Consider the following 144,179-nt stretch of genomic DNA (forward strand, 5'->3'; position numbering starts at 1 on the left):
AATTTGCATTTCATGGGTGTTCCCATGAGAATGCTGGGAATTCTCATGCAAATGCCCCAATGACGCGGGTGAGGGGGCTGGCAGCTGACATCACCGGATGTCAGCTGCCCACCCACTTCCTTTCGAGTGTTCACGCATATGTAAGTGACTTCAAAGTCACTTTTACAGATGGAGTTGGCTTTAACTTTGCAGGGGCTGGCAATTCTATCGCCAGCCCTGCCAGCGGCTGGCTACCGCCAGGGGCACGCACGCATGAGACGCACGTGTGCCCCTTGTCAAACAGAGCCTGCCGCCTCCCCCGCTGGTCCCCCTCACCACCCCGAACCCTCCCCCCCTGAACTGGGCAGTGTCTCCCTGAAGTGGAGATGGACAGGGAGATGCTGCCCAGCTGCCGTGATACTGGGACGCATGTGCATGTGAGACGCACGAGCATCCCAGTCTCTATCGCTGGCGCTCGCCAGTGCAAGGGATCTGGTGAGCGCCGGCCAAGGATGGCTGATGCTCCATCTGTATATGCGTGCACCTTCTCTATCATTCGATGGTCGCCGGGCCATCGAATGATATCACTGGATCCCACTATGTTATGAATGAATGTTACTGTGTAACATCCATTTGCAGGGATTCAGTATTGAATCCCGGCGGTCGGGATCCCGGCGTTCAGAATCCCGACGCCGGAATCCCGACAGCCGAAATGCCGACAAGGGGGGGACGTGGATCGCCCCCCCTTGCGGGCTCACTGCGCTCGCCACGCAGTGGGCCCGGTGCCTCGCTACGCTCGGCACGCTATTTTATTCTCCCTCCAGGGGTGTCGTAGACACCCCAGGAGGGAGAAAGTGTCGGCATTTCGGCGGTCGGGATTCCGGCGTCGGGATTCTGAACGCGGGGATCCCGACCGCCGGGATCTTAACTGCATCCCATTTGCAGGCCCTGCAAGGGAATCGCCCTTGCCCATAGGCGAATCTAGGGGGTGGTCCGGGGGTGCACAGGACCACCCATTAGCCCATTTTGTAGCTGAGGGATGGGGCTTTCCAACGAGCCCAGCCCAGTGTCTCTAGCCCCCTGGGAACCGGAGATACTGCCAGGAAAAGCTGGAACGTTTTCCCTATAGGATAACATGGGACCTGCTAATTCCGACCCCCACCCAGTTCAATGGCTGCCAGTTCTCCCTTCGGCATCACTGAAGCTCGAGGTTGATCTCAGTCGAACCCAAATCACTGGGCCTTCAATCTGATACCAGGCTGGATCCATATGGGTTAATTGGTTCCAGGGATATTGAGGTTAAACCGTTTTTTTTTTTTTTTTTTTCTAAAATGTAATTTCATGACTGTTTATGTTCTTTGAGGGCAGATTTCTCTGGAACCAAACAGCCCAGTTTCACGGGACCAAAATCATTCAAAGCCAACTCAAAAGTTCTTCAATATGATACTGGTCTCATGTAAATGGGTCAGCTGGTTCCCAATATATAGCTGGTTGGTTAAAGGGGGTAGGGAGAGGGGAGTGGTTGTCTCTCCCCCTCACACCACAAAATGAGGGACTAGGCTGGTGTATAAGGGGTCAGCCTGGGAATGTCCCTGCATGATCCTGGGACCATATTCCCGGGTAAATCCCTCCATTTTCTGTTGTGAAAGGGGTATTATTTCAAACAGCCATGACCTGCAGTGCTCTGAATACAGCCGGGCAGCCCCCTGCTCTCTGCCCAGCTGTCAATGACTGCAGCGTTATTGCATGCAGCGTTATTGCATCAATTGAAACTGATATTTGTTACAACTAGTAACAAATATAAGTTTCAATTGATGCAATAACGCTGCAGCGTGTAGGCTGCCACACAACATGTGAGCAAGTGTTATCCCTGGGAATAGGGTTGCCTTGTAAAATAGTACAGAGGAGGTAGTGCAACTACTAGGTGACAGTGCCATCACTACAGAGAACAAGGCTGAAGTTAGCTTCTTATTCGGCCAGCTGGAGGTTGAATAAGAAGCTGGCCGAATAAGCTAACTCGTCGGCGAAGTGGTGAAGAATGTGCTTTGCACAGTATGCACTGCAGTCTATACCACATGCAAGGAGCACAGCAGCCAACCTACCCAGAGACTCGCAGAAGTCCTGGCCGGGTATTACCTTACACTGGGGAATGGTGGCTCCGCGATGTGTCGTTGTCACCAGGCACAGGTACAGAGTGGCTACCGCTGTCCTCCCGCACTGCTCCCTGCTCAGCAGAGAGGCGGGGACTTGCGGGTGCAAGTGTGCGGTTCAGTATGAGCCTCATACTGATCCGCACACTCGCACCCGCAAGTCCCCACCTCTTTGCTGATTCAGCTTACAAGCACAGCCACCTGCATACACCCCCAGAGCGCCGGCTGATTTTGCACTCCGCACTGCCCTCCCCCTGTCAGACTTTGGTCATTCGGGCGCATCCCTCCTACACACCAGCCCCGGCACCTGTGTGACGACTCGGCTCACCTCACATGCACACCACGTAATTAAAAAATAAAAATTACATGTGGCTGCCAGCAGGCTGCCTTTTTAGGGCCATTGGCCGCGGCACCCCTATGACATCGCTGCGGCACCCTAGGGAGCCGCGGCACACAGTTTGGGAACCACTGGTGTATGGTCTAAAGTGTAATACCACACCCCTTTTTGTGATGCCACGCCTCCTTCCCATGAGGCCATGCCCCCAAAGGTCCCCTTGCTGTTATGTCTGGATCTGGGACCACCCATTACCATAATTCTAGATTCGCCTATGCCCTTGCGAATGGGTGGTGGCGGCCGGGCCACCATTCGCAAGACGGGGTTTAGTGGACTCGCAAGGCTGCGGACTCGCATCCTTGTGAATCAACCAGAATAACCACCTAGGTGGCCATGGGAATTCCAGTATATATATATATATATATATATATATATATATATATATATATATATATATATATATATTTAAACTCCGGAGCCCTTAGAGGAGACCATTTTTTTTGTTCCTAACATTTTAAAGTATCAAATCTCACAAAAAGTAACTTCCAGCTTACCTGCTAGGAAAATATAACTCTTGGATGAAAACATCATTTTTATTATATATATATATATCATGGACACTTATATGTCACCATTGCAATATTTTAAGATACGCGTAATTTTATCATGGTAAGATTATATTTATAACTGGTGGGTTGCGCTGATCAATACTTATTCATTTGTGTCTCTTCGCCGTATATATATGATATATTTTTCAAATAAATATTCCCTGAGTAAGAGGCGTATTTCAAAGTGTGTAATATCTGGTTGTATTCATTATAACGTAAAATGATGCAAGTGGATGAGAACATATAGGCAGAAATGTACTAGCATGGGAGTTCTTTTTCACATGCGATTTTGCAACCAATCAGATCTATTATCTTGTAGAAGGTGATACATAAATAAGAAGTAGATTCTGATTGGTTGCCCTCGTGAAATACAACTCCCATCTTAAATGTCCCCCGATGAGGACACGTCCAAAGGTAATTTTCAACCGGAGGACTTTGGTAGCTTACCCGCTAAAACAAATATTGAATTGAATCATATATTTGTACGATTAAGTGAAAAAGAATTGAATTTAGTGTTGCATGGACAATTTTTGTCCTATATCTAAGCACATTCCTAGAGGGTTCCGTATGTCTAATGTACGCAGAATAGGGAGGATAAATCGAATTATTTTGGTAGGAAGAGGTGAGATCTGAATAACTGAAAGATCATATCTGAAATAAAAATAGCTGTCACTCTGGGTTAATGGAGGATAGCATACGCAAACACAGGTTGCCCAGAAACCCCCCATCCTCTTGGCAAGTGCCTTACATTATGACAACAATAACGCTGGTATATAATATGATCAGTAGAGCTGCCACCGCATCATGCAGTGTAAGGGACAGTAAATGGAAATGGAAGATAGGACTGTCCCCTGGGGGTCAGAACTTGGGGGCGCTTGTCAAGAGTGGCTTAACCAGCAGCTGTTCAGTAAACGGGGTAGTTGATCCCATATAGGAAAAACAAAAAGGAAATACAAATTTGAACAGCGCACATGTGATGAGAATCGATGAATATACAATGGATTTATTAAACAATTAGTGTAAGGGACAGTGCAGAGCTGCTGCGCATGCCCAGTGTACCAGCTTCTTCTACCACATTTACTGTATGTGTGGATCTGAGCCCTCAAACATTGCAATGGACAAGAGAGCAGCTGCCAGGAGGAAGAGACAGGAGCATTACCATGAAGTGGGAGATTGTGAGCTTAGTGAGTGCAGTGCTGGTTCTATTATTTTTGTGTATTTATTTATTATGATGTTTAACCTTTTCCTGACCACTAATCTTATTTAAATGTTTGAAACAGCCTATTTTATAGACCATCTGTACTGTTAAATATCAATACTGTATTACATACAGTGTCTAGTGTATAAAAGAGCAATTGTCAAGGCTGTTACCACTCCCCCAGACTCCCGTGCTTACTCCAATGTGCTGCAGAGTGGGAGATTTTTGATTACATTTGGAAACCCCCCTCTAAAAATCATGTGTTTGCCACTGGATAGGTCTGAGAGTGGTTAGAAAAACTAAGTGGGTTATTTAGATGTTTGCCGCCATCGAGTGGAAAACATTTAAAATGGTTTTCTGATGGTCCTGCCCACCAGCCAGCCATGCTGCAGTGCTTTTGCGCATGTGTGGCCAGGCTGAAGATGTTTGCGCATATGCCAATTATATTAATTTTTTTCCTATCGAATACTTTTGATGCAATGGTCGGTGACCATCAATGAAAGATACAATGACGGATGCCCAGCCATCATTTGATGGTGGGCTTCCGATGTCCACATCGTGAAGGAGCTACACGCTGCGTAGATAGTTATGCTGCCCGTGCCATAGTAATTGCAGTTTAAATATGAATATTTATCAAAACTGTACAGTCACTAATTATTTGTAAAATGTTGGTGGATTTGGAGAAATACAGAGTTAGTGTATATCTCATTTATTTATACTACTGTGAAGGGAGCACTTAGAGAACCATACCAGCAGCAGGGCATGCAGGTACTTGTGCTTTATGTTCCATGCTGTTGTGCTTGCCCTGTGTACTGTAAAGGAAAGTGTTTATGAACACTGTGGAAACAGGCCTGTCTACAGTGTATGAAATGGCAATTAACACAGTCATTAATGTTCCGTCACTGTACTGCAGTGGCACGGTCTGGTGTATGTGTAGCACTAGGCAGTCGGCAGCTAGTCATTGGCAGTCGCTGCATCTGGAGACTTGTATAACCCTGTAGTGTGACTGTACTCGGGATGTGTCACAAATACAAGATGTAATGCAGGGCTAGGGAATCAAGTGTTAACTGATGTTTTAAATATACTCATTAGCATGCACATTCACATGTATGGTGTGAGGTGTGATATTGGAATGACTGTTATACTGGGATCGCTTGACATAACTAAGCCATCTTTTTAAAGTAATTAAAAAAATTGTTCTTCAAAATCAATATGCATAACTCTCAGATATGGGTTAGCTTGCAGGCCGAAGGAGTTGTGGTCATCCAATCTGATGGTTGGGGGTGCGGGGCCTCCGTTGTGCAGAGTTTATGTAACAACTGGATCCTGCAGATGAGCGTTGGGGTGAGCCTGCTCGGCTGGTCCTCCATTTTGGAAGTAATGACATTTGTCTAGGGGGTTGAGGTGATTGTCCGCCTTCGGGATTTGGTCACTGGGATTAGAGTTTGTTAGACATCTGTTCGGATTGTGTGGTCCGAGATAGTCTTTAGGATAATCTGGAGGGTTTCCAAAATCACGGGGCGATTGACAAGGACAGGCGGAAAGTTAATGTAGCTATTTCTAAGTTTGTTTTGTCCACCAGGGGTAAGGTTGTAAGCCATGAGTTTTTAGGTTCTGAACCCTCCCAGTATTTTAGGCCTGATGGAGTCCATCTTAATATTCTTGGACTTGGCTTGTTTATCAAGGACCTTTTGTCCTTTGTTGATTGATTCCCTCAGTTTTGGTGGCGGGTCAGGTCCTTTTGGTGCCTTGGCTGCGGCGGGAGAACGCTGCATTTGTGTGGCTTTTCGGGTGTATGCATCCATGGTGGGTCACCTGCCCTCAAATTAGGTTATGAGCTAGACCGGAAATGCAGCGTCCCCATGCCACCTTTCCTATTTAGGTCAATTACAAATCTGAATAAAAAGCTGTGACCTTTTAGCTAAGCCGTACTGTGTCCGTGTCTTTTATTTATTATACAAAGGTTTTAGATAAGACACTTATGTTTACTTGTTGATTATGCTACTGGTAAGTAGATTTAGGTGGTTTAGTTATGCATACCTCACAACTTTTTAGACAGGCGAAGAGAGACTCTGGGGGTGTGGCCTGTAAATTGTGTCATTTCTGCAAGACCATGCCCCGTTTTCGCTGCTGAGAGGCCCCCAGCCTCTCTAGTATGGGAATAGACCAGGTGACAGGGGGACCCCCCCAGTGGTACAATGCCGGTGCCAGGCTGTACGCAGGAGCATCTCAAGAAACCAGGACGATCCCGAGGCAAGAGGAACACTTGGGATGTATGAGTTATGTGTTAGTGGTTCAAGTTTTGAACAGTATTTTAATAGGAATAAACTTATGGAGCTCTTAATCACAGTTTCACAAGTGCACACAAACAACAAGAAGCAAATTCTCCACAAGGAGCCGACACAGTTTGTTTAATCAGTTTTAATTCTGTATTAGCCTATGCATGCTGGGCTACTGCTCAGTCACTTTTGATAGATTATATATAATATGACCAGCTCAGATGAAACCTCTCCCACCAATGACACCCCAAGGAGTACTAAACCATGCGGACAACTGCACTGTTTGCAAATAAGGCTTTGCCTATGCAAACAACTTAGTTTTATGTTTGCAGAATTCTCTTCAGCCTGAACCTGCTGTGTAGCTGTTGACTAGTTATGTTCGAAATGAAGATAAATGTACAAATTGGCGAGCGCTCTCTTGCTGTATATGCAGTGCGCTGTTTATTGCAAGTGAAGGTGTAATTATTTCATTATGATTTCCTGTGAAGTGTGAAACGTATCTCTAGCCATTCTGTAAAACGAGTTAAATGCATTAGGTGCCAGGACGTTCCATGTTAATTGAAAATTGGAGAGGCGTTTATTGGGCAGTTCTGTGTGACCAACTGTGACAAAATTTACTTTATTAGGGTCTTCTCAAGTGATTCATTACCAAACAGAGACTTATGCCTTAGCAGCAGAGTCAGCAGATAAGACAGGGACCTGAGAGTATAGGATTTGTCATTTAATTGAAGCCTTTGTTTACAGAAACCACTCCAGGGCTTGTGAGTCACAATGAGTATTGAAGTTGGCCTGTGTCACGGTGTACAACACGTACCTGAGAAGATGCTTAAGCGAAAGAGGGATCGGTTTTGCAGAAAACCTCCAATATAGAATGTCACTTAAAACCTCCATGTGCCCATGATGGAAGTACAGTAAGATCTATTAAGGGCACAGAGGGCAAGCTACTGTTTATCTCTGGGGAAAGTGTTGCCACTGTTGCAGTAAAGTGTAATTGTCCTCATAAGGTGAAAACACTGTGCTGTTACAATGAATGTCAGCCTAAGGTTTATTTCTTCTTGTACACTCTGGCTGTATTGGGAGAAGAAAATACTCCTTCCGGAGAACGTGCTTCTTCATCCTAATTTATAATCAGTGGCGGCTGGGATAACAAGTTGAGCACTGCGTCCTGTGCTGCGGGAGGTCAGTGAAACACAGCGGCACTGCTGATCCCTGGGTAAGGCGGCTAGCACCATACTTATCTGCTTGAAAGTCTTCTCTCCGGGGAGACTTTATATGTACTGTATACAACATGACATACAACATTGCATGTATGTTTATTAGGGATGTGCGGGATTTCCGAGATCCGAGCCCATACAGACGTCATCAATCCGAGCCCGGATCCGAGCAGCGCTCAGAGCTTCCCGTCTGACTTGGATCCGGCCGTGCGGGCAAAATGTCATCGCCCGTCACCGGATTGCGCGATGCTTTAAATAACGGCTCCCGCATCCGCCATCTTCACTCCAGTCTAGGAGCGGGTTGGGAGAGGGTGTGTTTGTGCTGCTGCTGGGGCTTGAACTGAAGTTGTCGCTGGGGCTGTCTGCTGGGGCTGTCTCCCTCAGTGCTGCTGTGTACTCTGTCCTCTCTGCTTAGGGTGGGATCACTCTAGCACGGAGGACAGTGTAACTAACTGACACTGTAAACTGATAACTGATTCTGCTGTGTGTAACTGTGTACTTGTAGTACTACTGTCTCCTCTGTGCTAGGGCCTACCTCTGGTGCTGTGCTGTAATATTATATATTATATTATATATACAGTATAGTCCACTGGTGCTGCTAGTGCCTGCACTGAATAGAAGCTGCCAGTACCTACTCAGTCCACTGCCAGTGCTACTCATACTTGCCGACTTTTGAGCTGGGCTTTGCGGGAGAGAGCAGCTTGTTGGAGGAAATAGGGGGCGTGGGAGCTCTCACACGTAATTTGCATAGCTCCGCCCATGGTCCGACTCATTTGTGGCATGTAAATGGGGCGGGGCCATGGGCGGAGCTATGCAAAGTGCATTTCAGAGTGTACTTTAGAGCTACATTTTGCAAATTTGAAAATCCTTCCTTCTTCCCTCCCTCCCTCCACGACGCTGCTGCTTTATAAAAAGAACTGTTCCTCTCCTCCTGCACCGTAGCTGTACTGTAGCGAGGGGGGGGAGAGAGACAGCCTGAGCCCGAGCACTATTTAAGAAAACAGCGGGGAGCAGAGGGAGAGAAGCAGGAGGGAAGCCAGCCGCTAGCTTACCATGTCCTCTGCGGCGCTGCCCTCTGCTGCTCGTGCCGCTTCCAAGTTCCTCTGCTGCTCCCGCCTCTGCCTCATGCTGTCACTGTGCTGCCGTTGCCAGCTATGACCGTCGGTGACCACGTCCGGTGCTATAGAACCCCGGCCGGCATGTAATAGGACAGCCGCCATGTCACCGTCAGCCCCTGCGCTTTGTAACTTGCGCATGCGCCGTCACTGGGGTTTTTTTTTACAGGCAGCCTAAAAGCCGAGAGGATCCTATATATTCCCGGGAGACCGGGAGAAGGGATCAAAAGACGGGATACTCCCGCTAAATGCGGGAAGGTCGGCAACCCTGGTGCTACTGCCTACTAACTTAGCACCATAGGCGAATCTAGGGGGTGGTCCAGGGGTGCACAGGACCACCCATTAGCCCATTTTGTAGCTGAGGGATGGAGCTTTCCAACGAGCCCAGCCCCGTGTGTCTAGCCCCCTGGGAACCGGAGATACTGCCAGGCAAACCTGGAACGTTTTCCCAATAGGATAACATGGGACCCACTAATTCTGACCCCCACCCAGTTCAACGGTACCAGTTCCCCCTTCGGCATCACTGAAGCTCGAGGTTGATCTCAGTCGAACCCAAATCACTGGGCCTTCAATCTGGTACCAGGCTGGATCCATATGGCTTAATTGGTTCCAGGGATATTGAGGTTAAACTGTTTGTTTTTTTTTTCATTTCTTAAATGTAATTTCATGACTGTTTATGTTCTTTGAGGGCAGATTTCTCTGGAACCAAACAGCCCAGTTTCACGGGACCATTCGTGAAAAATCATGAAGCCAACTCAAAAGTTCTTCAATATGATACTGGTCTCATGTAAATGGGTCAGTTGGTTCCGAAGATATAGCTGGTTGGTAAAAGGGGGGTAGGGAGAGGGGAGTGGTTGTCTCTCCCCCTCCCACCAGAAAATGCAGGGATTAGGCTGGTGTATAAGGGGTCAGCCTGGGAATGTCCCTGCATGATCCTGAGACCATATTCACGGGTAAATCCCTGCATTTTCTGTTGTGAAAGGGGTATTATTTCAAATAGCCGTGACCTGCAGTGCTCTGAATACAGCCGGGCAGCCCCCTGTTCTCTGCCCAGCTGTCAATGATTGTCACCCCTGCAGCTTCCGCTCCAATTCTTCTCCCCGCTTTCACCACAGCCCGCCCCTCCCTTTAATCATGTGGTGCCGGCGCCCGGCGTGCTCCCCCGACAACACGCACAACAACAGCGCGTACAATATTAAATGTCCACTCGGCTAGAGGGGGCACCAGGAGGGCAGTGGGAGCGTGCTCTGCGCTGCGCTCTGCTCCTCTCCCTCATATAAAAATTTACAGTAAGTGGCACTTTTGGGGGCATTGCTTAAGGGACGCTACAAGTGGCGGTATGTGGGGGCATTACGCATAATGTGTGGCTTAATGTGTAAGGGGAATTACGGTGTGCAGCATCATGTGTAAGCGGCATTATGTGTGCAGCATCATGTGTAAGGGACATTATGTGTGCAGCATCATGTGTAATGGGTACTATGGTGCGCGGCATCATGTGTAATGGGTACTATGGTGTGCGGCATCATGTGTAATGGGTACTATGGTGTGCGGCATCATGTGTAATGGGGACTATGGTGTGCGGCATCATGTGTAATGGGGACTATGGTGTGCGGCATCATGTGCAATGGGTACTATGGTATGCGGCATCATGTGTAATGGGTACTATGGTGCCATCAAGCAAGAACCCCCTAGCAATGAGCACGTAGGTAAGCAGCACTTATGTGGCAAATATGTAATGGGCATTACGGTTTGTTATATAGTATGTAATGGGCATCATGATGTGTGGCACAATGTGTAATTGGCATTACGGCGTGTGGCTTTATGTGTAATGGGTATTACGGAGTTTGCTAAAATGTGTAATGGGTATTACTGTGTATGATCTAAAGTGTAATACCACACCCCTTTTTGTGATGCCATGCCTCCTTCCCATGAGGCCACGCCCCCTTTTTGCCACGCGGCTATGCCGCGCAAAGGTCCCCCTGCTATTATGTCTAGACCTGGGACCACCCATTACCATAATTCTAGATTCGCCTATGCTTAGCACCTACCTAGGCTATTATATTTAATTAATAAATAACACCTGTCCTGCAGTGCTGTAATAAATTCCAGGCTGCTGGTGCCCTGCCAACCAGTACCTACTGCAATATAATTATTATAATATCATTCTGCAGGTGCCTAGTACTGCCGTGTCTACCTGTCTGGTGCCTAGTACTGCCGTATCTACCTGTCTGGTGCCTAGTACTGCCGTATCTAACATCTGGTGCCTAGTACTGCCGCATCTACCTGTCTGGTGCCTAGTACTGCCGTATCTACTGTCTGGTGCCTAGTACTGCCGTATCTACCTGTCTGGTGCCTAGTACTGCGGTATCTACCTGTCTGGTGCCTAGTACTGCCGTATCTACCTGTCTGGTGCCTAGTACTGCCATATCTACCGTCTGGTGCCTAGTACTGCCGTATCTACCTATCTGGTGCCTAGTACTGCCGTATCTACCTGTCTGGTGCCTAGTACTGCCGTATATACCTGTCTTGTGCCTAGAACTGCCGTATCTACCTGTCTGGTGCCTAGTAATGCCATATCTACCTGTCTTGTGCCTAGTACTGCCATATATACTGTGCCTGTCTGGTGCCTGGTACTGCCGTATCTACCTGTCTGGTGCCAAGTACTGCCGTATCTACCTGTCTAATGCCTAGTACTGCCGTATCTACAGTCTGGTGTCTAGTACTGCCATATCTAAAGTCTGGTGCCTAGTAGTGTCGTATCTACTGTCTGGTGCCTACTGCCTAGTAGTGCCGTATCTACAGTCTGGTGCCTAGTACTGCCGTATCTACCGTCTGGTGCCCACTGCCTAGTAGTGCCGTATCTACAGTCTGGTGCCTAGTACTGCCGTATCTACCGTCTGGTGCCCACTGCCTAGTACTGCCGTATCTACAGTCTGGTGCCTAGTACTGCCGTATATACAGTATGGTGCCTAGTACTGCCGTATCTACTGTCTGGTGCCTAGTACTGCCGTATCTACCTGTCTGGTGCCTTGTACTGCGGTATCTACCGTCTGGTGCCTAGTACTGCCATATCTTATTCTCTATATATATATACTACCTGTCTCCTGGTGCCTAGTAGTGCCGTATCAGTCCAGGGGTACCCCCTTGTGTGCTGTATAATTATATGGGTGCCCCCATGTGTCCTGTATCAGTCCAGGGGTACCCTTATGTGTGCTGTATAATTATATGGGTGCCCCCATGTATCCCGTATCAGTCCAGGGGTGCCCGCATGTGTGCCATATAATTACAGGAGTGAGCCAAGTCTGCCATATAATTCATGGGGTGCTGCCAAGTGTGCTGTATTAGTCCAGGGGTGATGCTTAGTGTTCCATATTAGTCTAGGAGTCATCCTAAGTGTTCAGTATCAGTCCAGGGGTGATGCTAAGTGTGTCATATCAGTCCAGGGGTGCCTGCATGTGTGCGGTGTAATTTCATGGGTGCCCCCATGTGTCCCGTATCAGTCCAGGGGTGCCCGCATGGATGCCGTATAATTCCAGGGGTGAGCCAAGTCTGCCATATAATTCATGGGGTGCTGCCAAGTGTGCTGTATGAGTCCAGGGGTGATGCTAAGACTTCTGTATCAGTCCAGCGGTGATGCATAGTTATCCAGCTACCTCGGTGCAACCTTTTGGCATAAAAATAATGTTGTGAGGTGTTCAGAATAGACTGGAAATTAGTGGAAATGAATGTTATTGAGGTTAATAATAGCGTAGGAGCAAAGAGCAAAAAAAAAATATGCAATTTTAGCAGTTTTTATGCTTTTTAAAAAAAAAAATCAGAACCCAAAACGGGGTGTTTTGGTAAAACCTATTAGAACCCAAAACCTGAAGGTAATCAGAACCCAAAACGCGAAAAGTGGCCGGTGCACCCCTAATGTTTATATGTGCTGACTGGCATCACCACACAATGCATGGTCGGCGCAGCAGTTGCCGCTGTTTATAATACCTGTACTGCAAACAAGGGAGGTGGTTTAGTATGAAGTCTTACCCCTGTCACTGGAACAGAACTATTGGCACAGGGGTTAGCATTGCTGCCTTCCCTCTCTAAGGTCATGAGCTCAATCTTGACAAAAGCACTGATTGCGTAGTTTGCAAACTCGTGTTTGCTCCGATTTCCTCCAACACTACAAAAACATACTAGTAGGTAGTGACTTCTGAAAGAAAATGAACGCTAGTGTAAGTATGTGTGTCCATGCATATATATACTGTAAGACTCACTAGAGCCAGATATCAGGTGAAGGAAAAAATAATACACTATATGGTACTTGTTTCCTAGCACGGCCACACCGATTTACATCGGGGTGGTCGTGTCGGAAAAAGCGGGTCGATCGCATCGCATGCGATTTGGTCGCATGCGATGCGATCGACGCGACCGACCCGATTTTTTGAGTGAATGAAATGTAAATCGGGTCCCTGGGACCCGATTTTACATTGGATTCAATGTAAAATATTCCCAACCCCCCCAAATTTAACGGCGTAAACCCCACCCCACGATAGACGCCAACCCGAAGCGTGGCGAGCGCAGCGAGCCCGCGAGGGGCGGCGGTGCGCGTCCTCCGACCTTTTCATTCCCCTACTATCCACGTCGGCGTGGAGTTGAGAATAGAATAGTGTGGCGAGCGCAGCGAGCCACCGAGCCCAAAGCGTGGCGAGCGCAGCGAGCCCCGCGAGGGGACGCGTATACCTGTGAAGTTATACGCGTCCCCTCGCGGGGCTCGCCACGCTTCGGGCGCGGTGGCTCGCTGCGCTCGCCACACTATTCTATTCTCAACTCCACGCCGACGTGGATAGTAGGGGAATGAAAAGGTCGGAGGACGCGCACCGCCGCCCCTCGTGGGCTCGCTGCGCTCGCCACGCTTCGGGTTGGCGTCTATCGTGGGGTGACGACGGGGACATCTATAATGTGAAATGGGTCATATTGGCCCATTTCACATTTTTCACATTTTCTCACGATTTCAGTGTTAAAAAATATTTTAACATTGAAGCCTATGGAAAAATCGGGGGCATCGCGTCGGGACCAATGTTAATGGTCCCGACCGACGCGATGCCCCCGATATTTTACCTTTCCCGACACGATTTCAATGTTAAAATATTTTTTAACATTGAAGCCTATGGAAAAATCGGGGGCATCGCGTCGGTCGCGTCGGGACCAATGTTAATGGTCCCGACCGACGCGATGCCCCCGATATTGGCCCTTATTCTGGTTGGTGCGGCCAGAGCCGCACACGGGGCTCCGGCCGCACAAACCAATCCCCGCCCACCCTACGGATCGCCATGGCCGTCCGTACACGGACGGCTGGCGATCCGCATAAAAATGGTGGAGGCGTACGCCTCCACCATGGTGGGAGCTGCCCCCTGCATTCGATGGTCGTCGACCATCGAAGGCAGGTCCGCACGCCCCGGCAGCTCCCGCAAGCTGAGACCACACGGACAATCGTCCGTGTGGTAGCTTGTATGGGGGCTGAAAGCTGACATCCGGCGACGTCAGCTTTCCGCCCCCATGAGTTGCGTCATGCCCTCATTACCATGCATACGCCCCGCGTTTGCATGGGAACGCCCATGAAACGCGGGGCGTACACATAGGGAAATGAGGGCATGAAGCCTCTCACGCCCCTATACGCCCCCTTTGCGGCGGACGAAATACGTCTGCGGCGAAGGGGGCTGCACATGCGCAGATTGACCTCTGCGCATGTGCAGAAGAAAAACATCGGCGGTACGGCCGCACGCGGGCCGTACCGCCCGAACCAGAATAAGGGCCATTGTGTCTTATTAGGCCAACTAATAAAAGGTACACGATCCATAAGATTGTGGCCGTGCTAGGAAACAAGTACCCACTATCACTTATATATTTGGCTACATCTGTCACTCATCAGGAGTGTGTCCAGAACGCTGGGCGGAGTCATAGGCTAATAGCCTATCAGTGCCTCTGACCCCGCCCACACACACTCACAGAGTGACAGAACCAGCCTGCAGCGTGTCCCTTTCCCCTCCTCCCCTGCCTCCAGCGTGTCTCTCCCCCCCCTTTCCCCACTGCAGCGTGTCTCTCTCCCATTCCCCCACTTGCCTCCAGAGTGTGTCCACATGCACAGGAACACGCAACGACCTAGCCACCCCTGCTGCCACCCACTCACCAATGGAGCAATCCTGCTGCTCCATTCCGCACTCCCCGCTGCCGCACAGTGAGGGGAGTCCGCCCCTGCTGCCACTCCGCTAAAGCCACACTCCCCACTGCCGCACAAGAAGGGGAACCTCACGGGGGAGCGGCATCCCTCACTGTCACTGCCCGCTCCTGCACACAGAGGGGAGCCCGCCCCTGCTTGCCACTCAACCTGGTTCGTGGTCTGACCTCCCTCCCGGCCAGCAGCAGTAGCACACATACAGCATGTGCTGTGCTGAGTGCTCACAGCAGGCTCAGCGTCTCACTCGCAGCATGAGAGCTCATGCTGAGCCTCCTGTCAGCACTGAGCAGCACAGCACATACTGTACGTGCGTGCTGCTTCTGGGGGGGGGGCACAATATCACTGCCCCTCAACTTTTCAGGGTTTTTTCACTCATTATGCTAACTTGGGGGCGTGGCCTAATCACGGAAGGTGGCCACGCCTCCCGTGATTAGGCCACACCCCCACAATTTCCCAAGGGCCTGTCACTCCTTCCTCCAGGGTTAGGGATGGCCATCGTTGCCTTTGCCATCGATGTTTACCAGCGATGGCAAAGTGGAACTGACCATCGATGGTCCACACATATGTGATGGTTGACCATCGATGTTTTTAATATCGATGGACATCCATTTTCTCTGACTGATGACCACTCCACTCCCGGCCACCCACCTGCCAATGTAAGTAAATGTGCAGGTCGGCCGGTGTGGGGGTGGGTATGGGTCACACGCCTGCGAACTAGGGATGCCAATCCCAAGAATCCAGGGATTGAGCATGCCTAGCTGCCTAACATTACACAGCTGCAGAGCCGCATTACCAAGCCTCCGCAAGGTAGGGAAACGTCAGCATTCACATGGGGGGCTCCAGCACACCTCACACACCCACATTACACCCACACCCGGCCCTCCCCCACTACCGGTATACCGGCACTTCACACACCCACAGCACACCCAGACACCTTCCCTAACCCACGCAAAAACACCTAACCCGCCCCTTTAACACCTGCACCACCCACAACCACCCCCCACCCAATTACAGCACCCACATGCATCACCCCCACACCTGCAACTCCACCACCCACAAAACAACTGTACCCGCCCCTCCCACAGCACCCCTCACACCCTCCCCTACCTGCGGCAACCCCGCACCTGCCACTCCCTCATCCACCCACCCGACCTTCCTCTACCCGCAGTATCCATGCAGCCAGCTGCGGCAACAGCACACCCACCCATTCCCCACACGCACTACCCACGCACCCCTCTCGGTGCACAACCACACCTAACCAACCCACACGGCCCACCCCCGCACCTACAACTGACCCACCCCCGCACCTTTCCACGCGCATTGCACCCTTGCACCCAACCCTCACACACCCACCACACCCCTACCTACGACTTCACCACCCGCAACACCTCGATATCCACGTGCCCAAACAATGCACCTGTCCATCTCCATCACGCAGTACCCCCCCCCAACAACTAATCACTCTTCATACCAACAAAACAACCTACACCCCCTTCACAATCAAACGCCATTTTCAGCTTCAACATTTAATTTATAACTAAAATACCAATACAGGTCATCCTCCATTTAATAAAAAACACATTTCACACACTAAAGTCGTTCACATGTTAATTGGCCAGAGCACCTTACGACGGTGTGAAGAGCGCCCGTAGGGCGCGATGAATCACCTAGTATATATATATATATATATATATATATATATATATATATATATATATATATATATATACTCGGCGTTGCGGCCTGGCACTCTCCCAATCCTGTGTCTGCCCCGGTGCCCTCTGGACAATATTTGTAACTTGTAGAACAAAGAAAACTGCGGCACTCCAGGGTATCAAAAAAAGCATTTATTGGACAAATGGTCGTGGTCGTTTGAAAACACTCTGAAAGGGGACCGGACGGACTTCACCTTAAAGCCAGTATCTAGGGACGCCTGTGGTGGTCTAACAACTTATGCTTTTGTGTCTACAATCACTTGTGGGCATATTAGAATGGTGAGAGTCCTGAGATCCCTTACATTGTGTGATGTTTTAATTGTGTGTGAATAAAAGTATGTTATACTGCACCATGAAGTTTCTCTTATGCGTTTGAGATTCATCAACATCTAAAGGAAGTGAGAGGAGTCCTTGGTTTCATTGTGACAAGCATATGTCCCTCCCTACGCTATATTGTCTACCCCATATGTAGACCATTCAATTCGGTACGAGTCAACTCCAGTATCATTTGAACTGTTATGTACTGTTAAAACCATAATACACTATTGTGGTTTTTTTTCTTGTTTTTTGGGTTTCATCCTGAATGTTTGCTAAGCACCTCGATTACCTGCCAAATTCCACACAACAGGAGAATTGCCCAAAAAAAACAGAGCAGACCACTGGGGCTGGCAGGATGCCAAGAAATCTTGCACTGTCCACCCTGGAACGCCTTGCAGAAGATTGTGTGACTATCGAAGAGATCCAGGGAGTGAGTAATATGGACAGTGAGGCCCCAGTGGATGTATTTGTGGCTGAACTTGAAGGTAAATTGTTTGCATGACATAACAAGATATTTTTAATTGTCCTTGAATGTGATTTAGTTTTTTTTTTCAGACGAAGATGCATCTCCACCGTGCGAGACTGCGCCACAAGCAGAGGAGCCAACATCCAGGCCACCGCTGCAGCAGTCTCAAGCACACATTCATGATGCTGTAGGCGGGACAATGCTGATTGCCTTACTGCAGCAGGGAGAGGCAGCAGCGGAGTGGCAGACTAAAACCGAGGAGGTAATTAAAGCTATATTTGCCAGTCAACAGGCAATAGCTGCCAGTCAGCAGGTCATAGCTGAGCAAGCTGTTCGGCAAAATGACCTGTCGGCCTGACAGAATGACCTCCTCCTCCGCCACAATGAACTTGTGGCAAAGCTACTGTAATTTCCAGCAATAGGGCCCTAATGTCTGTGGCTTCTGCTGCTAACCCACCATCAGCACTCCCTGCTGCCGGAAGGGGAAGAGCCACACCCCCTTCCACAGCAGCTGATCCCCCAACCCACCAGCACAACGTGCCAGAAGAGCTGCTGCAGGTGGCAAGGCCCCTACCAAGGCCAAACGTGGCAGAAAATAATGCTCTTGTGGCATCCGTATTATTCTCCGCCATTATGTCGTCCCAAATTTTTTCATTTGCAGTGTGTGTCAGCTTCGGGTGTGCAATATATATCCAATCCCGTGCAAAGGCTCCCCACATTTCATGTCCCTTCTTTTGAAATATTTTGCTTTGTTCCCCTTATTTCCCGAGAGTGTTCGGTGGACATTTATAGACTGTATTGTTGAGAACGAGTTACGCATGCGCAATTAGCTAAAAGTCGCCTTCCGAAAGATTGCAGAACGGACCGACTCAACCAGAATAAGGCCCATAGTGACAAGTTCAACCTGCGTGGTGTAGTAGTTCTACACTGCTGATAGTGACAACCTGCTGAGTCTGACAGTGTAGTGTAGTGTGGTGGTACACTGACAGAGTCTGTGCTGTGCTGTATATTATATATTCATCCCTGTAGACTGTTACTGTGGCTCATATAGATTGATTTACCTGTCCTCTATTGTCCAGTACCTACCACCAAATTATTTTTTTTAATGTTTCTGTGTCTGCTGCTGTGTGACTAAGCTTAAACAGGGTGCTACAAGTCTCACCTCACCTGTGCAGGCCACACGTTAGTGCAAAATCAATTGCAAAATATCAGCTTTATTTTAGAATAAAGGGGTTAATAAATTATACTGACTTCTTAATAATCCTTTAAAAAATGTCTGTGTCTGCTGCTGTGTGTGTAAGTGGGGAGAGGGCACTACAGGTGTCACCTCACCTGTGCAGGCCACACGTCGGTGCAAATTGCAAAATATCGTTTTTATTTTACAATAAAGGGTTTACTGACTTCTTAAGACTAATTTTTATTTTTTTCTGTGTCTGCTGCTACAAGTCTCACCTCACCTGTGTGCACACCGGTGCTGCAAAATAATCGGTGCTGCAAAATATTCAATGGAATTTTTTGGGACAATGGGGCAGATGTATTAAGCCTTAGCAAGAGATAAATGCAAGGGTGATAAAGAGAGATAAACGTCCAGCCAATCACATCCTAACTGCCATGTTACAGGCTGTGTTTGAAAAAAGTCAGTAAGGAGCTGATTGGCTGGACGTTTATCTCTCTTGAATTTATCTCTTTTTAAGGCTTAATACATCTGCCCCTAAGAGTAACTGATTTAAATAATGTACATTCCTTAAAATCCTTTACACAGAAAAATGTTTCTGTGTCTGCTGCTGTGTGACTGTTAGCTGGGAGAGGGTACTATATGTATCACCTCTCTTTGGGGGTTATTCTGGTTCACTCCATCTGGGAAATTCCTTCTCAAATGGACAAAACCATGTGCACTGCAGGTGGGGTAGATGTTACTTGTGCAGAGAGAGTTAGATTTGGGTGGGGTTTTGCTTCAAAGTGAGACATATATTGCAGTGTAAAAATAAAGCAGTCAGTATATTCCCTGCACAGAAACAAAATAACTCACCCAAATCTAATTCTCTCTGCACATTTTACATCTGCCCCCCCCCCCCCTGCAGTGCACATGTCCATTTGAGAAGGAATTTTCCAGAAGGAGTGACCCAGAATAACCCCCCTTGTCTCAGTCTGGTCCTGATAATACAGTCCCGGTAGTCCTCCCCTGATGGTGGCCATGCATCGGGAGGAAGAGTATTGCTGTGAGGCTGCAGGGTGAGTGGCCAGAAGATCTATGGGCACCTCGGCAGCTCTGCAGCAACTCTACTGGCTGCAGGGTACCAGTCCATATACCGGACAGCAACATTGCAATACCAAAGCCCGGAGCCCTGGAAGTCTGCACTGCTTGGTATGGCCCAAAGTTATTGTTCCATTGACAAAATCCACTTTCTTCCATAACTATCTTGCAGTTTGACTGGGGGAGCGGCACAAATGTGAAAGCAGGATGTGGGTAATTGAAATGTTTTTGGATGGAAGATGGGTAAGGTATTGCCGAAGATAACCATTATATAAAGTGGCTGAATAATACCTCTAAGCTGTCAGGTTGAATAAGTTTATATTAAGGGAGCATTAATTAAATGACTTCAGCTTAGACCCACTGTTCTTATACTGCTGGTGGGCAGAACTACAGCCCTATCTGCTGCAGCATCACTTCCAGTGCCGCAATAACTCCTGATTATAGATTCCCAATGAAGCAATTTCACTTACATTTAAATTAATTTTAAAAACATCAATCAAGCCCACAAGGATGAATAATGAGCGTCCGTTATTGACATGCCATTGCCAGACAGCAGCAGAGTGGTTAGAGCAGGAAGCAATGTAGTAAAACATGTCAGCTGTGTATATCATTGGTAAAGACATCACCTAGCAGTCACTGCAGACATCAGGAAGTTTGACCTGCTCTGCGATTCAGATGCCAAATGATAATCAATGGAAAAACCTATAAATAAGACTTAAGTAGACAAAGCGTCAGGGCGAGATGGACAACTTTAGCTGTGTTTGCTTTTGGCTTCTAAATCATAGCTGAAAATGTAAATGAACGACCTCAATTAGTATACATATCAATTGTACTGGGACGGAGAGCAGACAGGACACTTACTGGTAGTCTGAAGGTCCCTTCTAAACGAGGGAAGAATTTATAAGGTGAACTTTCTATATCGATGTATACAGTGGCGTAACAATAGCCCTGCAGACCTCGCGGTGGTGGGGAGGGGCTGTATAGGTGTGGGCGCCGGGGTCTGCGGGGCTACTGTAAGGCTGCTGCCACTGCCGCCTGCCGGGAGCTCACCTGTCATCGTAGCCTGGGACTCGCAGAAGATTTGTCTGTGGTCCTGGCTCCCCTGTCCCCTCCTGGCTTCTGCTTCTAATCTAAATGGACTATCACAAAATGTCCGCCCCCATACAGCAGAAAAGTGTCTGCTGTATGGGGGCCGACATTTTGTTACGGTCCGTTTGCATTAGACGCTGGAGCAAGGAGCGGACAGGGGAGCCGGGACCTCAGACAAATCTTCTGTGGGTCCCGGGCTCCGTGTTTAACTTGCGGGGGGGGGGTCGCTGCCGGAATTTCGGCAGGGGGGGGGCGCAATATTTTTATTTACGCCACTGGATGTATAGTGTACAGGGCTCCCTAGGTCAGGAGGTTAGACAGTCGCTTGGTTGACCACTAATGGTTGACAGTGACTATATCTACACCTGGAAAAGGTTGACATACCATAGGTCGGCATTGACAGAATGTCGACACGGTTTTCACTTTTTGGGGGTTTATAGACAGACTTGGTTCATACAGGGTTTGTATAAAAAGTAATGAGACCAGATTTGGGAAAAAATATTTATTGAAGATATTGCTACAAACAATTAAAAGTCTTCAAAATAATGGAACCATGCCCGAATCGTGGCAAGCCATGCGAGGGGATGTGGTACACTTATATGGTGTCCATGCCGACACATGTCAACATGGGCACATAAAATGTAAAACCTTTGTGTCGACCTTTTGAGACTTGACCATGCCCATGTTGATGTTAAGCTTGTGTAGACCTTTGGGCAATGTTGACCTATGGTATGTCAAACATTCTTAGGTGTCAACTGTCGACCTAGACGCTGTCGACCCACTATACCGTAACCGTCAGAAATCTACCTTCACCTAGCGATGCGGTCTGGATTAGAAAGCCGTGGAAAAAAAAGTTATATAGAATCTATACAGATGGAGTACCTCTCTTTGTTCTGGCGATTCTATTGCCAACTGCCAGGACCCACCATCAGATGGAAGGGGGCCTGCGCACACGAGATGTTCACTTGCGCTGTTCCTTCTGAGCCCTCTGCCACCTCCCGTCGCTTCCGTGATGCTCCCCCATGGCTCCCTACACCCCCCTCTTAACCCTGCCTGCCTCCCTGAATCAGAAACGTCAGAGAAAGCGCTCCCTGCCGTCGTGTTGACAGTGATGTGTGTGCGTGCGTGTGAGATGCTTGCGTGTCCTTGTCAGATGGAGCCTCTCTCTCTTGTGTTTGACTGTTGACCTTGCCATTGTCGACCTAATGCTTGTGTTGACCTTCCAACCATGTTGACCTTTGACCTGTCAACATATTTTATGTGTTGACCTTAGCCCTCTAACACTGGTCGGCCTAATGGCCCATACCCCTATCTTCTCGCCTCCCCGGTGACTGCTGTTGTATAAACAGTCGCACACCCCCCTCCTCCGCCAGAAGTTACACCGGTCTTTGTTTCACCCTATCCCCGATTTGTATTTGGGATGAACCATACAGACCTTGGTTTATTTGCCCTATACAATTTTACAAATATTCAGAATTCTGTGTGTAAGTCTGAAAAAACGACACATTTGTATAAATGAGTGACATGCAAAAAAATACATCTTTCCGTCAAAATTGTAATGGCCCCCCCATACACTGGGCCAATTTTTCCTAAGGACAAGTGATCTGGCACTTAATGTGCCATTTTTACATGCAATAAATCTGGTGGTGGTGGGGGTGCGGCAGCTTGTAGTGGCGGGCAGAAGGGTCCACCCAAGCAGCAGCGGTGGCTGGGAGCGTGTAGCGTCATTTTGACAGGCGGCGGGGTGGGATGCGGCTGCTGAATATTTTGAAATGACTGGCCGGACACTGACTGGCTGAGAGAATTCTCTCAGCCAATCAACGTCCGGGCAGACTTTTTAAAATTATCAGCCGCCGCATCCCGCCCCGCTGCCCGGCAAAATGCCGCTACAAGCTTTTAGCCACCGCCGCTGCTCGAATGACCCCGCTGCCCACCCCACGGACCACGCTGCCCACCCCCTGCCACACAGGGAGGGAGGTCCCAGGTCGGGTGGTCAGATGGCCAGCAGGTTCAACCACTGGCTCAGGTCCGATGCGCACGGGGCCGCACATTGGACCTGAGGGGACATCAAACTGAGCTAATTTGGGCAGATTTCACGTCACAATTCCTCGGAATCAGCCCAAATCGGCTCAGTGTATGGGCACCTTAAGCTTTCAGCAGGGCCCTCTTACCTCCAAGTCTGTCTGTTGTTACCTAATTTGTTCTATCACTGTCTACAATTGTAAAGCGCAACGGAATCTGCCGCGCTGTATAATAAACTGTAAATAAATAATTTTAATAAGAAGTTAAGTAGTGCACACACGGCGCAATTTACTTTCTATTCAATGCCCGATTTGATCACCCAATTTCCAATCAATTTCCATTTTGTTCATATACTGCAAGCAAAATAGACCACATGGAACCATGTATTACGCAGAAGATTAGTAGAGTTGAGCGGGTCCGGATCTCCAGGATACGACAGATCCGAATATCGCGATCCGAGTCTGGATCCGAGCCGGCTCGGGAGTTCCCGCCTAAATTCCAGACGGACAACGAGGCAAAACGTCATCATCGCGCTGTCGGATCTGGATTCTATATGACGCACGCGCGCCCCGCCATCTTTACTCCAGCATAGGAGAGGGAAGAGGGTGGTTGTGCTCTGTGCTGTGTGCTGTGCTATAATAATAATATATTATTTTGCTGCTGCTCACTCAATTGGGGTCAGCAGGGGCTGCTGTACACAAGTCCAGTGTACAGGGGCTGCAGTGGCCAATGTACAAGGGGCTGTGTTCAGTGTGACAGGGTCTGTGTCCAGTGTACAGGGTTTGTGTCCAGTGTACAGGGGTTATGTCCAGTGTACAGGGCCTGTGTTCAGTGTACAGGGGCTGTGTCCAGTGTACAGGGGTTGTGTCTTGTGTACAGGAGCTGTCTACAGTGTCCAGGGGCTGTGTCCAGGGGCAGTGTCCAGTGTACAGGGGCTGTGTACAGGGGTTGTGTCCAGTGTGACAGGGCCTGTGTCCAGTGTGACAGGGGCTGTGTCCAGTGTACATGGGCTGTGCCCAGTGTACAGGGGCTGTGTACAGGGGCTGTGTACAGGGGTTGTGTCCAGTGTACAGGGGTTGTGTCCAGTGTACAGGAGCTGTGTACAGGAGCTGTGTCCAGTGTCCAGGGGCAGTGTCCAGGGGCAGTGTCCAGTGTGACGGCTGTGTCCAGTGTACAGGAGCTGTGTCCAGGGGCGGTGTCCAGAGGCTGTGTTCAGTGTGACGGCGGTGTCCAGGGGCAGTGTCCAGTGTCCAAGGGGCTGTGTCCAGTGTGACAGGCTGTGTCCAGTGTAAAGTAAGAAAAATAAATAAAAGTAATAAATAAAATAAAAACACATTTTTGGAGGATGATGGAGGAGGAAATAGTGGGAGATCAGCAACCTGATAGAAGTGCTGAAGCTGCTACCACCAGTCATGACAAGGCCGATACCTCTTTGTATTTTTTGCTCTTTGGAGCATTTCTCTTTTTTGGGATAGTTTATTAAACTTCCACCCTGTCTGCCCCTGCAGTGCCGCTCTGCTTCCAAGATGTGCCAGGTTGGAAGTGTAAGGTCCACATGTATGTGATTCCCACTGCTGTCGCTTAGCTTAGTCATCCAGCTACCTCGGTATACCCTTTTGGCCCAACTACAGTAAATGAAAACAATTTTGTGAGCTGTGAAGTGATCAAAATTGACTAGAAATGAGTGGAAACTAATGTTATTGAGGTCAATAATACTTTAGGGGCAAAAACAGATTCTGTTATTTTAGCCATTTTTAGCATTTTTTTTTCCATAAAAATCCAGATCCAAAACCAAAACCCACAAGGGTGGTTTTGCCAAAACCAATCCAGATCCAAAACACGAAGGGAGATCCAGATCCAAAACCAAAACCCGAAAAAGTGGCCGCCGCACATCTCTAATTAGAAGTTGTCACGGCACTTTATAAAGCTGTAACCTAATAAGCATGTGTTTTACCTACAGTATATCATATTATAAGTAACAGCGAGCGTTAGGTATGAAATGCTAAGTTGTGAAAGCCTATATTTATAGATACAAGCATAGATCTTGTGATGCAGGTGGCATTGCCTTAAGGCTCGCTTGCACCTTTCCTTGCCCTATAAATACAGTACTTTGACTATACAGAAGTGAGAATTATCATATGACCACCTACAGATCTATTCTGTAATATTTCCTTATTTTTTATTATTTTTGCCAGTTAAGAAATTGGATGTATTTATCCTTTTTTTTTGTTTTAGAAAGAAATTGAAAGAATATGTTCTAGACTCTCATTAAAAAAAAATAATACAAGTTATTTAATGACTTAGGAGAATTATTTGGGGGAAAGTTCTCACATACTTGAAATTCTACCTTTTACTTCTGATACAATTAAAAATTATTCATTTCCTTAATTACCTACTTATTTACATCAAAGCAGCTGATCAAAGCAATTTCACATACGGTCGTGTGCAACTCAGCTGATGAAAGGCCTTCCTGGGGAAAAAGCAGCTCGGTTTTAAGATGATATTTTGTCTTTTTTATTCTGATTAATTTCAAATATTTCCATCTGCTTTTATGTAAAGAGTTAGTCTCAAATTGCAGTTTACTTTAAATTCCAATGCAGGAACCATTCATATCAATAAAAAACAACACAAAAGAGCACAAATTATTCCAAATGTGAATTTTTGCAAAATCAGGACAACTATGCAAAATGGCCAGGTAGGTTTTGTATATAATTATTGGTACCATTGACATGATAAAACCTTCAGGGATCGGGCAAGTAATGTAATGGGACCCGCCCCACTCTTCTGGCCCTCCCTTTCTTGTCAGTACCGCCCCCACTTGTCATCCAGTCTGCCACACTCAACATTAGACCCGCCCCCTATAATGTACTACACAGTGCAGCTGAGAACTCTAGCTGGGTGGGGGATCCCTCAGAGAGCATCTGGCCATTGCGACTAGTCATCGGCCCACCCCCACCCATCCAGCCTCATCCCAGTATGGGACTCCACAGTGCAGCATTGTGCACTGGCCAGGAGAAGGTGGGCCTGAAGGGGTGGGACCCCAACACTTGTCCCTCACACTTAGGTCCTGATACATACGTATACATGCAGCCTAGCAAACAGGTCAGCGCCCCACCCGCCACTAGCACGTGTGGGGATGTGTACGAGAACACATCCCCTCAAATGTGGCCAAAGTCGAGAGCGATCATTCAATGGTCGCTGACCATTGAATGATAATTTTCTCCCCTTCGGAAACCAAAGTCAGTAGGAACTGACTTTTATTTCAGATGAAGATGGCCGAAAAGGGGGCGGGTTGTGAATCGGTTCCATAATCTGGCTCTGGAATCCACACTATCAGCACCTATCCATTGTAAGAGATTAATTCCGTACAATTACAAAAAAGTTAGTCATGTTGAGATTAGAGATGTGCAGGCTCTGATTTACTCTGATTTACACTGATTTCAAAGCAGGATCTTATTGGCTATCAACTGTCAACAACTGTCATGTGATTTGGTATAGCCAATAAGATCCTTCTTTGAAATCAGTGTAAATCAGAACCTGCACATCTCTAGTTGAGGTCGATAGCTGAAGGTGTCGGATTGGTCAATGCTACTCCTACATTGCCCTTCCAGAAACAGATACTTTTTCCAAGCCACTGTAATGAGAGCACAGGACTAAAGTATGCTGCAGACTTATCATTATGAGAATGGTTCAATTTTTTATCTTTAAATAAACGCTTCTCCGTTATTTTTCACAGTGTTAACTTGTCTACCCTGATGTTGGGTAAGCTCGGAGCTTAATCTATGCCATCAGAGTCTCATGCTATTTAGTGGCTAAGTAATGTGGCGATATTGTGCAGAACTCAGTTTGGCAACCTCAGAGTAAGACACGTTTCCCAAATTAATTTCACACTGAAATACCTGTTTCCCTGCGCCGCTCTCCCCATACCTTGTAATAAACACAACTCTCGGAGCTGTTCAATTAACGCAGGGAAGAAGTTTCATTAATTTTTTGCTGAGGCATTTCATGGTAATAATGCTTTTTCACAGACTGTTAATGTTAACTGGTGGATTGCTGGTGTTATCGGCGCTGCATCACTTCACACCTGTGTCACAATAAAACAAAGTTCTAATAATGAAAAACATAATAACCTGGTTAACATTGCAGTAGGCTGCAGTAAAGACATGATGAGTCTCCGTTGGGAAAAATATTAATCTATTTCTTACATACTGTATTAAGCAAATTAAAGTAATACTGTTATTATGTATTGTTGGGCTGCATGAAGATTGCACACAGGTGCCGTACTCTCTTAAATTGGGGTGCCGGGCGGGGTCCCCACAGTCGGGATCCTGACAGTCATTTACACTACCTCGGGATCCCACATGTTTAAACACCGACAGACGGGTTCCCGACGGCCACCGACTATTCTCCCTCGTGGGGGTCCACTACCCCCATAGAGGGACAATAGAATAGGTGGCAAGCGTAGATAGACACCGTGCCCGCAGCATGGCGAGCACAACGAGCCTGCAAGGGGCTTTGTTGCACTCGCCATGCTGTCTGAGTCCGGCCAGTCGGGATCCCTACGTTGGGCTAATGACTGTCGGATCCCGACTGTCGGAACCCTATACCGCACCCCTTAAATTGCCCCAGTCTCTTACTGAACAGGAATAACTATTACCCCATTTAGAACAGCCTAAATAACCTGGGTTTTTGCACGGGACTGCACAAAAAACTGGTTATTGCAGACAGTGTAAATGCTCTCATTTGAAATGACCCGGGTAGCGACCAAGGTTGAACACGGATCAACTCAGTTACCCCGGAACCCATTCACTACAATGCAATAGCCGGCACTGGGTGATGCTCTCAATCTCCCAGCACTGGCTCAGGACCTGCCTTCGGTGACATCACCCGCCTGGCATTATGGGGACACCGGTGTGAAAGGGGTCACAAGCCGGGTCGCACCCAGGTTGGAGCCAGGTACAAAATCCTGGGTGTGACCCAGGTTGTAGGTGTGAAAGGTGTATAACAGTACGGATGGTGTAATGGTTAGCATTACTGCCTCACAGCACTGAGGTCTTGGGTTTGATTCCCAACATGGCCCTAAATGTGCAAAAAATACCCGACAACAATCCAGTAGAGGTTCTACTACATTAATTACATTTAACACATCATATGTCATTTACTTTGATAATGACACTACTGTATGGGATCATAAAACCTCTCAACATTCTAAAGCCCAAGATCGGGACTCCTGTGTTTGCTGCTGCAGAAATAGGGGCGTGTCCTTTTATGACACTGCTTTGAATGTGATCCATGCTCCGATTTTCATCTCTATGGGGTCGTAGTTAGTGCTCTGTGATCTGCTGCCCATGCCCCCAGATCCTTTGCCCCCCTGATTAGATTCTGTGCGTATTCCCATCACTGCAGAGCAGCCAGTGACATGGGGGTCTCCCGGCTGCCCCACCTCCCCAGGACACTGCTGCATGCATGTTTTACGTGGGACAGTCCCAAAATAACAAGACTGTCCATGAAGATTGGGACAGGTGTAAGTATGGATAAAGTATTTTTCAACGCACTGTGTTTACAAAAGCAGGAATACACAGTGGCAACTAAAGTGAAATAACACCTCCATATTTTGCCTCACACATATCCAATTATTAATTACATTTGACAGTAATTAATTGCATCTTAATGACATAGCAAAGTCCCATGTAAGTGAATGGCTACAAAGCATCTGTAAATGTCAGAGCAGGAAATTATAAACAACAATGGTATATTTACAAATTAAGTCATAATTAATTTCCCTCTCAAATCTGACGTTTACATTTGTCAATATAATAATATTCAATTAATGGACCCAGTTTTAGTTTACTTTTATGCAATCAGTGATTATATTAATGTCTGTACAATAATGTTATTTGCTATTGAACGGACGTCCTCTCATTTCTCCTCAGGCATTTTTAAGTAGCTCTGTTATTGGTACTTATGTATTATCTGGGCGCCCGATTTTTTCATCGCATGCCACTACTTAAGGCATGCGATGAGACGCGATGGGACTCGATTTTCGGGCTTTTTAGACGTTCCAATGTAAAAATCGGTCGCATCGCATGCCATGACAATGGCATGCGATGTGACGCAACCGACCCGATTTTTACATTGTACCCAATGTTAAATGGCCCCCCAGACCCAATTTTTTATTGTATACCCACCATGATGGTTAATTATTAAGTAAAATGCCGCCCCATTGTTAACGCCACGCCACGATCAACGCAAACCCGAAGCGTGGCGAGCACAGCGAGCCCGCGAGGGGCGGTGGTACGCGTCCCCCGACCTTTTCATACCCCCACTATCCACGTCAGCGTGGAGTTGATGTTATATAGTGTGGCGAGCGCAGCGTGCCCCGCGTGGGGACGCGGAATACATGTGAAGTAATTCGCGTATGCTCACGGGGCTCGCTGCACTCGCCACGCTTCGGGCTCGGTGGCTCGCTACGCTCGCCACACTATATTAAATCATCTCCACGCTGACGTGGATAGTGGGGGTATTAAAAGGTCGGAGGACGTGTACCGCCGCCCCTCGCGGGCTCGCTGCGCTCGCCACGCTCCGGGTTGGCGTTGATCGTGAGGTGGCGTTAACAATGGGGGGGCATTTGACATAGTCATTACCCATCAGGGTGGGTTTGCAATCAAAAATCGGGTCGGGGGGCATTTAACATAGGAATCAGGCATCTGGGTGCCTGTACGATTAAAAATCGGGTCCAATAGCATCGCATCGCATGCGATGCGACCGATTTTTGGTTGTACAATGACATAAGATTAAAAAATCTAAATCTAAAAGTACCCTATTAATTGTTAATCTACCTATGGATGTCTTATGATGAACAGATATATTGGCTGGGATGTAATAAGAGATTTCAACAATAATACTGTATACAGATTGCCTATATTTTATGTGTGTGTGTGCATACCGAATTATGTTACATTGTTAGGTTGAGAAACACTGTAGCATAACAATTTATAGTCGCAATTACATTCAGAATATAGGCATGCTGCGTATCATTTTAATCAGCAGCAGTTGCTTGTGTATCTCACAGTGATGTACATAAAATGCATTTAACTTGGAAAAAAATACAAAAACGAAACGTACAGTATACAACTTATTTTGACACATCAAGATACGAGGCTGGATTGAAAAGTATTGCCTCCATGGCTATAAGCTTTTAATTTTTTTAATTTTACTTGCTACCAGGCCATGCCCGCAAATTTTGGGAGCACGCAAGATTCGTGCTGTGGACAATTGGAAAATTAGGAGGTTTATGCATCAGTTGTTACATTGTATAACAAGGGAAATATGAAAGGAATACAGTGAACGCAGGGAATAATATTACAGTGTAATTAGTGTTGCTCACTGGAGGCTGTGGTGCTGACCTGTGTATACAGCGCCCTGCCTCTTTCCAAGGATGTTTATTAACTGCAGAGCTGAGCACTTCATTTTGTTGACCCTCAGGTGGATTTATGGATTTATTGACCAGCACAAATTGTAATCGGGTCCATTAGCTGACTGTGTTATTAGCATAACAAAAACGTTTCATTTAATCTTCATCAAGCTGCAGACATTGTGTTGGAGACCACTGGGATACTGAAACGGCATTTTATATTCTGCTGCAGCACAGCACAGTGCCCATAAATGTTCCATCGCTGGCTTAGCAATTTCCTAAAAGAAATGTCTCTGTTTTTCCAGGACTGGTGCCATAGCCGAGCTGAGGTGCTAGTGGAAGGAAACGATCAAGTTATATTCTTAGCTGATGAACTTTATTGTACTGAACCAGTGCCATAACTAGGTATTGGCGAGCTGTGCATTGTGGGCACATTGTCGCCCACCCCATTGCCTGCGCTTCTGGCTTGCAGGGCGCATGGAATGACAGCATGTCCATAGCAACCAATCAGAATCCAACCATTCATTCACAGCCAGCCAATCAGCTTCTGCCTGCCATGTTACAGAGTGTTTGAAAAATGTCAGACAGTAGCTGATTGGTTGGTTGGTTATCACTCTCCATTTTATCACTTTTGAAGCTTAGTGCATCTGGCCCAGGGGTTAAAGTGAGGGGGGACGGGGTGGAACTGAGTTCCACCACCTCTAAAGGTGAGGTGGAACATTGTAACCTCCACATTGGCCCTGAACAGTAATTCTCACAGAAAAGCATTCTAGTATGCAGGGGATGCCAAAAATCCTACCACTGGCCCTGATGGGGGTAGGGGAGGGGGTTTAATTAGGTGGCATAGAGAAATGAGTTCCCCCACCTCTGTATGACCACTTTAAGCCCATTCTGGCCCATTATCTGCTAGACGGTGCTAGATACGTGAGGAGTTTTGTTTGCTCTTCTATAAACCCACACTGGTAAATAATATACCACCTGGGCTCTATGAGGAGGGTTTTGATAGGCTATGGAGGTTATTTGCATATCAAGATGCTCAATGATACATTACTGTATGTATCATTTCTCTAATAAATTTGTTGAACTGAGCAATGATCATTTGCTGCTTAACGCTGTCCAGCCGAGTGCCCGCCCCCATGCCGCTTAATCCCCTCGGTAACAGGTAAGGGGATGTACATGAATACATCCCCAGCATGCGCCATTTCTCTCCCCTTTGGAAATAGAAGTCAGTCTGTACTGACTTTTTTATTTCCATCGAAGTCGGCCAAAGTGGGTGAGGGCGATAATGTCATGTGATCTAAGCTGCCCTCCTCCTGTCCACAGACATCGTTCCCAGGGGGGTGGCCATAAATTCCACTTTGTAAACGCATCAGTGAGTGTGATAGTCGCCAAAGACGTTCGCGCAGTGGGGCTGCACATAATTCTGCATCCACAGCCCCCAAAACATCGGAACCAGTTCAAATAGAAACATTTAAAATACTTTCTTGCATTTAATGTTTAAAATGCAGATATTAAAGAACATTCATTTTAATTTTGATGTGAATTGTAATAGATTGTAAGCTTGCAGCAGGGCCCTCCTACCTCCATGTCTGTCTGTTGTTACCCAGTTTGTTTTATCACTGTTTACTATTGTAAAGCGCAACGGAATCTGCTGCGCTATATAAGAAACTGCAAATAAATAAATAAATAAATAAATAAATAATAGTGAATCGCAAAAATGCAAATGTCAAACACAAATGGAGACTCTCCAACAGAAATAGCGCAGCACGAACGCTGTCCGCGAAGTACAAAAAGGTCAAACACAAGTGCGGTTTATTGTATGTTACATAAAATATGTTGGTGGTCATCAAGTGAAGTTTTATAGATTTAGTTCCAAAATGTGGGTCTGTATTTAAGAAGGGCTTGTACAATAATGCCCACAACAAACCATCACAAGTTCTCAGGATTCTGAAGAAGATTTACTACACTGCAGGTTGTGATGCACTTTGATGCTGTTTGTAAATTGTGTGATATACTAAAAGCCAAACTCCACATCAGTAAAAGCTGCTCAGTATATTAAGTAATACAGGTTGACCTTCGATTTTCCATTGTCTTTTTATACGGAATCTCTTTTAATCCGGACAAATTTACCGCGCAGGGCAATGTATACGGTACGCGCAAGTGTGCGGCAACTGAGGACAGCACAGCCGACTGTCATGGCTTCTGTATATGCTGTACCCGTTTCATTCAAACCAGGGATGGGGAACCCTCGGCTCAGACGCTGCCCGACTTCTCCCGGCAGCACTGCGCAGCGTGACCTCCCAGTGTGACGAGATCAGAGGTTATGCTGCGCAGGCAGAGGTCGCGCCCGGCAGTATGATGCCGCAAACCCAGCCAGCGACCCACCGGCGTGCCCACCCAGCCAGCGCACCCACCCGCCCACCGCGAACCCAGCACACCCAGCCAGCACGAAGTCAGCATACCAGCCCGTCAGCCCCCACAGCAAGCAGCATGGAAGACCCTTCCCCCCACCCAGCAACCAGGCTCCTGGCTCCCAGCAGTATGAAACTGCCCGGCAACCCTGCTGCACCTGCCTCAAATGTAAGTAAATGCGGGGCAGCCAGAGCGTCTTTTTATTAGGAAAGTCAATCCCGGGATCCCGGGAATCCCGGGATCGGGCATTTTTCAATCCCAAATGAAAAAAATTCCCCCGGGATTGGCTTCCCTATTTACGGATATTTTGCGTGGGCTATTTTTCAGTAGCAGGAGCCAGGAGGAGCGCAGATCTACTTGTCTGCGGGTCCCGGCGGCAAGCAGAGGGGTAAGGCAGGCTGGTCATGGCAGCAATGCAGCACATCCATAGCCCCGCAGACCCCCGTGCCCACACTTACTCAGCGTTTCCCCGCAACCACAGGGTCTGCAGGGCTATTGTTACGCCACTGATCTCTCCGTATCGCTATGTGTGTAGGCCCTATGAAAGTTGACAGGGGAGGGGGGGGGGGAATATCCTAGCTGACGTCCAAAATGTGTTATAAAATTAAGTCTGGCCAGTATGGTTGTAAAGCAGACAGGAGTGAGGAGTATTTGCTCTGAAAAAAAAAAGGTTTTCAGTGTCTTGTAAATGCTATTAAGTTAATGCTACATAATAGTGTAACGTAAACTTGCAAAAATTTAACCAAACAGGTTTCACACATGCAAAAAAAATTTCTGCAAATGATGCTCAGATGCTCGTCCTAGGTCCTACATTTCATTTTACCGCTGTCAGCATTAATAACCGATGGGAGGCAAGAGACACTTTATTCTCCAATTAAGTAGCGTGTTTTATTGTGCAGCCTTGGGACTGGTTTATGATTTCAGACACTTGTGCGGTTTAGCACAACAAATATTAACCACTCCCAAGTTGGCTGTAAGACTGAAATGCCCTCTGGTATCTCGGCCTCTGATTATACAATAGGATTAATTGATCTACCCACAGTTGGTAGACGGTGGGGATAATAAACAGGCCAGTGTAACATTTCACACAATTACTGTCTCCCGTCTCTCGCTGAGAATCGTAATCAGGTGTTTGCATTGCCCACACTAATGAGAAAATAATAGGTTCAGGCTTATCTTATCTAACACAATCCGCATGTGGGAAGATTGTGCGGGACCGTGATTTTAACCTCTAAATAGTGATTTTTGGAGAGCAAACAGAAAAAAAGTCTCTTAATAATTTAGCATAGAGCAACTAGCAATGTTAAAAGTGGGATGAACTGCATTACTAATCTGATGGGGATACATACTATATCCTAGCGATTAGATTGACCCGCCACTCGGATACAGAGAATCCTTCTACCTATACCCCCTCTGTTCGAACCTTAACCCCTACCACCCTCACTCCTTACAGTAGCGCACGCAGGGGGGGTTCTGAGTAACCAGAAACCCCCCAGGAGTATAAGGGCCCTAGACTGAAAGCTGAGGGTCCCCTCTTTCCATGGGTACAAGAATTTAAAAAATCGGCCCTTGGGAACCGGAGATATCTGACTTCAAAGCAGTGGTCCCCATCCAAGCCTATTAATTGCTCTTCCCAGTCAGATATTTCAGGTTCTGTCTGATTGAGAGCTTTTCAGAGGGTATATTCCAAAAGCTGGGACTCTCCGCCTTTGATGAACACTAGTAACTTGTCTCTACTGTTCCCAGAACCAGAGATATCAGCCTTCCAACCACTGGTTACTGCTCCAGCTCCACACACCTGGTATGTAGATTTATATTCTCGTTGGCGGATTGCTCTGCCTCCTGAAATCTGATCCCCTAGTCCCCAATACCATTTGGTAGGTGGGATTCTCTAGTTTTTAATTTCATTACAATCTAAGAAATCTATTTATGGGAACTGGAGATATCTGCAGTCAAGCAAGCTGTCCTCCCACCAGAAAATTATGAATAATAAGCCCACTCCACTATACACCCCTCCTCTGCATATTAAACATCCTCTACCACCCTGGAAGTTATGTATCAGGGCCCCTTCATTCAGCCCAGTGCCCCCTTCTCCCACCTCATCTTCCACCATCTGTGCAGTAAAGTGGTAATTAGTGGAAATTACTGATCCAGGCCCTTCATGCTGAGCGGTTGATATATTACCCCCACCACCTGCGGGACATCAAAGCCTCCCCCACTCCTACCACAAAAACTGAACCGTATATACTGGGTCACCTAAGTGTCCATCTCCGTGCTTTGCTCCGCCCCTCTGGAAACCCCCTTCTGAAAATCCTGCGTTTGCCACTGCCTTAGCCTAACACTCTCTTGCAGAGGCCTAACAACCCCCCCCCCCCCCCAGCTGCCTGACTCTAACCCTTTATACTAGTGCCTAACCCCCATATGCTGATGCCTAAAACTAACCACTCACCTCACAACCTAAATGCCCCCATACACTACTCCAATTTGGACCTATTTGATCTGATCCCAACGGAAATCGTCCCAAATCAGATGTATTTGATCAGTAGTTCGGACCTGTAGGTCCCGGGCGGCTTAATGGTGGTCGGATGGCCATACATTGCTGCAATACATCGCAGTAGTGTAGGGGTTCTCAAACTCGGTTCCCACACAGTTCACGTTTTCCAGGTCACAGATGCATTCATTACTCACTGACACATTTTAAAAGATCCACAGGTGGAGCTAATTATTTCACTTGTCCTGGGGTCCTGAGGACTGAGTTTGAGATCCTGTGCAGTAGTGCATGGCTAGCTTAACCCTTACCTCCCCCTTGTAAGTGCCTAAACCTAATCGCCCTCCCTGCAACCTAACCTTAACCTTCCTCCCCCCGCATCCTAACCCTAAAGCCCCCACTAGTGCCTAAAGTTAACCTCCCCCAGCCACGGCCTCTGTAAACTTAACAACAATACCCTGACTGACTTCTGAAATATATACATGGGGGCAGGGCTATTTTTCAGAAGGCTCCAGCAGAAACTGAGGCCCTTATTCTAGTTCACTCTTTCTGACAAAATATTTCTTAGATGGACAGAACCATGTGCACTGCAGGTGAGGCAGGTGTACAACCCCACCCAAATCTAATTATCTCTGCACAAGTAACACCTGTCTCACCTGCAGTGCACATGATTTTGTCCGTCTAAGAAATATTTTGTCAGAAAGAGTGAACTAGAATAAGGGTCTCAGTTCCTGCTGGAGCCTGCACAAAAATAGCCCTGCATGGGGGTGTATATGTAAATAGGATCTGAGGTGCAGGATGTCGGCTGAAATGGGCGTGTTTTTAAACGGCACTCATTTACAAGACAAAACCAACTTGGTTTTGCCGAGTAAATAATTGGCGCTTTAAAAATATATATGCGATCCCAGCCAAGCCTGCCTGGCTGCAGAAGCAATCCAAGAGATTGCCAGTGAGACTCACAGGGTCCGGTGCGATGTGCACAGGACAGTACATCACATCGAACCTACTGTCATTCACCTGCAATTTAGGCTCTTTTCCTGGTACCGATCCCCAGAAAGTGCCCAAATTACAGGGAATTGAAGTTAATCAAGAAATGAAAAAGTTATTCAGAACGAACCTGCCACATTGCTGCAGCTTGGAATGGTAACCACAGGCATTATTCTGGTTCAGTCCTGGCAAATTTCTTCTTAGATGGACAAAACCATGTGCACTGCAGGGGGGGGGGGGGGGGGGAGGGCAGATGTAACATGTGCAGAGAGAGTTAGATTTGTGTGAGTTATTTTGTTTCTGTGCAGGGAAAATACTGACTGCTTTATTTTTACACTGCAATATACACCTCACTTTGAAGTAAAATCCCACCCAAATCTAACTCTCTCTGCACCAGTAACATCTACCCCACCTGCAGTGCACATGGTTTTGTCCATCTAAGAATGAATTTGCCAGAAGGAGTGAACCAGAATAAGGCCCTTAAATAAAGATTGTGGATTGTTTGCTACAACGAAACAAATCTCTTTGTATTTCTGTCCTGCAAGCGGCAGTGGCAGGCCCATGTATTTCCACTTATAATAAACCAAATGTTCCACATTCAAAGTGGTAATGGCTGAATTATTATACAGGGGGTCTGACAATATCGCATATGACATTTTCACAGTAGGCATGATGATAATATCTGTTTTGCAAATGAGACAAACTGGTTGCAGAAAAGAGATAACGAAACAACATTTTGATTTGAATTCTTCAGCATTTGCATAATGCCAATCTCCTCCTATCAGGTAAAGATGTCTGGCTGGAATGCGTCACGCGTTTCGCTTCACATGTGTGTAGACCTGAGGTCATGATTGTTTCTACTTTACTGCTGTTTGCTTTAGACAGTGGGTCTAATTCACATTCATTTGGAACGAAGTGAATTGGGCCCAGCGAGAGGTTATTTCTCAACTTTCGCCCTGTTATAAACAGCTCCCTCTCCTCCTTATCACTCTCATTGGCAATGGCAATAACCCTCACACTGCTTAACTTCTAATATGCTGCACAGAAGCCGGGTGCAGGGGTGCCTAGTGAGTTAGGCTGCAATACACATGCTCGTTCTTAAGGTGCATACACACTGAGCCAGGGCCGGTGCAAGGCACCGGAGCGCCCCAGGCGAGTCGGGGTGGGGGCGCCCCGGGGGAGGGGGGGTACCTGTCCTGCGGCGCTGTGTATTTAAAGCTGGCGGCGGTGGCAGAGAGGGGTCCCTGCAGTCAACGAGCGCTATCTGCCGGGCTATGCGGAAGCGCTTATGTTGTGAAAACACTGGCCGCACGGCGCACGCTGATTGGCTGAATCTCAGCCAATCAGCGTGCGGACAGTGTTTTCACAACAGAAGCGCTTCCGCATAGCCCGGCGGATAGCGCTCAATTTCTTATTGACTGCAGGGACCCCTCGCTGCCTCCGCCGCCAGCTTTAAATACACAGCGCCGCAGGACAGGTACCCCCACGGCACGGGGAGCAAAATGCCGCCCTCCAGTGGCCGGCGCCCTAGGCAAATGCCTAGATTTGCCTAGTGGTGGCGCCGACCCTGCACTGAGCAGAGCAATGATGGGGAAAATCGCTGGGCATGCATACTGAACGATTTCGCTTTTCCCAGTAAGGAGATGATGCAGGAGCATGCACCACCGCTCACCTCTCTTTGCTGCCCCGTACACACCGCGTGGCTTTTGAGCTGAAAGCAGCTCAAACAGTAAAACTGAGCCACTTTCAGCTCAGAATCACCCAGTGTGTATGGGCCTGTAGCCTTAAGAGCTGTACCATTGAAAAAGAAAAGTGCCTGTGGATGTACAAACAGATTTCTTGCGGTTTGTCACCGTACAAAGTACATTTGCTCGTTAATTCAATGCAATATTTAATGGCTCTTCAGTTACATACAGATCAAGCTGAATCAAAGTTTGTCTGCAATTCCTACTGTTTTCCCATTAAGCTCAGCTGAGTGGGTCTGTCTGCTTCACAGAAAAATTACCTTCTGGGCTCTGGTGCTAAATGTGTGAAACATGATTAGCAAGTTTGATTCCATTGCAAATAGATGATGGAATATTTTTCGCAACGTGCTACTGTATCCGTGCACACTTACGGGCAGCTTCACACTTATACCTCATAGTGTGAACACAAGATATCTGGCATGATGTTCCCACTTGAAATTACCATATTCAGTTTTAAAACCCATGCAGCGTAAATACATAACAGCATAGCACATTTTTAACCCTGTTGGCTCATGGGGGGGAGGGGGATGGGGGTAGTAGGGGGATGATAGGCTGTCATTTCATAACAGGCATTACTCAGGGCTGCCTACCCTCCTGGAATCTGGATTCTGCCGAACCCCCCCCCCCCCCCCCCCCGTCTCTCCAGTTGCCTCATTAAATGACTACGATTTGCAGCTTTTTGCAGGGAGTGCGGCACAATTTTAACCACACCCCCTCCTCGGGGACACGCAAATCAGGGACTTTGCAGTGCTGAGAGTAAGGCTTCATGATGTCTACATCAGGCCCCGCCCCCCAAAGTGCTGCTGACAGTCTTCTCTCCGGGCTTCTTCTGTAGAGGAGACTTTCAAATTAGGCAAGTAATATAAATGCAGATACTGCATCATATAATGGAAAACTTTTCTGTGTGGGCAATCAATTGTAATTGATTGTCTGCCACATGTCGACCGTTTTGCGTGTTGACATTTTCCATGTCAACCCGTTGATTGTGTTGACATTTTGTCAATGTGTATTTCAATCTTTTGGTGTTGACATAGACATTGCCTATCCTATGAGCCACATGCCTGTCCAGTGGTGGAACTTGTGGATGGTGAGCCCAGGTGCAAAAATATGATTTGGGCCCCACTCCTACACACCACCCCAACAATATGCAACACGTCAGTGGGTGACAGGGAGAGGAAGAGGGTGACAAGATTAGGGTGACAAAGTCAGCAGTGGGCACCTTAGTTTTCAGGAGCCCCAATGCACTGCACCTGCTGCACCAATGGTAGTTCCACCTCTGCCCCTGTCACACGTCCGTAACCAGAGCCGTAACTACACTTTTTGGTGTCCCCCATTTTACCTGTAGGCACATCCTCTCTGGGAATGGGCATTACAGAAATGATCACAGAGAAAGCCCATGCTGTATTATACACACAAATGTATAGAACATTTCAAGAAAATGGATTTAGACACAAATCCTCTTTAAATCACATTCATGAATATAAACCTGAGAGCTCTTTTTTATCCACTTACAATATCCATTAGTAAAAACAACATTTCAATATATTGCCATACCCAGGAATCCAACACATAACCTTTTGCATTCCAGTTAAACACCCTACTCTGAGCTATTTGATCCCCCATAAATGGTAAGATTTTGAACTATAGTACAATATATGAAGCTACAAAAAAGAATCAGCTGAGCAGATATACTGTATGTAGTTTGCAACCACAATGGGGCAGATGTATTAAGCCTGGTGAAGAGATAAACTGGAGATAAAGTGGAGATAAAGTGGAAGGAGCTAACGCACCAGCCAATCAGCTGTGTTTGAAATATGACAGTTGGGATCTGATTGGCTGGTGCGTTATCTCCTTCCACTTTATCTCCAGTTTATCTCTTCTCCAGGCTTAATATATCTGCCCCTATAGATTTGCTCAGCTGCAATGCTGATCATTTTCACAAAGTACAAATAAGCTTCAAATAGATCATCAAATAGCTCAATAAATAGAGTGTCTGACTGCAATGCACAAGATGGGTTTGAATTCCAGGTATGTCAGCATCTTGATATGTCATAAAGGACACTGTGACGGAATAACAAACCGCCTCAAACTACGTTCATGTAGTCTAGGTATTAGTGACAGGGTAGAGAAAGGAGACACGGGTGTCAGTAGATGCTGGACCTTAAACAGGCGGGAAGCTACAAAGCAAAGTAATTAAAACAGATCAATGACAAGTGCTGCCACTCCCCTTTAGTTCTGTGTGTGGTGGCACATTCCGCCCCACTCTAGCGATGGTCCTGGCCATAACTAGGGGTGGATGAGCAGTGCCATTGCCCAAGAGACTTGTGACATCATAACATCATGTGTTTGATTGCACGGGCGGTACAGGGTGGAACGATGCACTGATCTAGAATTTTCTGCCACTGAATTTACATAAATGAGGCTGATGCAGTTACATGCAAGTCCATATTGCAGACATGACTTGCAATTTTAGCTGAGCGCAGTGGTGCCAAGAGGTGAGGAGAGTACACTTCACCCGGACCGATGCTGGGGCCAGGCCGGGTCAGCAACCAGGTTGCATGCCAGTATCTGGATGGGGCATTGTCTCTCGTTGCAGCATTGCTGAGGGTTACACATACAGTATTACCATCTACAGAGGGCTGCAGCCAGACCCTGCAGATGGTAATATGTTTTTACATTTTTTTGAAGGGCTGCAATCACACCTCTCTAGTACCCAATGTTCTCAATTGCCCTAGCCGACCATACACATATATTGGTGATCAATATTGGAATATATCCCAGTGGCATCTCAACTTGGGGCTGTATGGACATAACAATGGTTATTAACATGGACTAAGTTAACTAACAGCATTTCAAAGGTGCATAGACGCAACTGCAGGCAACACAAGCTGCAGAGAGGGGATATCAAGGTAAAACAGGTGCCTGTATGAGGTACTTTGTCTAGCTTCTAACTAATGGAATGTTCAATTCCCTACAGAATATGTGTATGAAAAAGGACTTTACTCCAGTCCAATAAACCCATACTGGATCCACGCATCTGCATAATCCTGAGGCCGCATGCTATTAAAATCAAGCCTTCCAAAAGAGGCATTTCCACTACCCAATAAAGTATATTGAAAAAAAAAAAAACGTTACTCCTGTATTACGGTTCCCTCAAAAATTTGTTGGGAGACAATTAGCCTACCAGTATATATTTGGATTGTGGGAGGAAAACTGGGTCACCGGAGGAAACCCACGCAAGTACGGGGAGAATATACAAACCCCGCACCGTTAGGGCCATGGTGGGAATTGAACCCATGACCTCAGTGCTGTGAGGCAGTAATGCTATCCAATACATCATCCGTGAATTGATCCAACCTATTGGTTTAGCGCTATTCACCCTCTTTTTTTGTACATCTGGCTAATTTTAGGATAGGGCTTGGAAAAGTGCACACTGATAATGATGGTGGCTATTTAACTCAGTATATGGATAGGATCTGTGTAATCAGACAGCTGTAGAACCTTATGTACAGTACCAGTGTCATAGTGACTGACCAGGGTGCAACTTTAACTTGGCCAAAATGTTTCTATGAGCAATTGCTTCATTGTGTCCAAACCAATAAATTGCTGTCATTTCCAAAAAGGGTTACCGGCTTCTTGCATTGTGAGCAGTACCCATCGCTAAATTAAAGGGGTGTACACATGGAGCGATTTTTGCTAGTGAGCGACTTTAAGTAAGCAAATTTGACTAAGCGATTTGACTAAATGCACCAGCAATTTTGACTAAGTGATTTTGACTATGGGCGATTTTGACTATACTAGAATTAACAAACTTGGTTGGTATTCATTGCAGATCGCCTAGTGAATATCTCCCTCAGCAGTGAACACCAGCGACTCTGACCAGACAGCCAGTGATCTAGTCAAAATATTCTTGCCTGGCAACTCTTTTACTAAGCGATATTATAGGGAGATTTGTCTAACCTTGACAGAGATCTTTACTAACCTTCTAAGCAGTTTTGACTATAGTCAAAATCGCTTAGAAGGATCGCTCCGTGTGTACACCCCTTTACACTAACCTACGTCTATACTGCACATCCCAAAATGACCTAAATACCTAACCCAGCCACAACTGTTGCCTAAACAACTTTAAAACCTTGTTAAGAAGAAAACTGTTTAACAATCTTGCCAGCAAGCGGTTGTATCAGTGGGCAGATGGCTGCTGAGGAATTATTAGCAGATACAGAATGTGGAAAAATATATTTGGAGTTTCCGGATTCTTATGAACTTAACAGCTGCACAGAAATTATCAAAATTATTTGCAGTTTTTTTCTTTTTTACACACTGATCATATACAAATTCTAGTGTTAATGATACTGATATAATTAATAAGTATTTTAGGAATACAGTATACTATACATAACTTTCTTAAACATCTCCATTAACCTTCTCTGGCAGAGTATTCCATACCTTTACTACAATTACTGTAAACTGTTGCTGGTTGTAAAACTTCCTCTCCTCTAACCTTAGGGGTGACCACCATTGGCGTAACAATAGCGCCACAGACCCCGCAATGCTGGGGAGGTGATGACCAAGTGTGGGCACCCGGCACCGGGGGTCTGCGGGAGCTTTTGCTATACTGCTTGTGGCTGTGAGTCGGGAGTGGACCTGCAGATTTACGAGCCTGGTCCGGCGCTCCAGGTCAGGCCGCAGCCTCCTCTAGCATCCTCAAAAACTGTCTGCTTTAAGGGGGCGGCCATTTTGTAAGGGATATTTTTCATAAGGAGACAGCCAGGAGGAGCGCCGGACCTAAATCTGCGGTCCCGGGTCCCGACCACAGCAGATGCGGCGGCAGGTCAGTGCCCCGACTCCCGGCCACAGACCATCAAGGAGAGGTATGGCATGGGCCGAAATTTCCCCGAGGGGGGGGGCACGTAATTATTGTTACGCCACTGGTGACCACATGTCCTGTGTACAGTCCTTGGGGTAAAATGTTCTCCTGAATGTTCTCTCTTTTAATGTTGAAATTGAATGTATTTGTACTGCATATAGTAACCATGTCTCCTTTAAGACACTATCCTGGCTAGTCTTTCTTCATAACTCAATGGCTCCCTACCCTTGATCAATTTTGTGGTTCTTTTCTGAACTCTCAATCCTCAACCTTCAGAAGCAACCCTTTCTTCATCCTAGCCAATGGTGCAATATAAAGAGTAGGAATTTTACTTCTCCCCGGCTTTTCCCCCAAGACCCCATTTTCTACTTGCTCTGGTCTGAGTTGCCCAACACCTAGATATAAATACATTAATTTATATGTTACTGTATAATGGTCAGGATCTCTGAAAGACTGGCTCGGTGCGCTTAATATCATTTCGACTACTTCCAGTAAATCTGTCAACCAGGTGCAGTGTGTATCCCCTTTAATTGAACTCCAAATAAGTATATCCATGCGTTCAGGAATTTCTTCCCAGTAATAGACAGTAAAATGTGTTTCTCATTGGGCTTGAAACCTCTATTCTGGTTAACTTGATTGATGCATGCAGCTACTCTTTTGCAAAGTTTAATGACCCACGCTCATTTAGCATTTGAAATATTTCTTCTACCAGAGAATAAAAATTGAAAGATTGTTGCAATTACACTTTAGAAGGTCACTGCTGCAAAACTTTAGACAAAGGTGTGAACTTCAAAACGGTTCCATTCTGTAGCGCGTGACCCTGATGCATTTCATTACTTCTACATTTTTGGCTAAAGGAATTTCAGCAGAATAGGGCATAAGATATTACGGCTCAGGGTGGGGAAGTGGTGTGAATCACTCTCTGGGCAGGCCCACAATTATGCCACATTATGCTGGCTGCATGCTTTGAATGCCCAATGACTCCCTGGATTCTCAATGATGGAGGACTGAAGAGGCAAGACTAAAGAAACAAGTCAATCTTGCTTTTACTGGGAACACAGCGAAATGTTTCTGTGAACCATCCGTTGAGTTGTGTATAAGGCGTCCATCACTTTATTGCAATTAACCAACAATATCTACAATATCTTTTCACAAAAAAGTAATCAGACCGACACATACAGTACTTGGATTAAAGGTCATGACTTGTTTTCATTAAAGGTATGACCCTGAGCTTTTACTTAAAAGAAGAATGCCCAGATCTAGCCGGATGATTTTAAACTATAGAAAGGTAGGTTCAGGAACAAAAATAAATGACAAAAAGAGTCTACAGTGCTGCCAGAAAGGAGTACACTCAATATTGAGCCGAAACATGGGCCTTCTCCTCATGTAATTCATAACGGTTTCTATAGTAACAAAAAAAAAAATATCAAATATTAAAACCCTAGTGTGCAAGTGATGCATGTGATAGGGAATACACTTGGGCAGCAACAGATATGCATTGTTGGTACTAGGCGTGGCTATATAAATGACCAGTGCTGGCTGTAGAGGTGGGGCTGCAGCACAGTCTAAAATTCAGATAGTGGAGCAACACCAACTGCCTGTGAGTCAGTTTGGAATGGCAGTCGGAGGCAGTGGGTGTGGCTCCCCTATTTTGAGATGTGCTGCAGTCACCCCCTGCCCCCCCCCCCCTTTAGCCACCACTGTAAATAACTATTAATAATGAAACTTAAGCAATAACATATTGCTTAATTCACTCAAAACCTGGAGGTGTGTTTGTTGGAAAATGGTATAAAGTTTCCAGCCTTAATACCAGATTCTCCTTTAAGAAGGGAGAGATAAAAAAAAAAAAAAAAAAAAAACAGAGAATATGGGGCTAGATTGCAATTATAATGTTGGTTTAAAACGCCAATACAAATGACAGGGAGCCTGTTTTTTATTATTAATAACAAAACCTAATTACAGAAATCAACTGAACTACTGTTTGTTTGTTTCCTTCTTTTTATAAAGGTACATGAAGTTCTTTATATACTAGGAATTCTCCCTAAGGCATTGCAGCCAGTCTGTGTCCTTAATTCTCTGCAGCCAATTTTATTTATTCCACGACTCGCTGATGCTCCCTGTGACATGAAAGTGGTTGAAATAAACCAGTCAGGACAATGCACGTTGCCTTTATTTAATTTAAAAGTTAATGATACAACCTCTGCAAGAGAACTTTTATCACAAGGCCTTTCACAATTACTTCTATAACATTAATTACCAGGATTCCAACAAGTTCCCTAAGCAGATTCTATTTCAGTCAGTGTGCCCCTTGATTCCTTTGAATATTGATCTCTCCAACTTCTCACCTTCTCACTGTTTTTCCAGCTCAGACTTGATCCCATTAATAGTGTCTGAACCCAAGGGATTGATAACTCAGGACAAGTCTCCTTCGGTTCTCTTGGACAGTGGTGTGGAAGTCTAATAGGCAATTAATGAGAAATCAGTTGTTATTGCAGATAGCCAATGACCACCCGCTAATAGCATTGCTGACATTTAAATGAGACATAAATACAAGCAGTAAGTAATTCTCTAGGAAGTAATAACTTTAATCATAGATACAGTGTGATACATGAAAGCTAAATACAGTATGTCATCTAAAATGAATATATGATGTTTCAAAGCCACAAGGCTCCTTTATGAAGGTTCTTAGAGAATAAAGTATAGTATATATACAGATGTAGCGCCTGTCATTCTTGCAGAGGCTGGCAGTAGATTTGCCAGCCACCAGCCGCCGGAAGGGGATGCTTGGGCACGAGACGTGTGTGCGTCCCATTACCACGGAGCTCCCCGCCGGTCCCCACCACTTTGCCGCCGGTCCCAACTGCCCACTCTCCCCCTAACCCTGCCCGTGTCCCTGAAACGGAGACGGGCAGGGTACGCGTCCCCCGCCAACAGGAAACTGGGACGTGCTTGCGTGTGGGACACTCGCTCGTCCCAGTCAGATAGAGCGCCCGTTCGCCAGAGGGGGTAGTCTGGCGAGCCCCGGAGCTGCATGAATCCGAGTAAATTGAAATCCTAATTTATTCCATGCTTGTTATCTATCACCTGCCCTGATGTACTGGGGGGGGGTAGAGTTCATAAGGTGACTGCGCCAATGTGACTTACTGATGGAACCATTACTTTATATACATTGTGTTACCAGCCGTGTAGCCTAAGCCAAAGTCTCCTTCACATGCCACAAGCATTAGTTCCCACATACCAGTGGTGTAACCTTTATTACATGCACATGGGCAGTATGAATGGCGAGTTCTTAAGCACCTATATACACGTGTGTAGCAGCATTATAAGGGGAGATACAGTACATGTGTATTAGCCTGGGGCACCTGGCAGTGCTGTTTTTACTGCCTGGGGTGCCCTCCAGAGACTAACAGTGGTGGTCGGTGGTGTACCCAATGCATGCCCTCACTTGCCATATTGGAGGATCTTGGGGTGCCTCCCGGTAAAATACTGTAGCTCTCAATTTAGACCTATATAAAGAAATGACCCAAAATCTGTGTTGTTATCATATAGCAGGGACACCTTGGTTTTGGTTTTTGACAATCATGATCCCTGCTTTAGATCGTAGATGTACTTTGTTATAGGTTCACATTCATGTATAGGACCAAGATCTAGCCCTCTGACTCTCCAACCAGTTGACCTGATTCAGTATGGTCTTAACAGCATTGTAGGCCCTTTGTAAAACAATGCACTGGGGCCCCTACACACCCATTCCGGATTGTCCCTCCTGCAGTTCTGTGTTATGTCTCCACGTGCTTCCATACAGTGGATGGCTGCAAGCACTCTTATCTGTAGATAGCTCTAGCCATCCCCAATCAGCAAGCTAACAGCTGTTCACTGTCTGACTGCAAGCTGGGAGGTCGGTAGGGAATGCTGCACTGCCGCTCTGATTGTGTGACCACCACCACCTGCCCCTGCTCAGAGGCTTCTAGAATTGTGGGACCCTGGGCAGCTGCCTAGTTTGCCTATACATTAAGATGACCTTGACCGGATTACTACCGCCCACTTTAGCCTATTGCTTTCAACTGTATTTAACAACATGCCCATGAAGGATCCAGTTGATAATATCCAGATTTTGGCTGCAATTCTTATTATAACCTTGTAGCGATGTCCGCTATTATCGTATCCGATTGCTTCTTCTCTCCACCCATTTAAATTCCTTTTTAATTGTAATTAGTTCAATAACAAATCCCATCTTATAAAGACCATCTGACAATTAAACCAAAATCAAGTAACCCTAAAACATCTAAAGTGCATAATTATTTTATGTTCCTCACATCTTATGTGTTAAATAATTGATCTCGCTCCTACCAGACTTCTCCTGCGCTGAGATATATAAATACCCATATCAGACTTTTTTATGCCTGATTACCGCACGTACACTTTTATACTTTCTCCACTTTCAAGAGTTTAATTGGACCTCTTGCTGTTGTTTTATTCCACAGTATTAATTCCCCATTCTTTATGTTATATTTTATTCTCTTTTATGTGAAGCCAATTTGCCATTTCTTTTACAATATCTTGAGGTTTCATGCATACTTCTTTCATTAAAATTTACTTATAGCGTTCTAGAAATATATGCGATTCTCCGTTCCGGCTCATTCTGGTTACAGAATTATGCATGGATGGGAGAGTCGTGTTATGATAACAAATTTACATTCTGTAGCCGTAGATATGTATTTCGCAGGTATACCCACTCGCTATATTTACGCAGCATTGAACTTTTACATATCAGCTTGGGCGGAAGGAAATAATGAGACATATATAATGAGTGTGAGAATAATGAGATATTCGCGTGACAAATGTTTTGTTGTATGTGTGTGGATGACCTAACGCTGAGATAATTAATGTCAAGTTGTTATCAGTGTAAAGGAGCTGAGAATTAAAATCATGTTGGTCAATTAGAGGCTGTGTGATCTGGAGAGATCAGAACGCAAGTCTGCTTGAGCTATTTAACTACTGTATGTTAGCAGATAAGGCCATCTGTTAGAGGGTGACAATGAGACGTCCGGCATGTAATGTGTTCTGTATTACAGGGGGATATACTCCGCTAAAATATTAATCAGACTTGTCAGCCTTGGAAGACGCTCTGATTTGCATGCTGTGATATATTGTACACTCCCGGGGACAGGAGATTCTATCCTCCATGGTTATCTTACATTCTTACTGGGTAACTATCTTTGAGTGTGAGACAATCATGGCTTCATACTATTCTCTTATCTCGCGCCTGGCACATGTTCATTTGAATAAATATTTCATGTTGTCTGATCAGCTTGTCACCAATGTTACCAGTTCTGTGTGTAAGAGAACCTTTCACTTATAAAGTGCATTATGGTATGAAAGGATAGAAATGCAGGGCCGGCGCCACCACTAGGCAAATTTAGGCATTTGCCTAGGGCGCCGGCCACTGGAGGGCGGTATTTCGCCCCCCTTGCCGCCCGGGTACCTGTCCTGCGGCGCTGTGCGTATATAAAGCTGGCGGCAGCGGGGGGTCCCTGCACTCAATAAGAAATAACGAGCGCTATCCGCCGGGCTATGCGGAAGCGCTTCTGTTTTGGAAACACTGGCCGCACGCTGATTGGCTGAAATTCAGCCAATCAGCGTGCGCCGTGCTGCCAGCTTTACAGTGTCGCGGGACAGGTACCCAGGAGGCAGACACCGGGGTGCCCCCACCCCGACTTCCCTGGGGCGCTCCGGTGCCTTGCACTGGCCCTGTAGAAATGACTTAGTTAATATACTCTATACAGTACCACTTATCTGCACAGTCTTTAGAGGGGTATGGTAGAACTCTCCCGCAGTTGGGATTCTGACGGTCTTTTGAAGGATTTTGGGGCTGCTTTAGAATTGGCACTCTGGGCGATTATCAGGGGGAGGGGTGCACATGTGCTAGCCCTCTGTGCGGCCCAACCCAGCGACAGCCTGTGACTGCAGGCCAGGGCCGGCGCCACCACTAGGCAAACCTAGGCATTTGCCTAGGGCGCCGGCCACTGGAGGGCGGAAAATGCCGCCCGGGTACCTGTCCTACCGGCGCTGTCTATTTCAATTTGGCGGCGGAGGCAGCGGGGGTCCCTGCAGTCTATTAAAAATCACGAGCGCTATCCGCCGGGCTATGCGGAAGCGCTTCTAGTGTGAAAACTCTGGCAGCACGGCGCACGCTGATCTCAGCCAATCAGCGTGCTGCCAGAGTTTTCACACTAGAAGCGCTTCCGCATAGCCCGGCGGATAGCGTTTGTGATTTTTAATAGACTGCAGGGACCCCCGCTGCCTCCGCCGCCAGATTGAAATAGACAGCGCCGGTAGGACAGGTACCACCCCACACCTCACACACACCACCCACCCCCCCCCCCCCCCCGCACCGGGGCGCCCCCAGCCCGACTCGCCTGGGGCGCTCCGGTGCCTTGCACCGGCCCTGCTGCAGGCTGTATGCTGGTTGAGTGACAGTCAGCTGGCGATAGTGGGCAGCACACCAGCGTTTTCTAGGATTGCAGCACAAAAATGCACCCGGCGTTGGGAAGGAGGGCCACTGATGTCATCAGCAGCCCTGATCTTCCCACAGCTATCGCAGTGTCAAGTGCGTCTTAGCTTAAGCAGCACTACACACAGGGAGCGGGGGAATATTCCGTTCGATGGTGAGTGATTACGGAAGGAATTCCCCCTCTTTGCATGGCTGTGACACCATTTGCGAATATACACTGCCTTTCGCACAGGTCTGATTTACTGTAGGCCCTATGTGACTATCACTAAGTATGGCCACTATGACAGCCATACTGCTAGATAGATCCCAGCTGGTTACATCGCAGTCTCCACCCACATTTGCAGTGCTCCTCTCATATGTTTGCACACAAGCAGTGAGGATTTCTGATAGGGATGCCATCGACCACCAATGATTCAAAATCATCTATGGTTTTTTGCCGATGTTGAATACTTTTGCCATTTCCTCCAATGATGGCACAGCAAAACTGATGTTTTGCTGTTGTTGTTTCTTTCAAAGTACCGGGACACGGAGCATAGCTCCGCCCACCAACACCCATGAAGCCCCGCCCCCATGTTTTGCTTGGCCCACAGGCCAATCAGTCGAACAAAATATGACCATCGATAGCTAAATATATTGAGGGTCATCCATTGCATAGTTTTACACTATCGATGGCCAGTCGCACTATTGTCATCGATGGCAGCCATCGATGGCAATTGCAACGATGGCCATCCCTTATTTCTGATGATATTTGTGCATGCAAAGAAGTAAAACATTGGCCATTTGTGAAAACATCAGCATTGTTTAAAACTATGATTCGGGTCCTGTTTTGCAGGCTCACCGTACATTATGGCAACATCCGGTGACTAACTTCTAAATATTTTTTAAAGTAAAGTTCAAATTGAACAGTTCAACCGCTACTATAACATATAAAAACACATTTAGGATTATTTCTTCTTTATTTAGCGAGAGATGAGAAATACGCCCAAATCTCCGGTATAGATCTTTTCTTATTGAATGCTTGTTCGCATAGAGCTATCCTCTCATCTGCATGTCTCATTAATTTCCCAGCTGTGCTCCTGGATCTTGAACATGATACAGTATCAGCCCTCTGGTTTATTGAACTACTTTTCAAAAAGAACGGAGGTTTATACAGTGAGTGCAGAAAAATATCAGGGTATTCTTTAAGTAGTATTTAATTAAAGTCTCTTCGGCTCACTGTATGAAACGCTTGGCTGATCAGAGTTACCTCCATCAGCGCTTTCAAAAGTTCTCGGCCATAGATGTTTAATAAATCTGAGAATGTGTGAACTATAACTCAGTGTTTAATAGGTACAAGAGCATAAAGTGCGAGGCATTATCTAGAATTAAAGAATCTGCACTTCCCAGCACTCTGCAGAGAACAGGGGGAAGGGCCTGGCACCCATGCAGTACACAGCTAAAATAAAAATGTTGGCATTAGATTTCTGCAGCCTGGAACTACTGTACATTCTATAAAATATGCATTTACGCTATAGCGCTGTGCTTCTACATCAAGATCTGGATTTATTTGGATTGCAAAGGAGCGTCTGAGAGAACATTTATTTTCAATGTTGTCAGCTTTCATTTCAGAGTTTTATAGCCTGTCTCCTCCTATAGATGACTGAATTCTACTTGTTTAAAGCCAGAGGATGTTGAGGGGTAGTTGGACAAATTGTTCAATACAGTGGTAAACATTAAAGCAAAATATATAAATAAATAAAGACATATACTGTATACACGTGACAATTTTAATATACTGTGAAAAGAAAAAGAGTGGAACTGACAGGTGGAGCTCAGATGGTAACCAGGTATAGAGGGTAATAATCTCAAGTGGAAAAAGACATAAGTACAATAAAAGGTTTATACAAAACCAAATAGGGCTTCCCAATGTCGCACAAAGTTGGTAAAGGTGGATGGTTTCAACTGTTCCACAAGTATCCAAAATAGGCTCTCCCCTATTAAGCATAAATAGGAAACACAATAGGGAGAGACATGGTGCAGATCATTATGATAAAAAGGATTTAATACAATAGACACACTTACAAAGTGTTGCAGATAAAAAGGCGTGTAACAAGAGAATCCAAGGCTAAGCAGCAGGCACAATGATGTTATCGAGGGAGAAGTCCTGTCCAGGGTCCCTTGATCCGGGGTCAAGGGGGGCTCAGTTCAGGGTCTTCCTTCGCCGTACGTCTGACGAAGTAACATAGATTTCCGAAACGCGTTAAGCGTGTCCCATTTGCGTTTGGACATTGGATCTCTGGTTGGCAGTACCTACGGCGAAGGAAGACCCTGAACTGAGCCCCCCTTATCCCCGGATCAAGGGACCCTGGACAGGACTTCTCCCTCGACAACATCATTGTGCCTGCTGCTTAGCCTTGGATTCTCTTGTTACACGCCTTTTTATCTGCAACACTTTGTAAGTGTGTCTATTGTATTAAATCCTTTTTATCATAATGATCTGCACCATGTCTCTGCCTATTGTGTTTCCTATTTATGCTTAATAGGGGAGAGCCTATTTTGGATACTTGTGGAACAGTTGAAACCATCCACCTTTCCCAACTTTGTGCGACATTGGGAAGCCCTATTTGGTTTTGTATAAACCTTTTATTGTACTTATGTCTTTTTCCACTTGAGGTTTATCACCCTCTATACTTAGTTACCATCTGAGCGCCACCTGTCAGTTCCACTCAATTTCTTTTCACATTTGTCCCTTTGAGTAGTTAGAGGTGTATCTACTCTGTGGTTCTGTATGGTAGCTGCACTGAGGTTTAATTGCGCATTCACACAGCTTAAACCACTGCATTTTATAATTTTAATATACTGTAAATGCTGTATATATTGAGTAAAACGAAAGGATCAAATTGTTAAGGCATCTATACATTCATTGAGTTTGGACCTTAACAAAACCTTAAGCTAGCTTATCTAAAAGAACAGACGCTGACACAATAACGACTCGGACACCAAAGCATTAGATTTAAAGGTCATAGATATTTATTATTTGGTACGACCCTTCTTCGTAAAAGGACTGGAAATAAGGCACCATGTGATGCCCAGCTCTAGTCACACAACATGGTGGCGACTTAAACACCCCAACTACTAAATATGAGGGTGACTGAGATGCCCCATCTGACTAAAGAAATATCCTAATGCTGGGAAGTCTAACCACCCCTTATCTGGCTGGTGTGGGCACTCCCGTGGAGGAATGCCCAAGTTGTCCCCCCTGCAAAGGCAGTACACACCCACCATCTTTCAAGAGGCAATGTCTCCCAATGCCCTCTTATGCCACAAGTGACCGCTGGACCGTGGCACCATACCACCTAGTTTAAAGAAATGGTAAATGTACTGAAACCAATGTGGATGCCTAAAAAGCAAGGGAGGGTGGGCAGGGCTGAAACTTTTGAAAGAGGAAGTAGCTTCTGAAGGATTCTGCCTATATACCCCTCTGCTCAGCTCACGCCCCATTTCTGACTCATAGGCTACCAGAGAAAAACTGCAACTGCAACCAAACTTGATACTACTAGCAGTCATCAACTTTTACTGCAAACCCAAAAATGTAATCCTCTTAACTCTGCTCTGGCTTAGGCAGCCCTTGCGTCATCTTAACATTGCAATACAGTTTTCCCATAAATTCTTTGACAAGTTTGTGCTCAACCGTACGCTCCCCTGCAAATGGATATGTAAGCTAAACATCCATTCGCATTGCGGCTGGGAAGTTCATAAGGTGGCGGGAAGTGGGCATTCCCTTGCCAGCGGGCGGTCGTTAGATGGCTTCGCTAAGCTGTGATTTTATGCTGCTTAGCAATTCAACCATAATAAGACCCCTAGTCCTATTCTTCAACTGTACTGGGCTGAACCATGCTCCACCCTCTGCAAGCTGCTTTAAAGGGCCTGATCAATGGTCAGTGACCAATGGGGACCAGCTGATGTCAGTCAGGAGGTGTGTCAGTTACATGTACAGTCACAGCAGTAAGTAGTATTCAGGTGCCGGTGGTAGGAGCCTGTGTCAAAGGGGTTAAAGAGTGTTTGTGTGTGTGTGTGTGGGGGGGGGGAGGGGGGGATGGGTTGGTACTGAGTTGCACCACCTCTAATGGTAGAGAGGGCTAGTTCCACCGCAACCACAGTGCAGCACAGTAATTCCTATGTGTAAGGGGCACTACTACTGGCATTGTTATTTAGGCCCAACCCCCCACTATTCACGTCATCTCAAAGCGTGGCGCGCAGAGAGCCCAACGAGTTGCGGCGGGATGCGTCCGTCCGACCTTTTCATATCCCCACTATCCATGTTGGTGTGGAGTTGCTTATATATAGTGTGGCGAGCGCAGCGAGCCACAGAGCCCGAAGCGTGGCGAGCGCTGCGACCCCCGTGAGGGGACGCGTAATACATGTAAATAATATGCGTGCACTGGTCACGCTTCGGGCTCGGTGGCTCACTATGCTCGCCACACTATATAAAATCAACTCCACGCCGACGAGGGTATGAAAAGGTCAGACGGACGCGTCCCACTGCACTCACCACGCTTCGGGATGACGTTGATACGGGGGGGGGGGGGGGTAATAAATGACATTTGGCCAGATTCTCTAAGCTTCAAAAGTGATAAAATAGAGAGTGATAAACAGCCAGCCAATCAGCTCCTGCCTGACATTTTTCAAACACAGTCTGTGACATGGCAGGTAGGTGCTGATTGGCTGGCTGTTTATCACTCTCCATTTTATCACTTTTGAAGCTTAGAGAATCTGGCCCATTATATGTCATTTAATGGTGTACTACATTAAATGCCATTATATCAGTTAAATTCGCATCGCATCGCATGCCATAGAATAATGCGATGCGATGTGATTTCCCCTTACGTTTGCGTACGTAGTCAAATCGGGCGCCATGATAATACACAAGAAGTACCGTAATGTTATTCCAAGTGCCACATGGTAGGAGCTTGGTGGTGGCAGCTACATAACCACCCAATGTGCAGTGGGTGGAGTCAGTAACAGGCGGTTACTGACAGTAAGAGGGAATCCACTATCGGCCAGGTCCCGTGAGACACAAACTCAGCATGTGAATGCTTGGCGTGGGAGATAAGGGGGCATCCTTCTACAGGTCACATTTCTTATTAGGGGCCCAATCAAGCAAAGTTGCTAATTACAGTCCTTAAATTGTTATTCAATTTGAATCCACTAAGCTGTATTTTTTTATTATTTTTAATAGAAGTTTGAACTTACTTGAACATTTCAATAATCTCTACCCCCTCAATCACCTGCTGGGATTGCTACAGTCACTAAAACCTTGGAGGTTCTGGAGGCATATACAATAGGAACTAATTAACGTGATGCTTTGTTCAATTAGATCTCCTTGTCACATACTGGGCCTGATTCTGAGATGCAAGTAATGACGATGTTCGCATACAGTATTTGTGGGAATTTTGTGTAATTGCTATCCCCTCCTGTGCATGTGTTACCCCGAGTGTACGCTCAATACCCCGAGGTTGCACTCAGGTCAGGCGGTTTCAGGCAGGGTGGAAATGTGATCGGTGTCCTTTGGCGATGAATGGGCGGCAGCCAGAAGTGAATGTTATGGGTGTGTCAGTAAGAGTGACTGCATTCTCAGATGCAAATGCAAAGAGGACACGCCCAGCAGAAGAAACTGCACCACTCCTAGTAGGAAGTCCTGTGTGGATGGAGCGATGATACTGGTGTGTCTCCCTCCCGGTATTGTTACATCATGCATAGACTCTGAAAGTGGATGTCTCACAGCTTGCAAATTTCGGAACATGCATGTACACCAGATGGAGGCTGAAACATTGTATATTACCGCTCCTGCAACTGCAACAACAGGCGGAAGACTTCTCTGTTGCTTTTTGTGGTCTCAATCCATTCATACAGTACCGTTTACCCTGCACTATGGCATTTGACTGTCATTAATTGACAGTCTGATGTTCTTTGGGGGTAGGGTGGCCATGGCCTCCATTTCTCAAAATGGAGGCATGTCATCACCGTTGCGGGATGGGGAAAAGGCCATGATCTCTGTCCGAGAACAGCGTTCCTCTGTCCTTTTTTAATTGCTGCAACGGCCAGTTGGGGTTGCAGGAGATCCGATACTGCTTCTTAGGATGCGGCTCAAATTAATAATGCATGCAGGAGGCGTGGCTCCGCCCACTGCATTACCATATTAGTGCTAGTGCTGCTGCTTCTAATTAGCAGCGATAACTACTCCAACCCCATCTGAACCAGCCAGGCAACATTGGCAATGTTATGGTAAGGAGATTGGACCTTTACCCAGAAGAATGTACATATAGGGGGTTATTCAATTAACTGCCAAATTTTTTTGACGGTCAGAAAATCTGCACTTTTCCACGTTTTTAGGTTGAATTTACATTCAACCTATTCAATTAAAAAAAGGGAATATCTATTCTCGAAAATGTCTAAAGAAATGCCCATTACGCAATTGAATAGGAACCTCATTTTGAGTGCAGTTCCCTGTTAAATGTTGTGTGTTTTCAAATTACAATGAGTCTATCCAGGTAGGGAGGAATTATTAATAGAATCTGTCATGACTATTGCAGAACTGAGTCAGAACAGCAAAGGGAAGTACATATAACCTTCCCTTAGCTCTGTGTAAAATGCATTGCAGAGAATAATTAAAAGAGAATAGTTCAGCAGTTGTTATTCATTCTCTAGCAGTGACCTGAATCCATGTAATAATTCTGTTATTTATACATGTACAAGGGATATCATTGACCTTGCTCGGGAGTGATTCTCAGTGATGAATCACACAGCGGTGCTTTAAGACTAGAATATGAAGTTTTCAGAAGATCCTGTACAAACACCATCTGTGATCGGAGCTCACGCTGGGAAACGCTGCCTCGTAAATGATCTCATTCTTTGCACAAGTGATGTGACTGTTTAGCACCAAATCAAACACCAAGCATTCAGTATATACAGAGTTACCACTGTTAAAGCTTTTATAAAGTTTTAAGCTATGCGTCATCTAAATTACAATAAAGGGGTAATTCAGGTCCTGCTTAATAGTGCCACAGCAGAGGTGACATTTTATACTGGACAGTAATTGTGATCTAAGGGTTTGGTGACCAAGGAATGAATCCCAAACTTCTCCTATCCCCGGTCTCTGCTAATACCCCTTTTACACCCAAATCCCGGATCCGACCTGATATTTGGAATACAGATCCAAGCCAGGTTGGATCTGGGATTTGCACCGTTTACACTGCCGTGCCTACCCACTGTGTAAATGGGGGCGTCGCGCGGAGATTACATCATCTCCAAGCGTCGAGACACTGATCACCTTGCCGGGACAGCCGATCGTCGCGCTGGGGCAAGCCCAGCACCAAGGTAAGCTGCACCCAGCACCAAGGTAAGCTGCACCCAGCCCCCGTGCACCGCCCATCACCCGTCTGTGAGGTGAATGGAGGCCGCACTCAGGCACCCATTCACCTCCTCCCTGTCTCTGCTGCTGTCTGCAGAGTACAGCAGACAGCAGAGGCTGTGTGTGCCACCTGCCCAACCTCCATGTTGCTGCGGTCCGGAGGTTGGGCTTCCCCCATTGCTTTAAATGGGAGATCGTCGTGTTCTACCCTGGTTAGGACCTGGGTAGAAGTCCCGTGTAAAGGGACACAGGTTAACCTCTTTTAAACCACCGCTGACCCGGGTCCACGTGGGAAAAACCTGGGTTTTTGCGGCGGTGTATACTTTCCCTCTCACCTCATTACTCATTCCTCCCTTCAGTAACGTCCCCCCCCACCCTTCTAATTACTGAGATACTGAAACCATCTCTTCTGGCCCCAACAACCATTCCTCTGTGAAAATTACATAGGTCACTGTTCAAACTCAACAACTGAACCTATTGACCATGTCTGAATATTTTTATGCACTGAGTTGCTGTTACGTGATTGGCTAATGATATGTCTGAATTAATAAGGAGGTGTAGCTCATAGAGCGCAGCGACGTAAAACTCCAAGCATCTTATAAATACAATTTAGTTTATACTTAATGTCCTAATAGAATGGAACATTGGGTCTCTACTGTATATTACATTTACCATTATTTATGTCGTGCCAAAGTATATCAAAGTATATGCCTTACAGACAATGGGCCTGATTCAGAACTCTTTGCACGGCCACAAATTCGCAAAACCAGCAATCATTTTAGACTCCGCCCCGTTCCAGTGAAATCCCGCCTTGCAAAATGAATGTGTACGGCTGCACATCTGTTCGCACCAGAGTGAATATGTCCAATCCTGAGAGACTTAGTACTCAGCCGCTTCGATGAAAACAGGCATATCCTGGCTGGAGCTGACATCACACGCCCTCCCCTCAAACGTTTTGGCACGTCTACGTTTTTCCGGACACTCCCAGCATTTTTTCCAACTCGCCTAGCATTCAGTATTTTGGAGGATTGACTTTTGTGTCCAAATCAGCTTCAGCTCCTGATGAAGGCGCGTAAACACGCCGAAACGCATTGAGCTAACAGCAGTCTGATTCCAGCCTATTGGAGAGTACCCCATCTCACACTAGTTCCAGCTACAAATCCTTGGAAATCCATATTTAACTTCATCCGGACCAGTCTACACCATCTTGGATCCCCATATTGAGCCACATTCTGCAGCTACTAAGCCAGGTTTTGCCATACCTTAAGAACGGCCTCATTCCATCATTGTGGGACATTTGGGACATCATTGATTTTATATCATTTTTAGAATTCTCATGTTTATTGTGTTATGTGTGCTATTTTTATTCATCTTTTCATTTATTGAATATATATTGTAATAAATGTTTTTCAGAAAAACCCCAGCGCTGTATCCTAGCTCTTTTTTTTCTCTTCTTTGTATATTTGGGAGCCTTACACCCTCCCGATACAGCAGCTATAGCAATACTGGTGGTTCCTCTTTCATGGTGAGGAAGGAAGGCTAACCTTACATTTTACTTATTATTTATTTAGCACCTTCTAGACCAGGGGTCTTCAACCCATGGCCCGCGGGCCACGAGTGGCCCGCGGAGCTGATCTCAGTGGCCCCCTGCCCGCCATGCACAGGATTTTTTTTTTTTTAAGTAAAAGAAAATGCTGCCGAGGGAGGCAGTGTAATGGAGTCCCCTTGGGTGCCGCCTACCCGATTTCCATTGGCTGCAGGCAGGGCAGAGGAGTGGATCCAGCGCGGCTGAGGGAGGAGGAGGCACGTCTGGTCACGAGCTGGGGAGTTGGGACCCGGCAAAGCTGCGGGAGGAGGAGACGCAGCTGGCGGGAGCAGGGGACCCGGCACTGGAACTGCAGGAGGAGGTGGCACAGCTGGCGGAGGGGACCCAGCGAAACTGCAGGAGGAGGCATGGATGGTGGAAGCAGGTGACCCATCAAAGCTGCAGGATGAGGAGGTACATCTGGCGGGAGCAGGGGACCTGGCAAAGCTGCAGGCATTACTGGGGGCATTGTGTGTGGGGCATTACTGGGGGCATTGTGTGTGAGGGGCACTGCTGGGGCATTGTGTGTGAGGGGCACTGCTGGGGCATTGTGTGTGAGGGGCACTGCTGGGGCATTGTGTGAGGGGCACTGCTGGTGCATTGTGTGAGGGGCATTACTGGGGGCATTGTGTGTGAGGGGCACTGCTGGGGCATTGTGTGTGAGGGGCACTGCTGGGGCATTGTGTGTGAGGGGCACTGCTGGGGCATTGTGTGAGGGGCACTGCTGGGGCATTGTGTGAGGGGCACTGCTGGAGCATTGTGTGAGGGGCACTGCTGGGGCATTGTGTGTGAGGGGCACTGCTGGGGAATTGTGTGTGAGGGGCACTGCTGGGGCATTGTGTGAGGGGCACTGCTGGGGCATTGTGTGTGAGGGGCACTGCTGGGGCATTGTGTGAGGGGCACTGCTGGGGCATTGTGTGAGGGGCACTGCTGGGGCATTGTGTGAGGGGCACTGCTGGGGCATTAGGTGAGGGGCACTGCTGGGGCATCATATGTATAAGCAGGAGTACTGCTGGCATTATGGTCTGTGGCATAATGGGCATCAGTGTGGGGCATAATGTGCAATGGGCATAATTTTGTGTGGATTAATGTGTAATGGGCATCACGGTGCGGCATAATGTGTAATGGGCATTATGGTGTAAGACATAATGTACAACAGGTATTACGGTGTGTGGCATAATGTCTAATGGACACTATGGTGTGATGCACAATGTGTAATGGGCATTACGGATAAACAGTGTAACAGTGTATATTGATTTAAGTAGCCTATTATTGTTTGGGTTTGATCTGTGAGGCATACTATTTCACTGTGTGGGCCTTCATGTTTATATGTCATTGTGCAGCCTTCAGTCAACTTAAGCGTGTGAGGACAACGACCATTCCTGCGGTAACCAATGTCTGGTCATGCCGGTTGCAAAAGAGGTGTCAGGTAATTGTTTTCCTGCTAGTTCACACTCGTTATAATTAGACCACGCCCCTTATAATTAGGTCACACCTGTTTTTGGGAGCGCGCCTACGGCGCGTGCAATTTATTCAATATCAAATTATATATGGGGGGGCACATATTTTACTGTTTTCACTGGAACCCGAATTGGCTGCTGATAACTATTAGGGTGTGTGTGTGTGGGGTTATGTGCTGAGTATGGGCGGCTGTGCCAACTATCTATGAAGGACTGCGCTGACGTTATAGGGGAGCTGTGATTCTATGGGGCTGTCCGAAATTCCATAGGCTATTTTAGTGGCCCTCGGGCTTCACTGGATTTTTTTAGGTGGCCCACGCTGTCTTAAAGGTTGAAGACCCCCAGTGGCGGATTCAGGGGGGGGGCACCTGGGCACGTGCCCCCCCTGTCATTTATTTTGTTGCTGAGGACCAGGGCTTTCCAACGAGCCCAGCCCCGTGTCTCTAGCCCTTCGGGAACAAAAGATATCGTCTGGCAAATCTGTAACGTTTTTTCCCCATAGGATAATATGGGACCCGGCAATTCCGACCCCCACCTAGTTCCGACGGCTGCCAGTTCACTCTCTGGCATCACAGAAGCTTGTGGTTGATCTCATTCAATTCCAAATCGCTGGGCCTTCAATATGATACCAGGCTGGTCCATATTGGTCAATCGGTTCCAGAGATATTGCATGTAAACCGATTTTTTTATTTTTGAAATGTAATTTCATGGCTGTTCATGTTCTTTGATGGCAGATTACTCTGGAACCAAACGTTTCAGTTTCACTGGACCAATATCATTCAAAGCCCACTCAAAAGTTCTTCAATATGATACTTGTCTCATGTAAATGGGTCAGTTGGTTCCGAAGATATAGCCGGTTAAATGAGATAACTGGTTAAAGAGGGGGAGGGGTGGTTTTCTCTCCCCCTCACACCAGAAAATGCAGGGACTAGGCTGGTGTAAAGGGGGCCAACCTGGGAATGCATTTTCTGGTGTGAAAGGGTTATTATTTCAAATAGGCAGGACCTGCAGTGCTCTGAATACAGCCAGGCTCTGCCACTATCAGCGTCTGTCCCCCATTTACCGCGAGCATGTATTCTCCCTTGGCAATGAGCATGTAATCCCACATGGCAATGAGCATGGAACCTCTGGCAATGAGCATGGAACCCTTGGCAATGAGCATGTAGATAAGCAGCACTTATGTAGCATAATTTTTAATAGGCATTATGGTGTTTGGCATAATACATAATGGACATAATGGCGTGTAACGTAACGTGTAATGGACATTATGGTGTAAATGTTTAATGCGCGCCTTTGATGGACAATGTCCCTGTTTATGAAGCGTATTGGGAATTTTGGTTTAATCTGTGTGGCATTATGTGAATTCTGGCTCAATCCATGTGGCATTATGTGAATTTTGTCTCAATCCGTGTGGCATTTTTTGATTTTGGCTCAATCTGTGTGGCATTATGTGAATTCTGGCTCAATCCTAGTGGCATTATGTGAATTTTGTCTCAATCCGTGTGGCATTTTTTGATTTTGGCTCAATCTGTGTGGCATTATGTGAATTCTGGCTCAATCTGTGTGGCATTATGTGAATTTTGACACAATCCATTTGGCATTATGTGAATTTTGGCTCAATCCATGTGGCATTATGTGAATTTTGGCTCATTCCGTCTGGCATTATGTGAATTTTGGCTCAATCCATGTGGCATTATGTGAATTTTGGCTCATTCCGTCTGGCATTATGTGAATTTTGACACAATCCATGTGGCATTATGTGAATTTTGGCTCATTCCATTTGGCATCATGTGTAGGGGCAAGTATAGTGGGGTCTAGTATTTTGTTGCATAATGTGTAGAAGTTGTATATGGTGTTGTACACTACACTCAAGGACATGCCCCTTGTTGAGTGGCCACACCCCCTTTTCCGAAGCGCGCCTTCGGCGCGCGCACAACTGCATCCTTCAATTTTGTCGCCGTGGGGAGCATGCGTACTTTAAATGCCAGGGCCTATTTTTAATCCTATTCCCACCCTCTCTCTGCCGCTCTCTTAGCATGTACACTGGCATTACTAACACCGCCCCTCCCCCACCTAAACCTTCTTTTATCATGGTGCCCCCCCTGTCATTTTATCCTGGATCCGCCCCTGAAGACCCCTGTTCTAGACGATAATAAATAGAATCTGATTGGTTGCCTATAGCAACATACCATCCTCAATAGGACTCCCATCTTAGTAAATGTGATACTTATATGTTAGTTGGGCGCCCACTATAGTTAGTACGCTCATACCCCCACTATCCATGTTGGCATGGAGTTGATTTTATAAAGTGTAGCGAGCCCGAAGCGTGGCGAGCATAGCGATCCCTGCGAGGGGACGCGGAAAATTAAGCAAATAGCTTAGTGGGCACCCAACTAACATATAAGTACCGTAAATATACCCCTATGTTTTGCCCACCTGAAGGGTGATATTCAGTTGTTATATTGTGCCTGATCTCCCGTCAAAAGTGATAGGAGATTGCAGGGCAATATTCAGTTGATCTTTATTATCGCACATATCGATCAATAAGGGCGGGTTTTTCCTCGCGAATAAACCCAACCAAACCAATAGGCACAGCACGAAATGTCCCATTTGATTTGGTGAGTGGGTTAGTGACTTTCCACACATTACAACTAGCAACCCTCAGAGGTAGCAAACTGGAATGATGTTAGCACGCCCGATGGCAGAAACAATTGAATAGCAGTCGGTGGGCAGGAACATGTGTATGGTGGGGGCACAATTAAGTACCACCCTTTTGTGTCAATTTACTAGTTTTATTATTTAGTATTTAGTATTATTTTGTAAGTTTTATTGAAGATGGGATGTTGCCCATAGCAATCAAGAAGATTCTAAATAAATGTGATTGGTTGCTATGGGCAACATCACATCATCAATAGAGCTCCCTTCTTAGCAAATGTAGCTCTGTAAAATCTGCCATTGTTCAGTGGCACACACAGGGGGGGTTTCTGAGTACCCAGAACTTCCCCTGACAGACCAGGATTTGTTTGATAAGACGGAGAAAGCTCTGCCTCGTCTCTCAGCCCCGGCGACAGGGGGTCAAAGGGGACAGCCGTATGCAGAATGTATACGCTGGCTCTGCGGATGCTGCAGACACTGCCTCTGCTGCCGCTCAGCTCCTGGACCCCTGTTGCCCAGGTGCAACACAATGATCTGTCACTTCCCCAATGTGTGGGAAAGGGTGAGGGGCGGCAGGCTTCTGTATCTGCCCTCGCAAATGTCACAGAGTTCTGGCACCCGCCCGACCCCGGGACCTGACCAAGGGACGAGGCAGCAGCCGGAGAGGAAACTCGCCCTGTACAGCCGCATGAGAGCCCGGGGACTGTGCCCAGGAATCAGGCTGCAATGTATCCTAATGCCTCGTAGTCATGGCCCCCACGGCTGGCTGTAGGCCTAGGCTGCCAGGCTGCGAGCTCTAATTAGCTCGTGCTGGTGCCATATTTCAAATGGTTCCCGTACCCAGAGTTATCCTCAAGGACATGAGGAGTACAGTAGGAGAAGCGCGATCTGCGCTCTCCTCATAAAATGGAAACAGCCAGCGGGGGCAGCAGGAGAGAGCAGCAGAAGAAAAAGCAGAAGTGGCCGGGGTGGTGAGTACTGATGGAGGCATTATGTATTAAGCAACATGGGGGAATTCTGCATATAGCGCTCCAGTGGGCATTCAGTATATTGCACTACTGGGGGCGTTCTGCATATGGCACTACTGGGGGCATTCTGCATATAGCGCTCCTGTGGGCAATCAGTATATTGCACTACTGGGGGCGTTCTGGATATGGCACTACTGGGGGCGTTCTGCATATAGCGCTCCTGTGGGCATTCAGTATATTGCACTACTGGGGGCGTTCTGCATATGGCACTACTGGGGGCATTCTGCATATAGCGCTCCTGTGGGCAATCAGTATATTGCACTACTGGGGGCGTTCTGGATATGGCACTACTGGGGGCGTTCTGAACATGGCACTACTGGTGGCGTTCTGCATATGGCACTATGGGGGCATTCTGCATATGGCCCTACTGGGGGCATTAGGCATATATCGCTCCTGTGGGCAATCAGTACTGTATATTGCACTACTGTTCTGCATATGGCACTACTGGTGGCGTTCTGAACATGGCACTACTGGGGGCAATCTGAACATGGCACTACTGGTGGCATTCTGCATATGGCACTACTGGGGGCGTTCTGAACATGGCACTACTGGTGGCGTTCTGCATATGGCACTATGGGGGCATTCTGCATATAGCGCTCCTGTGGGCATTCAGTATATTGCACTACTGGGGGTGTTCTGCATATGGCACTATGGGGGTGTTCTGCATATGGCACTACTGGTGGCGTTCTGAACATGGCACTACTGGGGGCAATCTGAACATGGCACTACTGGTGGCATTCTGAACATGGCACTACTGGGGGCGTTCTGAACATGGCACTACTGGTGGCGTTCTGCATATGGCACTATGGGGGCGTTCTGCTTATGGCACTACTGGTGGTGTTCTGCATATGGCACTATGGGGGCGTTCTGCATATGGCACTATGGAGGCGTTCTGCTTATGGCACTACTGGTGGTGTTCTGCATATGGCACTATGGGGGCATTCTGCATATGGCACTATGGGGGCATTCTGCATATGGCACTACTGGTGTTGTTCTGCATATGGCACTACTGGTGGCATTCTGCATATGGCACTATGGGGGCGTTCTGCATATGGCACTACTGGGGGCATTCTGCATATGGCACTATGGGGGCATTCTGCATATGGCACTATGGGGGCATTCTGCATTAGGCACTACTTTTGATGAAAAGTTTCACAACATGTTCAAAAACGTTGTCCAGATCAGCATTTCACATAACTGGAAACCCCCCTTATAAATCTTGTGTTTTCCCCTGCTTTTCCCTAAATAAGTGAAGCCAGATGCAGCCTGTGAGACTGCTCTGGCTTCACTGTGACTGGCAGTGATTTCCTATTGGAATTCTAACCTGCCATTCACCCAAGGCAGTCCCATTGGGAAGTGTTCCCTCCCACCAGGAAGGGTGCAGCCCATAGAATCTGGTGCCAGTCATCTGCAGTGTACAGGCACTGGGTCCCTATTTTATATAGGTTTGGCAGCAGCCCATAGAAGCTGGGGGCCAGTGCATGCGCAGTACAGAGGAAGCTACTGGGCATATGCCAGTTCTGCAACCGAAGGGGGACTGGCGGGATATAATCGGGGCCGGCCACTGGAGGGTGGTAATGAGCTGGGAGCGGGGAGCTGGTAAGACAGGACGCTTCCCTCCCCCCCCCATCCTGCCTGTGAATCAACGCTGCCCTCCCCACCCTGGATGCGGGGGCTGCGGCAGCAGTATTGCCCGCAGCCCCCGCACCCCCCCCCCCCCCCCCGGAGTGTGGGCGCCTGCTGCAGTATCGCCCGCAACACCACCCCCCCCGGAATGCTGGTGCCCACCGCAGTATCGAAGCGCGCACGCGGGGTTGGGGGGTGGTGGTGCATTGGGCGGCGGGCGGATGATTTGCGGATTTGCCTGGGGGGAGGCTTACACCGCCCTGGGTATAAGCAGAGGCGATGGGGACCAGCAGAAAAGGGGGTTGGCATTACGGCCAGCGCCAGCCCCCCTCCTACACCGAGGTAGAAGCTGCCACTGGTGCCTTGTATTCACTGCAAAGCAGTCTGCTAGTTTTCTGCAGTCAATGGCAAAATGAGCCATTTCAGGATGTTTAGAAAAAAAAATCTGCAACAGCAGAGTAATACATATTTATATGGAGAGTTTAATCATTTGTATTCCTCAACGGCCCCTTCATTTTGACACACAGGGTAGCATCGCAGTCCAATGTTAAACAATATAAATTATAGCTAGTGAAATGTCACCTCGTCACAGTGGCAGGTAATTTTTTTGTACTGATTGATTTCTTTGATACCACGAGTTCTACCATCGGTTCCCAGAGTAGTTGAGTCTGATCCAAATGTTTTTTTATGAACCAGTGCAAGAGTCTATTGAACCGTCACAGTATCATTCCCTTTGGATAATTGACTTACATAAATCACATTTAAATACTTCTATAAGACACTCAATAAAAAGTACTAACACAATAAGATTTATAGTCCACTGGAGAGATAAATTTTGTGTTGTGTGTCATTGTGCATTTAATATTCAGGGCATGAAATTCAACGAGAACTCACCATTGCTATCTTCACAAAAAAGGTAATTTCTGCACCATATAATGTATTTATAGTGAACAAGAGAAGGGAATAGTCAACATACAGCATGCTCGAAATGGCTAGTTACCCTCACTGTACACTTTGTTTACACTGCAGTACCTCTTGGAGCCTGCACAAGGGGTGGCGCTGTCCATCATTGCAAGTTTCAGGATAAAAGTCATTTTGTCCACCAATAACTTTTGAATCCAGCACTTATGTGGTTTACTGTAGTAAGAAGTGATCATGTTACAAATCCAAATACAAGCAAAATAAACATTGTATGCTTTAAATGGGATTGCCATCTACAGTACAAATGACTTTTGTACATGTTGCCCGGCAACGTAAAGAGAGTTTTAGTTATTTAACGTTCCACTTTGCTACTCTGCATCAGTTTTATGAGTAGGTTTAACCTGTTAATTTATTATTATTAATTTTTGCCTTGGATTTTCAAAGTAATACTCTCCAGATTGTATCCAACACAGAAATCCTTTTCATAACCAGGGGCAACTATAACCAGGGGCAACCACATAAACAATCTTGTCTGATTAAATAAATGCGTCAAAGCCCAGACTGTACACCTTTGAAAAAATATTCAGGGAGATGGAAAAAACAACACTTATGAGTGCGGCTCTAAGTGGACGTACACTGCCAGAGAGCCGTGTCATAAAATGGACTAATATCCAAATATAAACCGACAGAAGATACTGTACGCATTTATGTGACTATGGGAAACATTATATGAATATGCAAACCTTATAACCAATGCAGACAAATTTGAATCTTTATCTCTCTGATTTTCCCCCCCACAAGTATAAAACAGCTACATAAAGAGGTATGGTGCAATGCGGGAGATTGATACAGTTTGCAGGGTGTTAGGGAGATTGCTGATAATTCAGGGAGTCTCCCTGACAATGAGGAAGGGTTAGAAATTACAGTATGAGCTTAGGTAACATAATAGGAGGAGGGATGGATATGTAGGAAACATTTTAGATCATTAAGGGATTAATAATATAAGTCTTTTTCAAAATAAGTAAAATACCAGGAAAATGACACAATTATCTGTCACAATTATGGAGGATGAAGCAAGGAATATTTAAAATGTACTGTTGTGATTCCAGCCCTGGTGAGCATGACCTCTGACCCAATGTGCATGAGCTGCTTACCGTACGTTCTTCTTCCTCCATCCTCAATAGGAAATGGTCCTGCCTTCCATTCAACGGTACAGACACAGCTGTACCTATTCTTCCCACTGTGTCACCACCGCTTTTCATGGCATCTCCACCACTTGTGGAACTCCGACCTTCACTGCCATATAGAATATAGGTATACCGCATATCATTTTAATCAGCAGAAGCTGCTTGTGTGTATTTCCTCGGTTTTGCAAACAAGTCACACAGCTCACAAGTTATGTATAACATGATTTGTAGTGCATGGAGGATAGATGTTTGTGGGTGGACACATCTGTACTTTCCAATGATCTGGCTGAACACTCTCATTGTGAATAAGGGGGCAGGGCCATGATGATGCAATTAACCGCAAATCACGTCCTTAGCTCTTCATCTGCATGGTGCTGCAATGGGTGTTGGCTCTGGGAGAGTATAAGAATGCTTCACAGATGTGGCAGTACATGCCAGATGTAACACCGTGCTTATAGATGTTTCTTTCACAATCTCCATTGCATGCTGGGAGTTGTAGTTGAGTACCACCTCATACAGCGCATTTTTTAAAATCCTGCCTTCACAACCGGATCCTATTTGTTTCTTTCACCTAACATTCTCAATTCTTTGCATTTACTCTCACTCTTTATAGCAGTCTGTTGAATTAGTGCATGCATATATTATCTGCAGTCATTTGTTCTGAGCAGCCATTTGGGATTGATTAAACTAGAATGCATCCATTTTCCGGGAAGCCGTATCCCGTCAGTGTCATTGTGACTGTAGTATTGGCTAATGAAACAGGCTGCAGATCAAATAACCATGTAAACCAAATGGGCGAGACATAGCCATTTCTTCATGCTCAGCCCTGTGTACGCCTTTATTGTAAACCTGCTGTCGCGCTGTAGTTGAATCGAAAATCTTTTATTTCCTATTTTTTTTTTTTTTATGTGGTTACTTCATGATGGACCAAACAGCAACACGGACTCTATCCTGTACTTTTACTAGGCTTACCATACCGGGGGGGGGGGAGTTTACGAAGATCGCATGGGTACATACAGCGCTTCTCAACCAGCGCCGGGGCTCGCCAGAATGCCCCTGCTGGCGATCGTCAGTGAATAGGCGCCCTATCTGACTAGGACGAGCTAGCGTCTCACATGCATGCGTGTCCAGGAGCTGGCTGGCACATTTTAGCCTGGGGGGCAAGTCCAAAGCATTGGCCCACTGAGAGGGATGCGGGACACAGCACACTTAAAATGTGCCTGGCTTCCCGACGTCCCAATCCGCCCCTGCCACAGGCTGCTCACCTGCATAAAAGAAGAAGAGGACACCACAGGCTTCTCCCTTGCATAAATAAACAGGAGAGCAAGGGCTGCTCCCTTGCATAAATAAAGAACTGGACACCACATGCTGCTCTCCTGCATAAAGAAGAGGACACCACAGGCTGCTCTCCTGCATAAATAAATAACAGGACACCACAGGCTGCTCTCCTGCATAAATAATGAACAGGACACAACAGGCTGTTCTCCTGCATAAATAAAGAACAGGACACCACAGGCTGCTCTCCTGCATAAAGAACACGGCACCACAGGCTGCACACCTTGCGTAAAAGACAGGACACCACAGGCTGCTCCCCCTGTATAATAATAATGCCATGACACCACTGGCTGCTCACCCTGTACAATAATAATTATGACACCACAGGCTGCTCCCGCTGTATAATATAATACTAGTAATGCCATGACACCACAGGCTGCTCCCTCTGTATAATATAATAATAGTAATGCCATGACACAAATTATTATACAGGGGGAGCAGCCTGTGGTGTCATTGCATTATTATTATACAGAGAGAGCAGCCTGTGGTGTCATGGTATTACTTTTATATTATACAGGGGGAGCAGCCTGTGGTGTCATGGCATTATTAATAAAACAGAGGGAGCAGCCTGTGGTGTGGTGTCATGGCATACTACCATGACACCACAGGCTGCTCCCCCGTACAATAATAATTATGACACCACAGGCTGCTCCCCCTGTATAATATAAAAGTAATGCCATGACACCACAGGCTGCTCTCTCTGTATAATAAAAATGCAATGACACCACAGGCTGCTCCCGCTGTATAATATAATAAAAGTAATGCCATGACACCACAGGCTGCTCCCTCTGTATAATAATAATGCAATGACACCACAGGCTGCTCTCGCTGTATAATATAATAATAGTAATGCCATGACACAAATTATTATACAGGGGGAGCAGCCTGTGGCGTCATTGCATTATTATTATAATACAGAGGGAGCAGCCTGTGGTGTCATGGCATTACTTTTATATTATACAGGGGGAGCAGCCTGGGAGCTGCAGCAGCAGCAGGACAAAAGGGAGAAAATACAGTAAGTGAGCATTAAACTCACAAATAAAAAAATTGATATTTCTGTTGTTTCCTGTATAATAATAATAATAATAATAATAATAATAATAATAATAATAATAATGCACCACTGGCTGCTCCCTTTGTATAATAATAATGCCATGACACCACAGGCTGCTCCCCCTGTATAATATAAAAGTAATGCCATGATACCACAGGCTGCTCCCTCTGTATAATAATAATGCCATGACACCACAGGCTGCTCCCCCTGTATAATAATTTATGTCATGGCATTATTTTTATATTATACAGGGGGAGCAGCCTGTGGTGTCATGGCATTATTATTATACAGAGGGAGCAGCCAGTGGTGTCATGGCATAATGCCATGACACCACAGGTTGCTCCCCCTGTACAATAATAATTATAACACCACAGGCTGCTCCCCCTGTATAATATAAAAGTAATGCCATGACACCACAGGCTGCTCCCCCTGTATAATCATACTTGCCGACTTTTGCTGGCTGCCTTCCGGGAGAGGGCAGCCAGCTCTGTTATACAGGGGGGCGGGGCTATCGCCGGGAGCATAAAAGAGGCAGATTGGGGGCGGAGCCTCAGACAGGCTTTCCTGTTGGGGGTGTGCCTACAGTGATCGTGTCATTTTAGCCACGCCCCCCGCCGTGCAATGCCGGTATTTCAGGCATTGCATGGCGGAGGGGGGGGGGGTTAAAATGTCACGATCGCGTCATTTTACTCACGGACCCCCTGGTCGGGGGGGATTGGGGTGAATGCGGGAGGGTTGCCCCCCTTTCCGGGGGGCCAGGAGGGGGACCCGATTTCCGGGACCCTCCCGGCCATTCTGGGAGGGTAGGCAACCCTGTGTATAATATAATAATAGTAATGCCATGACACAAATTATTATACAGGGGGAGCAGCCTGTGGTGTCATTGCATTATTATTATTATACAGGAAACAGCAGAAATATTGTTTTTTTATCTGTGAGTTTAATGCTCACTTACTGTATTTTCTCCCTCCTGTCCTGCTGCTGCTGCGGCTCCCAGAATTTCACTTCTGCTTTCTGCAGCAGTGCGGCCTGTCCTGCTGCGGCCCCCCGACTCGTCCAGCCTGCGGCCTTCCTTCCTCTGCAGACGCGTGGGTGGGAGCCGTCATCGTCATGACGTCCACACCCAGCGTCTGCCACTGCCGACAGGGAATAGAGGAAACAGGCGGCCTAGCCCACCTCCACGTAGGCCATGTTCCTGTGGCCGCAGACATCTTTTAAAAGACTACAGGAACATGGCCGCTGGCAGTGCAAAAAAAACGGTAAGGCGGCCGCGGCCCGCAGCACACCTGCCAGAGCGGCGTGGGGGGCAGATGGCACCCTGCCCCCTGGCTCAGCCCGCCTCTGCGCGTGTCCCAGTTTTCGTGTGGCGTGGGACGCGAACCCTGCCTGTCTCCCCTTCAGGGAGATGGGCAGGGTTAGAGGGGTGCGGGGAGGCAACCGGGGCCGGCGGACAGTGAAAGGAAGTGGCAGGGACTGATGGAGAGCCCGGGCGGAAGGGGTCATGTCAGCGTCTCATGCGTGTGTAGCCTTTCGGCGGCTGGCAGGGGCTGGCGGTTGTCAATCCGACCACCAGACCCCCGCTGAATGAGAGCTGCTCCATCTGTATGCAATCATTCATAACCCATCCGACCTAAAATACAAACATTAAATGGTGTACTGCTGCATCCCCACTCAGATCTAAAGGTGCATACACACTGTACAATGTTTTTGACCAATTTGGATGAAAGACATTTCCATTGAACCCAGTGTCCTGGACGAATGATGTTGACGAAAGATATTGATGACAGACGAAAGATCTAGCTACAGTTTATAGGCTCTTTTTGAAAGATATCCAAGTTGAGCTGCATGTACAGTTGACGGACAATCTTGATGAACAACTGGCCGGTATGCGCATCATTGTACTTCATTCGTCTGTCATCAACATCTTTCATCCAGGACACTGGGTTCAATGGAAATGTCTTTCAACCAAATTGGTCAAAAAAATTTAACAGTGTGTATGCACCTTAACTCTCTCTCTCTCTCTCTCTCTCTCTCTCTCTCTCTCTCTCTCTCTCTCTCTCTCTCTCTCTCTCTCTAACACACACATTACATCAGCCCCACCTGCGGTGCAAATGGTCCACTCAGATCTAACTCTCTCTCTCTCTCTCACACACACACACACACACACACACACACATTACATCAGCCCCACCTGCAGTGCAAATGGATTTTTTCATAAGAGAAAGATTTGACTATTGTGATCAACCCTGAATCAGGCCCTTAATGCAAAGTCACCTTTGTACATCTGTTGTGTTGCCCTATTCTCCTTACAACACAATGTGCTTTCTTTCAACACATTTAACTCAACGTGGGGCTTCTCTGATGCAACAAAACAACAGTTTCCCGCAGCAACAGATGAATAATGAACAAGCTTCCGCTGCCTCCCATTGGCCGTTGTCACCACAGCAACTGCTCAGGCCTAACAGTAGGAGACTTTGTTGAAAGCATCGCTGCCATGACCTGAGACTGGAGTTTGTTGTGACAGTCCAGCGCTAACCTTACAGAACAATACCACATGTATACCACCTCATTCTGGTAACCTTATTTGCAGATTTGTACAGATGAGGAGCAGAAATAGAGATTTCTTTGATATATTAACACTCAGAAGGTCACCAGTGGTGAATCTCAGGAGCTTGGGGCACCGACACACCTTGGTGAGTCCCAGGGCGAGATGTACTAAGCAACTGAAGTACATCCTCCCACACATCGCATTGATACTAATCGCTGTACTAACATATGTTGTTACTATTGCAAAGGACAGCTCTTGTGAAAAAAGCTGCCCTTTGCGCAGCAGCAGGCAGGGGGGGTGAGATGGTCCAGCGGGTCCCTCTAACCTCCTGCAAGGACTTCCAAGCTCCTCCTCAGTGCACCCAGAAGAGGATGTACTGCTACTAGGGAGGATGAGGTCACTGGGTCCAGGCAGCACAGCAGGAGGCTGCCCGGACAGGGATGCCACAAAAAACCAAGAAACTTATATGGGGTAACGACAGAAAAATATGACGTTACCCTCTGTGGCAGAAAGACAGTGGTTAACGAATGATACATTAAAAATGCGGTTTAAAACCCCATTTTCGGGATTTTTGCCACATTTTACGTTTGCTACATACTGATCACAGTCTTACCAGAAAAGAGCAACTGATACAAAAACATTCTTCAAATGTGAATGGTGTCCCGATCCATCTTTGGATAAGGACTGTACTTACTCTTAACTCACCATGGTGTAGTATTGCCCAATGAAATCCTTCTTTGGTTGAAAACACTGCCTGTTAACCCCTTCAGTGGTGGGTATATGTTTTTTAAACATCTCCCAGGGTGTGTTTTTTAAGTAAGTGTGTGTGTGTGTGTTCGTGGGGGGCAGGGCCGGCTCTACCATTAGGCAGCTTAAGGCAGCTGCCTAGGGTGCCAGGACCTGGGGGTGCCACCAAGTCTGCCTATCAAGAAATGAAGGATGTCCATGAGGATCCTTTTTGTACTTAATGCAGGTGGCTGCTCTGGTCTTGAGGCATACTTCCCTACTTTGCTGCCCCCTCCTCCTTGTTCTCTGTTGTGGGTGGTGAAGGGAGGACTCCAAGGAAAGCAGCGGACTTGTCCACTTTTTCTGGGGGCTGGGAGGACCATCTGATTTTTGGGAGCCTTCGTGCCATTCCAGAATATTAGTAAAATGAGGCTTAAGGGGTTGGAAAGTGGGTATTGGTGTCAGTATGGGGGGGGGGGGGGGGGCAGTAGGTTGAGGTTTTGCCTAGGGTGCTGAGAAGCCTTACACCGGCCCTGTGTGTGTGTGTGTGTGGGGGGGTGCTGCGGTGTGTGTGTGTGTGTGGGGGGGGGGGATCGTTATCCCCAAAAATGACCAGGGTTTGCAAGCGCTGATTCCCCAGTGTTTTGTTTCTTAACCTTATGTGAAAAGTGTCCCCCCGGCTGTGACATGACACCGCTGGCTGCTTGAGCACGGTGCTGGTTTCCAAAATACAGAGGACTCCTACTCCTTTTGTGCCCCGTATTTTGGGAACCAGGACCAGGCCAAGAGCCTTGTACTGGTTATGGAAACATAGGGGGACCCCATTTGATCCCCCCCCCCCCTGTACATCTGCAACCAGGACTGGCTCAATGAGCCAGGGTTGGTTATTCCCATGGTGGGATTGACCCCACACTGTTTTTTTAATTATTGATTTATTTTTCTTCATTTTTACACAGAAATTAATCTAACTGATCTGTACAGTTCTTCAGCTTTGTCCATATTTGGCTGCCTGGAAACTCAGCAGCCAAATACGAATCATTTCACCAAAATACAAATCCGGAGAATACGTCAGTTTTGTAAATTCTCTGTATTCTCAGTTTGTATTTTCGGCCAATTATGGACGATCCCGTTCGTACCTGTTTGTACATGGGATCGGCCGTAATCGGCCTTCTTAGTATATTTCCCCCTCAGTCTGTGACTCATCTCCAGTTCCCTATTCTCATCATGACTACCAATGACACACACAGTTCTTTCGGCCAAGAATGCTGAGATGCCAGGTGTGGTTTGTACATGGGGCATGGACAATGGAGGAGATCCAGCTATGGCCTCTTACAGCACTCCCAGACAGCATAGTCGCAGCATCATAGGATGAGTTTGGGGCTGGTTACACCTCCATAGGCTTTACCCACTGGCTCTAAGCTTGGTTCATATGGAAATATGGTAAAACCCACAAAAAATTTAAATTTATGGGTTGTTTTTTTTTGACCATATTTCTTTTTAGGATTCCCTGAATCATTAGAGAGCCTTGGGGACCACATCTGGGAATCTCTAAGGATTTGGTCTTATTTTATTTTATATTATGAAGTAACTGAAGACTCCTCCCCATCCACCAAACATCTATAGTTTGTATATATTATATATTTTGTTGTATTCTGGCCAGGTCTGAATTTCCATTTAGGCCTATGAGGCACATGCCTAGGGGAGCTCCTTGCTGTTGGGCAGCACTTGGTTACTTGTGTTTTGGTACTTGTGTATTATAACGGCGCCCGATTTAATCCAAATCGCATCCGATATCGCATCCGATTTATCGGCCGATTTGCGACCGATTTTCTGCCGATTTTTGGCCGATTTGATCTGCGATGCGATTTTGCGTCCGATTTGCGTCCGATTTTCGGCCGATTTTTTGCCGATTTTCGGCCATTTCCTGATGATTTGCATGTTATTCCATCCTTGCACACCCCCAGGTACTATGCGATGGTATGCGATGTGATTTTCGGGAAAATGCCCCTGATTGTACAATTAAATATCGCATAGCAACGCATGCCAGCAAGTGGCATGCGATGCGATGTGATTTGCAATGTTAAATGCACCCCCATTGTTAACGCCACCCCCACTATCAACGCCAACCCGAAGCGTGGCGAGCGGCGGCGGTACGCGTCCTCTGACCTTTTCATACCCCCACTATCCACGTCGGCGTGGAGTTGATTTTAGATAGTGTGGTGAGCGCAGCGAGCCACCGAGCCCGAAGCGTGGCGAGCGCAGATTACTTTACATGTATTCCGCGTCCCCTCGCGGGGCTCGCTGCGCTCGCCACGCTTCGGGCTCGGTGGCTCGCTGCGCTCGCCACACTATCTAAAATCAACTCCACGCCGACGTGGATAGTGGGGGTATGAAAAGGTCGGAGGACGCGTACCGCCGCCCCTTGCGGGCTCGCTACGCTCGCCACGCTTCGGGTTGGCGTTGATAGTGGGGGTGGCGTTAACAATGGCGGTGCATTTAACATTGTAAGCACCCATCAGGGTGATTGTACAATTACAAATCACATCGCTTCACATGCATCGCATGGCATGCATCACATGCCACTATATTGCATGCGATGTACTACGATGGAAATCGGGGGTGTGCATGGTTTGCATTAATGGAACAGCATGCAAATTGGCCGGAAAAAGTGAAAAATCGGTCGAAAATCGGACGGAAATCGGCCGATAATCGACCGAAAATCGGCCAAAAATCGGCCGCAAAATCTTATCCGATTTTTCCATGCGATTTGCGCCCGATTTTCGGCCGATTTTCGGCCGATTTTGTGGGCGCCGTTATAATACACAAGTACCTGTGTTTTTACTGTAAGTTCAAAGTATACCAATAACTTCAAAACATTTTATATGTAGTGCCATCTTCAGTGGGGTGCGGTGTGTAAATAGGCATACAGTATATAATAAAATGTAAACTAAAAAATTCAAAGCTCAAGGCTGATTTTAATATTATGTTAAATGTAAATACCAATCACCAAAAGTGAGTGGTTCTCTTTGTGATTTCCCCTGAGAAGTATCCAATCGGATCCTTCCCAGTATCCTCCTCAGCTACTGCAGCCCAATGGCATTGCAAAAGGATTCTTTATCGGAAGAGCAGTCTTTTGCCATACTAATCGCATATATACATACCTCCCAACATCTGGGCTGTGAAGCGAGACCCTGCAAAAGCTTTAACCAGGTAATTTGCTTCTGGTGTGAAAGGGGTATTAGTGATCTAGTCCAGTGGTTCCCAACCCTGGTCCTCAAGTACCCCCCACAGTGCACGTTTTCCAGGTCACCCAGCAGGTGCACTCATTATTCAGGCACATTTGAAAAGATCCACAGGTGGAGCTAATAATTTTCCTCTGATTCTGTGTGGAGACCTGGAAAATGTGTACTGTTGGGGGTACTTGAGGACCAGGGTTGGGAACCACTGATCTAGTAAAATCACTTAGAACTTAGTGGGGCTGAAATTGCCCCATGTGTATGCAATGGGTAAAAGAAATCAACAAAAATGAGTAATAGATTTAGTTTGGAAAACAGCAATATCAGCATTTCCTGCCCACAAGTCAAAAACCGAAACCCAGAGGTGTTAAAAAGAATTGGTTATATAACAATGGAAATTAAAAATATATATACTGTATAAGGAAGAAATGACTTGTTAATTCCCTGTCCTGCTACATTAAACTCCTCCGCAACATCTCCAGTCTCTCCATATAACTACTTTCCAATGCTAATATTACTTAGCAATCAATCCAGCTAAAGCTTCTAGTTTCTTCCTGAAAGTGCTCCCATGGCCACTTACTGATGCCACAAAATGCAAAGAGAGAACAAACTACCATAATATAAGATAATAAGCAGTTCTGTTAAAGCGATGCAATAGTAAGAGAAGACTGTTATAGATACAAATATGAATTCAGTAATATATCCTCTATTTGAACTTTGGGAGGTAAATTATTTACTTGCAAAGAAAGTTGGAATATAGCAAATATATATATATATATATATATATATATATATATATATATATATATATATATATATATATATATATATACATATATATATATATATATATATTTAATCATCGTTCATTACCTTCTGTTTATGCTTATTTCTACCCTTTCTGTGTCCCTCCTGTCTGTCTGCCCCTCCCCTTTAGAATGTAAGCTCTCACGAACAGCGCCCTGTTGATGATTAAAATAACACAAAGAAGATACTTATGACACATAGGGCGAGATTTAGTGTGTTTACCGTTTTTTACAAAATGCGATTTTTTTCTCAAATCGCCCTATATCACTGTTTTTTTAGATCGCATTTTTAAACAGAAATCGCGTATTTGATGGCTGGTGTAATGCCGCATGAAAAGTGCGATATATGGTTATATACGGCGATATGGTGCGAATTGAGCCGATGTAATACGCCATAAAAGTGCGATTTCCGGGTTAGGTCATGTGCGTATTTGCGGCCAACCGGAATGCGATTTACACCAATACACCTGATCAGCCCATACAGCATGCTAACCTATTGGCCCACCTTAGTCCCTTGCAATACGCATCACACCCCCTATATAAAGGGGCGCAGGCGCCATTTTACCCTTTGAAAGGGAGTAAGGCGTTTGAGATGGAGAGGAGAGGAGCAGTGGCCACATGGTGGAAGCTGAGCAGGTGGCTATGGAGGATGAGGAGGAAGCAGGCATAAGCCATGTGTCCTCACAGGAGGAACAGAGTGCCAGGCACACAGAGGAGGAGCTGCAGGAGGGAGATTATTCTGAGGTGGACTGGCCTCTGCAGGAGGAAGATGAAGCAGACTTGGAGGTACTGGTGGAAGAAGCAGGACAGGAGGAGGAGGAGGTGGGTGAGCCTGAAAATGTGGAGGAGGAGGATGATGCAGCTCGTACAGCTAGTGGGAGGAAAGTCAGGTTCTCATATGAGGAGAATACGGCCCTGGTGCGTGCACTCTTACCCCTGAATGACCACCTGCTTGGTCCTCACCATCACCGCACAAGTGTGGCAAGGAAGAAGGGGATGTGGGACAATATCACCTCCGCGGTAAATGCAGTCAGCACACACAAGATGAGTGTGCGCAACGTCAAAAAACGATATAATGACATCAAGCGCCTCCTCAAAGCCAAGCTTGCCCTGGAGAAGAAAGAGGCCTGTCGCACTGGAGGTGGACCTAGGCAGGAAGTCCGCTTTAAGGCCTATGAGAGGCTGCTACGCCGAATAATCCCACCAGAGGTGCTTCCCGGCATCCACATTGCCGACACAGACAGGCCCCCCACTCCACCGCCAACTGGTAAGTTTCCACACATGTCACCTACACATTTTGCTGTTATGTGCGCATGCAATTATGGTGGAATGCTTTATGTGTCCTATAGATGTGTGTGTGGAACTACATATCCCTGGGTTATGTAGTTCCACAGAACCAATTAATGTGTGCTGTCCTTATCACTGTAGGCCTGCAGTGTAGATGATTGTTAATCCACATCAATCCTCTGGGTAGTTGAACAAGCACTTTACAGTCACTTTTACATGTGTAATCTGATGGTCTTTCCTGTTAGTAGCAAGTGGAGGACAAATATTGTGCACAGTCATAATACTTAAATAACCTATTCAGTTCAAAGTCATCAAATTCCTTATGTAATCATATCAGAAGAGAAATGTTTTTATTATAAAGTTTTTATCTGCATATTTGCAAAAGTGCCAGTTAGGTGCAAATGTTTACAATGAAAAATGTCTTCTTCTTTCAAACGGCGCCATCTCTGGATTCCCAGCCAGCTGTTGAGCGACATCAGCCACATCCGATTGTTCCCAATGTCCAGTCTGCAGGTGAGATATACTGTTACACAACATTTCACACATGCCTGCCGCCACCACAGTAGCCTCAGGGCCGTCTTTTCGTATGGGCTTAATGGGCACTTGCCCAGGGGCCCCAGGTGTATATGGGCCCCCTCCTGATTGCTGAGGATCTCCTTTTTCCAGGGATACCAGAATTTTGAAAATCGGCCCTGGGGAACTGGAGATATCCAACTTCAAAGCAGCAGTCCACATCCGACCTGTTAATTGCAATTCCCAGTCATATTTCTCAGGTTCTCTCTGACCTAGAGTTTTTCTGAGAGTATATTCCAAAATCTGGGACTCTCCCCTTTCTGTCAACACTAGCGGCTTGTCTCTATCATACCCAGAACCAGAGATATCAGCCTTCCAGTAGCCGGTCCCTGCTCCAGCTCCAAACGTCTTGTGTACAGTTTTATTATTTTGTCAATGGATTGCTCTGGCTCCTGATCTCTGATCCCCAAGTTCCAGCACCTCCTGAAAGTTGGGACTCTAGGTTGTTATACTAATTAGAAATCGAAATCTATTTCCAGATAATGGCGATATCTACAGTCAAACAAGCTGCCCTTCCACCGGAAAATGACGAATATTAAAGGTGCCCACACACTAGAAAGATCTGCGATCGTAAAATGTGCGCATAAATTAACCTTGAAATCTTTTTTACGTCCTGGACAAAAGATTTCAGGCAAGCGCACATCTTTACCAAAGATTTTTCTTAAGATCCCGTGTGCGGTCCTATGGATCTTTTGTTAAATCTTCTGATCTTTTGTGCAGCACGTAAGATCAGAAGATTCAGCTAAAGATCCACAGGAGCGCGCATCGGACCAAAATCGGCCGATTTCGACCGATTATCGGTAAACATTGGACGATATATATCGGCCCAAAAATCGTTCTAGAGTGTGGGCACCTTAAGCCCACTCCATTATCCAACCCTCCCCTGCGTATAAAACACCCCCTACCTCCCTGGAAGTCATTTACAAGGGACCCTTCATTCAGCTCAGTGCCCCCTTCCACACATTAGTGTTCTCCCTCCCACCACCTGTGCAGTAAAGGAGTAATTAGCAGAAGTTACTGCTCCAGGTCCTACATGTTGAATGGAAGATAGAGCACCCCCTGCCACCCGTGGCACATCAAAGCTGCTGCTGATAGCACCCCCCACCCCTAGGAGGGGAGAATGGGTAAGGGCCCCAGTGCATTGCTTTGCCCAGGGGCCCACACTGCTGTTAAGACGGCCCTGAGTAGCCTGTGCCAATGCATAATGCATGAGCAACACCTAACCATTCCAACTAAGGTAACATGACCCACCATACACCATTCTGCATAGCATACTTACCACTCTTTTCTCATTTGTAGGTCCTTCACAACCGATGCCTGAACCTACGGATCCCATGCAAAATATGGACGACATGAGTGAAATCATCCTTGAGACGGTGCCATCGTTGGAACCTGCACAAAACCAAGCACACCCAGTCAATGAGGCCCCCTATACGCAGTCACATAGGCAGCATCCCCCAATCAGTGCAGCCACCAACACCCCCACTAGTGCGGAGGAGTTGGCGCAATCCATCCATCTTTTCAAAGGGAAACAAATATCTTTTGTGGAGATGCAGACCACCCAACTAGAAAGCATTAAGGAGTATGTGCGTAACATCGGTCAGCAAATGAGAAGAATTTCCCAAAGTGTGCGTGCTAATGTAGGGACACAAATTCATCTTGTCTCCACATTAGACACACGCTTAGCAGAAATTGGCCAAGCCATTCAGGGCCAAACTACTAATTTTAGAGCACTAAATGCCAATATGGTTGAACAGACCCAAGCTATTAATGGCCAAACAACTGCGTTGATGTCCCTACAAACGCAACTCAGCCTCAGTGCAACTAGTTTGTTAGGTCAGCACCAAACCACATCTACGCAAAGTAGTAGTGTGTCCTCCACACCCATGAGTGGTTCCCCCACTACTCCCCCACGTCGTAGTATCCGTACTAGGGGTGGTGGTACCACTAGTGGTAAGGGTGCTAATACCCGGGCTCCAGGGAAAAATGATTAATGTTGTGTGCATTTACATGTATCATGTGCTGTTATTTTACCACACTCATGCAGTGAATGGTAATGTTAAATTTTTGTATGGTATGGGCTATGCCTAAATGTTTCAGCAAGTAAAAATTATTTGCAGCCAGCAAACTTGTTGTCATTCTTTACTAATGATTACCCACACTGTTCTATTATGTATTGTCAACTAGTGACATTTTAGCAGACACAGGACTTTGGGTTGTGTGTGCTTATTTGTCATGAAATTTTAAGGATATAGGGGTTTATTCTAGTTCATTCTTTCTGACAAAATCCTTCTTAGATGGACAAAATCATGTGCACTGCAGGGGGGCAGATGTAACATGTGCAGAGAGAATTAGATTTGGGTGAGTTATTTTGTTTCTGTGCAGGGAAAATACTGACTGCATGATTTTACACTTCAATATAGATCTCACTTTGAAGAAAAACCCCACCCAAATCTAATTCTCTCTGCACAAGTTACATCTGGCCCACCCGCAGTGCACATGGTTTTGTCCATCTAAGAAGGATTTTGTCAGAAAGAATGGACTAGAATAACCCCCATAGTGACATTTGAGGGGGAAAAGCATTGGGAATTGCATACTGTATGTTGCCGCCACTTGTTTTGGTAAATTTCAACCACCTCAGATCAATGATCCATGTCACCTCCATCCATTAACCCTATGTTAATTTGTATTTGCCAACATTTTTACACACAGAAAACTACAGTACTTACTTGACATTGTTATAGGTGTTATCATGTTGCCAGGCATAAAGTATGCTGTGGTGGGGTAGCTTGCAGGTGTTGGCCATTATTGTTGGTTTGTTTCTGGGCGATGAACATGGACAGTGAAAAAAGTAATGTTAACAATGTATGTGTGTTACAGGTTCCCCTTTACTATTCATTGTACACAACAAAATTACCTGTGAAATGCTGAAGTATCATCTGTGTACGAACCACATTCCACCTCCACATACTTCGCACTACAACATCAGTAGTTGGAGCTTCCTGCACAACTGTAGCAGTGGCTACAGCTACATAATTTGGTTGACCCAAAGCTATGTTATGCAGCATGCAGCAAGCCTGGACAACAGTGGCGTAACTAAGTTTTGGGCGCCCCCCCGCCGTTAGGGGGGGCGCCCCTCCCCCGCCGACGCCCCCCGCCAAGCACCCCCAATCCCCCGCCGCCCATGCAAACCCCCCCCCAATCCCCTGCAGCCTTACCTATCGCGCTGGTCCCGGCGGCTCCGTTCTTCTTCTGCTGAGGACCACCACAAAATGTTTCAGAGAACTGTGTGCTATATGGGGGCGGCCATTTTGTGGTGGTCCTCAGCAGAAGAACGGAGCCGCCAGGACCAGCGAGATAGGTAAGTCTGCGGGGGATTGGGGGGGGGGGGGTGTAACTATATCACCGCAGCCCCCGGCGCCCCCACATGCACAGCGGGGGCTGCGGTGCTATAGTTACGCCGCTGCTGGACAACCAAAACAACTTTGGCAGGGTGGTATAGCAGTGTACCTGCTGACCTGTCCAAACACCAAAATCTGCTTTTCAGCACCCCAATATTGCTGGTAGCAATATGTGCAGCATTGTAGCGGTGCTGTGCAGGGCTTTGTGGGTTCCGCAGAGGTGTCATGAGCCACGAATGACACCCATATCCTGAGTCACCTAACATGTAAAGGGATTTGTGTGGTCACATATCATGTGGGTAATTTGCACATAATAGTAGCAGCCTAGACTATATTGTTCGGGCTGGTATAAACAATTACAACAACAATGACTCTTTAATGTAAGGTTACACACATGGATGTTAAAGGGAAAGACATAGGTTAGCATACATCATGTAAACAGTGCTAAGTGACTTACCAAGTAGCCAGTCCTCTGGCATGGTGTGGTTGTCGAAACGGTCCCAGAGAGCTGAGTGCCGCAGGATATAGGCATCATGGCAGTTCCCGGGATAGCCTGCAACCACACTGAGAATTCTGGGGTTGGCATCGCAGACCACCTGCACATTGAGGGAATGTCTGCCCCTGCCATTCACATAGACATGCTCCCTCACGTGCGGGGCCCGAATCCCAATGTGGGTGCAGTCTATGGCTCCCAGCACATTTGGAAATGCTGAGAGCCAGGGCCGGTGCTAGGGTGTCCGGCGCCCTCCTGCAAACCATACATTTTGCGCCCTTTCACATTGCCATTGCAACAAGCTGCAGCCCGGTTGTGGGAGCATATGCAACATGCGATCCTATGGAGGATCTCGGGTGCATGTACATGTATGCATACACCATCTCGGTGCCGTGTCCGCAAAATGTTGCAGGCACTAAAGGTGCCCATACACGCTTTGAGAATCGCATACGTTATGTGCTAGATCGCACGGCATGCATGCAATGTGTGCGCGATGCGATCCGAAAGCAGTAAAAAAGGAATGTGCAGCACATACTTTTTGTACTGATCGATGCCCTCAGGAGCGCACATCGCATCGCACGCTGCTATTGAAGTGCGTATGGCCACCTTTAGGCACATAACCCAGCCCATTATTTAAAAAGTGTCTAAATTAATATAAAAAAAATCTACAATTATTAAAAAAATTGTTATAAACATGTATAATAAAAGACTCACTGTTATTTTGCTGTTTAACTCTTGTGCAGTCCCTCCTCCTCTATCAGCGTAGACAGGACGCTGAGGACGCCTTTACACCCCTCTCGTGACTGAGGGGGAAAGGAGGGGAGAGAAGGAGGAGATGGAAGAAAAGGGGAGGAGATAGAGGGGGCGGAGTGTTGAGGACTGGCAATGGCACTGGCATAGCACACTGAGAAGAGGAAAGGAAGGGCGGCGCTGCTGCCAGTTCTTCATTTGTTTGACAGCTGACAGGCGCAGGGAACAATGGGTAGGGGGCGGATCCAGACATGAAATGTCATCCAGGCATTCACAGACAGCACTACATGCCTCAGTGCAATTGTCCGTGAGGAAGAGGGGGCAGGTCACAGGAGGAGGACAGTGTGTTCGCGATGCAGCTCTTTATACTGCCGCCTGCCCGCTGTCAGTCAGGCGCTGCAGGTGGCATGCAGGAGGCAGTGACAGTGAGGGCTGAGGCAGCTTTAGCAGAGCAGGGAGGGAGACAGCGCCTTTTCAGCATGGTGCCTCCCTGCTTTGCAGGAGCTGCTGAGTGGGTAGCGCCGGCACTGCTGAGAGCCGATAGAATGCCACCTTCAGGTCCTGCCACTCGGACTCACAACGTGGGAATGTGATATATGTGCGCCACAGCTTCTTTAATGCATTTAACACCTGAGATAACTGTTTAGAGAAAGTGGCTTGTGACACCCCCAAGGCCCATGAGCTCACAGACTAAGTGGAGCCTGTGGCAAAGAAGTGGAGGGCACACATTAATTTCTGCAGACCAGACACTGCATAGTTGGCCCCCCACAAGGGTCCAAATCATCTCTCACCTGCTCATATAAGTTCAACAGGTTCTGTCGGTTCAACCTAAACATGTCCACCACCTGTTGATCAGAGAGGGAGTCCAGGTACACCCTAGCACGGTACCGACAAGAAGCACGGAGTGGTGGGGGTACCTGGATCTGGTGGGCAGCGTCATCCCTCCTGCGTAGCTCCTCCAAACGCCCCAGCTCACACACTAGCACCTCCAGTCCACTCTGCAAAATCTCCATCTCAAACACCCTCACAGGTGTCCATAATCATGTGGGGGTATATGTAGGGGACTTAGTAATTGCTATGTGTGTCACCTGTGACATATTTAACCTTTTCTACGCTCAAACGCTGGCGATTTTGAGCAAATCGCCACCCTCTACTTGGTCTATTTTTTTTGGGGGGGGGGAATCGCATTTTGCTGCCGATTTCCAAATGCAGCAGACATTAAATTAGCGATTTGTATCTTTTTTAATGGGAAAACATCTGGATGCGATGTTGGAAATCACCACTTCAGAAAGTGTGAATTAGCGGAAACAAGTGCGAATTAGCGGAAAAAAATCGCAAAAAACACAACATCGACCTCTAATAAATGTCACCCATAGGTCATAGGTATCTTCGGTACTTATGTAGTATCTGGGCGTCCGATTTAGAAATCGGATCGGATCGCATCGCATAGCATGCGACCAAATCGTATGCGATGCGATGGTCAAGATTTTTCCATAGGATTCAATGTTAAAATGGTCTGAGTCCATTTTAACATAGAATTCAATGGGAAAAAGGGGTCCTTTTCCTTTCCCCACTATCCAAGTGGGCATGGAGTTGGATATAAACCTGTGGCGAGCGTAGCGAGCCACCGAGCCCGAAGCGTGGCGAGCGTAGCGAGCCCCGCGAGGGGACACAGAATACTTTTTAAGAAATATGCGTTCGCTCGCCACGCTTCGGGCTCGGTGGCTCGTTGCGCTCGCCACGCTATATAAAATCAACTCTATGCCCACTTGGATAGTGGGGAAATGAACAGGACCTTCTTAACATTGAATCCTATGCAAAATCGCAATGAATCGCATCGCATCGCATCTGATTGTATGCCTTAAGGTAAGGCATACAATCACAAAATCGGACGCCCAGATACTACATAAGTACCGTATCTTCTTTATATTAATCTAATAATTTTACATTTTTCATAGTGTTTAAATAGATTTTGGAGGCACTGAAAGCGGTGCCACACAGCAGGGGCGGGGACAAGCCAAGAGTTGTAAAAGCCCATTAAAAAAACTAGCATAAGAGGCACTTTTACAAGTGCCTCAGTGACAGGGGCGTAGTTTCAGCAAATATGAAAGAACTCCCCTGTCACTGAAGCCGATGTGATTGGGCACTTGGCATGGGCATCAGATCAGGCCTGACAGTGACTGCATCCAGCTGTCACTGTTAGTGCTATTTAGGGAGAGAGGAGCCGCGCCGGCGTGCAGGGGCCACGGAATGGGGAGTTGCCGTTTATGTATTGTTAGGTGCTGCGGTACTCTTGTGGGGCCAATTAAATAAACAATAATAATAATATATATTAGGAGTGTTAGGAGTTCAGTTTTCCCTGTTCCGTGTTTGTATATTTCGCGACTGTTCCTTAATTAACTACATCGTGTCCATTTCTGTAGCCTTCAGCTCATTAAAGCCCTTAATTACATATAAAAAAGTAAGTTACTTTGCCATTCATTGTGTTCTGTGTTGTCTTCCCAGTGATTAGTTTTATAATTGTCACTTTGACAGGACAATTAAAAATGTTTAAAGGCATCTCGTCACGTCGCTGAAGAGGGGGCTGTTAGCTAATGCGCTGCCTAGTATGACAAAATATCAAAGAAGTTTTCACTCTAATTAAATGCTTAAGAATATCCGTAGGTTTTACATCCCGAGAGATTTTCAATTGAGTCAGACATTTTATAGAAAATCTTTATTATTTTGTCAAGACCCAAGGAATGGAGCAGCTCGTCAGTGAGGAACATATGTTATTTTATGTCGATACATTGAGGGCATAAGATTGTTCATTAATGAATTGCTTTATTGTAACAGCACAATTGCTCTATTGCGCACACCCAATCACTCCAACTGTACTCATCACCTTTGCACTAAACGCTGCCACCTTCTCCGGTCTAGCATTTCCCTAAACCATCTGTCACCGCTCTAAAGACTGACTCTTCTCTTCTGCGGCTGCCCAACTGTCACAACACTCTGCAATATTTGAATTTCCAATTAAAATTATTATTGACCTCCAAAGCACCCAATACATTGTCATAGCTCTACCTCTGATCTGTGTCTTTTCTTTTCCAAAGAGCATAGCACATTGAGGAGTAGATGTAAGAAGCAATGATAAGGGAGGAGAAGTGATAAAGTGGCTGGTACTTTATCACCGGCCAATCAGCTGCTGTCTCTTTTTAAACCCAGCCCATAACTTAAAAGTCAGGAGCTGATTGGCCGGTGATAAAGTACCAGGCACTTTATAACTTCTCCTCCGTTATCACTCCTTCATACATCTACCCCTTAGTTTGAGTGTGCATCCAGGGAAATGTTGAGTGGTAAACTCGGACCAATGGGCATGTCTTGCAGCACAATGGGACACTTCTAGAAGCACAAAGGGGTGTGTCTAGCATCATAAAGGGGTGTGTCTAGCAGCACAAAGGGGCATGTCTAGCAACACAAAAGGTGTGTCTAGCAGCACAAGGGGCATGTCTTCTATTTTAATGTCATCAATACCTGTTTTCATTCTCATACTTTCCCAATCTCACCCAACATTATGTCCCGCTCAATTGCTCCCATATCACTCCATCGACATCAATCCTGCCAACTCTGTCACCTCACTTGCCATACCACTCAGTACCACACAACAGTGCCCTCAACTCATACAACACAAGCAAACCAGGGCAGTGTATTTTATGCAACCCTCTGGTCTACACCATCCTCAACTGGGGGCTGGGATACTTGAGTGAAAGGTTAGGCTCTGCTTTGTCACTCCATCTTGTGAGTTAATGAATAGTTCACTCTCTGACTCTGTCTGCTTATTGGAATGTCCACCACAAGGGTAATTTTTTCCTGGCAATCATAGACATGCAGCCCGATAATTAAAATTCAGCACCGGCTGGTGAGCCAATCAGAGCTCGTATACCACCAGCGGCTCTGATTGGCTCAAAAGCTAGTGCAGCATTTTAATTGGCCACTGCATTAATGAAGCCCGTGCTTTGGGACCTGCACGAGCGCAGTGCAGGAGCATAGCAGAGGCCGTCGTGGGGGTTGTGGTGGGCAAAATGAGCTGCCCGGGCCAGCTGTACCCACAGCATCCCCCTATCAGTGGCCCTGGATATTAAACAATATGTTTGATAATGTATCCTTGCAGAAGCAGCCAAATTGTAGGCTGACAAAATGTTGACCAAAATTGTCTGCATGCCTGATGGCTATTTTGCAAAGTGAAATAAACTCAGCAACTTTGGTCACCAAAAACACAGTTTTTCAAGAGACTGGTGCTGATGATGGTTATGTACAGTATTTATAAATCAGTGATATAATGAATTCATACTGTATCAGAAGTGAAATGGAAAAATTCGCTATTTGAATTGCTCTCCTTATACTAGTGAATGTGAGCTTTCTCCTCTGTAATTCTACTTTTTTTTTTTTTAACATTAAATCTTTATTTAAAATGTTCACAGTAATAAGAAGGGGGTACAAAAAAGGTAATTCCATCTCTAAATGGGAGGAAGTAATTATTACTGGTAAAGGTCTGTCCACTGCTACATGAATAGACCACTCAGTAGGTGGCAAGATTCCTTATAGCAAGTACAACTCCAGAAGCTGTCCGAGAGAACCAGAAGCATTGTACGGTTGACAGAGAACTAAGGGGAAGGAACTGTTGCCAGAAAAATGATGTTGAAGATAGAAACAGCCAGGAATATTCCGGTGCGCCCCTGATCAAATTATCATTATGTCAAAGGCAGTCGTCTTTGGTCATTGGTACAAACTAAGAAAGCTTCATAACGTAGTTGCTACTGGGCCCATCACAATATAAAATTACCTACAAAAAGTTTGAAGTAAAATATATTCCAATAAACCGGATTTGCACCATTAACTGCACCGATGCCGGAGGCACCTTGCAAATGAGAGTCCCGACTGGGAGAGGAACGGTTTCCAAATGCGTAACTCTAAGCATAAGAACTCCTACCCCACAGGAGTAATCTTGTCATTATGTGACTCAGATAGTTTTCCATATCAATCCAGCTCCTTGGTCTGAAGCGTCGTCTTATAACCCAGATGGCTCCCTTCCATTCTTCTGTGCTCATTATTTCCGTATTCAGTATCCATAATTACATTGCTAACTGAGAGACTTTAAAATCTGGCACATCCCTTTTTATGCAGAACCATGCCCAAATAAGTGATCCCCAGCCATCCACATCACGCTGGGGACTGACTGGCGAACGAGCAAGATTTGTATTCCAAGGGTTTCAAATGTATATTAAAATAAAATTGACAATGAGATAACAAGGCCTAATTTTACAGAAGAAAAGCCATTAGTTGGCAAGGCAGCCGTACCTGCCATCTACACCGCCTTCCTGCTGAGAATGTCATCTGTTTGTAATCTGTTATTTGGAGCTGAACTGATGCAATTTATTCCCTTTTAATGTTGCACATTTATCCATCCGCGCCTCACAGGCGTCTGTGTTTTTGTCTTTTCTTTATTATTTTTTTATTAAGCTTATTGGAGAGTAAAATACTCGGAATGGACGTAGATTGAAATGCACCAATTGTTGTCAGGCGAGCTACTGTAGGAATAGATTTGTTTTATACACAGTAGTTATTTTATGAAATGGAACGCACCTGGCAACTTGTGCAATCTATGGCTTGACCAATCGGAAATAAACTATTGGCGATGTGCGTGGTAAGTGTGTCCAGCTAACAGATTTACAGATGAAGCAGTGTTTATTGCAGCAAACACCATTCGACTCCCTTGTCCTATTAAAGACACAGGGAGTGATGTACTAAAGCAGAAATGTGGTGAATACCCTGTTTAAAAATATATATATATATATTTGACTGCATTTCCAAATGTACTAAAGCTGCAATGCTGGAGCTCCGATGTGGAGGCATTACCCTATAAAAGGGGCTCCCGAGCAGGGCTTAAAGTGGGTGGGGGAACTCATTTCTGTATGCCACCTAATTATCCCCCCTCCCCTACCCCCATTAGGCAGAGACAGGGCAAGTGGTTGGGTTTTTGGCATCCACCTGCAACCTAGAATGCTTTCCTGTGAGAACTACTGTGGAGGTTAAAATGTTCCACCTCACCATTAGAGGTGGTGAAACTTCGTTCCACCCCGTTCCCCCTCACTTTAACCCCTGCTCCCGGGTCACAAACCTGGAAGTCCAGGAACTGGAGCACATGGCAAAAGGAAGCTCTTATGGGGTGTTTCTATGCCCCGTGACACCCAGGTGCATTGACCTGCAGGAAAGGGTGTGGCCTTACAGGAAGGGACATGGACTTGTGGCCCAACCCCAGTTTTATTAATCCTGTGGTCCAGTAGATGCAGGCTGCCTCTGGAGATTGACTATCTGCACTGCCAGCTCCTGCACTGTAACAGTGCAGAACCTACCTCCTGTCACAGAGGAGGAGTTGGCTTTTTGTGTCTCTCGGAAGGGTGACACCCAGGAATGGTTCACCCACTCCACCACCACCTGATATACTGTATATTATAATATCTGGAATAAACACATTTTGATTAAATTGTGACCTAAATTGGTTGCCTCATTCAAGGGGAGAAAGATAATAATCAGCCAATCAGCTTCTAGCTATTATTTATGCAGCACAATCCATGAAATGACAGTTTCAAGCTGGCTGGTTGCTATGGGCAATTTCTCAATTTAATCTTTCTCAGTGGTTTGATACACCTCACCCTGAGATTGTAGCATCATCTCTTTTGAAAAACCTTAGCATTTTTGTACTATGTATTAACACAAATTAGTCCTACACCTCTACTTGTATGCAGACTCTCAAGGACTTAATTCAGAGATATAAGTCATTCTTATTTGTATGTATATCTCCGATGTTTTCAGATATGCACATGCCGCACTGCACATGTGCAAACTTGTTTCTGTGACATCGGTTGCAGTGTCCCAAAGCTGCAGCATTATTGACAAGCTCCTGGAGTCTTTGCCAGCTATGGGACGGGAACACAGAGCGGTATTCAATGATAAATTACGCAATGTGCAGCGAATCCTGATTAGGATTCTCTGCACATTCGCAGGGTTCCGGAGGGCTGGAGCATTCGCTGCCAGCCCTCCCTGTCACCCTATTCAACGCCGCAGGGGCTCGCTGCCCCTGATGGTGAATTTTAACATTTGCTGTAGGGAGCCGGGGGACAGAGGCAGGCAGGGAGATGGAAGCCTCCCTGCTTGCCCCAGAATGGCCAGTATTCAATGCCTCAGATTCACCGTAGTTTACAGTGAATCTGGCATTTCGACATTACCCCGGAGAAATGCCAGATTCGCTATAAACTACGGCGAATGTGAGGCATTGAATACTGGCCACCCTCGGCGAATCCCAGTGAAAACCCCATTGAAATACACCAGCAAATTGCAGCGAGCATGAAACGGAGAACTGGCCGGCATTCACTGTTCACTTTCGGGAAACAGTGAACATTGAATAGGGTGAATCAGATTTTCAGTGAAAAAGATTCACCGCAGAGAGTGAAAACAGCCCAGAGTCGCTGAAAAAAACCCAGTGAATCGGGAGCGTTGAATACTGTGTGTTCCAACAAGGGTCGGGCGATAACATGATGGAGCAATTGCACTTCCACGCCCCAGCACTACCCATCTAGGATGATGCCAGAAGTGGCAACCATAAAGTTGGATGTTTGGCTTCACTGGGTCCAGCAACTTAATTTCACCTGAATTATAGTACCTGAACGTTACCGAGATGTCTGGTGTCATCCGATGGCTGCTTCTTCATCAGGGCAGAGAAGCCATCAATGAGAATCATTTTACTTATGACGCCTCCTGTGGTTTTTTGCATATTTAGCACAACAGCTGCGTCCCAAAACACCAACACAAGAAAAGTCTCCAAAATGTATTAAAGGACTGCACAGGTGCTTACCGTTGGTTGCAATTCATAGCTGCTGCATGGAATGGGATATAGTAAGTCCCAAAAAAAACAGGAGTGCCAATCCCCTATATGGGTTGTTTTACTTGCGGTCATGTGACTTAAATATCACATGACCGCTTTATAACAACAGGACGTTATTCACACGTATTAAATTATTATTAGGAATATTATAAATTAGTAGAGTCTGACTCCAAGTTTTACTATAATATATTTATGAAAAAAACTATGTGTATGTATTCATTTAATTTTAATACCATTCAAAGGGTGGAAGTTTTCCTCACAGGTGTGCATCAATTAGGAAGCCATATTGGATCTAGTATAAATATGAGTTCAGGGGAACCTAAGATCACTTTTTAAAAAGCTGGCTGTTCCCAGCGAAACGCGTCAGTATTACCCCATCATTGAGATGCTGAAATTCTCTCTTTTGGACCATTATTGCCAAATTGGACTCAAATACAAGACTGTCTAGAGCAGCTTTCTTGCGAACTACCCAGACCAGGCCTCTGGACAGGAAGTGCTACTACCATAGAGAACTGTCTTCCACTCCATGGACATCCACTCATCTACGTGAATTAACACCAATAGTGGAATCCTGTAAAAGCAAGTCTTGGACTATTCAAGAAAGTCACTTCAATTGCATATCAGTCCATTATATTAGGTTATCATAGGAACGGAGCAAACATGCTGCCTGCCATTACAGTTCCAACAAAACTTAACACATGAGATGTATATATGTACCTTATTTTAGTGTATAATAAATATGTTTAATCATTCATCCCTTGAATCATTTCATCCTTCCTTAATAACTAGCACTGTGTTTTAGCTATATTTATTTTGTGTAAAAAGACACGTCTATTTATAGTACTGTGCTATCTTATACTTACGACTCCTTCTGTTTAGAGCAGTGTTTTTCAACCACTGTGCCGTGGCACACCAGTGTGCCCTGAGCTGTTCTCAAGTGTGCCCCCAAATCTAGAGATGCCCAGTTTACAGCCACCACCAGTTCAACTGTTATTTACTGGTCTTTTCTTTTCATGTAAAGGGCCAATGTATTTAATTGTTGTTTCCTGTGGGGACCAGTCTGATTTTTTTACATGGGGGCCAATAGGTTTTTTTTCTTTTTCCTGTGGGGGCCAATATGTTTTGCCCTGTGTGGATCTCATGGTGTGCCTTGGCAATTTCAAAATCTTATTTAGTGTGCCGCAAGGTAAAAAGGTTGAAAATCACTGGTTTAGAGGAATGGGGAGACGTGCAGTACAGGAAGGTTGTGTTCTTGTAAAAATACACATTAACGAAAAAGGTGATAATGGAGATTGGCAGCTACTTCTGCCTGAGTCTGACTTGATCCCTCCCATCAATGCTATAGAAATGACCCATGATGTTAATTCGGTTTATCTGTGTCAGTTAATTGATATTCACAGACTGCTGCAAGGAAGCAGATTCCTGTGTGATTCTTTAAGAGGAAGACAGCAGATGTTTGCATTTCTTTAAACTTAATTAGTACTTTTATTTTGTATTTCTGTCTGTACTTAATTGTGTTTTACATGGTACATGCGGATTTAGTTTTTATTAATAACACAGACAGACTGTCTTATGTATTTGACACTTCATTAAACCAGGCCTGTATACTAGTGATTTATCCAATCACCAACCTGGCACATTTTTTGTTCTAATTGGCCGCATAAGCGTGGTGATCTTATTACTGTTTTCTCCTGGTGCAAGTCTCCTGCAGAGCCCAGATCCATCCCACTCAGCATAATGTATGCATCAGCTTGATTGGCAAGCTGGCAGCTTTTGGGTGGAGGAGAAGAGGGATGTGGCAGATGGATTGCAAACAATTGCATTAAACTTGGAATAAGCTTCTAAATGTTCAACTTTCCTATTTAAAGCAGAATTTGGTTTATTTGGTGCAATTGCATATGGGGCTAATGTATGCTAGGCATGAACATTGATCATTGATGATTCAAAATCATCAATGGTTTATGGTCGATGTAGAATACTTTTGCCATCAATGGGAGAAAATCAGAAGTGTCAATCAATGTCAGCGAATGTTTTATTTTATTCATTTTTTACCACGGTATTGGGACACTGAGGATAGCCCCGTTCAGTGGCGTATCTAGCGTAAGGCAGCCCCCGCAGCCGCTTGGAGGAGCGGGGGCTGCGTGGGCGCTGACACCCTCCCGGCGCATTGACAAATATTTGCTTAGATTGTGCCGCCGGCTGCTGCCTGCGCGCTGGCTGAGCACAAGCTAGTCGGCCGTGGCACGGGCACGTACATGACAGTCACTGACAGTGACTGTCAGTCAGATAAAAAAGTCTCACTTAATTGGCGGGCGGGCGGGAGGGAGATCTGGCTTGCTGTAGAATGGACGGGCGGGCGGATGGAGGCGTGGCCTGAGATGTTTGTGTCAGAGCCTGTCTTCAACTTCCCCTATACGTGTGACGTCAGGACGTCACACGCTGGGGAAACATGCCAGGCCTGAGGAGCCGGCCCGGGAAACCATCAGGAGCAGGGAGGCAGCAGAGATAGTGTCCCACCAAGTCAGTCAAGGTGCGTTCAGGCAGCGCAGCACTGACTGCCTGTATGTGCTGAAAAAGTTTATATACCTGTATATCTATATAAATATATATATATATATATATATATATATATATAGCTATATACACACACATCTATCTATATACCTATATATATATATATATATATATATATATATATATATATATATATATATATATATATATATATATATATGGAACAGGGGTGCGGCACTCGGGTACATCAAACACAGGAGACGAGGCGTCAGGCAACGTTTCAGTTTATAACTGTTTTCAAGCAACGACACATGTGAATAAAAAACATTTAAATACCTGTATCAGCGCCGCCTCTCACCGTGGGGGATGCTAGCTTCCGCGCAGAGACGTCCCGGTGGACGCTGTCGCGCTGCCGATGACGTCACCTCATCAGCGTGCTTCTCACCTCGGGAGGCGCACTGTAGTTGCTAAGCAACCCATAACAAACCCACGGACATACTGAAAAAATACAGAAAAATACAAATAAGAACAAACACCGTGCAAATAAATATATACATATGAACAGATATGAAGATGGCAAACATATATAGCAGCTGGCTCATGCAGTAAACTGAGTAGATATAATGCTGTATATCGTGTGGAAGAGTAACTGTAACCTTAATTAAAACAGCTATATGAAATATACTCATTTAGCCCTTTTGGCTGGATAACATCCAACCTGGCTATCCACCGGTTTTCACATTGAATGAGCTTCAGCCCACGATTCCCTCCTCTGATGGAGGGCAAAATGGTATCGATCATGCGATATCGCAGGCTGTTAAGGGGATGGGCCGCACTGGCGAAGTGACGAGCCACAGGCTGGTCGCTGTGGCCGGCCACCAGCGCGTTGCGGATGGCAGACCTGTGGGCAGTCATGCGAATTTTAAATTTGTTCTCCGTTTTGCCGATGTATACCAGACCACATGGACATATGATCTGGTATACAACGAACATGGAATCGCAATTTAAGCGATGTCGGATTTTGTAAGTGTGGCCTGAATGCGGGTGTTGAAAGGTGTCTCCGGCCAGTAAGAACTGGCAGGTGACGCACCCGCATCTGCTACAACCTAATTTAGGAGGAGGCAGGAATGTGGCGGGCATAGCAGATGTTTTCTCAGGTTTGAGATTGGCTATGTCAGTCTTAACCAGCCAAGATCTCAGATTCCTGCCTCGAGAGTAGCAGGGCATGAGTCTTTGATATTTTGCTCCCGTGGAGGGATCAGAGGATATCAGGGGCCAATGCTTTTTAGCAATGTTTTGAATACTGGGTGATAAGGTATTATATTTATTAACCCATGGTAGTACTGCTGTTTTTTGGTTCTTGACCCCCTTAGGGGACAGTAGGGCAGTTCTATCCAAATTCATGGCTTTGTTTTTGGCCTCCTCAAGTATTTTATTACTATAACCTCTAGCTTTAAGTTTAGTAATAAGGTTTTCTATTTGTTGCAAGGCCGCCTCCCTATTACTGTTTATACGCATGATGCGGACCATTTGAGAAAATAGGAGCCCGCGAATCAATGCCTTGGGATGGCAGCTTGAGGCCTGTAGTAATAGATTACGGTCCGTGGGCTTAGAAAAGACAGTGGTGGATAGTGCATTTGATTTGATATCAATATGCACATCCAAAAAATTCATAGACATTTGATCCATAGCATAGGTAAAAGCAATAGGACCACCTAGCTGGTGGTACTCCTGTAAGATGTTGTCAAATACCTGTTTGGGGCCCTTCCACACTACGAATAAATCGTCGATATATCGACTGAACGATAGTGTGTTGTCCCTCATGGCAGCATTCCCATAAAACAATTGGTCCTCTACTGAGAACATCACAATATTGGCATAACACGGAGCTGCGCTCGATCCCATCGCGCAGCCCCGTGTTTGCAAAAAGAATTTGTTGTCATAGACAACAAAATTATTAAACAAAATAAGTCTAAGCATTTTTATAATTACAACAATTTGTGCCTCAGGAAAGGCTTTTTTCTTTGTCAAGAATCTAGTTACCGCTTCTAACACATATTCATGGGGAATAGACGTGTATAAACTAGCCACGTCTATCCCAATTAACCAGCAGTTGTCAGGCACCCGATCAATCTCATTCAATTTAGACAAAAATTGTCCAGTGTCTCTCAAAAAGCTAGGTTCTTGGACAATCCAGGGCTGTAATAAGGAGTCCAAGAGTATGGCCACCGGCTGGAACAATGAACCCCGGGCTGCGATGATGGGGCGCCCGGGAGGAGATTCAATGCTTTTGTGCATTTTAGGTATGGTATAAAAGAGGGGGACTAAGGGGTGCTCAGGAATCAAAGCAGACAACCAAGAGTCCTCTATTAGCCCAGTGTCCACTGCTTCTTTAAGCAGAGTTGTAAGCAATTTTTTACACTGAGCGGTGGGGTCCTTGCTAAGAGGCTTGTACACATTGGGGTCAGATAATTGACGTTCTGCTTTGGCTTTGTAATCATTAAGATCCTGGAGCACGATGCCCCCGCCCTTATCGGCCGGTCATATAATAAGGCTTTTGTTTTGGGATAGTGATTTGAGAGCTTGTCTTTCAAGCGGCGTGAGGTTGTGGTGCTGTTCAATTGTAGACTGCTGTAGTTCTTTGACCTCTTGTTCAAGCATTCTTGAAAATGTCTTATTGCTTGGGTTGTTTGACAATGGGTCAAAACTTGAAGGGGGCACAAAAGGTTTAAGTTTTTCGGGCAAGATTCTAGCTGAGGCGCTGGTGTTCACATTAGAAATATTGATTTCTGGGGGTCGTGAATGGAAAAACTCCTTTAAACGTAACTTGCGATTAAGGGCATGCTGTTCATGCTTGAACAAGAGGTCAAAGAACTACAGCAGTCTACAATTGAACAGCACCACAACCTCACGCCGCTTGAAAGACAAGCTCTCAAATCACTATCCCAAAACAAAAGCCTTATTATACGACCGGCCGATAAGGGCGGGGACATCGTGCTCCAGGATCTTAATGATTACAAAGCCGAAGCAGAACGTCAATTATCTGACCCCAATGTGTACAAGCCTCTTAGCAAGGACCCCACCGCTCAGTGTAAAAAATTGCTTACAACTCTGCTTAAAGAAGCAGTGGACACTGGGCTAATAGAGGACTCTTGGTTGTCTGCTTTGATTCCTGAGCACCCCTTAGTCCCCCTCTTTTATACCATACCTAAAATGCACAAAAGCATTGAATCTCCTCCCGGGCGCCCCATCATCGCAGCCCGGGGTTCATTGTTCCAGTCGGTGGCCATACTCTTGGACTCCTTATTACAGCCCTGGATTGTCCAAGAACCTAGCTTTTTGAGAGACACTGGACAATTTTTGTCTAAATTGAATGAGATTGATCGGGTGCCTGACAACTGCTGGTTAATTGGGATAGACGTGGCTAGTTTATACACGTCTATTCCCCATGAATATGGGTTAGAAGCGGTAACTAGATTCTTGACAAAGAAAAAAGCCTTTCCTGAGGCACAAATTGTTGTAATTATAAAAATGCTTAGACTTATTTTGTTTAATAATTTTTTTGTCTATGACAACAAATTCTTTTTGCAAACACGGGGCTGCGCGATGGGATCGAGCACAGCTCTGTGTTATGCCAATATTGTGATGTTCTCAGTAGAGGACCAATTGTTTTATGGGAATGCTGCCATGAGGGACAACACACTATCGTTCAGTCGATATATCGACGATTTATTCGTAGTGTGGAAGGGCCCCAAACAGGTATTTGACAACATCTTACAGGAGTACCACCAGCTAGGTGGTCCTATTGCTTTTACCTATGCTATGGATCAAACGTCTATGAATTTTTTGGATGTGCATATTGATATCAAATCAAATGCACTATCCACCACTGTCTTTTCTAAGCCCACGGACCGTAATCTATTACTACAGGCCTCAAGCTGCCATCCCAAGGCATTGATTCGCGGGCTCCCATTTTCTCAAATGGTCCGCATCATGCGTATAAACAGTAATAGGGAGGCGGCCTTGCAACAAATAGAAAACCTTATTACTAAACTTAAAGCTAGAGGTTATAGTAATAAAATACTTGAGGAGGCCAAAAACAAAGCCATGAATTTGGATAGAACTGCCCTACTGTCCCCTAAGGGGGTCAAGAACCAAAAAACAGCAGTACTACCATGGGTTAATAAATATAATACCTTATCACCCAGTATTCAAAACATTGCTAAAAAGCATTGGCCCCTGATATCCTCTGATCCCTCCACGGGAGCAAAAGATCAAAGACTCATGCCCTGCTACTCTCGAGGCAGGAATCTGAGATCTTGGCTGGTTAAGACTGACATAGCCAATCTCAAACCTGAGAAAACATCTGCTATGCCCGCCACATTCCTGCCTCCTCCTAAATTAGGTTGTAGCAGATGCGGGTGCGTCACCTGCCAGTTCTTACTGGCCGGAGACACCTTTCAACACCCGCATTCAGGCCACACTTACAAAATCCGACATCGCTTAAATTGCGATTCCATGTTCGTTGTATACCAGATCATATGTCCATGTGGTCTGGTATACAGGGCTGGCAACAGAAATCTTGGGGCCCGGTACACGGATATCTCTGGGGCCCCCTAACAACGCCCCCTTGAGCAGAACATTTTTTGTATACCGCTTATTGAATGTGTTTTTTTATTATTACAAAAGACACAATTAAAATTCACTAATACTGGAGGGGTGTCTGGGTAAGTAGCCTTACAGGATTCCAGGTAGGTGCCTTATAAACCATTTCTAGGCACTGCACTGCCGCAGCTATGCTTACAGCCCGTCAGAACTTTGGGGCCCCTCACAAGCTTGGGGCCCAGTACAGGTGTCCCCCTTGACCCCCCCTGTCGCCTGCCCTGCTGGTATACATCGGCAAAACGGAGAACAAATTTAAAATTCGCATGACTGCCCACAGGTCTGCCATCCGCAACGCGCTGGTGGCCGGCCACAGCGACCAGCCTGTGGCTCGTCACTTCGCCAGTGCGGCCCATCCCCTTAACAGCCTGCGATATCGCATGATCGATACCATTTTGCCCTCCATCAGAGGAGGGAATCGTGGGCTGAAGCTCATTCAATGTGAAAACCGGTGGATAGCCAGGTTGGATGTTATCCAGCCAAAAGGGCTAAATGAGTATATTTCATATAGCTGTTTTAATTAAGGTTACAGTTACTCTTCCACACGATATACAGCATTATATCTACTCAGTTTTCTGCATGAGCCAGCTGCTATATATGTTTGCCATCTTCATATCTGTTCATATGTATATATTTATTTGCACGGTGTTTGTTCTTATTTGTATTTTTCTGTATTTTTTCAGTATGTCCGTGGGTTTGTTATGGGTTGCTTAGCAACTACAGTGCGCCTCCCGAGGTGAGAAGCACGCTGACGAGGTGACGTCATCGGCAGCGCGACAGCGTCCACCGGGACGTCTCTGCGCGGAAGCTAGCATCCCCCACGGTGAGAGGCGGCGCTGATACAGGTATTTAAATGTTTTTTATTCACATGTGTCGTTGCTTGAAAACAGTTATAAACTGAAACGTTGCCTGACGCCTCGTCTCCTGTGTTTGATGTACCCGAGTGCCGCACCCCTGTTCCATATTTCGCTTCTGCTATTGTGAAGGCACCGGGCCAAGTATTTGCCTGTCACGTGGAGTGCCGGACCCAAAGTCTATATATATATATATATATATATATATATATATATATGGATATGTGTGCCTGTATATATATATATATATATATATATATATATATATATATATATATATATATGTGTATGGATAGGGTGCATATACAGTGTGTACAGATGTAGTGTAATGGGCATTATGGTGTGTGGCAAAATATGTAATGGGCATTGCAACTTGAAGTGACCCTTTTTTTTAAATGTGCACACTCTTTTTTTTACATCTATTCGAGGGGTACAATTTTAAAAAAGGGGGGCGCCAGAAACATTTTTGGCTTGGGGGAGCAAAATTTATAGTTACGCCACTGGCCCCGTTCCTCACGCCTCTGAAGCCCCGCCCTCACATTCTGATTGTCCTACGGACCAGTCAGTCATAGAAATTGAATGACCATTGACTATCGATGGTCATCCATCACATAATATGTCACTGGCTGGTTGCAGTATCGCCATCAATGGCATCCATCGATGGCAACCGCTCAGATGGTCATCCATAATGTATGCTTAACGCATTGAAGCGTCCCATCCCTCACTTCGGCAGTTCAGATTAACTCCTCCTATTTTAAATTGTTACAGAGCACACCTGACAGGCCACTTCCATATTAGCCCCGCCTCTGGTCTGGACACTTTCATGAATTATATAACAGCAATACCATTGTCCATCCATTGCTAACAATAACTACAATAAAATTATAATAATAATAATAGTAATACTAATAATAGTAATAATAATAATAATAATAATAATAATAATAATTAAATAAATACATTAAAAAAAATGTGACCTTGGAAAATCTAAATGTTTAACACAATAATAAATATGTACACATTTGGGGTTAGGATCTTTCAGCTTAAACAAGTAAAACAAACAACTTGAGTTGTTAATTGCGCCTTGGGGCCTCTTCTTTCTGTACTGCAGCTGTGATGTATTTAGTATATCTCAGATCTGTTCTCGGAGTCACCTATGAGAGCACCTACTGTACATCTGAGGTCAGGAATGGCAAGCTGCTTCTTACTATTTTTGCCAACATCTCCTCATTTAAACAACACAAAGGAATCTTCAAAAAGGAAAAAAAAGAGGCCAAAAACAAAACAAAAGAGAAGGCTAGTACCAGAAAATGTTTATCAACGCCATTGACGATCACAAGTTAGTCAGCTATGCGTAGGTAATCTGTTGGATATCAGATATCAGGGGTGACATTCTATGGGCTGAGAGAAAAGCGCATATATTTTTCGCACTCCACATCGCCGCTCTTCGCACTTTCAGAAATCGCATTTTTTAGTCATAATTCGCATATTTAATGGGATGCGCATTAGAGGCTAAAAAGTGCGATGTAGTGCGATTTGCAGATAATTGATGCAAAATTATGTCACTAAAAAGTGCGATTTCTTCCGCCGGTCATGTGCAAATTTTACACCAACCGGAGTGCGATTTACAAGACTGTCTCCACATGACAAATAACCCCCTAAGCAGTGGCAGTGTGACCAGAGGAAGAGGGGCCAGTGGCAGAGGGAGCAGTGGCAGCAGCCAGGCAAGAGGAGCCAGTGGGAGAGGCAGCAGAGGACTGGTGAGGTCGACCTCCATTACAGGGAGTGGCAGCAGTGTGGCAGCCACCATGGCCACTGCAAGGGCAGCCCCAGACCAGGCCCTGGCAGACCAGGCCCAGCAGGAGGAGGTGGAGGATCCGCTGGCATCCCCATCCTGTAGCCAGGACCTTTCCCATACCCCACAGCAGCTGCAGGAGGGCCACATGTCCGAGATGGAGGAAGATGGAGGTGAGGAGGAGGAGGAGGAAGACACTGGCATGGAGGAGGATTTTGACATGCATGTGGAAGATATAGAGGATGAGGAGGAGGGTGAAGCTGGCCGCACAAAAAGTGGGAGAAAGGTCCGATTCAGTTATGAGGAGAATGTGGCGCTTGTCCGGGCCATCATACCCTGTATGACCGCTTACTGGGGAAAAACCAGCACAAGACCACCTCACATCGTAAACGTGGTATGTGGAAGGACATCACCCAGGCGGTCAACGCTGTCAGTCACCGCAAGAGGCTAATCAAAAACATTAAAAAGCGGTTTAACGACATCAAGCGGCAGCTGAAAAAGAAAATTACAATGGAGATATAGGAGGCCACCAAGACTGGCGGAGGAAGCCCCACCACAATAACCTACACATCATATGAGGTGAAGATCCAAAGAATTATCCCCCCTGAGGTCCTGCCTGGGATGCACATTGCGGATACCGATAGGCCGGCAAGCCCACCCCGAGCTGGTAAGTGTCACCACATGCAATATGAAACATACATGCCAATGTATTTAAACTGCAATGTTATTTTGTATTGTTATACTAATTAATGTGGTGCTGTGGAACTACATAGCCCAGAAAGGTCTGTCAATGGCAATAGTTTACACCTACTTTAAAAATGATCAGAATGCTGGGCCTTGTAGTTCCACAACTGCACATCTATTGTTCCACACTGTAACATTTGTTCGAGCAGCTTCATATGTATGTGGCTCAAAAACATTTGTGTACTGGTGGTTTAGCAGTCACGCCTACATACCACAGATTTGCCAACAGTTGTAATGTGTCAAGCAGTGTTTTAATTTTTTTGGCTGACTACAGGTGCAAAACATCAATGTAAAAATATGAATAGTAAATAATATAGCCCTAAACCAAAGGTAAATTTGTCCATTATTGTAATTTATTTGATGATTTTGCACAAAAGCATCTCCATTGCTCGGTACATAAAGTCTGCCGATCTTTCCTTTCACAGATTGTCCGTCCCGAAGTGATCAAGCATCCAAGAAAAGAAGCTCCGATGGTGCCGCATCTGTGGAAGCAGGTAAATGTTCAAACCACAGGCCATTACACATACAGTACACACACCTATGTCACATCAAATAATAAATCACATTACAGTCATCTCCAGCTGCTACATTGCAATGGACATGAATGTAATGTGGCCTAGCCATGTCAATGAAGATTATTGTTAATGTTTCATGCAGGATCCGGGTCCATTTGTAAGTACATAGTACCCCTAGGTATGGGCGTCTACCATCTCAGACCCTTTCCAAAACAGTACTGACGACAGAAAGGACAATATATGCATCTGTACTTACCTCTTCCTCTGTATCCACAGGTAATGTACAACTAGGACAACAATCCACAGAATCCTCTGATATGCCGGTGGATGACATAGAGATAATGCCGGTGGATGACATAGTGGACACGTTTGCGGCTGAGGAGGAAATAAACACATCATCACAGAGTGATCTTCCACCAAGTGGGGTGACTCCAAACCCACCCCCACCCAGAAATACTTCCCCTACAGCTGCTTCTGCTGCCCAAGTATCTACCTCCTTGGTACATTTCAAGGACAAATAACTAGAATTTATAGCCTCCCAAAGTCTGGAAATGGGCAACATTTAGGGGTACATGCGTGACACCTTTCTAAAGTTGAGAAAATTGTCTAGGAGTGTACGGGTTTTTGTAGGCACTCAGGTGCGTATGGCAAATAGCATAGACACCCGTCTTGCTGAACTTAGTTCTGCTGTAAGGGAGCAGAATATCCTTATTGGCAGCCTTGAACAAAGTATTCATTCAATTAGTCAATCGTGTACTGCGCAGACCAATGCATTGATCGCTATGCAGGCACAAATCCATCAAATGGAGGTGTCAGGTGTCATAGGTGCAACTACATCTACACTTAGTAGTGTATCTAGCACACCAGTAAGTGGCTCACCAACTTCCCCACCCCGTCGGAGTATTAGGACCCGGGGTGGCGTGTGCGCAGAGTCAAGAGGTGGTAGTGCGCGGCCTGATGGAGGGAAAAAATAATTATTTAACATAAAATAAATTGATAATGCATGTACTATGCTTGAATTTTTGTTACATTACACATTTCTATTGTTTGCGACTGACAAATGCAGGTTATGTATGACATAATATACTGTAGTAAAAATGTCACAACGCATACCATTTTGTCTGTGTGTTATTCTTCAAACATTTGTTGTGTGATCTGTTCCATAATGTAATGATATATAGGCAAGGTATTGGTGGAAGATGCTGTTGTCTCAAATCTGGCCCGTCCGAGGTTGTGGAACTACATATTTCAGCAAGCTGTGGCAGTCATGTTTTGAGCTGTCATCCTTACAGTGTGTCAGGGCATGCTGGCCCATGTAGTTCCACAACAACAGGTGAGCCATAGTTGATTGCACAAAAATCACATACATGTTGTTAATATACTTACAAGGTTTTTTACAGCAAGGGATAAGTCTGCACCACCAACTGGACCCTTGGACTGTGTCTATTGGGCTAAATGTGGGGGCAAAAAGATGTTAGTGATAAATGTAATGTAGGTGAGTTCACTTCCAGCAAAGGTACATGTAGGAATATAGGGCACATGTGCTTACCAGAAAAGTAGTGCCTGGTGATGTCTGTACGCACCAGATTCCCCTACCCGAGGTGTGGTAGGTTGGGCTTCCTGCACGACTGCTGCATGATCCTCCTCCGAATAGGCTGGTTGGTATAGGGCTATGTTGTGTAACATGCAGCAAGCCTGGACAATCATCACTACTTTTGCAGGGTGGTAAAGCAGCAAACCAGATGACCGGTCCAAACACCGGAATCTACTTTTCAACATTCCAAAGAAAGGAAGTTATTGCTTTATATGGTAAGGTATGTGCAGTGGGCAAATAGTATTTACTTGGACAAGAGTAGTAGGCTTGTGAAAATTGAAACACACACACATTTCAGCAGGTACAAAGACGAATAGAGAGGGTAATATGTAAAAATGTACTTACCAAGTAGCCAGCCCTCTGGCATTTGTTGTTGGGTAAATCGGTTCCAGAGGCCGGAGTGTCTCAGAATATAGGCGTCATGGCAGTTCCCAGGGAAGCCTGCAACTACACTTAGGATTATGAGATGAGCATCACATACCACCTGTACGTTCAGGGAGTGCCGCCCATGCCTATTGACATAGACGTGGCCCCGCACGTGCGGTGCCCTAATCCCAATGTGTGTGCAGTCTATAGCTCCCAGCACGTGAGGGAATGCTGAGAGTCTATAGAAAGCAACCTTGTGGTCCTGCCACTCTGACTCTGAACTGGGGAATCTGATGTATGTCCGCCACAACTTCTTTAAAGCAAGTAACACTTGAGTAAAATGCTTTGAGAAAGTGGCTTGTGATACCCCCAAGGACCATGAGGTCACGGACTGAGTGGAGCCAGTGGCCAAATAGTAGAGGGTACACATTAATTTCTGCAGCCCAGACACTGCATAGTTGCCCCCCCAAAAGGGTCCAAATCATCTCTCACCTGCTCATATAAGTTCAACAAGTTATTGCGGTTTAGCCTAAACATCCCCACAACCTTATGGGGAGTAGCGTCTCCTCTTCTCCGAAAATGCCAATTTCTTACAACACATCCAGAACACCAGTACACTCCTTTCCTCCGGACAACTCCAGCAGGTTTCAGAGGTATATATGGAGACACAATAGAACCACATATGGTGTAACACAGTTTTTATTCACAGAAACAGCATATGGGTAGAAACAGGATGGGGAGACATGACACATACATGAAGTATTTAAAAAATGATGATCTGCCACATAGGAGTAGAAAATCAGAGCAATTACCGGAGCCGGTGGAGAACTAGATGGACTAAGTTCTCATAAAGCGCTTATGGGGGTAAAGTCCCGGAAACCATTCCCCAGAGAGCTCCAGACAGCGATCCCCGGCAAGTGCTCCTGACTCCTGTGGATATCTGCAGTGGTCCAACGCGTTTCGACCGTCACTTACGGTCTTTTTCAAGGATAAATTACCCAAGTGCAGAAAGATATTTAAAAAACTTTAGTCCAATCAGATTCGGGCGCTGTATCGCGCCTCCTGTGACGCTGCAATGCGCGTCACTGAGTTCGTGTGCCCCACTTCCGGCAGCGGGGACACTACGTAGGTGCCCCGCTTCCGGTTTAGTGGACGCAGCGGTAACCTGTATTGTTGTCCTTACAAACAGATTTGTGCGCTGTACCGCGCCTCCTATGACACTGTGGTGTACGTCGCGGGGCTCACATTCCCCACTTCCGGCAGCGGAGACATTACATCAATGCCCCGTTTCCGGTATGTCGGGCGCAACAGTAGTCAATGATAATACTGGTTCTTTGCCCCACTTCCGTCAGCTTGGAAACCGTAGTTCTGCCCCGCTTCCGGATGTAATCGTCACAGTGGTACAACGATCCCTTATGTTTCTGATATAAGCATACATCCCGGTGATCTGTCATAGGTACACGGATGTAGCTGTCACAGCTTGGAATCGCTCACAGATTCTATCTTCTCCATACGAATAAAAGTGCATAGTGTTTCGGATATATTTCATAGAACATATTTCGCATATCGCCATAAATAGAAGAAGAAAATGTGCAAATTAGTCATCAGTGCAAAAAATGTGCAAATAGGTATAAAAAGGTTTCAACATACATCATATAATAAAAACAATCTAGAAAAAATTGATAAAAAATGGCTGATAGTGAAAAAATGATAAAAGAATAAAAAGGGGGGAATGGTTAAAATGTCTATAAAAACCATTTTATTTCAAAATCCTTATTAAGACCGTTGGGATGTAGAGTGTCCAAATTATATATACATTTCATTTCTTCTTTCGCCAACTGAGATGCTTTAGTTTTTATACCTATTTGCACATTTTTTGCACTGATGACTAATTTGCACATTTTCTTCTTCTATTTATGGCGATATGCGGAATATGTCCCATGAAATATATCCGAAGCACTATGCACTTTTATTCGTATGGAGAAGATAGAATCTGTGAGCGATTCCAAGCTGTGACAGCTACATCCGTGTACCTATGACAGATCACCGGGATGTATGCTTATATCAGAAACATAAGGGATCGTTGTACCACTGTGACGATTACATCCGGAAGCGGGGCAGAACTACGGTTTCCAAGCTGACGGAAGTGGGGCAAAGAACCAGTATTATCATTGACTACTGTTGCGCCCGACATACCGGAAACGGGGCATTGATGTAATGTCTCCGCTGCCGGAAGTGGGGAATGTGAGCCCCGCGACGTACACCACAGTGTCATAGGAGGCGCGGTACAGCGCACAAATCTGTTTGTAAGGACAACAATACAGGTTACCGCTGCGTCCACTAAACCGGAAGCGGGGCACCTACGTAGTGTCCCCGCTGCCGGAAGTGGGGCACACGAACTCAGTGACGCGCATTGCAGCGTCACAGGAGGCGCGATACAGCGCCCGAATCTGATTGGACTAAAGTTTTTTAAATATCTTTCTGCACTTGGGTAATTTATCCTTGAAAAAGACCGTAAGTGACGGTCGAAACGCGTTGGACCACTGCAGATATCCACAGGAGTCAGGAGCACTTGCCGGGGATCGCTGTCTGGAGCTCTCTGGGGAATGGTTTCCGGGACTTTACCCCCATAAGCGCTTTATGAGAACTTAGTCCATCTAGTTCTCCACCGGCTCCGGTAATTGCTCTGATTTTCTACTCCTATGTGGCAGATCATCATTTTTTAAATACTTCATGTATGTGTCATGTCTCCCCATCCTGTTTCTACCCATATGCTGTTTCTGTGAATAAAAACTGTGTTACACCATATGTGGTTCTATTGTGTCTCCATATATACCTCTGAGACCTGCTGGAGTTGTCCGGAGGAAAGGAGTGTACTGGTGTTCTGGATGTGTTGTAAGAAATTGGCATTTTCGGAGAAGAGGAGACGCTACTCCCCATAAGGGATGTATGGTACCTTTTTTCTTATAAAGAGAATTCTGGTGAGGGGAAGGTGATAGACGTATTTGGATAACCTTTACATCATTCCATATAGCGGAGAAGAGGATCGTCCCGAGTAAGGAAGGAACGTCCCTTTCCGCTCTATTGTTTTTGGCTCGCAGGAGGGAATACTGCAAACTTTGTGTTTTATACACATTCCTCCTATACATTGTGTTTTTCTGTGGTGAGGGGTCACCACTTGTTGTGTATTCCCACTTTGCCGACCATCAGCGCTGAGACTTTTTCTGCTGTTTCACCACCTCTTTTTCGTATCCCCACAACCTGTTGATCCGAGAGGGAGTCCAGGTACAGCCTAGCATGATACATACGTGGGGTACGCACTATTTGGGGTGGTACCTGGTTCTGGTGCGCAGCTTCCTCCCTCCTGCGCAGCTCCTTCAAATGGGCCAAATCCAAAATGAGCAACTCAAATCCACTCTGCACAATCTCCATGTCTCAAACCCTCACAGGTGTCCTTAATGATGTGGGGGTATATGTAGGGGTGTTTGTGAGTGAAATTAAGGACACCTGTGATGACATTAACAATGTATGCACTTGACCAAATTGAGTTCTGGGCCAAATCGCCCAACAGAACCTGGTGTGAAAAAATGGCGATTATTAGACACCTTAAAAGTGCGATTTGCGAAATACCATTCCATTAAATAAGCGAATTGCATACTTTTCTATTGGAAAACATCTGGATGCGATAAAAGTGCGAATTTTTACCGCACTTTCAGTACGCATGACTTATCGCACAAAATATGCGATTTAGGGACCTTTTCGCATCAGATTAAATATGCGATTTCAAGGAAAAATGCGAATTAGCCGTTTTTTGAAGTAAAATTTGTCAAAAAACACAACTCTTATTCCATAGAATGTCACCCAATATCTCATTACTTTCATAGGAATTTAAATATTTGGATCTCTTCATAGATATGATAATTGAGAAAGTTAATGAAGTTTCCCTATATACCATGTGAAGATGTACGACAACTTCCCTAGTTATAGATTAAAAAGGCAGGAGAAATATTTAATATTCCAGCAACATTCCAAACAATGATACACATGCTCAGTCTATAGGCCCATCAGAGAAAGGAAGTGGTTCTAGACTAGACAAATTTAACAAAATTCCCCCAGCATAAACAGGTTTATTTGCAGTGAGTATATAATTAACAGTCATCAAAGGGTGCAGCACAATACTGCAGGTTGTATGGGGAGCTCAGGCTATGTATTTTGCACCTCTCTACCCCCCTTCCTTTTACCCTGCATCTACCACCATCCTACCATACTGGGGGGAAATTTACTAAGCCAAATACAGCAAAAAAAAACAACGTATTTGTATAGCAAAATACGATTTTTTTTGCGCCTTATACGTATTTTCAGGATTTACTATCCTGAAATTACGTTAATTCGTATTCGTGATCATGGCACATTTCTATTTGTATTTACAAACACTAATGTATACGCCATTACGATTAGGACTCACCATTAAAAAAGAATGATGATGAATTTACTAATTGAATATATGGCCGCTAATTACCAGCAATTAGCGGGATACGGCCGCTAATTGCTGGCCAAATACGCCAGGAAAATAAACTTCATTTTCCTGGTGTATTTGGCAATAGCCTGCATGGATCAGTCAGATCCGTGCAGGCTTAAGTGTAAAAAAAGAGAGAAAAATAAATAAATCATTTTAAAAAATGGCATGGGGTCCGTCCCCCCACGGCCATAACCAGCCCCAGGTTCACAGAGCCGGTCCTGGTTTTAAAAAATCAGGGGAAAAATTGAATAGGGTTCCCCTTTTTTTTTAAACCAGCACCAGGCTGGGGTGCTTACTAGGGGTCCCCCTTATTCTAAGAACCAGCACCAGGCCAAACCAACCAGCAGGGTAATGCCACAGCCGGGGGGAGACTTTTTATACAAGTCCCCCCCGGCCAAAACATTCACCACCTGACACACAAGAAAAATAAAACTTTATTACATACAGAGACCTTTCATACTGATACTTACCTATCTTGAGCCTGTAGGTAGCCTTCTGTCCATCCTACCATCTGTTCCTGAAGAAAACCAAGGGGGTACCTGTGGAAGCAAATTATACTTACAAGGGTCCTCCGGCGTAGATCGCACCCTCTTCATTCCAAGTAGGATCCACGGTCTTGGCAAAAAAATAAACCGATCTCCATCCCCTCCCTATCACCCTACATCTCCATCCTCTCCTTATCGCTCTGCATCTCTACATCCCTTCCCTACCGCCATGTGCCTCTCCGTCCCCTCCCTACATCTCCGTCCCCTCCCTGCCGCTCTGCATCGCTCCATCTCCTCCCTACCACCCTGCACCTCTCTGTCCCCTCCCTACGCCCTACATCTCTGTCCCCTCCTTATTGCCCTGCATCTCTCCATCCTCTCCCCACCGCCCTGTGCCTCTCCATCCTTTCCCTACCACCCTACTTCTCTGTCCCCTTCCTACTGCCCTGCGTCTCTCTATCCTCTCCCTACCGCCACTGGGTCTCTCCTTAGCCCTCCCTACCGCACTGGGTCTTTCCATCCCCTCACTTCAGCCCTGCGTCTCTCCATCCCCTCCATACCACCCTGCGTCTCTCAGTTCCCTCACTACTGCCCTACATATTCATCCCATCCCTACTGCCCTGCGTCTCTCCGTCCCCTCCCTACCACCCTGCATCCCTCCATCCCCTCCCTAGCACCTTGCGTCTCTCCGCACCCTCCCTACCACCCTGCATTTCTCAGTCCCCTCCCTACTGCCCTGTGTCTCACTCTCCCTTCCCTACCACCCTGGATCTATACCTTACAGCCCTGCCTACATCTACACCTCCCTACAGTACATCTTCCTATCCTTCTCCTACTGCCCTGTGTATCTTTCCTCTTTCCGTACTGCCCGTACACAATTGCCATTGCCAGCACTGCTAGGGCGGTAAGTGGCAATATGAGGTGGGGTGGTGGGAAAGGGGGGGGGGGGGGGTGATGGCCACTTCTGTATTATCCTAGGGTCTCTGGAACCCTTACTCAGGCCCTGCAAGTAATCCGATTCTGTCTATCATTTTCCAGGATGCAATAAAGAAATGATAGGCAGAATCTGATTGGTTGCTATGGGCAACATCACTTATTTTCATTTTTAGAAGCTTTAGTAAATGTATCCCATAGTGTTTACACTGCTTTCTATGTATGAATGTGTGGTCAAATGGAGGGAAAAATAGCTAACTTCAATTAGTAGCCATAGACATCGGGTGCTTGGGTGACGATGCGCTACACGCGTTACTCTGTTTATTCATGGTCTTTTTATTCATTTAAAATGTCGCATTTAAAATGTGTGTAACAGAAAGCGAGAGGAAGACGCACAGAACGTTGACCTGAATCAACTGAGCTCTGTTTAAAAATAAAAGCCAAACTAAACACAATTAACTCAACAGTCTGCACTTGTTATACACAGTTTCCAGTGGATTCTCTGCATTTATTAGCATTGAAATGGAAAGTAGTTATAGAGCCCCATTGTAGAACTAGGATGCGCTGTCTCCTAGGAAATGCTGTGGATCTGTTACTGATGACAGTTTTATGTCTGTACTGCAGTAAGTGTCAGGAGAAAGTCTGCAATGGGGGGTATAGCTCACAACATCTGCATCGGGGTAATAAGGACCTGCCGCACCAAAGGTGAGAAAGGGGTGGAGCTTGCTGATCAATGGGCGTGGTCTATGGTAGATGGGTCCTAGCACAGCCACCCCTGGTTTTCGTCAATATGGTGGTGTGTCCAGCATTCCCCGAGCACTACTAAAGAGATACCGTGCGGTGAATATCGGCTCACCCTGACTGCCCCCGCCTGCATGACACTGCAACCCATAGGAGGGACAGTAGGACAGTCTGCATTTGGGACAGTTGGGAGGTATGGTATTAGTAACTCAAGAGACCAAAGCTTGTCCAAACTAGTCCTTTATAGCAATTACCATCATAATACCATACCTCCCAACGTTGGTTGCAGTGATGAAGGGACACTTTCATACAATATAAATCTAGTCAGACGATAGTGATGCGCTGGACCGTACAATGCCGTCGCTATGGGGCACCCACAGAGATTTCTGCTTAATTTCTAAGCGACCTAGTCAGAACGCTTAGAAACGAGGCTTTAATCGCTGCGAGTGTGCGCTCCATAAGTCTGAATCTGTATACAAAATGCTATGGCTGCAACTGGTTTTCACGCTAAGTTCCAGTGCTCTTCTAAAGCCTTGTACACACCGTGCGATTTTATCCTATATTGCCCAGGATATGTCTCTGAGCGACCATCTCTCAGTGTGTATGGGGCAGCGGTTGCTAGAAGCGCACTCCCGAGACCAGCCTAGTACTGGTCGGAGGAGCATGCTTCTGGGACAAGAGGCTTTCTTCTGCAGTGACTCCGTTTTCATCAGCAATCATCGCTGGTCACTGATGAAAGCGATTTGGTCGCTGAGTGATATTAAGTCAAAATCGCTCAGCGATTAAATCACTGTGTGTACGGAGTTATACGGTTACTATGTATCGATTCAGACTTCAGTTGCACAATATGTACATATACTGTAAAGGTGGCCATACACACACAGATTTATCTTCAGATCTGGCTGGTTGGAACAAAAACCTGGTTATGGATGAGAGCAAATGTCAGTTGAACATTTGCTTGGAAATGCTGGAAAACTGACAAACTGTCACTCATCCATAATCATGTTTTTGTTCCAACCAGCCAGATCTGAAGATAAATCTTACTAGTGTATGGGCACCTTAAGTGTTGCATTATATATCAATCATATGAATCATGATACGGTTTTGATGCAATTGATTGTGACTAAGAGACAGATTTGTTTGAAAAATACGCCACACCGCTCACCGCGGCTCACTCGCACTGCTTGGCGTATTGTGGCTATGTGCACAAGGTACATCAGTATATAGGAGGTGATTCAGGTTAGCTCATAAAGAGCCAAATTTGGTCCTGGGACCGATGTTGCAGGTCTGCGGATACGTATCAGTGAAAATACATACAGTATATGCAGACACGCATCGCAAGTCCTTCAGCGAGATTTCCACTCGGAGAGGCGTTTGCACACAGCAGTGCAGATAGGGGGTGGGTAAGGGGCTGGAGCCTAGTGTTTTCTGGGAGTTCACACAAAAACAGTGGGTGGACCCAGAAAAACAGTGAACGCAGGCATGCTGAAGCTTGCTCGGGGCGGGTGGCTGACATCACATCAACCGCCTGCGCCTGCATTAATTTGAAAATGAGTGGAACAATCATTCGATGGTCGCCGGGCCAGTACACTTGCATAAAAACGGATGTGTGAGTATACACATCCATTCTATTGCATATCCATTCCATTTGCTTGGGGAAGGCGGGCGGCGTCTAACCGCTCGCCAAGCAGCACGCTGCTTACTGAGCCAACATGATCACCACCATAATGTATTTACTAAAAATTACTTCTTTGAAAGTACAATGCAAAAAATAACTGAAAGTTGTTTATAAGGTGGAAAAAGTATTTAATGCAAGTTCAGTGCTGCATGAGCTACAGCTACAGCTGTCATTATAATAGAGAAATTTGGCCTTGGGGAAATGGACGTTTCTTTATCTAGCTTTTTCTATGTTTGTATAAGAACAAAGCATGTGTAAAGTCACATTGGGGTAAAGTCAACGGTTTCCATTCTGTTATTTCCACCTCATTGTTTCCAGTGGAGTTTACGTGGGGAGAGAATGAAGACGTGCGTTTCTGTTCAGTTTTTATTACGTGATGAGTGTGTTTTCTGGTTTGAACTTTTAGACTCTTTACAAAATACATTCCGGAATGTAATTAAATGAAGTGGTAAAAAAGAACAAAAAACGTATAAACAAATTAGAGAAATAAAATAACTAAGTACTCGATTCAGGTTGGCTCTGTAAGCTGCGAACATCGCTGGTCACCGAGCGCCTGAGCCGCTGCCATCCGTCCGCAACTGCGGTTCCCCCTCGGTAACATACGACGGGATGTGTAACAAGAACACATCACTTTGTCGACAATCGAATGATTTCTCCTGGATTCGCAAATCAGTGAAAACTAACTTTTATTTGCGTGTGCCTGGACGAAGACGAAGTGAGCGACGGACATTTTGTGACGTCAGCCACCCATCCCCTGGCAGGCATCGACACACCCAGTGTTTGCATGGGTACGCCCATAAATCACTGGGCGTTCCCATCGGCGAGCCCCATTCCCGCCGCCATCCGCCCCGGTCTTCCGTGATGCTCGTGAACGGCTCGGCAACTATGCAAGGGGGCTGCACTTGCGCATAATGGAACATGCACATTAGCAATCACCAAAACATTGGGATGGGACCAAACTCGCAATAATGCGAATGAACCAGGAACACCCAATACATTTACTACTATTATTATTATTAGTGATATTATTATCATTATTATTATTATCATTATTATTTTTGTTGTTGCTGTTTTGTTATTTTTAATATTTATAATAATATTAACAATTATTATTATTTTCTGTAATTTTAAGGATGCCAAGCCTTAGTAGGTAAGCTGATGGGCATGAATTCCATTAGACACCAGATCATGTTCCTGAAATATAATAAATTCACGCTCTGAAAATGTAATTCTTCAAAACCACACAGTACACCTTGCCTTAAACCAAATAGTCTTTTTGCCTAACTGCTGTCTACTGTGTTGTTAGTGAATAGTTATTATGGCATGATGACAATATAACTAATGTGCTTCTTTGTCTTGCTGATATAAGTTTGCAATAACTACAGTTATTTGTATTTTATGTCCTGCATTCATTTTGGCTGATGCTGTAATTCTTGATGCCTTGGTCTCGTGGGACAGCAGAATCCACCAGGCCTAAGACAGATGTGCTGTACAAGAGGGTAGCAGGGATGCGGTTACCTTGGCAACAGAAACCAAGTTGAAAGTTCTCCATACTTTTGCCAGCTAGGATCGTTGGCTTTCTTGTTACATATTTTTTTATTCAAGAGACTCTGCACATATATATAGAAGGATGTGTGAGATGATAGATAAATATTTATTTTTAAGATTTTTCTATTTGAATCGGTAGGTAAATTATTCATGACGTATAACACAATGATTTTATATATTTTTTTCAATTAAATATAATATTCTGGACGATCATTTTCTTTCCATGAAACAAATTGGGGGGAATGTACTAACCTGAATATGCCTGAAATAGGCGTATTCGTAGGCAGTCTTAAGCAAATACGACTGCCTTCAAGCATTTACTATGACAAAAAAGCCCCCATACATATTCGTATTCATGGCACATTCGTATTCGTATTTCCAAATATGAATGCATATACGCCATTGAAAGAATATGAGTAGAAATCACCATTCAGTCGAATGGTGATTCCTAATTTACTAACCAGCCATATGTCTTCCTACTAGATTGTAAGCTCCTCCGAGCAGGGCCCTCTTCCCTCCTGTTGTCAAAGCCCACTTCTCTTCACATTTCACTCACAGCTCTCCTATACTCAAACACTCAGTGACCACCATCTCCATCATTGGCCACAAGCCTCTAGTTGTATGTTGATTGAGTCCTCACTACTTATATTTAACCTGTAATGTGTATTGAACTGTGGCGCTCTTTATATGTACTCTATTTTTGTTATTTATTCAATGTTATGCCAAGTTTTGTCTCCCTGTATTGTTCCTTTGTACGTCGCTACGAAACACAATTATAAATAAAATTATAATAATAATAATAATAATAATAATAATAATAATAATAATATATGGCCGATAATTGGCAAGAAAATATGCCTTTAAAAATACAACTCATTTTCCAGTAGTATTTGGCTTTAGCCTGCACGGAACAATCAGATTTGTGCAGGCTTCAGTATACAAAAATACTAAAAATAAAGAATTCATTAAAAAAATGATGTGATTTTTGTTTGGTGGAGGGCATATACAAATTTTTGGCCGTCAATCAAAGCAGATGGGTTTTTAACTACCCCATACATACGGTTACATTCAGTCCATGTGCATGTATATTGTCACTAAACCAAATGGAATAAAATAGTTCCCAGTGGCTGTCATTACCTATCACATTGGTGGTAGACAGGTCGCCGTGTTGCTGGCTGGGAGCCGGTGACGGACCTCCCCCAAGGATCTGTCCAACCCTACAAATATTATTTTCTGCACGAGACCTTTTCCAGCTTGTGATACGTAATCACTGTTATTCTCTGCACATCATTTTCTCCCACTGTAAGGATAATTTTACTGTATAGCACAGAAGGATTGCGGGAAGAACCACACAATTGATTTGGAGGTATTTAATTAGAGCTTTAAGTACTTTGTGATCAGTAACTCTATGTCTCCTTTCTTTGATAAATTAGGCTACTGCAATCAGACATTCACTAGAACTAGAACTTCAAAGAATATGACACTTTATTTTTTATCAAGCTGTGCAAAATCAAAAGGGAAAATTTAATCCGTCTATGAATGACTTTTAGACTTTTATCTGTATAAATTGACTAATAAAGCTATTTTATTCACTTTTTAACAGTTTTCGTTAGCATTTTCTTTCTATGTAGCCTTTTCTCTTTCATTTCAATTGCCCCGTTTTATGCATGTATAGCAGCATATTGTGTTTTGATCTGATTTCATTTTTAGTTTAATTAATTTTACTGTACTTACATTTTCTTTGTATCATAATTTATGGATTGATTTTTGAGTTCTATTAATTCTATCCTTTATATCCTATATATTTACAATTGAATCAACCCCGACGAAGTCTATGATGGCAAAGTCCTATAGATTGTAAGCTTGCGAGCAGGGCCCTCCTACATTTTGACTGTCTGTAAATACCCTGTTTTGTTGTTTCACTGTCTGCTATTGTAAAGCGCAACGGAATATGCTGCGCTATATAAGAAACTGTTAATAAATAATTAAATAAATAAAGTCGGAGATGTCTACGCTGCTAAGGACATGCAGTCAGGAGCTCCGACAGTGTGTGGCTTCAGGGAGGGGTGTGGATACAGTGAGGGGTGTGGTAACTGAGCAGCATGTGCTGTGCTGGGGAGAGAGGCTGTCATGTCTCACACCACTGCCTCGCTTTTTGCTATGGGTAAGCAAGACCCGGGCCCCTTTATCTGACCTGGGCCTGGAAAAAAGTTCCTGCTCTCCCTGCCCCCACCCAGCGTCAATGCACACAGTTCCCTGATTCCACAATTGGTACTTGAATCGGTTGGCTAGCATATATTCCCACAAAAGTACAGGTCACTAGATGCAAAAGAATGTGACTAGAATTTGGCAAAGTCACCAGCATCCGTCGAAAATCAAACTGATCTGGATGCAAGCTTGCAACTCACTGGAAATGTGTACAACAGGGCTGCCCAAATCGGTCCTCGAGATCTACCAACTGTCTATGTTTCCCAGATCACCTAGCTGGTGCACAGCTGCAGTCATTACCAACTGTCATATTTTCAAACCTGCTGCATTCATTCCTACCATAGATCCACAGGTTGCCTGAAACATGAACTGTTGGTAGGTCTTGAGGACAGGTTTGATCACCCCTGCTGTAGAAAAAAAGAGGTCCCTCTGTCTGGCACTGTATATAATGCGTTGGTTGGCACTAAAGGGAGTGGAGGGGCAACACCCTTTGTCTTGCTGCTCTAGTGACACACTAAGGATGTCTATCACTCTCCCCATCTCACCCCACCCCTCTCTTGGGACTTTTAGATTTAAGTTTAAAACATTGAACCTCTATGCAAACTGTGGCTAAAGCTTTGCTCTGTATGACAGGATAAATCAAAAAGTGCTTTTCAGTGCTTTTCCCCTTTAAAATGCTGGTGACATTCCCCCTTAAATATTTTATATTATAGTAATGTTTTTTTCTTGTTCTGTAGAATCAATTAGGGGAAAGACTTGTAGGTTCTTAGTTGATGCTACATAGTTTACCTGCCTCTTTGCTCCGCTACTGCACCTGGAGTAAGGATGTGCAGACCTGGATTTACCCGGATCTCAAAACGAGATCCTTTTGGCTATCAGCTGTCACATGTTTTGGTTTCAAAACATGTGACAGCCGCATAGCCAATAAGTACCCGTATTGAGATCGGGGTAAATCCAGATCTGCACATCCCTAACCTGGAGAGAGAATATCAGGAATCGGAGTAAAGAGAGAGCTGAGCTTAAATGATGTCAATAATGTCATTTTAGCCTCCCCACAGACCCATGACTTATGCTGCCCATACACTTGTGCGATTGCATTCAATGCGATATCGGGTTCAATTTCTCTTGAAGCTCACCTTTCAATAAATCTCATCAAAATTATATTTTTTTGCTTTTCGTTGTGCATACAATCATTCAATTTATCGCATGCCCTTACGATAAAAAAATTGTGTGAAAACGCATGATCGAATGCGATTGCATTGAATGCAGCCAAAAACACACCACTGTTGCACGCCGCCGTCCGGGAGTCCCTGCACCCGGACGGACGGCGGATGCTGCGTCATCTGAGGCGGCGGGGGACGTTGCCCGGCAGCGTCCCAAGCCTCACTCTGAGGCTAAGCGTCGGGGCGTTGCTAGGCAACGTCCCCGGACAATAGCTTTCTGCTTCTAAGCATATTGCTGTTGCCCTCCGGTCCCCTAGGTCCTTGGTCCTAGGTTCCCTGACTGTGGTTCTCCGTTTCAGTCTTCCTGGTTTTCCCAGCTTGCCAGTCCGTTTCTCCAGCAGTGATTATTTCCTGTCTTCTTCTGGACTCCTCAGCTGTATTCCATTCTCAGCCTGTGAGCCTGCATCGGACCCACAGTCTCCATCTTCCGTGGGTCACGTAAGTGCTTCAGTGGAGCCCTGGTCTTTTCTTTCCTTGGTCCACTGGCCCTCCATGGCTTTGCCCCTCCGTGGGACTATTTTTTGTGTCCTCATTTTTGTCTCTTTATCCCCTTTATTCTCTTCAGTATATATTCCCTTGTATGTCATTAGAATTCTGGTTAGGCAGGAGTATCACTTCTTCCTCAAGATATCTGCTTTGGGGAGTCACGGTCCCTCTGGTCTGTATTGTTGGGGACTCCCTTCCCTCCGCTGGTGTCTGCGACTAGGTCGCGCTCCCGTTTTTGGCCTCGTGCTGGCAGTTAGGGGCCTTTCCCCAGTCAGGTCCATTAGTTAGCTGGTCCTCTTGGGATACCCCGTGGCGATCGCTTACCCCTTGTCATTACATAAGACCTGGCTGCATCGGGGTCGGAGCGGGCCTAACTCGCTCCTTCTGACGCGGCGGCCCCAGGTGAAGCCTAGCTCTGCAGGGGTTTGCCATCTGCCTCAGGGACTCAACAGAGTGAGTGTAGTACCCGCTGTGGCCGTCCTAACCGGCGGTCCTGGCTACGGCTCACGCCTGATCACCTTGTCTTCTGGAACCAGCAATTGTCTCCTGCGCCCAGGCCAGGGCATCATAACATTATAACCGGCCAGAATAAGACAGATTACCTTAGTCTCATACTTTGTGGGGTGATTTATTTTGTGATCTTGTATTATGAGTACCACTCCCCAGACTTTTTCTGATCAGCTTCAAGGGCTTACTCAGATGGTGCGGGAATTATCCTTGAAAGTAGCTTCCCAAGAGCAAAGGATGCGGCCCCCAGAGTCAGGGGGTTCAGACCCCAAAATGAACTTGCCAGATCGGTTCTCTGGGGATCGCAAAACTTTTTTCAATTTTCGAGAGAGCTGCAAGTTGTATTTTCGGCTCAAGCCACGCTCCTTCACGTCCGAGGCCCAGCGTATTGGACTTGTAATATCATTGCTCCAGGGTGACCCCCAGACCTGGGCCTTTGGACTGCCTTCGGACAGCCCAGCTCTGTCTTCGTTAGACAGTTTCTTTAGTTCGCTTGTGTTATTGTATGATGATCCCGACCGTGAAGCCTCAGCAGAGACCCATCTTAGGGCCCTTAAGCAAGGGAAAGACCCAGCTGAGGCTTACTGTACTGAGTTCTGCCGGTGGGCAAATGATTGCGGATGGAACGATCCTGCAATACGCAGTCAATTTCGTTGCGGTCTGGCTGACGAAATTAAAGATTGCCTTATTCAATACCCGGCACCTAAAACTCTGGACAAATTAATGGAATTAGCCATTAAAATTGACCGTCGCCTCCGTGAGCGGAGGTCGGAACGGGGCTCGCTCACTCGGGTGGTTCCCTATGTTCCGGTGACCCCTGAGGAAAGCGAGGTGCCTATGCAACTCGGGGCAGCTCGCATATCCCCGGAAGAAAGGGCTCGCCGACTGAGCTCAGGTCTTTGCTTATACTGTGGCTGTAAGGGTCACATTTTGAGAAATTGTCCCAATAGGCCAGTAAAAGGCTGGGCCAAGTGAACGAAGAGAGGGTTTACTTTGGCCTTCAGTTGTTTTCCTCTCTAGATTCATTATTAATACCGGGGCATATTTCTTTTCAGGGATGTAATTTTTCAGGGTCTGTTTTTATCGACAGCGGTGCGGCTGGTAATTTCCTAAACTCTGCCCTCGCCCAGAGTTTGGGGATTCCTCAACTCCAGCTTCCTATTCCCATTACCCTACGGGGTTTAGATGGTGGGGTTCTATCCAATGGAGCTGTCACATTTCAGACTCCTCCCCTATGGTTGACCATTGGTCTTTTTCACCAGGAGGAGATTACCTTCCTGTTAACCTCATGTCCTTCGGTGCCCATCGTGTTGGGTTTCCCCTGGTTGAAGAGACACAATCCCATCATTGATTGGCGTCTGGGGGAGATTACCCATTGGAATCCCAATTGTCTGCAAAAATGCCTTCATATTTCACTCCCAGTAAAATCTACCTCTTTAGCAGGGGTTCCCGTTCCTTACCAGGATTTTTCAGATGTCTTTTCTAAGGGTAAGGCCGACAGTTTGCCTCCACACCAGCCATACGACTGTGCCATCCAGTTAGTCCCTAACGCGCCATTGCCCAAGTGCAGGCTTAATGCATTGTCTCTCCCGGAAACAAAGGCTATGGATGAGTACATTCAAGAAAGTCTTTCCAAGGGGTTTATTCGGCCCTCTAAATCTCCGCTCAGTGCCGGCTTCTTTTTTGTGGAAAAAAAAGATGGTTCTTTGAGGCCCTGCATAGACTTCCATGGCCTCAATAAAATTACAGTGAAGAACACCTACCCCTTTCCTTTAATTACGGTTCTGTTTGATCAACTACGATCCGCTACCATTTTTTCTAAAATAGATCTAAGAGGGGCCTATAACCTCATAAGAATCCAGGAAGGGGACGAATGGAAAACGGCGTTCAGTACTCAAACTGGGCACTATGAGTACCTGGTAATGCTGTTTGGTCTCTCCAATGCCCCAGCCGTTTTTCAGGATTTCATCAACGATGTCCTTCGGGAATTCCTAGGCAAGTTGGTAGTTGTCTATTTAGAAGATATTTTAATCTTTTCCCAAGACTTGGACTCACATAGGGCACAAGTGCGCCAGGTGCTGCAGAAGTTGCGGGAAAACCAGTTATTCGCGAAACTTGAAAAATGCGAATTTTCTTCTCAAGGGTTCCAAATGGACCCCAAGAAATTACAAGCCATTTTGGATTGGGTTCGGCCCACCAATTTAAAAGCAGTCCAGCGATTCCTTGGGTTCGCCAACTATTATAGGCGTTTTATTCATGCCTTTTCATCTATTGTGGCACCCTTGGTGGCTCTGACCAAAAAAGGGGCGGATCCATCGGCATGGAGTCCTCAGGTAGAACAGGCTTTTAAGACCTTGAAGCAGGCCTTCATTTCGGCTCCAATTCTTAAACACCCCAACCCCGATCTGCCATTTGTGGTAGAAGTCGACGCCTCCGAAGTAGGCGCCGGGGCGGTTCTCTCTCAGAAAGATCCTGAGTCTTTACAATTTCACCCCTGTGCCTACATGTCCAGAAAATTTTCTCAGGCAGAGTCCAATTATGATGTGGGCAACAGGGAATTACTCGCCATCAAGTGGGCCTTTGACGAGTGGCGACAGTGGCTGGAGGGAGCTGTTCATCAGATTCTTGTCTTAACTGATCATAAGAATCTGCAATACATTGAGTCAGCCAAAAGACTGAACGCTCGCCAAGCCCGGTGGGCTCTCTTCTTTATGCGGTTTAATTTAATTATTTCTTACATTCCTGGATCAAGAAACATCAGGGCAGACGCTCTTTCCAGATGTTTCATTCCGCAACAGGAGAGTGGAATCAAGTTAGGGCCCATCGTTCCTTCTTCCTGTATTCATGCCGGAGTGAGTCAGACCTTGGAGGGGCTTCTCTGGCAAGCTCAGGGGCAAGCTCCAGCCCAAACTCTGGAGAATAGATTGTTTGTTCCCCCTTCATTAAGACGCAGAGTTTTGGCAGAATGCCATGATTCTAAGATTTCTGGTCACCCAGGAGTATAAAAAACTCTTGCTCTGTTATCCTGTGTGGTCTGGTGGCCAGGGATAGCCAGGGACAACAAGGATTTTGTGTTGTCTTGTCCGGAGTGTGCCCGACATAAGGTCCCACGTTCTCGACCATTGCGAGAGTTGTTGCCCCTATCCGTTCCAGGCAGGCCTTGGTCCCATTTGGCCATGGATTTTATTGCGGGTCTTCCAGTCTCATCCCACTGTCAAGTCATTTGGGTCATCATCGATAGATTTTCCAAGATGGCACACTTCGTGGCCTTAAGACAATTGCCCTCGGCTAAAGAACTGGCCACGCTTTTCCTTCAGCACATTTTTCGTTTGCACGGATTTCCCAGTGATATCGTGTCTGACCGGGGTCCACAATTTGTGGCACAGTTTTGGAGAATGTTCTGTGCAGCCTTAAAAGTAAAGATCAGCCTCACTTCTGCGTTTCATCCACAGGCCAATGGACAAACAGAGCGTCTCAATCAGTCTCTCAAACAGTATTTGAGGGTCTTTGTTTCCAAACTGCAAAATGATTGGGTCAGTTTCCTGCCGTTAGCCGAATTTGCGTATAATAACGCACATCATTCGGCCTCTAAGACTTTGCCCTTTTTTGCAATCTACGGATTCCATCCACGGGCTAACTCTTTGGGACCTGATGCCCCTGGGTCTTCTTCAGCAGCTGCCTCTCGACTCAGAGTCATATGGAAGAAAGTCCACTTGGCCCTTAAAGAAGCCTCTTTCAGAGAGAAGGTATTTTCTGACAAGTCCAGACGGCCTTGCCATTTCAAGGTTGGTTACTGGGTGTGGCTATCCACCCGTAATATAAAGCTTCACCAACCTTCGGCGAGGTTGGGGCCTCGATTCATTGGTCCTTTTCGGATTGTCAAGAGGGTTAATCCGGAAGCATTCCGTCTTGCTCTACCTAAGTCCCTCAAAATTTTGAGTACCAGGGGCAAACGCAGGATTTTCAGAAGGGGGTTTCCAGAGGGGTGGAGCAAAGCCAGGTCAGTTAAAGTATTATAGATAGACCAAATGTATATAAATAATAATAATAATAATAAATATATATAGTGGAGTGGGCTTATTATTCATAATTTTCTGGTGGGAGGACAGCTTGCTTGACTGCAGATATCTCCAGTTCCCGGAAATAGATTTCATAGATTTTAATGGAATTAAAAACTAGAGAATCCCACCTACCAAATGGTATTGGGGACTAGGGGATCAGAGTTCAGGAGGCAGAGCAATCTGCCAACAAGAATATAAAACTACATACCAGGTGTGTGGAGCTGGAGCAGTAACCATCTGCTGGAAGGCTGATATCTCTGGTTCTGGGAACAGTAGAGACAAGCTACTAGTGTCCATCAAAGGGGAAGAGTCCCAGCTTTTGGAATATACCCTCAGAAAAACTCTAAGTCAGACATAACCTGAAATATCTGACTGGGGAAAGCAATTAACAGGCTTGGATGGGGACCACTGCTTTGAAGTCAGATATCTCCGGTTCCCAAGGGCCGATTTTTAAAAAATTTTGCACCCATGGAAAGAGAGGACCCTCAGCTTTCAGCCTAGGGCACTTAGACTCCTGGGGGGGTTTCTGGGTACTCAGAAACCCCCCCTGTGTGCGCTACTGAGTACCTTCCATGCTTCACTTCTTAAGCCAGTGTTTTTTTCACAAAAGTTTCCTCGCAGACTTAGGAGTGGCTCTGCCCCAGTGATGGTGCAGGGGCAACAGGAATTCCGTGTGGAAAAAATCCTCGATTCCAGACTTGTGAGAGGTTCCTTGCAGTTTCTGGTTCACTGGAGGGGATTTGGTCCCGAAGAGAGGTCTTGGGTTTCCGATGGAGACTTGCATTCGCCCAACCTGAGAAGGGTCTTTTTTCAACAATTCCCAGATAAACCTGGTGGGAAATGGTTGTTAACCCTTCCTCAAGGGGTGTAGTACTGTTGCACGCCGCCGTCCGGGAGTCCCTGCACCCGGACGGCGGATGCTGCGTCATCTGACGCGGCGGGGGACGTTGCCCGGCAGCGTCCCAAGCCTCACTCTGAGGCTAAGCGTCGGGGCGTTGCTAGGCAACGTCCCCGGACTTCCGCCCATCAGGGGGCGCAAATTTTGAATAAATAGCCGGCGTCTGCTGGGCACAGACGCCGGTTATAGCTTTCTGCTTCTAAGCATATTGCTGTTGCCCTCCGGTCCCCTAGGTCCTTGGTCCTAGGTTCCCTGACTGTGGTTCTCCGATTCAGTCTTCCTGGTTTTCCCAGCTTGCCAGTCCGTTTCTCCAGCGGTGATTATTTCCTGTCTTCTTCTGGACTCCTCAGCTGTATTCCATTCTCAGCCTGTGAGCCTGCATCGGAACCACAGTCTCCATCTTCCGTGGGTCACGTAAGTGCTCCAGTGGAGCCCTGGTCTTTTCCTTCCTTGGTCCACTGGCCCTCCGTGGCTTTGCCCCTCCGTGGGATTATTTTTTGTGTCCTCATTTTTGTCTCTTTATCCCCTTTATTCTCTTCAGTATATATTCCCTTGTATGTCATTAGAATTCTGGTTAGGCAGGAGTATCAATTCTTCCTCAAGATATCTGCTTTGGGGAGTCACGGTCCCTCTGGTCTGTATTGTTGGGGACTCCCTTCCCTCCGCTGGTGTCTGCGACTAGGTCGCGCTCCCGTTTTTTGGCCTCGTGCTGGCAGTTAGGGGCCTTTCCCCAGTCAGGTCCATTAGTTAGCTGGTCCTCTTGGGATACCCCTTGGCGATCGCTTACCCCTTGTCATTACATAAGACCTGGCTGCATCGGGGTCGGAGCGGGCCTAACTCGCTCCTTCGGACGCCGCGGCCCCAGGTGAAGCCTAGCTCCGCAGGTGTTTGCCATCTGCCTCGGGGACTCAACAGAGTGAGTGTAGTACCCGCTGTGGCCGTCCTAACCGGCGGTCCCGGCAACTGGCTCACGCCTGATCACCTTGTCTTCTGGAACCAGCAATTGTCTCCTGCGCCCAGGCCAGGGCATCGTAACAACCAGATTATCGAACAGATCTTGAAAAATTTAAATAGAGGGCTGAGCTATCTGGGGGATACAGAGGCAGAGCACAAGCTCCAGGCGCCGCCAGCCCTGGCCGCTCCCGGCTCCCCCACCCGCTCCCGGCTCCCCGCGATTTATCGGCTACTGTCTACCCAGCTACAGTTAGATATTGGAAGGAAACTGGACAAAAGTGGAAGGAGGATTGTGTGCTCTCTTATATGGAACCATTGCCACGTCAGAATTCTATAGAATATAAACTGTTGGTAAGTTCAGTAACAACTTGCAAGCCTTTCCATACTTCTTTAGATCTTTTTCACTGCTTACAGGATAGTATGAGAGAATTTCTTATATAGTATCAGAATTATGATGCAGGATCCGATTGGAACTTGATATTTAATTATATACCACTCTTGGAGATAATACTGTATCTCCAGGACCAGATGCACCCGTTTGGGTGCGTCGGGTAGAGATCTAGGACTTTTTTAAGGTTCTCAGAACTGGTTGAGCTATTGGTCAAATAATTATATTCAAATTATGTTTTACATGTAAGAATCATAAACTGTACAACGTAGGTAGCTCAATATTTTTTATACACTGGAGATGTGCTTTGGTGGACAAGCTGAAGAGTACAATCGACTGCAAACAAGAATGCCATACATAAATATACTGCGGCCAATCCGAATCTGTAAATGCGAGTTTGTTTCATGAAACTCACAAAGTTCTCATAAAGGGTAGGCATCAGGCACATGGGGTACAGGGTAGCCATCAGACACAGGGGGCACATGGTAAGGTGCAGGCACAGGGGACACAGAGTAGGCATCTGGCAAAGGGGGCATGGGGTAAGGAGCAGGCACGGGGGGGGGAGACATGCCCTTGTTCTGGGCACTGTGGCACCTAGCTACACCACTGGGGGGATATATACACGGGCAGCTGTTTTAACTCCCTGCACTCCTGTTTGCTTTATGACTAGAGACGTTTGGTTTATACCTGCTGCTTGTTCCACATTGCTAGCTACCATGCGCTGCTTTGTTCTGCCTGGCATTACAAAGTGCTTCTATCCTGCTGAGATGGATTCTGCTCACTATCAGGCTCTGATGTGCTGCACTGTGCTCAAGGTGAGGAGAGACAGGGAGAGGGCCCAGCCAAGGCGGAGAGAGAGATCTTACTGGACAAAGGCCTGGTTACTTCAAAGGCCTAATTGGTCCTACATGCCACTCCTGGCTGAGAAAGAGAAATGCTACATGGGTAGCGTAAGCCGGCGCTGCCAGGGATGGTTTGTCAAGAGCAGCCACTTAGAGGTGGTTTGGTCAGTCCCACGCTATAAGCAAAACAAATACAGATAAGTGGCTCTATGAAAATTAAAATTAAAACATAACATTTATTGCACAATAGGTTGAATGATCATAAAATAATCACGAGAATAAAAAACAAGATTTGTAAAATAAAACTCGCTCAGACCATAAAAGTTCAAATGATCTGCAATCAATGTCCCATTCCTATACAGCCACCATTATAATCACATGAAAACCAGAAAAGCGTATTGAGGCTTGTATAATGTATGCCTACAATGGGTAAATAGTTACCAGATGACCGCTGGAGGTTTGTGATCCATTGCAGCAGATGTCTTCAATTTGTGCGGTGTGGTGCCTGGCTGGGCACTATTGTAATCCAAAAGTGGGCAAGATGTAGTCCAATTCAGACCATAAAAGCAATGGACTGATTAAAGTGGAAAACAAATGATATACTGGGTGGTGAGAGAATGGCTGGCTGGTTCGGGTAGGTTGCAGTTGGTGATTGCGCAAATGGGGGTATGGTCCGCTGGCTCCTGGTCGAGATCAGGGACAACAATCCGGATGACTTCCACAACTTCCTGTGCATGGATGATGACAACTTCCAGGTGTTTCTGGGACTGGTGAGCCCCTACATTGAAAAAAATATCCATCATGCATCCAGTGTAAGGCACCTCAGCGCTTCACAGGGGGGATGCTCCCCAGTGCCGTCCTCCAGTGGCTGGTGCCCCCAGGTAAATGCCTAAAGCTGCCTAGTGGTGGCGCCAGCACTGCATGCATATCATCCTTTATGACAAAAAAAATTCTATGTGTAAAGTAAAAATAAAAGTAAGATATTGTACGTCACGAACACATTATTTTCAAAAAGATTTTTGCAGCGCAAACACCGGTTGGTAGCAACAAATTACTTTAAATACAGATATGGGGGCCAATTCAGACTCACTGAGCCATTCACTCCAGGAAGGGAAGGCAGGGGGTGGATTAAAAAATGAACACAAAAATGGTGGGTGCGCCCATGAAAACACTGGGCGCACCGCTGAAAATGCAGGCCTGCCGATGCCTGCTCGAGGCGTGCAGCTGACATCACATGACATGAATTCGGTATATAGCGGAAGGAATAAAAGTCAGTCTAGGCTACAGATGTAGCCGGCCTTGCCTGGTGCCCACCAGAACGTCCCCTTTGGCGAGCGCCGACGGACAGGGACTCCATTAAACTGGGACACGCGTGCATCTCACGCGCATGCGTGCCCCAGTCTCTCTCCGGCTGGGCAGCGGGTCCCTGCCCATCTCTGCTTCAGGGAGACGGTCATCGATGGTCAGCTGCAATTACACGCCGCCTAGCGAACAGTTCTGAATATGGCCCATAATGCAGTATATAATTCACATTGTAAAATATGACAAAAATCATGGCAGGTTCTGCTAATACAAGATTTAGTTTCACACTTTGCCCTGAAACTGTGTCCTACAGATGCACTCTCTCCGCTAGAAGGATCTGTAGGTTGGAAGCAGAATATATCATTAGGTAGCCGAGTACTAATGACATGCTGGCTAAGATTAAGTCCCATCACTCATTATAATGTATTTTTTCTGGTTCTCCTCCATCGTACATCACCCAAGCAATGGCTCTGCTGTTATCCATCACCAGGGTTACGGCACTAACAATGCACGCCATCCCAGCATAGTACTGGACGTATCTGGGAGGTAGCGTGATGAATAGATGGACATGACACTATAAAGGGCACCAGGAACACTATCTCCTAAGAAGTTGAACAGATGAAAAGAATACAAAAGGCTGCAATGACAGAGAAATTAAAATTAAAAAGGGAATATATGAGGGGTGTTTAGTACAGAGTGGAGGGAAAAATGACCCATGCTCTTAAAGTGACCCATTGCAGAAACAAACATTGGGCCTCATTCAGGTCTTAGACTGCTTAGCGAGTGGGCTAACGCCGGACAGACGGTCACCATTCAAACAACCATTTGCATGCTAGCGTAGGGCCCGCAAAATTATTTGATGGTCACTGACCATCGAATGTTTTTTTTTAAGCGTTCGCAAATAAAAATCAGTTTAGACTGACTTTCATTTGGCTCGTAAATGGCAGAGAACGGCGCGGGCGCTGATGTCATGTGATGCCAGGGGCCCACCCCATGCAGACTGTGACCCGCCTGCATCCGCATGGGGATGCTCAGCGTTTTTCTGAGCGAACCCACTGATTTCCTGGCCATCCCCATGCACCATCTCAGTGTCCACCTACTGTCCGCCCACCCCCGTCTGAATGAGTCAGCGATAATCCCCGAAGGCTTTCGCACACCGACCCCGCACATGCGTATATTTGCGGATACGCATGTGCAGAGCCGAACCATTGGTCCAAAGACTGAATTTGCGTTTGGCCGAGCCAACGTTAATCACCCCCGTAGGTTTATTTAATAGCTTGAAGCTGAAACCAATCACCCTAGGCTTGTGACAGAGATGAGCAATCTTCTACGATGATTTAAAAAATATTTTTTTTTTTTTGAAAAAAATTTTGTTTAACTGATCTTTGGGTGGCCTCTCTAGACTCGCACTGCTATTGGCTGAGTTTTACATGGTACAGTTTGGGATTCTGACCACCTAGTAACTATACAAAGCATTGTAAAAAGTGGGCATATTCACCAGTAAGAAGACAAATCAACCAAAGCAGGTCTTGGGCACCAAAGAAATGAGCTGTTTATCAATTAAACTGCTGCTATAAGGGGGCTAGTTAGTCCCTATGCCTAAAGTATAACTAAAAAAGATAAAGCAGCGCTTGTATTCAATGAGAAAACCAAGTGAATTAATTTAAAAATAGTTTTACTATCATCATAAATACAATTAGATAAAAATACACACACACATATAGGCTGAGATGTAATAGGATGAGATTTTTAGACTGTCCCTGGTGCCCCACTGCCCTGGGGCACCAGGGACAGCCCCAGGCAGGGTGGGGCCCACTCCTCCAGGGTCCCTGCCCAGGCTAATCAGCCACAGGGATGAATGCTTTGGCTGGCGGTACTTACATAAAATGTTACCTCTGGCTGTGGCATTACCTTGTATGCTGTATGGGCCCGATACTGGTTGCCAACATATAGGGGACCCCTACTCATTTTGTTCCCCCATACTTTGGGAACCAGATCTGGCCCTTGAGCCTGGTGGGAAACCATGGGGAACCCCTATGATTTTTGTATCGTGAATTTCTAAAACCAGGACCGGTTCTTTGAGCCCAAGGCTGGTTATGCCCGGGGAGGACCCCAAACCTTTGTTTTGTCTAATTTTTCCCAGAAAACCACACACTAACATGTCTAAAAAATCACACGTATGTATTAAATCGCACATTTTCATGTCTAAAACTAACACTATTTCACATGCAATTTTGGAACATGAATAAAAATCTCATCTTACAGATGGAGCGACTCCCGGCACGGTGATCGCCAGCAACCAACATGTGCCGTGCGACCCATTCTCACTCGCACCAGATGCTTGCACGCCCCATTCTCGGCAATGGGAAGCACAAGCGAGTGAGCCGGCCTGCCCACCACTGCCCTCCGCCATCGCTCGCCATCTAGGGGTATTTGGTGAGCGCTCAACAATAATGAGGACCGCTCCATCTTTATTACGTCTTGCCCTTAATAATAATAAGATGCCACACCTGCAGGAAATTAATATAAATTGGTCATCTATTATTTAGGGTGAAATTAATATTAGATTGCTTGGTTTTGGATGGGTTAGTGCACATTACCATAGAATTTCACAGCTGGAAGATTGGATCTGGAGCAGCAGCCCAAAGGATCCAATAGCGTTGAGTCCTCTCTAGTTTGTGGTGTTGGATAAGATGGGTGTCAAAGTTGGTATAAGGCAAAATCGCCAAAGTTGGTCCAATGACAACTAAATGTTGAAATCCCTGCAGGGTGGGAACTTGCAACGCTAACGTGTTTCGCTAGCAGCCACTAGCTTTATCAAAGGGCTTTAATAAAGCTAAAAGCTGGCAGATTCTGGGTACATTTCATAGTCCATCATCTGCAGTAATCGAGATGGGCAGTAAGGAATAAGAAGCTGCTTCAAGTACTTTGGGCTCTGGTCATGTAGGGTTTTGAAAGTCATGAAGCCAATCTTAAAAACAATTCACCATCTTACAGGCATCCAGTTAAGGTAGGAGAGAGTGGGTGGTCTCTGCAGCAAATGTCTCATTGCAAGTGGGATTGCAGTATGACCCACAGGCATGCGCATTCCAATAGCAGCACATGCGCAGTTTGCTGATAATCGCTGTTACATGATAATCGACCACTGCGTATAATCATCAATTAGGCTCATCGGGGATGTCTTAACAGCATTGTAGGCCATGGAGAAAGCAATGCACTAGGACCACCTACATACCCATTCACAGGTAACAATGTAACTGAAGAGGCTGCTGCACTCTTATTGGTGGATAGCCCCAGGAAGAGGATGCTGCACTCTTATTGGTGGATAGCCCCAGGAAGAGGATTCTGCACTCTTATTGGTGGATAGCTCCAGGAAGAGGATACTGCCTGGCAATTGTGATTGTGCGTATTTCAAAATCAAAGCAACCAGGCAGCATTCTCTACCTACCTCCCAAGACGCTCAGGAGGCAGTTTCCAAAAATCCCAATCACCCCTGCTTGAAGGACCTCAGAATTGAGGGCCCATGGGCAGCTGCCCATTATGCCCATATGTTACGATAGTATAAATATTCTTTGATAGATAGATACAGTAGATAGAGAGAGAGTGAGATAGAGCAGGATACATCGATAGATAGATAGATCAGTGGCGTAACTACAGTCCCGCAGACCCCGCAGTCGCAGGGAGGCGCTGAGTAGGTGTGGGTGCCGGAGGTCTGTGGGACTATCGATGCGCTGCACTGCCTGCTGGTACTGCTTACCGTTGCCGCCACCGCCGGGTGTATGGCCGGGAGTCGGAACCCGCAGATCTACTAGTCTGCGGTCCGGGCTCTCCTGGCTGGCTCCTGCAGTGCTAATGAAAAAACAGCTCACACAAAATGGCCGCCCCCTTAACAGCAGACACTTTTTGAGGACGCTGGGGGCTGACATTTTTGTGTGAGCTATTTTCTCATTAGTACTACAGGATCCAGCTCTCTACAGGAGAGCCGGGACCGCAGTCAAGTAGATCTGCATCGGCGGCGGCAGCAACGGCAAGCAGCACCATTGGGGTAAGGCAGGGTTAGGGGGGGGCTTCATTTTACTGGGGGTGGGGGGTGGCGCCACCAAAATTTATGGTGGGGGGGGGCTGTTTTTATATTTACACTACTGAGATAGATAATGCATTTTATTGCAGAAAAAATGAAAGGTTCCTGATATATTATACAACTACCTGCCGTAATTATACTGTGATCCCTAATGTGTGGCAACTTTCTAAACCCGATGCTAGAACACACTGTACAACCTCTCTATGCTGAAGCATCCATACAGTAATTGTTTCACTGTGTTTCCCGTGAAGAAGAAGCTGTCTCCTAACCTGTCAGTTCAAAGCTGACCTGGTGCCCATATTGATCTGCAACAAGAAAAAAAAAAAAGGTTAACATTGAAAAGCAAATATTTCATGGAAATAAGCAGGATTTAGCTGCTGTGCTGTATACAAATAACATCTCTGCATTCTCCCTTTGATCATACCTCTTCATAAACGCAACCTTTTGATGGAATGGAAGAACAAAACACACACACACAAAATAAAATAAAACAAGAGGAAAAAAATCAATAACCACAGGAGATAAAGTGAAGCTAGTTGGAGATGATATTTCAGTTTGATATTATTGGATCCATGATCTAACAATATATTTGTTAGCCACTGTACGGCCGTAATTGTGCTGTGCTCTGTACTATCACCATTATCCTAGACATGCTGCTATAAGCCCAGGAATGTTGGCTCACAGGTGATACTTGTTATTATCATTACAGTATAATATAAGTACAGGTGTTATGGGAAATGGAGATCTGAACAAGATGAAACGCCAGCAGGGAAGAGACGGAGATACGCAGTAGCCTAGTTTAAGGTATTACTGCTTTACATAATATATCCTGAGTTCATTTATGACGCTCTGCATAATGAATTTGTTTTCTAAGTGGTATCATCTATATACTAATATGTCTAGTGTCTGTGTGTCACCGAATAACTGCCATCTGTTGGCAGCAAGTGAAACTACATCTCTCACAGAGGCAATCATACAATTAGCTGCCTTACTAACTTTCGAAGCATTTGCTTCGAGCGGGCTTGCTAGTATATGTACTATATATATATATATTTATATATATATATATATTGTATATATTTAATATATCTTTTACGACTTGACGTGGGTTAGGGTTAGGCTGGAGGGTTCGGGTTTTACACTAGTGGTTACATAGGTTAGGCTGCGGAGGGGCGAAAGGGGCTTAGGGTCAGTCGGCAGAGAGGGAGGGTAAGGGTTAGTAATGTAGAAGTTTAAGTTAGGATAAGGCTTTGGGTGGAGGGTTAAGTTTAAGTGGCAAGGTATGGGAGTTATGATTAGGCACTAGCAGGGAGGGTTACACTTATTTATACATTTAAATTTAGCTTCTTTGAGTTTAAATGCCCTCTATGCCACTGGGCATCGGCCACTGTCATGACTGGTGGCAGCAGCTTCAGCACAAGTAGTTTCTGATCCTTCAATTGTCTGTCCTCCATTTTTATCAACATGAAACACCCCTGGAATGATACGGCAAACATAGCAGTACCCCTGGAATGATACGGCTGACTTAGCAGCACCACTGGAATTAGCGCACGCCCTTGGGAACCGGAGATATCTGACTTCAAAACAGTGGTCCCCATCCAAGCCTATTAATTGCTCTTCCCAGTCAGATATTTCAGGTTCTGTCTGACTTAGAGTTTTTCTGAGGATAAATTCCAAAAGCTGGGACTTTCCCTCTTTGAAGGACACTAGTAGCTTGTCTCTACTGATCCCAGATTCAGAGATATCAGCCTTCCAGCAGCTGGTTACTGCTACAGCTCCACACACCTGGTATGTAGTTTTATATTCTCGTTGGCAGATTGCTCTGCCTCCTGAACTCTGATCCCCTAGTCTCCAATACCATTTGGTAGGTGGGATTCTCTAGTTTTTAATTCCATTAAAATCTAAAAATATATATATTTCCGGGAACTGGAGATATCTGCAGTCAAGCAAGCTGTCCTCCCACCAGAAAATTATGAATAATAAGCCCACTCCACTATACACCCCTCCTCTACATATTAAACATCCTCTACCACCCTGGAAGTTATGTATCAGGACCCCTTCATTCAGCCCAATGCCCCCTTCTACCACCCCATCTCCCACCATCTGTGCAGTAAAGGGGTAATTAGTGGAAATTACTGATCCAGGCCCTACATGCTGAGCGGTTGATATAATACCCCCTGCCACCCGCGTGACATCAAAGCAAAGCATCCACTGGAGGATCAGTAGGGGCCCCAATACATTGCTATGCCCAGGGGTCTACACTGCTGTTGACGCCCCTGTATGCATATATATGTATGTATGTATATATATATATATATATATATATATATAATATATATATTTTATTATTATTATTATTATTATTTATATACATTTGGTCTATCTATAATACTTTAACTGACCCGGCATTATACTGGGTCACCTAAGTGTCCATCTCCATGCTTTGCGCCGCCCCTCTGGAAACCACCTTCTGAAAATCCTGCGTTTGCCCCTGCCTGGAATGATACGGCAGACTTATCAGCACCCGTGGAATGATACGGCAAACATAGCAGCACCCCTGGAATGATAGTGCAGCCTTAGCAGCACCCCTGGAATGATACGGGAGACTTAGCAGCACCCATGAAATGATACTGCAGACTTAGCAGCACCCCTGGAATGATAGGGCAGACTTAGCAGCACCCCTGGAATGATACGGGAGACTTAGCAGCACCCATGAAATGATACTGCACGGAGATGCCACTGTAGAGGACCCTGGAGGTGGACATCAGGGGATGAGGTAAATATGAAAACCTAAATATTCTGAAAAACCACGATTTTCAGAATATTTCGTTTTTTTAAGACATGGATAAGGGAGACCTGACCTGTATTATGTTAATGGATTTAATAACACTACATTAGGTGGATTATACAGAATATGGGTCAGGTGGCCTGATTCAGACATTTATTTACAGTTTCTTATATAGTGCAGCAGATTCCGTACAGGTTTACTATTTACCCTATGGTCTGCTTAGCATGGCAGCAGCTAGTAAGAATCACAGTCACAGACTCATACACATCACCAAAGCAATGCCAACACGCCTGCAATTTTGTTGCTACTACCCGTTTCCTCCCCCAAATGGTTTGTGATTATCAATCACTTTGTAAATAAATCAACACAGTGACCACAAACACAGGACCATTCCACAATCACAGGACCATGACTTAGACACACACACAAACACACACACAGACCACAGAAAATGCATCTACGAAAAAAATGTTGAAAGAAGCTAAATAGCAGTCAATATGATAAAGAATTAATCTCTCCTTGGTTAAATACTGTACAGCTGTACAGGACTGTGATGCTCCAATAACACAGTGACATCCTTAGACATATACATATCTTTTTATAGAGCCAAGTAAACAAAATGCACCTGCCACCTAGATCATTTTGACTTTTAAGTTGGTGAATAATATTTATTTAGGCATTTGATGTTATTGGTTAATTAGCCAATTAAAATAACACAGGGACGTGATGCTATTGTGGCTGATGAGTCATTAACAATACAACTCAATAATGAGACAGCATGTTGCATTTAACTATTTAACTACATGTTAGTATGCAGCCTGCTCTACTTCATCACTGCTTCTATTTACGTTCTTTCAAAGAACAAAAAAACTATTTTTTATTTGTGCAATTATAATTGGAATTGAGTTTGCGTTAAATTGTTTAGTCTAACATTAGTAACTCATTACAAGGCTGAGCAGGATCTAAAAGTACAGAAAAGAAACTAATTAAGAATGGAAACTCTTGGGGATGCAGATACATGACACAGCCGAGCTGATCGGCTTCTTGTAACATATTCACGTGTCAGAGTATGACAACTCCCAATAGTATGAGCTGGGGTTTTCTTACTGACTGCTGGGAAAGGTCCTTTAACTCTTCTCTGTTATTACACTGCAAAACCCCTAGCACAACACAGACTGACAGATCTTATGAGGGGTGTGCCACTGTGATAGCATAAAATATATGTAGGAAACAAAATAGATGTATTCCATGCATTATACTTTATTTAGATGAAAAATTGCATGTCATTTTTAAATACATTTGGCAGAATGTAATGCCGCCCGAGTTTGGCGGCATTGTCAGAGAGCATTACATTCCGCCCAATCACATACAAGGCAAAAGCTTGCCTTGTAAATGATTGCTCCTTTAAAAAAAACAGCATAGTTCAGCTAGCTTCCCGCACTTCCTCTTAACTCGAGCGGCATTACATTTGGCCCCATTTCGGACATCGGGGAGATTTATGAAAGCACAGGCTGAACGGAGGGAAGCCGTGTGCACATGCAACCTCAAGCCTTAATATGCCTCTGTGTAAAGCATGGGGAGTCCATACCGCATATTTGCCTACACTCCCAGGATAGCCTGGAGGCTCCTGAAAATCGAGTGGTCCTCATGTCCCCCCAAAGGAATGGGCAAGTCTGTCAATTTGAGCTGCACCTATTGTTGTTCTGGCTGTGCTCTCTGGGGAATGGCGGTCAGTTAGATGAAACAGGAGAAGGCTACGTGGAAGGGATAGCAATTGCGTTTGCACACCTTCTGGCCATGCTCTTGCTGCACAATCCCAATATTACAGGCACTGAACAGCAGAGGGAATGCCAACGATGATGCCATTCAACATGAATCATGTCATCTGGCTCCCCATGGACCTCCACACCATTGGGAGCCAGCAGATGGCCCAGTTTTAAGGAGACTCCCAGCCATTCAAAATTGCTTCGTCATAGCCATGCCCCCTCCTGTATAATATCCTTAATCTCAGCATTTTATATTGGGGGACATGGCTATGATGACATGATTGTGGCCTCCACACCCTGTACAGATGTAGCGCCTTTCAGCCAGCCCAGGGAATCGCCTGATTCCCTAAGCTGGCGAGCGTTCGTGGAGAGGCGCTGCATCTGACGGGGACACGCAAGCGTCTCACACGCTCGCGTGTCCCCCCTGTCACTCGGCGGCAGGAAGCGGAATCCCTGCCTGTCTCCACTTCAGTGAGATGGGCAGGGTTAGGGGGTGTACGGGCAGTGGCGGAGGGTGGTGGAGGAAAATCTATAGAAACAGCTTAAATCATGTAATTTTTGCTTTACACAAAAAAAAATATCTGAATTTCAAACCTCAGGAAGATTTAAACAGGGACTCGGTTCAGACTGTGGGCGACATGTACTAAGCCTGGGAAAGTGATAACATGGAGAGTGATAAACCACCAGCCAATCAGTTCATAACTGTCATTTTTCAAACCCAGTCTGTAACATGACAGTTAGGAGATGATTGGCTGGTTGTTTATTACTCTCCCTTTTATCACTTTTCAAGCTTAGTAGATCTTCCCTGCATCTCCTTTGAGGATCCTGACCTAGTTTTGGTTTGGTTTGGAACCAGAATAATCAGGTGGATTAGGACTTCTGGAGAAGCAACTAGCTCTAGTTTGAACCTTCCTTTACACTGCCTGAAACACTCCTAGAAATAAAGATTTCTACAGATATCTAGCTGGAAGGTGCTAAATAAATCGTAATAAAAGTACGTTCCAATTTGCAATATCTCAGCAAATCATTTTTCAATGTGAAAAATCTGTATGTTCTTGTTAAAATCAGGGAACTTCACTGGAAATGTGCACCGTCCACCTGATTTACATAATCTCCTCCTAATACGTCCTATGTGTACAGAGCAAGGATTATCCAATACCCTCCAATTCATCCTTTTGGCTGTGAAAACATTAGGACTCAGTAAATGATCAATGTACATCCTTCAAAATGAGGTCATTTGTGCTGAGGGTTTACATCTATGACATCGTCTGATTCTGAGTCGCAGTCTGAGTCTTTATGCTAATACCACAGAAGATTTTGTGAATACTGGGAATCAGCGGTGCTCCTACCTGATTACAGGATGCTGGCACCGCCCACCACCACCGCTGCCCCCAGCCGACCATCCACTGCTCCTCACCATACAGTGGTCCCGGGCCCCGGCACCTGTACAATGCAGATGACAGGCACCAGTTAATGCACAGCATCGGCCTTGGTACTGCGCTTGTGCATACTACAGGTTCTATGAGCTGCTTCGGCTGCAGCCCATAGCATTCTAACAGGCAGACTGGAGGGAGGGAACACCTCCCAGTGGGACTGACTTGGTTGATTGGCAGGTCAGACTTCCAAGTCACTGCCAGTCACTGTGAAGCCAGTGCAGTCACAGGGACTGAATCTGGCTTCATTTACACTGAGCACAGTGATGGATTTTCGCATAGGTAAACACCGCTCCCACATGAAGTGTGAAAAAAACAGTTTGATGGCTCTATAGATCTGCGTAGCCTCCACCCTGTTACCACCAATGATAGGTCATTGAATTAAATTCAATTCTACATCCAAATCTTTCTTCCATCTCTGAGTACATGCAGCGAGACTCAGATGCATGCGCATACTTAAACATTGGTGAACTGTGTGCGGCAATGACATTAGGACATTATGCTCGCCACCCAATTCTATAGGGAGTCAGTGGGATGCAGGAATGCTGGTGGACGCCCTGGAAATTTGTGGGTCTCCTAGTTTTTTTGGTGAAAGTAGATAGTTATGCTACAGTATAAATGTTGAAAGGGCCGGTACTAGGTTTATTTACACTCTAAGCAAAATTGCTGATGCAATTAGGGTGCTTGTACAATTAAAAATTGAATCATATCGCATGCCGCTATATTGCATGCGATGCGATTGTATAAGATTCACTTCGATCAAAATCGGGGGCGCCATGCTAGGAAACAAGGACCATTCTTTCTGCTATGTGGTGAGGTTGGAGTATGATTGGATAGTGAAAAAAGCATATATTTTTGGTCAATTGCAAAATAATTTACAATATTTAATTTAAGAAATAATGTGTGCCCAAAAATGGGAGCGGCCTCATGGAGAGGGGAAAGGCCATGTGGGAGTCCCATCCCCCTGACATCACTATGGGGGTGTAGCCTAGTGGTATCACAGCTGGTTACATCACATACGTACTTGTCTTTCCTTTCATTCATAGGGACAGCTGTACCAAGCTTTAAAAAGTGGAGAGTGACAAACAACCAGTCAATCAGCTCCTACCTGTCATTTTTCAAACCCAGCCTGCAACATGACAGTTTGGGGCTGGTTGTCTGGCTGTTTACCACACTCCATTTTATCACTTGCCACATCTGACCCATAATGAGATACAGTAGTATATTCTAAACCAGAAAGCAGTAGGATATGCTGATGTATATTGATGTACTTGTCATGTTTAAGGAATGGGTATTTCGGAGCTTTGATATGTAGCTACAATTTAAAACTTCAAATAGATGTTGTGGAAACAGATGTGGCAATTTATATTTGGCTGCAGCGTAGACGCAGGCCCCGTTTAGTAGAGAAAAACCTTTTAGATCAATATAAATGTTAAACTCAAGTGTGAAAAATGTGAGATACAATTTTATATCAAAGTGGAGATGTAAGTGCATTCCATGCTCAGCCACACCGTTCCATACCTCTTCCATTCACAGTCCACAATTCATTATACTGTAAATGTGTATTCTGGTAAGGAAGCTGAGATAAACGTCACCATTGGGTCAGTTTACTGTGGCAGGTTGGCAGGCGCTTAGACACACCAACGGGTATCGCTTGCAAGCCGCAAACCTGCTGTGATCACCTCAGCAAAAATGCAGCAAAAAGATGGTGTCCATGCAGGATCTACTTATTTTTTGTGCAAATATACTCAAATATTTAAAATAAAACACCTGACCTGACATAGTGATTAATTCAGCATGGATCCCCATCAGATCAAATGCAAATAGAGAAATCGAGCAATTATCGAAAAACTGCGCTTACAGTATGTGGCCATGAAGAGAAAAATGCAAATACAATTTAAGGGTATATTCAATTGCATTCAGAACTGCCGCCTTTTCAGAAAGGCCGCAGTTTCCGACTGATTTAGGTCAGAAGGGGATCTGGACTATTCAATTAAGGCAGTTTTTTTTGGATTGGTGGAATAACTGCTGACCCACCTGCTTTTGTTGAAAACGCGGCCAAATCCGACAGGTTTTGCCCCATTTCCGACAATCTCAATTCGACTTTTTAAAAAAAAAGTTGTATTGAGGCAAGGAGGACGGTGCCAGGAGAGCAGCACCAGCTCAGCCGGCGCTGTCCTCCCATCGGCCGTCCTCCACCAGTGAATGTCTGAATGGATCTGACACTAATTGAATATACTCAATAGTCGCAGTTTGACTGACAGGAAGATGGCGTTTGGGGGTGGATACATACCGTTTTTATTGGCGTGCCCAGGCGTTTTTAGGGAGGGTCCCTGACATCAGCACTGATCACTTCCAGGTTGTCTCAGTCGCAGATTAGTGGATGCCTCAAACTTACTCAGAATTTGTAGATGGCAGGTTTTAAATATTGCAAATGGTTATCAATTAACGATCCAACTGGAATGCAAATTTGGATGGTGCGGCGGATTTCCGCTTGCAATCCACTACACATTCTCTCATTAGCGACCCATGCTGAAATGGGTGCCGTACGACTCACCGAAAGTCGGGATTGCGACAGTCATTACCCTGTAGTCAGAATCCCGACTGCTCCCCCATAGAGGGAGAATAAAATAGGAGGCGAGCGCAGCGAGCCACTGTGCCCCAGTGTGGCAAGCACAAAAAGCCCGCAAGGGGCTTCGTTGCGCTCCCCCCCCCCGCTAAACAGTCGGGATTTCGACGTCGGGCTAATGACTGTTGGAATCCCGACTGTCGGTGTGTTATACCACACCCACTGAAATAGGCTCCATTTGCATCTAAGGCCTTCAGTGGCCTTTTATGCATATACTACCAGAAGGTCCATGAAGCCAATTACTTGGTTTCTCTTCCAATCACTTTCCTTGTACTGATGCAATAAACTTGCTCTGGTTTCCTCCCACAATCAATAGATATACCGGTGAGTTACTGTACGTCAAGTAAATGTTCTCTTAGAGTCAGTTTCTGATTAAACAAAGCATACTGTACATGTATTTAGAGGGGTCGCTCTCCAATGCCATGCACAACAATGTGACTCCCGTACACAAAAATAGGGCAAAATACAGCACAATATCTACACTATTATTAATAAATTATTAACAAATGGGGAGTCCGCAATTATCCCAATACAAACATATTCAAAGCCTATTATTACACATCACTCGCTAGGTCCGCCACTGCACAGGCTACACACAGCCAACACTCCTGTGACACTATCATGAAACAGATCTGCACCTTAACCATCAAGTCGCAGCCTAGAAACATAGGGGGTCATTCTAGTTCTTACGGACAGGGCCGAATTCGGCTCCATTGAAATGGTAGGTGTACTACACATGCGCACAGTCTTTTGTGCGCATGTGCAGGTTCAGTTTGCGAACGGCCGTGGCGATATTAAACGCTCCCGGACCGGACCATTTATTACCATACTCATACTGCAATGGTCCTTGTAAGTTAAATGGTTAAACCATGTGCCAATTAATACACTATGGCCCTTATTCTGGTCCGTTCGCAGCAGGGCTGTGCTGGCACGGGGACTGATGTTTTTGTACTGCGCATGCAAAAGACATGGGAGGTTCCCCCAACGAGCGTGCCGCCCTTGTGAATGGGTGTCAAGGTGGGTGTTTGGTGGACTCGCAAGGCTGCAAATTCGCAGCCTTGTGAATCAACCAGAATAACCCCCTATGGCCCTTATTCTGGGGCAAATTCCTTCTCAAATGGACAAAACCATGTGCACTGCAGGTGGGGCAGATGTAAATTGTGCAGAGAGAATTAGATTTGGTGGGGCTTTACGTCAAAGTGAGATCTATATTGCAGTGTTAACATAAATCAGCCAGTATTTTCCCTGCACAGAAACAAAATAACTCACCCAAATCGAATTCTCTCTGCACATTTTACATCTGCCCCCCCCCCCCCCCCCCTGCAATGCACATGGTTTTGTCCATTTGAGAAGGAATTTGCCTTTTCGAGTGAACCAGAATAAGGGCCTATGTCACTGTAATTAATAGCAAGTTTGTCTTAAAAATCCCGTTTCTGTGAGTCTGACAAAAGTTCCTTAATGTACATTATGTTGCTGAGAGGGGTAAAAAAAAAACAATCTAAAATATTTACATATTGAATAGTGTATGATATCTTCAAACGCACCTAAACGGGTCTGTAGTGTTGCCAGTAGTAGGGAACCTTTCATCATTTGCCGTGATGAGTCGGTAATGTCATTTTGTTATGCAGGTTTGTTCACAAATAAAGCTTCGTCTAATTAGTCACATTAAAACCTTTGAGCTTCCAGTCTCTTTGTGATATTGTTTCAGCGCTTTTTACTTTTATTTATAGCTTGCGTCTCTAAAGAAGTTTAAATTGCAATATGTTATTTTGATAAGAGAAGAAAAATGTTGACTGTTTTCTTGTTTCAGGAGCTAATTAACTAGATTGTTTCCCACTTTCCTAAACGATGAATATGCAATACGTAGGCTAGTAAATTGTTATACAGGAAAGGTTCTACATTAGCTGTATTGTAATGCTGCCCAGGCATCTGTCGAGGTGGCGATGTGTGCTAAGGAAGAGTGGGACGATAGAATGGTGCCCTGCTGTTCTGCTCGTCTAACAGGGGGGCATGGAGATGTTGGTGACTTCAGGGCTGTTTTTTTCAGTAAATAGCAGACTTGGCGTACAGTATAGGGCGTTACGGTATACATGGTAGACAATGTCTACGTCCATAGTCACCAGGTAGAGAACTACTGGTCGACAGAGACTAGGTTGACACCTTAAAATGGTCGACATACCCAAAGTTGACATTGACAAAATGTCGACACAAGCTTATGGTCAACATAGACACGGTCAACATGACTTTTTCACGTTTTTATGGTCTTTATCTCAACATTTGATGACACGGATATATCATAAATGTACCCACTTATATTCCCACACTGTGCCCACAGAGAATGAAAAACCACTTTAAAAAAGTGAAAAACTTTTTTTATTCATATTGACCATGTATATGTCGACCATAAGCTTGTGTTGACCTTCTGTATGTCGACAATTTGAAAACAGTGAAAAGAATGAAGTAGACCAGTAGAGAAGTGATCAATACAATCAGTCAACCAATCAATCAATCAATCAGCATTTATCTATGAATGTTTCCTCAAAGCTGATTGGTTGCTATGGGAAACTTCTCCACTAGTCTATTTCTCCATTGTTTTCACTGCTTGGCACCATTGGTCGCTGGGGTTTTTAACCTAAAACTTTCACAGAAAGACCCGAGTACAGCACATCTGTTAGAATCCACAGCGCAGGGTCTCTGAAAAGTTATATGCGAGGCTAGGTGAACAATAAGGCATCTGGAAGGGTCACCGTTGTGGCGTTGTAGGTAATGGGTAAACCGATGGGCTGCTGCTCTTAACAACCCGTTTAATTTACCCTCCCTGTTGTCCTATGCCAGCTCTCTAAATGCTTCCATAGTGTACTGTAAATGGCTTCCAGCACCTTAAATTGGTGAATAGCTCCAGCCTTCCTCCAGTCAGCAGGCTAAGAGGGATTCACTGTCTGGCTGCATGCTTGAAATGTTGTTATAGAGTGCTGCTTGGCCACTCTAATTGGGCAGTATTCTTTACCTGCCCACCAAGAAGCCAGACTGGCCCTACTCACAGGCTCCAAGAATCATGGGAACGTGGGCAGCTGCCAAGTCTGCTCATACATTAAGATGACCATCATCAATTACTACAAATTTCCCAACCACTAGATGACAAGAACACAAGTGAAATTGGGATAATATTAAATTATAAAAATAAATGGAAAAAATATCTAAAAACCTGATTAGAATTCTTTCTTTGGTAACTTTGGTTGAAAGAGATTGTTAGCAGGCAATTACAATTGAAATAGAAATAGAAATTCCATTATATTTCCATTTAAAACTAATCAGCATTTTAGGAAAATAACCGAACCATTTGCACAGATACCTTGAGAAAGGGCTATTTGTAGCCTGATACGCGTTGGTGCTGTTGGGGGATTGTCTATCTTCTAAAGAACCTTGTGACCTTCCCATTGGTACCCTATGCCCACTTCTCTCTTATAACCGGGTGAGTGGAAGTGGCATTGGTTCTGGTTGCAGGAATTGACATTCTTAACATCATTCTTATTGGATGTATGGACCTCATATTTGGATTAAATTGCCTTTTTTTGCTTGGAGTCCTTGTGATTGTGATCATCATTCCTCTGACCGGGATTGTTCAAACCTTTTGAAGCATATAGGGATATTTTTTGAAGATTAGAGCTTAGTACATGTGAACAGTTGGAGTCCACTTCCTTTCATTCGGTGATTTGAGATCTTGTAGTGGTGAAATCTTGAAGAAACCTTTATGTGCATGCATATTTGGTGAAGAATCCTTTATGTGATATCCTACCTGTTGATAGGTCAGTTTATGAGGATATGTCTTTATTAAGAAGACTCACCCTTTTGTGAAATACTAATGGGACATATTTATATGCTCCCCTCACTCCTGAGTTTGTGAGTTGTCAACAAAAGAAACTCTTAGCCTGAGAGGAGTACCATTTATAAAGAGAGACAGTGCATACTCATTGTTTGTTTTATCTATTGACATGTTCAAGAGATTTCTCAGAATTCGACGTAAATAAAAATAAATTCAAATAAGCCATAAAAGGTAGAAGGCCGAGTAGGAGAACCACGCTATGAGATGAAAAGACTTAGATGTATTGAAAGAAACAAGGACAAAAAAGAGAATAATGTAAACCGTACAATTGTGGGAGAACCGTGCCATGAGATAATAAGACTTCGATGCATTGAATGAAACAAGGACAAAAAATGGAATGAATTAAACCATACAATGGCTTAACCTGAGATTGATCAAACAATCCAAGGTCTGACAGCTGGAGCATACAGTCAAC

This window comes from Crinia signifera, chromosome 7 (assembly GCF_055691185.1).
Source record: "Crinia signifera chromosome 7, ASM5569118v1, whole genome shotgun sequence".
NCBI classification, from domain to species: domain Eukaryota; kingdom Metazoa; phylum Chordata; class Amphibia; order Anura; family Myobatrachidae; genus Crinia; species Crinia signifera.